The sequence below is a fragment of the Spinacia oleracea genome, chromosome 6 (assembly GCF_020520425.1).
Source record: "Spinacia oleracea cultivar Varoflay chromosome 6, BTI_SOV_V1, whole genome shotgun sequence".
Classification (NCBI taxonomy): domain Eukaryota; kingdom Viridiplantae; phylum Streptophyta; class Magnoliopsida; order Caryophyllales; family Amaranthaceae; genus Spinacia; species Spinacia oleracea.
Window position 1 is genome coordinate 21,452,940 of NC_079492.1, and position 144,179 is coordinate 21,597,118.

Genomic DNA, 144,179 nt, shown 5'->3' on the forward strand with positions numbered 1-144,179 from the left:
GGGCTATAATTCATCTCGCGCACCTTTTGGCTACGGGGGCTTCGAGATGTTTGATTTCCTTTTCTAATGTGTTTTAGTTTTTCTTTAAGCTGTTGTCAAAAAAAAACATAATCAATTCCTAATCTTGTCAATTTTTAATATAAAAGTTGGTTTCATTTTAATATAACCCCTCACAACATTCTTTTTTGTATTTTGTTATTAACACTAGAGAAAATTTAGTGGATAAGGTAGTAACGTGGTTATTTGGGTGGGTAAAGTTGTGAACGCAACAGGGTAAGACATGTAATACCGATTTATGAGTATACCTAAACAGGGTGTATGGAAAAATAAATTCAGGGCTGTTTAGTTACTTTACTAGACGAGGATGGTATATGGAGTTCTACTCAAGGGAGGTATGTATTCAAAACGACATACACTTCATATATAGTCCGTACAAATTTTGCAATGAAATATATCATCTAGAGAAATTAAAATTTGAGTCTTAGCGGGGAAGTGCATATGGGATTTTAGAGGAATGAAATTAGACATCCCCTAGCATGATACATCTAAAAGGCCCAACTAAAAATTTGAAAGAAAAATTGACATGAATAATCTCAACTTTCACCACTCTTCTCAAAATGATCCCAACTTTGAATTAATTTAGAATAATCCAACTTTAGGGGGTACCTTCTCAAACTAATCCGAACTATAAATTTTGACATATTACAGACCTGAAATGGATTAGTGTAGGCAAGAAAATGAAAGTTTGGCTTATTTTGAGAAATTCCCTCAAAAGTTGGGATTATTTTGGAATAATCCAAAGTTGGGATTATTTTGAGAAGATGGGTGAAAGTTGAGATTATTCATGTCAAATTTTCCAAATTTGAATGAAATAATTAATTGCAATTAATCAATAGATTTTCACACGTCCACCAAACACGTTGGATTATTTTTCTTGCCACGGGTAATAGAACTGAAAGAAAGAATGATATTTAAAAATATATATTGAAATAGGTCCAATGAGATCCAACAGGAAAATAACTTTTTGTAATATTTAACTATCAATTACAGCCAAAGTTTACAAACTTTATCCATATGAAAGGTAAATTTTGTGAAACTTTGTAGAATGACTGAATTTATAAATAGTTTAGTAAATAATTATTGAAACTTGTGCAGAGTATACAATAACATCCTTTACGACATTAAAAAAAACAGAGAAACTAATAATGTAAATAGTAACGTATATTTGTAATATGAATTTGTGTGTTGCACGGGTAGTACTGCGCACAAATTAAGGCGTAAAATTATTTTTATTCTTATTTTTTCGATTTATTTTGTTTTAATTCTTATTTTTCGATTTTTTTATTTTTTTAATTAATTATTTGTGTGTTGCACGGGTAGTAATGTTCTTAAGTTGTGAACCGCACAATCGATCACTTATTTTAGGTTTATACTACGTAGTTAATTAATTGGAAATCTTAGCAAATTCGATGGTGGCTTTACCATCATGAGCCTTTTTAAAGAAGTACTTGACATAATCTGAGTAAAGAACCTCTCTATATTTTGGCTTCTCTCCTCCATCCATCATTTCTTGAAGTGGTGCAATTATATCATTTGGCCTTGGATTCACAAATATTGGTATCGAAACTCTATTGTTTCGTCCATTTGCAGTCACACGATGTTCCACACTCTTATACTTACCATTGCTAAGTATTTGAAGTGCATCCCCTATATTGATTACGAGAGCTCCTTTGATAGGAGGTACATGGATCCAACTCTCGGCCCCGGCGTCTAACCCTCGAACATATAGCCCGCCTACATCGTCTTGGAGAAGTACGGTTAGGGTTGATACATCCGAATGTCGCCCTACTCCAACTGTTAACTCGGGATTAGGGCATTTTGGATAATAGTTTAGATTGATTCTTTTTGTACCCATTAATAGGGATTCTTTTTTCTCATCAATATCATGGATGTTTAATCCCTTCATTAGGATCTTAACTAGATTCCTTATGACATTTTCAGAGCTCTTCATATATTCCAATGCTTCAGCCCTGTATTTCAAAGTGTATACATAAGTTCTTATTTAAAGCCGGTGTACAACAAATACATAAAATTTACCCAGATATTATAATGTAAAATTTATCTACTTTTAATGATAAATTTTTTGACCTAATAAAAATCACTTATAATATACTCCGTGTATAAATATAAGCATGTTATAACTCGATCTTTTAATTGTTTATCCTTCTATTTTAATTTTTATAATATAAAAAGTTAATAGAAATATGTTAAAGTTACATTGATGTACAATAAATTTATTGAACACCGGGTGAATACAAGAACCTATAAAGCACATATAAAAGGTAAAAATGTATGTTTAATTTGTCCCGTGTATGAATTTGTTTCAAAATGATCTTTACACTTTCTGTTTTAGTCTATTTTACCATGTTCTTTACACTTTATTTTATTATAATTTTTAACATGAAAATTTACTATCGTACCCTTCTTACCCCACAACTTTCACTCACTTTCTCTTATTTTATTCATTTTTTTCTTATAACCATCTACTTTTTTACCCATATATCATACTTTATGTATTAATATTTTATTATATTTACCCACCTTTTTTACACGTTTTTTCTACTTAATTTGTATTAATATTTGTGAAAAAGTAACGGTAAAAATAATTTTGAAACGGAGGTAGTATTATTTTAGAATGAAGAGATACCTGCATGCAAGAGGCCAACGAGAAAGGGTTTCCTCATCAGAAACAAAAAAGAGGCTAGGGTAATCCTTCCATTCCAAGGCCATCTCAGCTTCAGGCACAAAGCTAGTGCCATATCTCACACAACTTGAGGGAGAGTTCTCCTTCAAATACATACTCTTCTCTTGAGCAGACAATTCGAAAAAACGATATGTCGCAGCCTTAACATCCTCTAACACTTTAAGAGGCACCCCGTGATTAATAAGTTGGAAAAATCCCCATTTTTCTGCAGCATTACAAATTAGGGTTTCCATTGCATGATCATCATCGTTCGACATGTCGATGATGGGGATCGAACGATCTTCACCACCATCGTCGCTTATAGTATTGAATCTCTCTTCTTGTGGATGAATATATTGTCTAGGCAAAGACTTAATGCCCATATCAGCTAAACCCTTAACACCATGTCCTTGGTTTAGGACATATTCATTTATATTTTCAAGGTATATTATTGGTATTTTCGGCATTATTATTTTTACTAGGAAAATTATAAAAGAAGTTTTAGTTTTTGTAGGATAATTACTAAATTAATGAAGATAAATAATGATATGATATCTTACTTGTATGTGTTACATATTTATATACTTTATATAGTACATGTAGTGAAGATAATGATAATTCCTTGTTTCAACAATATAATTGCGACTTTTCTTTGCTCAATTATATTATTGACTAGTATGTACTAGCTATTCGCTGCTTGGAGTATACCATTGTTTACTTTTTTTTTCCCTTAAAGTAATTTTGTGGAAAAATCAGGGACCATGTGCTGGCCCCTTAGGAAAAAATGACATACAATAAAATAAAATTTAAAGTAAATAAATTACTTCCTCCGTCTCACATTACTTGTTATACTTTCTTTTTTCGTTCATTCCACATTACCTGTTACACTTCTAAATTATGAATGTCTCCATTATTATCATTATATTGTAAATCCCTTTCCACTAAAAAGGTTTGGTCCTCACACCCTCTCTCATTCAATTAAAAAAAAAGCTCCACCCTCTCTCATTCAATTAGAAAAAAGCTCCACTAACTCATAATCAGATCTTGGTAACTAATATAATCTACCTTTTCAATAAAATAACAATTGATAACCAAACAAGCACTTATCACCTAAACTTTATGCAAAGATAATTAAATGTAACAAGTAATATGAGAAGGGAAATAAAAAAGCTGCGTAATACCAACCACCAAAAAAATCATCATGGAGTTAGATATTTGCTCGGTCAATTGATGAAAATAAACCCTCACATTATTTTGAGTTTGGTGGCATAAAGGTTGATACTAACGCTTCGTTTGATAGTCAATCATAATTGGTGTAAATGAGAATGAGTTTTTAATATAAATTTTTAAGGCAAATTAATATTAATTTCTATGGTAATACTAATTCACTTAAAGCATTTTTTTTTCATTCATTAACTAGTATTTGGGCCCGACCGATGCCCCGGGTTACTACATTAATAATATTTGCATTTATTTATTTTTATTTGCACAATGTTAACATGAAACATGTCATGTCTTAGTGGTAAAGGCTTTATTTTTTGAACACAAGGTTTCTGTGTCCAAAACTTATACAAACCATATTTTTTAGTTTTTTCATGTATGTGAAAATCGCATAAAGTAAATGACTAATAAGCAGAGCGCCATGTGTCACGTAAACTTCTTTAGAAAAACATTTTAATATATACTACCTCCGTTTCAAAAAGATCTTTACAGTTACTATTTGCACGGACTCTAATGCAATATTTAACTAATAATATATCCAATTTCGTATGTGAAAAAATTATAAAAATCTGATATTCTGAAAATACATCCCGAGACCAATCTAACAAGATCTTACATGCAACGTTTTGATGTATATAATGGTGAGAATTACGGTAAAAGAATTTATACTTTGGACACATTTTCCAAAGCGTAAAGAACTTTCTAAAACGGAGGTAGTAGTATAGATTTTCATTACCATCGTGGGAATAAATGCATTTTTTTTTAAAATAACACCAAGTTTGAGATAAAATTTCATTACTATGGATATTATGATGTTATTTTTCTTGTTAAATAACACTTAGATCTATTCTCATTCCCACCAGTTAATACCGGTTTCCTAATGGATCGTAAAGGTCACAAATGAAAACATCAAAATAATGGTTGTGTATGATGTAATGCTCAATTATGGGTTTCATTTAAGATACACCACATCCGTTTCAAAATAATCTTTGCACTTTCTGTTTTAGTTAGTTTCATTTATTATATTCTTTATATTTTGTTTTATTTCATTTTAATTCGAACATGAAAATTTATTACACTACCCTTCATACACCATAATATTTTCAACTTTCCACTCACTATTTCTTACTTTATACATTTTCTTTTTACACCCACTCACCATTTTCCACATTTATTTTACTTTATCCATATTTTATTTTATTCAACCAACTTTTCTACTTTTATCTTAATATTTGTGCAAATAATAATTGTAAAGATCTTTATGAAACAGAAATATATAGTATTCAATATATGATTCATCAACTATTTTTAATCTCGGACCATGCCCCATATCATTACATGGATAATCGGAAATATGCTCTTATGTTAAGAAAAATAGCATGATTAAGTGCTACTGTAATTTTATTGTCTTTATTATTTCGTCGTTTATTATGTTTAGTTCAGAGCTGAAAAGAAGACATGAGTATGATTTAGCTTTGTGGGTAAGTCTTTAAGGTTATAAATTTTAGGTCAAGGCTTTGGTTCTTTTATAAAACAAAGTGTTAAATTTTTTAGCGATATGTAAGCTAGTGACATGAAAAAATAAACATTTGAAAGGAGCAGAGCGCCAAGTGACAAATGAACTCGGCTATTAAATAGTCGTATGGTACATTAGATTCATTTAATTAATTGTTTAATAGAACTCCTATCAATTGGCTCTAGTGAAGAAGAAAATGTCATTTGCAAAGTAAGTTATGAGACCTTGGTAATCACTTCAACTACCCTCAGAAGCCGGTGAATTCTCGCGGTTTATTCTTGATCTTGTGATAAAAAGCATCTACTTCCTCCGTTTCAAAAAGATCTTTACAGTTAATATTTGCACGAACTCAAATGTAATATTTAACTATTAATATATTCAATTTCGTATGTGAAAAAATTATAAAAATTTGATATTCTGAAAATACGTACATATCGAGACTAATCTGACAAGATCTTACATGTAACGTTTTGATGTATATAATAGTGAGAATTTACGGACAAAGTTTTTACACTTTGGACAAGTTTTTCAAAGCGTAAATAACTTTCAGAAACGGAGGTAGTAATAAATAATACGGAGTAGATAAATATGGGGAAAGAGATTGTTTCCTTGTCTGAGACCCGTCCCTAGCAGGGGTCAAGGAGTCTTAAGTCGATCATCTCCTTCATAGTGAAAGAGTAAGTATATCAAACCAACCGTACATAACTCTTGCAATGAATTGAAGTTAGAGATAAGCAACTAAGCAAGGCATCTGATAGAGCATATATGTCCAAGGATGGCGCCCCCACCTAGGTTGGGTGGACCGCATAGATTAAAAATAATTTTTTTAAGTTTTTCCCCACCTACCACGTACATCACAGATTTAAAAAAAAAAAAAACTTACCCAAATTTTAGCTTCGGAAAATCATAATTGAGAAAATTTCAAAGAGGACCATCTTCTCACGGGTTCGTTTTTTCGCATATCTAATATGTGTGGAAACACACATATCAACTAAAAGACAAATAGCTAAAAGACAAAAAAGGAAGTACCATTCATGTAAAAAAATTACCATTCTTGTAAAAAAAGTACCATTCTGTAAAAAAAAGTACCATTCTGTAAAAAAAAGTACCATTTATGTTTAGAAAAATACCATTTAATATTTTTTTGTCCTTTTTCCTATTTTGTCTTTTGTTCTGATATGTATTCCCCATACATATCTGATATGTATTTGTACTTCCTTTCTTCGCATCACATGAAAAGAACAATGAGAAATTTATAACCCTACAATATGTGGGCAAGAGACAATGGTGTACAATGAGCATAATGCACTCAAAGAATACAAGTTTACAAGTAAATTAGCCTGATATTGTGATAAAAGATATATTTCCTCCGTCCCTTAATACTCGCATTGTTTACTCCCTTTATATTTTAAAAAGAGATACACTTTCCTTAAACAGTTGTATATTAAAAAGATATACATTTTCCATTTTTGACATGTTTTGGTCCTCACTTCCATTATATTAATATTTATCTCTTTCCTGTGGTCCTTACAACACAAAATCTTGTTTAAAATGGGTGTACAATAAATTATTGTACACCAAGCCCATATTAGGCAACTCAAAATAATTGGCACGTGTGAAGTGAAACAAGTGAAACGCGATTTTGTTTTTCTTTCGAATGGGGGAAGTAGTCAGTTGGTCTTCATTCATCTTCCCAGTTCTCTCTTTTCTCTCTCCTCTCTCTCTCTTCTGCGATTTCTGCTGCGATTTCAGCTGCGATTTCTTCGCGATTTAAACCGCGATTTCTCTCTTCTGCATTTCAATCGCAACTTCTTGCGATTTCTTCTGCAATTTCTTCGCGATTTTGCTACATTTACCTCGACACTTCATCCATGTTAGTTTTCTACATATTTTCTTTGATTTTTCGTATTTTGATAATTAGGTTTAATTATTTTAGTTGTTCTACTTGAATTATTCTTCCAATTATGTCGCGTTTTGTTTGTGTTGTTTCGAATTTGTATTTGTGTGTTTTGATTTAGGTTTTTCTTCAACGATCGTTTGTTTTTGCTGCAATTTTGTTCCTTTGCACAGATAGCTTCTTTGCTGCGATTTTGTTCCTTTGATGCGATTTCAATTTTGTGCTTTAATTTCTGTTATATAAATGTTAAAGTTTATAAATCTGTTAATAAGTTAAGGTTATTCACCTAATAGTGAAGAACATTGTATTCAAAGTTGCAAGCACGTGAATCATTGAATCTGTATCAAAGTTGCAAGGTTTCTAATGTTAAAGTATAGGATAATTGAGTTAAAGTTGAGGATTATAAAGTTAAAGTTAGGGTTTTAGAGTTAAAGTTGAGGGTTCTAGAGTTAAAGTTTAGGATTCTGTAGTTAAAGTTTAGGATAATTGAGTTAAAGTTGAGGGTTTAGAGTTAAAGTTGAGGGTTCTAATGTTAAAGTTGAGGATTCTATAGTTAAAGTTTAGGATAATTGAGTTAACTTTAACCGTGAATAACTTTACTTTAGTTGGTAGTAGTCTAACTTTCACGTTTTTACCTTTCTACAACTAAATTGAGTCTTTCAGTCTGTTTTATTTCACTGTTGTACTTTGTTGTGTCAAAGTTATAGTTTTATATAATAAAGTTATGGAAAGTGGCATAAAAGTTAAGACAATTTTCAATCATTTAAGACTTAACTTTTCTATTGATATCTTAACTAGCTTTAACAGTTAAATCTATTACTTTTATATTTACAAATTTTTCATCTAATGGGAGTTTAACTTTTGCAGTGATTTTTGACATCATTGAATCATGCCGAGAACTAAAACTGTTAATAAGAAGGAGATTTTACAAGAAGATGATGACATTCAATATCCAGATTCAGAAAATATGAAATATGATGACGAGGATGACGATGTTCTTTATGAAGATGATGAGGATGTTAATACTGATGAGGACGAGGACGAGAACGGGGACGAGGACGAGGATGTTAATGCTGGTTTGGTTAAACCGACAGGCAAAGGGAAGAAGAAGACGGGAGTCATGGAGAAGAAATTAATGGTTAAGAGTGAGTTGGTTGAAATAAAAACCAAAGGGAAGAAGGCAAGGATTAAGGCTGAGGTTGATGCTGATGTTCCTGTTGATGCTGAAAATGATGTCCAGATGTGAGTTTTACAATTTGTTTTATTTCTCAAATTGAACTTTTCTGTGTTAAAGTTGTATTTGTGTGCCTTAAAGTTATTGAAATGATATAAAGTTAAGGACTCTGAAGTTAAAGTTGAGATTTTTGTAGTTAAAGTTAAGAATTTTGAAGTTAAAGTTAAAGTTAAGAATCCTAAAGTTAAAGTTTATGATTTTGAAATTAAAGTTTTAAGGACTTTTGACTTCAAGTTGAGGATTTTGACGTTAAAGTTAAGGATTTTGTAGTTAATGTTAAGATTTTTGAAGTTAAAGTTAAGAATTTTGAAGTTAAAGTTAAGAATTTTAAAGTTAAAGTTAAGGAACCTAAAGTTAAAGTTTATGATTTTGAAATTAAAGTTAAGGATTCTAAATTAAAAGTTTAGGATTCTAAAGTTAAAGTTAAGATTTCTAAATTTAAAGTTTAAGGATTCTGAACTTAAAGTTGAGAATTTTGAAGTTAAAGTTAAGGATTTTGAAGTTAAAGTTGAGGATTTTGATGCTAAAGTCAAATCTTACAAACAAGATTTCTAAATATAAAGTTAAGGATTTTGACTTTTTTCTCCTAACTTTACCTGCTAAAAGTCAACTTTTTCCTTTTAAATATTAAAGTTGTACTTATGTAGGTTAAAGTTATGGTATTTGTTGTAAATATTAAGAAATTCTTCCATCATCTAAAACCTAACTTTTACTGTTAATAACCAAACTTTAACTGCTAAAAGTCTAACTTTTACCTATTTAACTTTTTTTCAGCTTGGATGGGGGTTGCAGTACTTCAAACATGACTACCCAGTGTAGACCAACTGCTTTGTTAGCTGTCATAGAAACATTCAATTCAAATCAAATTAAGGCTGTTTCGGAAATTGGATTCGGTTGGTTGTTATCTTTACCTACACAAACTTCTAAGTTAGATACAACATTATTTCCCTGGTTGATTGATCATTTTGATCCTGTTAGTTGGTTGTTTAAAATAGAAGCTGGAAAGGAATTCATATTTAGTCCATGTGATGTGCATGATGTGTTTCTTCTCCCATTACATTCTGACAATCCTATTGTAGATAGCAGCACTAGGACTAAGGATGTAGGTCTGAAAAATCAGTGGAGAAAGTACTTTCAAGTTAAAAAAAATGCAACCATTCCATTGTGTCTGTTGGAGATTAAGATGGGTGAATTAGAGGAAGGTGGAGAAATATTCAAGCGAATATTTGTGATGTTTGCATTCTCTGTTTTCTTAGCTCCTATAGCTAATAGGACTGCTGATTTGGGTTTAGTTAAAGTTCTTGAGGATGTAGATGAAATAAAGAATCTTGATTGGTGTGGATATGTCCATGAGAGACTTTGTCGAGCTATTAGGAAGCATAAAACTTCAGGCTGCCAGGGTAACGTTGGTGGTTGTTTATGGGTTTTACAAGTTGTCTATTTTCATCGCCTTCAATTTAGGGGCATTGCAGAGAGTTGTAGTCTTCCGTTGATGAAGCATTGGTCTGGTACTAAAATTCACGAAAGGCTTGTTTTGGAAAAGGATTCAGCTTGCTTTGGCAGTGGTTTATTAAATACTGTGACCTACCCTGTTTGTCAGAAGTTGGGTTTTGAAGAAGGTTTTGCCAAGATTTGTGGTAGGCATGATGCTGTGAACGATGATGAGAACCATATACGGTTCGTCATTCCTGATGGGCAATTGTCAAATTCAGCAATTCAATAAATTGCAACTGATGTAAGTTTCTTCTCAACATTTTTATAGATATTTCTCTTTTATTAAATTTTTTATTGTAGTTTTGAGATTTGATTCTAAAGTTAAAGGTAAAGATTCTAAAGTTAAAGTTATGGATTATGTATTTAAAGTTAAGGACTTTGATGTTAAAGTTGAGGATTTTTAAGTTAAAGTTAGGGATTCTAAAGTTAAAGTTAAGGATTATGTATTTAAAGTTAAGGACTTTAATGTTAAAGTTGAGGATTTTGAAGTTAATGTTAAGGATCCTAAAGTTAAAGTTTAGGATTCTAAAATTGTTTCAAGGATTCTAAATTTAAAGTTGAGGATTCTGAACTTAAAGTTTAGGATACTAAAGTTAAAGTTAAGGATTCTGAACTTAAAAGTTTAGGATTTTAAAGTTAAAGTTAAGGTTTCTAAAGTTAAAGTTAAGGTTTCTAAAGTTAAAGTTAAGGTTTCTGAAGTTAAAGTTAAGGTTTCAGTAGTCTAACTTTTAAGTTCAAAAGTCTAACTTTTAATTCAAAAAGTCTAACTTTTCCTGAATCTTGAAGGAAATGCATGCGGAGTTTTTGAGAATGAAGAGGAACTTGGAAATTGTTTCAAATTTTCATTTGAAACAACTTGAAGCTGTATCAGCACTGAGGCGTCGTTCATCTCCATCGCTGCCGGATGATGATTTGGATCCAAGGTATTATGCCATGATGCAAGAATTGGCTGAGATGGTAGTTTCAGTTCAATCTATGCCAGGAGGTTTGGAGAACATACATTGTGATGGAAAACCTAATGCTATACCTCGAGATGTTAGTCCAAATCAAAAGATCCAAGAAGTTCTTCATGAAATTAATGTCAATGAAATTGCTAACAAGACTGCTGTACAGTGTGAAGAACGTTGTTTTGTTGATGCTATCCCTGATCCAGCTCGGCAGACCAATGCAACTCTGGAGGTTGCTGTACAGTGTGAAGAACCTCGTATTGTTGATGCTCAGCTCAGCAGACCAATGAAGGTGCAACTTTACTTTATTTCAGTTTACTATATGTTGAAAACTTAGAAATATCTAAAAAAACTTTAACCTTTTCACATTAAATGATAAGAAATCATTTATTCTACTACAGGCGCAACTTTCGAGGTTGATGTACAGCCAAGCTTATCTGAGCAGCCGGTTGTACCTCTTCCAATTGTTGAACCTCTTCCAAGTGTTCAACCTCTTCCAAGTGCTGAAACTGCTCCAAAAGAATTAAAAGTTTACAATCCTACTGTCGGTTATCATTCCATTATACACTCTTCTTTCTCTGATGGAAAGGCTAAAATTGGAATTCCATGTGGTAAGGTTAACACTGAACCATTCCTTGTCAGACATTTCATGCGTTTCTACAAGAGGAACATGAAACGTTTGCCCGAGTTGTATCAAGAAGTTGCTGATTATTGCCTTCTGGATTATCTTGTCGTAGTGAAGGCAGAGTAAGTCTTTTAATTGTTTTATATAATGTAACTTAATTTTGCCCAAGTGAAGGGTAATACATTGTGCTAACTTTAAGTACAAAAGGCATAACTTTAACTTAATAAAGCTTAACTTTGGTTTTTGTTTAGGGAAACTTTGGTCTGGTTTGATACCGTACATATGATTGAAAGAGAGGATATGTTGTCACTTGCTGAAGATCAAGATATCTATTTGTCTATTATTGAGTGTTGGGCATTAATGATAAATGCAAATGAAATGCAGCATGCCTCACCGCCTTCAAAATTCTGTTTTGGTGTCCGCCAAAGTGTGAGTTTCTTAAATTGTGTAGTAGTTTAGTAAAAGTTAACGTATTTTGGAAATGTTTGTGTTGTACTAATTTGTTTGTTTTCCCTTGTAGGAAATTTTGGAACTTCTTTGGCAAGATTCAACTAACGAGGCTGCTATGGATCAGCTTCTAAATTGTTGGCAAGAGTGGACTGATATTCACAACAATGGCTTTGACATCACCTGTGTTGATCAGGTCAGTTATTACTTGGCATCATCTCAAAATTAAATTAAGGATTTTAAAGTTAAAGTTAGGGATTATAAAGTTAAAGTTTAGGTATTTGTTGTTAAAGTTTAGGATTCTAAATTTAAAGTCAAGTTTTATGAAGTTAAAGTTTAGGATCTAAAGTTAAAGTTAAGGTTTCTGAAGTTAGAGTTTAGGATAATTGAGTTAAAGTTGAGAATTTTAGAGTTAAAGTTAAGGGTTCTAGAATTCTCAACTTTAACTCAATTATCCTTAACTCTAACTTCAGAAACCTTAACTTTAACTTTAGAATCCTAAAATTTAACTTCTAACATTAAATTTTTCTGAAGTTAAATTTTAGGATTCTAAAGTTAAAGTTAAGGTTTCTGAAGTTAAAGTTTAGGATGATTTTGTTAAAGTTGAGGATTTTAGAGTTAAAGTTGAGGGTTCTAAAGTTAAAGTTTAGCATTCTGTTGTTAAAGTTTAGACCTGAAGTTAAAGTTTTGGAGTCTGAAGTTATAATTAAGGTATCTGAACTTAAAGTTTAAGATTTTAAAGTTAAAGTTTAGGCATTTGAAGTTAAAGTTAAGGTATCCAAAGTGAAAGTTTAGGATTCTGAAGTTAAAGTTTACTTTCACTAGTTTATGTTTTGTTTTTGTGTATCTATTAACATCACAATATGTTTTGTTTTTGTAGGTTTTTGTTCCTTTTTTTTCGAGAACGCCACTTTTTCCTATTTGTGTTGAATTTGAAAACCAAAATGATGCAACACGTGGACAATCTTGTGTATGATGAAGCTCAAATCATTGACTTGGAAAGTTTTTCAACAACTCTGGTAATTACCTCTAGTCAATTTAAGAATGTTGAATTACCGGTTCAACTTTCTTTTTTCTGTTACAAACCAATAAATGTGTTTAACATTGTTTTCAGTGTGATCTCCTGGGTACTTTCCTTGATGATAGAGGCAATAATCATGAAGGTTATATTGGAACGTACCCCATGGAGGAGGTTGAGTTTGATTGGAAGACTGCAAAAGGTTCTGACCTTGACTGTGGAATTTGTACGATGATTAGCATGTTGACATTTGAAGGAATCAAATGTAGCTGTCCTGATTTGAAAGAGGTTAGAATTTTTCGAATCATAACTTTTAAGTCAAAATTCCTAACTTTTACTGCAATTTGCTTAACTTTTATTAGCCTTATTTATTTTGGAATTTAAAATGATGTTGATAATGTTATTCTTTTTTTGTTCAAACAATACAGCCCCGTAAAAGGATTGTTCTGCGTGCCGAAATATGTGCCACACTTGTGTTATCAGACATGAATGACAAACGGGCAGAAGTTCTCAATAATCTTGCTGATTTCAATTCCAAACGAGTAGAAGTCTATCTAGATGGGGTAACCAGGAGGAAGAAAAAATTGGCAGACGATAAGAAGTTGAAGAAAGAAGCTGCCAAAAAGGAGAAGGAACTTGAAAAGAAGGCAGAGGAGAATGCCAATGAGAACAAGAAACCAGAGGGTAATATTGCAGAGGAGAATGCCAATGAGAACGAGAAACTAGAGGGTAATATGGCAGAGGTGAATAACAATGTGGCAGATGTGAATGATAATGTGGCAGAGGGCAACAAACAACCGTTGAAGACTTTTACTTCAAGAAAACATATGAAAAGGAATGTAGCATATGCATCTGGCCCCGAAAATGTAGAACCACCAGAGAAGAAGCAAGCTCCTACCAAACGGACGGCAAAGAAACCTGCAGCATGAAATTTTAATATTAGTTTACTAAATTTTTATTACATGAAGGTTAACTTTAAGTACAATAATCTTAACTTTTACATTTTCACAAAAATATTTCTCTAGAGTATAATGCCTTTTTTGTGTATGTATGGCATATAATATTGGTTTTTGGTGATGTTCAGTAGACCTTAGAAACATGTATTTAAAGTTGTTGATTCTATGGTTAAAGTTAAGAATATTATAATTAAAGTTAGCCCTGTTATTGTTATAGTTAAGATTAACTTTAAGTATAATATTGGTTTTTGGTGATGTTCAGTTTCTGAAGTTAAAGTTTAGCATAATTTAGTTAAAGTTGAGGGTTCTTAAGTTAAAGTCTAGGATTCTGTTGTTAAAGTTTAAGCATCTGAAGTTGAAGTTTTGGAGTCTGAAGATATAATTAAAGTTTCTGAACTTAAAGTTTAAGATTTTAAAGTAAAGTTTAGGCATTTGAAGTTAAAGTTAAGGAATCCAAAGTTAAAGTTTAGGATTCTGAAACATGTATTTAAAGTTGTTGATTCTATGCTTAAAGTTAAGATTATCATAATTAAAGTTAGCCCTGTCATTGTAATAGTTAAGAAAATTTAATATTAGTTTATCTAACTTTTATTACAAAAAGGGTAACTTTAAGTACAAAACTCTCAACTTTAAGTATAGTATTGGTTTTTGGTATATTACTTCAATTCTTCATTGTACGTTAAGTATCCATGTCAGACCTTCGACACTCCGACATGGTTTCAAACACTTTGAAACTTTATTTTCAACTTAAATCCGAAAATTTTTCACAATTTAGCTAGGTTAGACACTTGGACACGTATCCAAGTCAGTCCAAGCTAGTAACATGGGTTTTGGCGATGTTTAGAAAAAGTTACGTAACATATTAGAAGTTGTTAATTTTATGCTAAAAGTTAAGCAAATATACCTCAACTTTTACTGTATCAAGCCTGACTTTTAATATATAAATCTCAACTTTTACATTTTGAACAAAAGACAGATTAAAAGATATATACACTTCAGAGAAATATTATACTTCACTAAATTATAATGCATATATTCAAACTTTCAATGTAAAAATAAACTTTTACTAAGTTCTCAAGTCTAGTCAACTTTAACTTCAGAATCTTAAGCTTTAACTTCATATACCTTAACTTTAACTTTAATAAAAAATTAAATTCTATTTTTGATAAGAAACATTAAAAGAATCAAAATAATCTCAAATTTGGAGTTATTGTTCCAAAGTCTGCTGTTGGAGGCGCTGTAGTTTTTCCCTTCTTCTTTTTGACAAACGGTCCTCGTGGTCTTTTGTTCCTTCCTTTTGTTGTGCAATGTTCAGGATCCAACACCATAGGAGGTTCAGTTGCTGTGTTTGTTGCTGGTTCAGAACTTGTTGCTTGTTGTACACTTGTATCACTTGTTGTTGTTGCATGAGTACCTACAAACATTTAACATACTGTATCATAACTTTTACTTATAAAACCCAAACTTTAACATATGAACCCTAACTTTTACTTATAAAATTGTAACTTTTACATATTTTCCTTTTTAAGAAAATGTGAGTTCCAATCTGTTTTTATTTCACACATTATAGTTTTTTTGGTTTAAAGTTGTAGTTCTGTAGGTTAAAGTTATGAAATTTATTCTAAAGTTAAGACAGACTTTCATCATCTCTAACTTAACTTTAACAGTGAATATCTTAACTTTTACCAAAAAACAATTAACTTTTACCTGCTGGTGCTGAGTTTGTTTCATATGCTGCTGTTGCATTTATTTCAGGTGCTGTTGTTGCACTTGTTTCAGGTGCTGCTGTTGCACTTGTTTCTGTGGTTGAAGCGTCTTCAGTGTTTGAGACATTTAATGACGCTAGGAGTTCATCAACCAGAGACACACTAGCGGCATAACCATCCTCCATAAGGGTTCTTGTCTCCTCATTTGACTGGCTTTTCAAGATAAGGTTGTAGTATTTCCTAGCCATGGTTTGGCGCCAAGGTGTGTACTGCACCTCTTCTGATTTTTCATTTTCTAATTTGTTCCAAACTGATGACTTGGCATATTTTGTCCACCTCTTTTTGATGTACTGTTCTGGAATCCGGTTAACCGAATGAAGGTGCAATATCCTAATACAGTGGTAGCACAACCATCCCGAAGCTTCAAAGTTTTTACACGTACATGATACTGTTTGGCTCTCGTGGATGTATGTTACTCTCTGTGCAGACCAAGGTTCTTCATCAATGGACACAACATAGAACTCAGTATTTTCTGCATTAGTAGTAGCATGTTTTAAAGTTAGGAAAATCAATATAAAAGTAAGCCCTGGTGTACTTAAAGTTATGAAACTTAATTTTTCAGGTTACATAACTTTTAAAACAAAAAACCTAACTTTAACTTCAGAATTCTAAACTTTAACTTCAGATGCCTAAACTTTAACTTCAAAATCTTAAGTTTTAGAACAAAAAACCTAACATTAACTTTTTACTTAAAGTTATGAAAATATGTATAAAAGTTAGCCCTGGTGAAGTAAAAGTTAACAAACTTTATATTTCAGTTTATCAACTTTTAATAAAAAAAGGCATAACTTTTACAGTAAAAAGACTAACTTTATAATTTTTCAAAAATGGAAATAAATTCTGATATTTACCTTGTTTCCAAATTAATTTTGTTGTTGTTGCAATTGAATATCCAAATTCCTCCTCAAAGTCTCTGAATAGTGACAACGTGTAAACTTCTAATGCATGTTTCAGCAATCCAGATAGTGGTAAAGCCGAGGATGGAACCGATTTACTACAAGAGAATTCAACTTGCTTTTCTGTACTTCTCCAACGCTGTATTGTACCTTTGAACAATCTATAGAAATCAGTTAAACTTGTTGTTCTGTTTGCTCTAAATCCGATGGCGTGATTAGTGCTTTCACTTCGTTGTGAAGACAAAATCCCAGCTGAAAAGAAGTCTTTGCTTAGAGCAGGGCACCATTTTTCTCTCAAATCGTATACATTTGTAAACCACTCTTCCCCTATCAGCTCATATTTTTGCAGCATTGATCTCCAATTGGTTTCAAATTCAACTACTGTGACACACTTATACAAGCAATAGTTGAATGTCTTCTTAAAAGTTGGATCTCGTTTCAATGCCCCAAATCTGGTAATAGGGGTTCTGATGCAAATGCCATACACATAATCTGTGTCTTGAATCCGGAAAGACCAACATATACAACCCAATCTTAAAAGTTGAGATTTTTGAAGTTAAAGTTAAGAATATTGAAGTTAAAGTTAAGAATTTTAAAGTTAAAGTTAAAGTTAAGAATCCTAAAGTTAAAGTTAAGGATTCTAAATTTAAACTTTAGGATTCTAAAATTAAAGTTAAGATTTCTAAATTTAAAGTTAAGGATTCTGAACTTAAAGTTAAAGATTTTGAAGTTAAAGTTAAGGACTATGAACTTAAAGTTGAGGAATATGAAGTTAAAGTTAAGGACTATGAAAAGGATAAATCTTGGATTTTTACCTGATTGATGGCATTGTTCATTGCTGCATCTTGATCTGTAAAGATTGATATTGGACTTTTTCCTCCCATTGACTTTTTGAAAGTTTGTAGAAGCCACACAAACGACTCAATCTTTTCATCTCCTATAAATGCACAACAAAACATGCAATTGTTCCCGTGGTTGTTTATTCCAACTATTGGAGCACAAATTAGGTTATACCTGTTTGTTCTATAGGTTGTGTCAAAAACCACTATATCTCCAAAAATTCCATAGTCTTCCATCATCATAGAGTCCCTCCAAAACAAACTCCTCAATTTGCCTTTTTCATCCAATCTAAATCTAAAAAAGAAGTTTGGGTCACCTTCAAGCCCTAAATACATTATGTCAGTTACTGTTTGTGCATCCCCTCCTTCTATTTGCTTCATTTTTAACCTCATGCAGTAATTTAGATGGTCTTTCTTCGAGTGTCCTAAATTTTCTTCACCTCCAGCTTCAATTGCCATGTAGTTAAAGGAATCCGTGGATGACAAACCTGTCAGTTGAGCATAAAAGAATGTAAATAAAATAATAGTTTAGGCAAAATGTTTAACTTTACTCAACTTTTACTTCTTCAGACCTGACTTTTAGTACAAAAAGGCTAACTTTAACTTTTAAAACTTTAATTGTCAATAACTTAACTTTAACACCTTATAGTTAATTTTCTGTGTTAAAGTTGTTGTTATTTAGGTTAAAGTTAAGGAAATTGTTGTCAAAGTTAAAGACAGTCTTCATTCTACTCTAACCTAACTTTTACTTTAAAAAGCTTAACTTTAACTTTTAAAACTTTAATTGTCAATAACTTAACTTTAACACCTTATAGTTAATTTATGTGTTAAAGTTATTGTTATGTAGGTTAAAGTTAAGGAAATTGTTGTCAAAGTTAAAGACAGTTCTCATTCTACTCTAACCTAACTTTTACTTTAAAAAGCTTAACTTTAACTGAGATGAGTGTGACTTTTATATTTCCAACCTTTTTCATCTTAGAAGGTGATTGCAGTAACAAAAGGATGAGTATCAAAACAATAACTTTTACAGAGAACATAAAAGTTTAACTATCAAAATGTAACTATTACCAGATTTTTGCATAGTTTCAATTGCCTCCCTATTCTCTTCCGTTATTTGCCTTTCAGATCTATGCAAGTAGTGCCATTGAGTTCTAGTTAAATCATGGTTGTGCATTATCACGTGATTAACAACCTCATATCTGCCTTCAGAATTCATTTTCACTCTCAAGCAAGCCCTACATTGAGTTCTCGTGATCGAAACTTGCCTTGGTTTTCTCTCTTTTTTGGGCACTACAGGAACAACTGTTTGCACTTTTTTCTTTTTGTTCTTTCCATTGTTTGTTACTCCTGCTGCTGAACAAACATATGTCTTTTCAAGCACGATTCTTGTCCCAACTTTGAATCTCGTGTTTCCTTTCCTTATGGAAAATCCAACCTCACTAGCATGTTTTTCATAGAAACCTAGAAGTTCCTCCACTGTTTCGGCAGTGTATCCTATCAGTGTCCAACAATATCTTGATCCGGTTCTGTTATTGCAATTACTAAAAATCAGCAGAAATTTTTATTATTAAACCCTAACTTTTACGCATAATACTATAACTTTTATTAAAACAAGGCCAACATTTACTAAAACAAGTTTAACTTCTATGCATAGAACTTTAACTTTTACTAAAACAAGGCTAACTTTTACGCATAAAACTGTAACTTTTACAACAATAAGGGTAACTTTTACTAAAATAAGTCTAACTTTTATGGATAACGCTATAACTTTTACTAAAACAAGCCTTATATCTATTTAAACAAGGCTAACTTTTATGCATCAAACTATAACTTTTATGCATAAAACCACAACTGTAAATTCTTTATTAAAATCATGTTAAAAATCTAAGCAAATATTCTAAACTTTACATTTTACATACTTAACTTTTACTCTGAAAACCTCAACTTTAACTTTGATATATGTAACTTTTTCAAACACCTATTTTTCAGCCAAACCAACACATTTGCATAACTTTTACAGGAATATCTCTAACTTTTTCATTCATAACTATAACTTTAACTTTGAACGTATAAACTATAACTTTTATGCATAACTATAACTTTACATTTTACATACTTAACTTTTACTCTGAAAACCTCAACTTTAACTTTGATATATGTAACTTTTTCAAACACCAATACTTCAGGCAAACCAACACATTTACATAACTTTAATAGGAATATCCCTAACTTTTACATTTATAACCATAACTTTAACTTCAAACATGTAATTAATTATTCATACCTTCAGAATCAGAAATAATATGTTGTTCTTCAGCTTCCATTGCCTCCTCTTCTTCACGTTCCTGTGCCAAAGCATTGTTTTCGATGCAATTGTTGAGAACGTCCTCCATTGTTGCATCTTGAATATCAGGTTCAACAGGAACTTGAATTGTTTGAGTGGATTGAATCACACTCCTAATTAGGTTTTCCATTAGATATTGATTTCACAATTTCAATCTCGATTTCGGTTGCGTTCTTCTTCCTTCTATTCGGTTTGGATTTCAATGTCCTTCTTCCTTCTCGTTTTTTATCGTTTTTGTTCTTTCTCTCTCCTATTTCGATCGATTTCGATTGCGTTCTTCTTCCTTCCTTCTTCCTTCCTTCCTTCTCGATTTCGTTGGTTTTCTCTGCGATTTATTTTCTGAGCGTTTTCTCTCTCCTCTTTCTTTCTTTCTTTGCGTGATTTTTTCTTTCTTTCTTTTCTTTTTTTCTCTGCGCGTTTTGTTTACTCCAGTTCACACGTGTGACAACTTGGTGCACATTAATATTAATGTGCACCTGTTGCACACAAGACCTTTTGTCCTTACAATTACTCACATCATCTTTTTACTATAATAAATAATTCACCACTACCGCACTTTAATCTTATTTTAATAAATTTAATTCACTCTCTTAAAACTATGTGTCGGTCAAAGTGTATCTCTTTTTAAAATACGGAGTGCGTATCCATTTATTTAAATTCGTAAATAAAAAACATGACTCGTGTTCTTTTATATTAATGGTATGTCTTTCACACAAACACTTGTGTTATTTGGATGAATCATGTTCAGAGGGCGGAGAGACCCATCTCAGAGTTGTGTTTTCAAACACATATGCGAAGATAGACGGTAATTTCACTATTATTTTGAAATTTTTGAGTATCGTATTTAAGAAATGAACACTATCTTTGAACTCCAGAGAACCATTTTTGATCTTACGAGTACCATTTAAACTTCTGATTACCATTTTTAAAGTTATGAATATGTTTTTGTAAAAACATATATGAGGTGTGAAAATACTTCCTCGTCATGTTCACTGTATATCCTTATCCACCATATAAATTGCAATGAATTTGGTCCATTTGTCTGTTTTTTCAACTTAGAATTACAAATGTCTTTGACTCTTATTTCTATATCTTAAATCTGGGAATAGTAACTGTCCTATGGTCTGATAAACTTGAATCGTGTCGTGCCGTGTCGACACCGATACAGGGCTTGTGGGACGATTGCAACCATCACATATAGAATCTACTACAGAGAAAGTCTATTTTTGAAAGATTTAAACGGTGTTTTTTTTTTTTATTCCAGGCCCACAATAAGATTTTCTCTTGTCTAGTCGGGTTATCCTTTGATGATTACTCCATATTATGTTAATTTTCTTTTGGCCTTAAAAGTTTTATTCCTTCGTAATTTTGCACCAATTCTTTTCATTTTCCTCCTCACATGTTGCACATTTACGCAACCTTTGAGTTACGGGCTGGTTTGTACTTCTCTTTACGGACTTGTCCGCCTCATATGCTCGGGTCTGCTCCTATTTCCTTTGATCTTGCTTTAAGGAGGGTTCTTCAAAATATTATTGTGGACGGTGGTGCAGGCTTTGGAGATTGGCAGTGGCGGTGTGCCACTTTACCTTTTCGGTTGGGTGGTTTCGGGGTCTACACTGCGCAGGATTCTTCCGCATATGCTTTTGTTTCCTCGCGTCTCCAGTCTCTTGGTCTCCAGAACAGACTGCTTGGGCATGGTGGTGACTCTGGTTTAGGCCTCGCTTGTGATTTAGCTTTAAATAGCTTTTCAGGATTTGTGTCATTTCGATCCTCTCGATCTCTGCCGTGTGGTACCAACCCCCCCGTTTATGAAAAAGTTAGCTACAGTGTACTTTGATATGGTAGAGAAGAAGATGATGGGACAACACAACCCGAGTTCCAAAGAAAAGGCTATACTCATTAGCAACCGAGCGGCGCACTCCTTAGACTTCTTGAGTGCCCTCCGTATTGAGGGGTTAGGGAAGACGATGCACCCAAGAAAATTCAGGTGTGTTTTGTGTTATCGTCTTGCGATTCCTATGTTCCCTCCTGACTTTACTTGTCCTTGCTGCTCTTCGAAAGTCATAGATCGTTTCGGGGATCACGCAGTGCATTGTGGTAATGATGTTGGCCTGAAATTCCGCCATAACTTGGTTCGAGATGTGTTAGGGGATATCTGTTCGCAGGCTGGGGTTGTTGTGCAGAAGGAGGTGCCTTTGGGATTTCTGTCTGAGGAAGGGAGAGATCTCCGTCCTGCAGACCTTCTTGTCTACTCTTGGGACAAAGGGAAAAATGTATGCTTAGATGTCACAGGTATCTCTCCATTCACTGGGCCAGGAGTTGATGCTTTTGCTCCTAGGATTGCTGTCGCTAATGTTGTTGCCAGGAAGAAGAAGAAGTATGAAGCGAAGTGCATAGACAATGGATATGGTTTTATCGCTTTTGCTTTCTCCACCTTTGGAGAACTAGGGTGTGATGCCCTCGAGTTTATGGCTAGGGTCTCACGGGTTGCTCAGAGTAACACGGCTGCTGCTAACATTCGTTCTTTTCCTTTTCATCGTTTGTGTTTTGCTTTGAATAAGGGTGTTGGATCCCAATTAGTGGCTAGGCTCCCATCCAACTTTGTGTAATCGTTTCTTTATAATAATAATAATAATAATAATAATAATAATAATAATAATAATCATAATAATAATAATAATAATAATAATAATAATAATAATAATAATAATAATAATAATAATAATAAGTTACTAACTTGTTACTCCCTCTGTAGTTATTTAAGAGATATACTTGATCGGGTACGGGTATTAAGAAAAAAATTGAATGAAATAAAATAATAAAGCAAGTGGGGTTGGGTAGATATTTAAATAAGTAAACAAGTCGAGACCATGTCATTTTGGGGGTGGGAGGTGGGGTGAGTTTATGAAATTATTTATTTAATAGGATGGTGGGTCATAGGGTAAATTAGATGTATTACTTAATTAGATAATGGGGTTGATAAGTTACTAAAAATGGCAAGTGTATCTCTTAAATAAATATGGCCGGAAAATGCAAGTGTATCCCTTAAATAAATACGGATGGAGTATCAAGATAGCAGCAGAAGGCAAAGCGATGCTCATGGCTGCAAGGCTCGCAAAGAAGCATGGGTACAACAAGGTGATTCTGGAATCGGACAACTTAACACTCATCTCTCACCTGACAAAGGGCTCAACCTTTTCGGCTGAACTGGATGCTTTGCTCGAGGACATTTTTTCTATTTGTTCCTTCTTTAACAATATTATTTGGTCTCATGTACAAAGAGATGGAAATTTCGCTGCCCATCTTCTAGCTAGAATAGTGCATTTTGGTGTAGAACAAGTTTGGGAAAATTATTGTCCATGTGAGATTTCTCCCTATACTTTGATGGATAATTTGTCTCGTTCTTAATTAAAGCACTATTTTTTCCCTCAAAAATAAACAATTAAATAAGATCGGTGCATTATAAATATTAGGACATTTGGGTATTTACTACCTTAAAATTACATCACTTTTGTATTTATTACCTTATGAAAATTTTATTGTAATTTACTACCTTCAAGTTTGTTTTTGTTTACATTCGCTACCACTTCATGATTTTTTCATTAAAATTAAAATATCTCTTTATCGTTTTAAGTGATTCAAAACTCATTTTTCTCATTTGTGTGTAAGGATTCCATAGATACATTACTTTTAACATTTTGCAAAAGATATAAAGAATAAAAAATATTTGAAAACTTTTAAAATATCTGTGAATTATCAAACGAGTTGTTTTGAAATGTCGTTCTCAATGAAATCCCTATAGAAAAGAGAAATTAATGAAATTTGAATAACTTTAAACGGTGACGAAAAGAAAGAGATATCTTAATTTTAAAATGAGAACAATATAAAGTGGTTGCAATTCCAAACAAAAACATCATTTAAGGTAGTACTACGTAAATTATAATAAAATTTTCATAAGCTAGTTCATACAAAATTGATGTATTACACTCCCTCCATTATGAAATATTAGTCCATTTTTTAATCTCGTCATTATTCACAATTGAAAAGAATCTTCTAATTTCTTTCCAACGCGTGTTTCAAAATATATTCATATAAAATCTTATTTTGTTCGTCTCCGTGTGTAGTTTAACCTAGAGTATTATATGTGACCATTTGATGTATTGGCGTATTCACACTTATAAATAAGTCCAGCACGTTTAAGGCCCACTGCGCTGGTTAACGTAATCTAAAAGTAACACCAATATGGAAAATAAAAGAGTGAAAATAAAAACTTTATAACCAAAAAAACACTTCTCTCTAAAAAACGCTCCTCCTTCTCTCTAAAAAAACCCTAAAACCTAAACCTAGATCTTCACCCCTGCCGCCGGCGGCTTGAGCTTTGCCGCTCCACTCAGGTCGCCGGCGAGCAGATTTATGTGCTTAGTTCCGTTAGCTGTGTAGATATCGCCGACAAGGAGTTGTTCTTTGATTGAAGAAGGTTTCTTCGGCAACTTTGAAGATTGTTCGAAGAAGCTTTTGCCGGCGATTGTTTTATATTTTCGTGTTTAAGCGGCACCGGTGGTGAAGGTGAAAAAGGAGCCAAGCGTTGCTTCTACCTCCTTTTGGATCGCAGCCCTTCTCGCCGGAAAGTTTGTGTTTTTTATGGGTTTTGTTTGGTTTCTAAGAATAACAAAGGTTAGCGACTAGTTTTCAGTTTGGAGGTTATTTGATTGGGCCAGAGTTTCAACTAAGGTGCGGTTTCATCCCCTCCCTATTCGCCGCCGTCGTAGTTCGTCGGTAAAGGTAATTTAGGGTGAGGGTTAGTGTTGTGAATTTGGAATCGCTGTTTGATTCTCTTGTGTTTGTTGTGGGTAGTACCCTGTGTTTGTTGGTTTATTGGCTTGTTATCCCATTTCCGGCTAATCGCCGCCGTCTTGTTTTGTGTCGGACCACCCCGATCTGGACGGTAAAGGTATTCACCGCCGTCTTGTAGTTTCGACCCACCCCGACCTTGACGGTAAAGGTAAAGGTTAGTTTAAGGTTTTAGGTTTTGGGGTTGAATTTGCCATTTGTGTGTTGCCCGTACCTCTGTGCTTTGCTTTGTGTTAGGTTCTAAGTTTTTCGGTTTCACTAAAAAATATGAGCAAGTATTATTTATAATTGGAATATTGAAAGATACATACGCCAAAATGATCCCCTGAACGAATTCTGGAATTTCATTTTCGTGTCCTGTTGGATCAAGCCAAAACACTGTTCCTTTCCACGGACAAATGGCAGCTAACATCCAATGTCATCAATATAAAATGTATTAGTGAAACCAACAACAAACAAAAAAGTATTAAGAATGTTCATGAAGTGAACATAACTAACCTTTCAATGTACGGAGCAAAAAATATTTGATTTATATTTTTACCTACATTGCACCCAAAAACATTACTCAAATAGTCAGATCGATCTTTCTCTTCTGCCGGGGTTAACGGAGAAAGAATATTAACATCGCAAAAGCCATACATTCCCGATACACTCTCCTTTCTACACCCCTCGCTCAAGTACCTTACACATCAAAGTATATATATATATTAAGTGTTAATTCTTAGTTTTAAGTCAAGGGATATTTTACACGGTGGTGCCTATGTGCTTTCAGGATTTCAGGACAAGTCGGATATATGCGCGCATAATTTTCTATGTACTAGTAATTATAAGTTCATACTGCATAAGTACATGAGATGGACCAAATGGAAGCAACAAAAATAGCTGATACAACAACAACAAAAACAACATAAATGGCAACAACACAGCAAAAGCAGAACCAGCATATCAGAAGCATTAGAAGCAAACCAGTAGCATCAGACGCATATCAGAAGAAGTAGATCAGAACCTTGAAGAATATTCGTGACTTACTGATAGAATCAGACGCATATCAGAAGCATTAGAAGCAGACCAGTTGCAACACACATTAATCAATTTGTGACTTACTGATAACATAGGTACAAGTGAAATTTAGTTAAATAGATACAGAGTATGTAGCATGATACATACCTCATGAAAAGTGACATGTGAGATGTTCTGACATCTCTTTGGAAGCACCAATCAAAAATAGCTTCATAATCAAATGTAGCTTCTATCTCGTTGCAAAGCACAAAAAATGGTATTGGTAATGCGATGGTCTCATTCTTCTTTCTCATTCCCATAGCTTCATTCTTGAAAACTTCTAATAGACCGGAGGTCACCTTGGCATGATCCTCATCAGTGATCTTATACTTTTGTGTGGATGTAGCTTGTGATAATGATGGCGATTGCGAGAAGGGGTTGCTTTCTTTTTCTTTTAGTTGCTTAAAAAGCAAATAATATAAATTATTAGTGGAATGCACATAGAAAATAATATAAATTATTAGTGGAATGCACATAGAATATAATATAAATTATTAGGAGAACAAGTGCGTATACCTTTTTCTTTGGAACTAACACACTGGAGTTCACTTTGGCACGATTCTCATCAGTAACCTAATACTTTTTTGTGGATGCTGCTTGTGATGATGATGGCAATTGCGAGAAAGGGGTGGTCTCTTTTTCTTTTGGTTGCTTTAAAAAAGATATAAAAACTATAAGTGGAATGCACATAGAAACTTATAAACACTTTTTTAGGAGAATAAGTGATGATACCTTCTTCTTTAGAAAAATTAAGTGAGTCGGCCATGGAACAAAACTATCCTTTGCTTGACAAACGAAAGTGAATAGTTCAGCAGGACACGGTAGTAGTGCAGTAGACACAATATCTTCCTTTATATAGACTTGGCGATTACTAGGGGACACATCAAAAAAATGATTCTTAACCACTAATGATTCCCCTGGTATGTACACTTGTCCCGTTGTAACAATTTGGTTTACTTTGTGTTCCTCAATCGCCAAACAGCAGTCATGCGTACCCTTGTCATATTAAATACATAAGAAATGCAGTTAGTGTTAAGATCAGTAGAGTAGAAATGCATTCTTGTTTAAACTTAATGAAGTCAGGAGTTGGGTTATGGGAGCTAGCTTGGTAGGGCTTAGACTCGCATAGGCATACACGGATGAGGAGATCATATGTGGTGGTCACAGGCTAGTCCTGTACTCCTGTCTAATGGAGAACTAGTTATGGACCGGTCCTAGGTCTTGCACTTAACTAGGCCAGTCCATGTTGATATCATCGTTTTCTATTTATTGGGATTTTTGTTGCAGGAAGACAGAAGCCTTTTGTTACGACAAGCCATGTTCTGTACATTTTTTGTGGTCTTGCTTGTTGGATTTAGAAGACAACATGAATGTAAAGTTCTCTAGTATTCTACTTGTTTTCCTACCTTATGGATTTATGGGTAATATAGTCGGAGAGGAGAGAGGATTTTTAGAATCAGAATTCATCACTGAGTGTCGTTGTTGCCCTTGTTGGATAGGGTTGTGTTGTTAACCTACCGGTTTTGTAATTAGAAATAATTCTAGACTTGGAAAAACTTCTGATTTAAGCTCTTATTAACTAAAGTTTTGTAGGACTCTTGTTATATACCGTTTCCACTTAAGGTTTTCCGTGTTCCCCAAACACTTGAGCATATCTTTGTACTACAGTTATTCTAAATAATCTATATTTGAGAGTTGGGGAGAGAACTTGAATAAGTACAACGTGTTTTGTAATTAGACTTAGAGTAAACTCTAAAAGAGAGAAAAGAGTAATTCAATAGAAGTACGGGTGCAATTGTTAGAAGTAATAGTTGTGTTGAATAAAGATTTCTAGTAGTTTTCTAAAGTTTTATTGAATCAGTGTCACTTAATTCAGCATTTATAAGCTTGATTTGAAGTTCAATAATTGTTCTTCTGATCAATTTGTGCACTTACAGGTTTATGAAGAGTCTTTGCCAACATTTCATTAGATCTTTTGGGAGGATTTTTGGGACTATAGTTTCTATGCAATTAATAAAATATGCATTCAATACTTTCTATAGATAAATATGGTCTTAATACCTCAGGATGGTCAGCACTAATCGGTTGAGTGTCGTATGTTTCGGGCCAAGGAATACCACCGTTCTCGTGTTGCGAAGAGTAAAGTTGATGGTCTTCATGCTCAAAGGACTGTTCTGAGTGTGATAATGAAACATGGTAGGGCTGAAGTTCTTTCTCTTGCTCTTGAGCTTGAAGTCGAGTGTCTGGAAGAGGACTTATGACACCTTGACATCCCTGATGAGTACCTCCAGCAAGTAATAACCGGAGCAACAAATTGCAATGGTTTCCCCTTAGCAGTTTGGGTAAAAGAACCAATAGGTTGGGCACCACTCGACCATTGAGTTCCAAGCTCAAGGGAATGTTCTGATTGCGGCCATAAAACATGGAAGGGTTGTTCTGACTGCGGTAATGAAACATGGTAGGGCTGAAGTTCTTTCTCTTGCTCTTGCGCTTGAAGTCAAGTGTCTAGAAGAGGACTTGTGATACCTTGGCCTCCCTGATGTGTACCTCCAGCAAGTAGTTCGGTAAAAGAACCAGTAGGTTGTGCACCACTCAACCATTGAGTTCCAAAACTGCCAGATTGGCCACTCCCTTGACCAATAGAACCACCAGATCGTCCCCTAGCACCACAAGCTATCAATTTCTTCAACTTCTCCTGTGCCTCGGCTTGGTTTTGGCCCGACATTAAATACAATATTAAGAGAGTCTGTTGGTTTCTCATCATTTTCCTCTCTGTCCTCATACCAGTGAGTTCGGCACGCAATTGGCTAGGTGGTGTTGGTTTGGCAAACCCAAAATACTGCTTATTTGTGATACCTGACCAACGCTCCTTACACTTCCACCATGCTTCGGCTTCTTTATTGCCCGTGCCAAAATATCATCACGGCGACTCTTGAAAGAAATTTCACCTCTTTCAGCTTGAGCTTTCAGTGCATACTGAAATCAACAATGAGCAACCAATCTATTTAGCTATACGATAGCAACACAAGTTTACATATATGATTAAAAAAAGGATATTTAAAAATCGTTATAATTGTTTCAACAGTCTCTTGATCGATTGGATTCTTAAAGGTATATTTTCCATCTTTGAAATGTGAATGAGCTCACAACCAAGTCTCATGTCGAGGCACCTGATCGACATGAATCCCTTTTTTCATAAATTCTTTTTCCTGACAAAAAAAACACGCAGCGTATAATTAATTATATATGCACTAAGAGGTTGGAGTATATTGAACTTGAACAATAGTGTAAATGCTAATTGCTAATCACTGGACATTAAAGATGCCTAACAAACAGATCCGGAGCTTTCTGTCTCAGAATGAAGACTAACCAACTTTTACTAGATCAGGATAAGGTGGCCTCTAAACTTTACAGTGAACCGTTGGGTGTTCAGTAACTGATGATTCAACGGTTTGTTGTTTTGTTACTAGATTTGTTCCCCTGCAACTGTTACTAGATCAGGATATGAGTCTGTTTGGTTTCAGGATATGAGTCTGTTTGGTTTCAAGTTCACTTGATTTTGGATACAATTCAGTGTGGAATAGGCAAGTAATCAGATGGGGTACCTTGATTTTCAGGCTTGCTCCTATTTGGCAACCCTACCTAGCTTAAATATTGCTTTGCACCTTAGTTTTACACCCTAACCTGAGACTTTTACGATCAAAATAATGTACAGAGCTCAGAAATAGACAGTACATAAGACCAAATGGAATCATTCTGTTCATAATTATTTACCAACTTTGATTAACTCCCTCCACTAAGTAGCTAGGAAGAAAACTTACTATCTGGTCTTGATAGTACTAGTACCCTAGAGGGCCTCCACAGTAGCTTGAAGTATTCAGCATTGACCTTTCTCGACTATCTCCACTCACCTCCTATAAAATAAACCAGGTTAAAGTTAGTAGACGCAAATTGTTTTACAACAACTAACATCATAACCAGTGGCGGGTGTTGATATAATTTAATTTAAAAGCAGAGTACTCCATGTTACAGTAGATATCTACCCCAAAACTTTTAACCAATTAAACTATCCCGTAAAAAGAGGTGTCAGATTTTGGTTTAGCAAAGCTGTTGGGTGCTGGAAAGACTCACATCGCTACTTGAGTAATGGGCACATTTGGGTGAGCTTGTTTCTAAGTTGATGATCATGAAGAAATAAGACATTTTATTTTACTCAGATTAAATAAGACATTTTATTTTACTCACATTTTGGTCTGAATTAGCATTGTACTTGGTTTGATGTTAGAGCAAGAAATATTAGTAGAATCTGACAGCAAGTACAGTGGGTTTTATGATGGTGTGGCTGTAGATAAACCTGGTGGACTAATGCCGCCACTGATCGTAAAAAGATAATAAACAAATACCTTGAACTTTTAAGAAGTACTATGTGCAACAAATTTATTTCAAATTTCTTGAGTTAGCCAAGGATATTTCCAATCCGGTGGCCTTGCTCTCAACCTTCCAGATTTATGTTACAACCATTTCTTCCTTAATCTGGTCTTGTGTGCTCTCCATCTATCATCAGCTTGCTGCAAGATATAATTTTTACGCTCTTCTAACACAATGAATCCCTTCTGCATCAATAATCATTATTATTAAAAACATACAGTAACAAGCAATGTAATAATAAAATTATTGAAAGTTACTTATTGTGTACAAATATACTTACTTTTATGCACTAATACAATCCATCTAATGTTTCTTTTGGAACATCGGTCCACCTCTCATATGTTATGAATACTCGCTCCCGAGTCACTACACCAATGTAGGTCGTAAACCGAGCTTGTATTCCCCGCATGGTATACCCGAAAGTGGATCCCATTCTAAAGGGAATTTGGTCCCATTTTTAATCGCTATTCCAACCGCATTAACTACTGTATGAACCCTCTCATCCTCACGTCTAACCCGTTCTGCATCAGAATCATCCTCGTCAGTAAGATCGCCTTGAGGTGGGGGCATTTTCCTTTTCTTTCTCGCCATAAACCTACAAAAATTCAATGTTGTAAGTTAATAAGCTATTGATACGAGTTTAAAAACTCGTTGTATAAACCAGGATAGTTGATTAACAAGGTAGACCTTTAACTTGTTGATCGTGAATGCAAGACAAGACCTATTGACTCACAATCAGTTCTTTGAATGGGAAACGCGTCCAAAACAAAGAAAAAAAGCTGAATTATAAACTATAATTCGAAATGTAACAAACAAGTGTTTTAATCATCCAGTTGGTTGTTTATTCCAATCAAGAAGCTGACTATAAATAGCCAAAAACCAACAGCTACAAGATCTTTAAACGGCTAATTAAGAGCCATTTAAGAGCCTTTAAAACTGGCAGTTACAAGCTCTAAAGCCTCCTAATTCAGTCACTAAATTGGAGGTTACAAAGGCTTAAAACTCTCCTTACAAACAGCAATAATCAAAGCTAAGTAATGACTGAATTTAAATTGGGGATTTAAACAAATATCCCTTTATTAAACCGACTTTAACCAAAGCAATTAAAAATAATAAGTGCGTACAATCTGTTTAAACAAGCGGACCAATGTGATTAAACGGACCAGTTTGATTAACGTACCACCTTGATAATAAGGACCATATAACGAGCTCACTCAATCCAAGTCACCATGCACACAAAATGAGCCATTGAACCCAAATCAGTTTTGGTTCCAATTGCTAGCATAAGACTATCACTTTCATCCATAACCGTATCATCCCCTCCCCCTTTAAAAGGAATTGACCTCAATTCAGCAAGGCCATCATCATCAAGATAAGGTGAAAGATCACCTACATTGAAAGTAGCATGGACACCATAGTCTCCCGGAAGCTCAATCTTGTAAGCATTATCATTCACACGTGCAACCACCTTGTAAGGACCTTCAGCCCTAGGCATAAGCTTGTTCTTGCGTTTGCTTGGAAAACGCTCTTTCCTTAAATGAACCCAAACCAAATCACCTTCTTCAAACAACCTCGGTTTGCGATTCTTATTTGATTTCTGTTTATAAGAGGCATTAATAGCTTCAATTCGCTCACGAACTTGTTGGTGCAGTTTCATCATAGACTTTAACTTTGCATCGGCATCCTTGTGAACCATCTCATCTTTTGGTAATGGAATTAAATCCAAGGGCAAGTATGGATTAATCCCATATACTACCTCAAATGGAGAATGACCAGTAGCATAAGTAGGAGACCGATTATAAGCAAATTCAGCGTGAGAAAGCTTGACATCCCAATCCTTTTGCGTTTTACTTACCAACCCTCTCAATAGCGTTCCCAAGGTTCGATTTGTCACCTCTGTTTGCCCATCAGTTTGAGGGTGATGTGAGGTGCTAAACAACAACTTGGTTCCCACCTTTCTCCACAATGTATTCCAAAAGTAACTCAAGAACTTGGAATCTCGATCAGAAACAATAGGCTTTGGAATTCCATGCAAATGAACAATCTCCTTATAATACAAATCAGCCACATTACAAGCATCATCCGTTTTGTGACAAGCAACGAAGTGAGCCATTTTTGAAAATCTATCCACCACGACCATAATAGCATCCTTACCTCTTTGAGTACGAGGCAAACCCACTATAAAATCCATGGATACATCTTCCCAAGGGAGAACTGGAACCGGCAAAGGTGAGTATAAACCGGGTTTGAAAGAACTTTTGGCCATATGACAAGTCACACATTTATTCACAATGTTCGTTACATCACCTAACATTTTAGGCCAAAAGAAATGTTCTCTCAATATTTCCAAGGTCTTGGCTATGCCAAAGTGACCATCCAATCCTCCACCATGAGCCTCACGCACTAGTAACTCACGAATTGAATGCTTAGGAATTCAAAGGCGGTTACCTTTGAAAAGAAACCCATCTTGCAACATGTACTCCCTATAAGCACCAACTGCACATTTCTCGAATGCAACTCCAAAATCACCATCATCATGATAATAATCTTTTAAGGTTTCAAACCCCAACAAACGAACATCAAGTGTAGCAAGCAAAGTGTACCTTCGTGATAATGCATCAGCCACCACATTGCTTATACCATCTTTGTATTTCGAAGAAAAATGAAAGGATTGCAAGAACTCAACCCATTGAGCATGCCTTGGGCTCAATTTTTGTTGCCCATTAATATACTTCAAAGATTCATGATCAGAATGCAAAACAAAGTGGCTAGAACGCAAATAATGACTCCAATGATCCAAAGCTCTAACAATGGCATAGAACTCTTTATCATAAGTGCAATAATTCAAACGAGCACCCCCTAACTTTTCCGAAAAATAAGCTATGGGACGCTTACCTTGGATCAAAACAACACCAATCCCCACTCCACTAGCATCACACTCGACCTCAAAAGGTTGAGAGAAATCTGAGGCAGCCCCAAAATAGGAGCAGCACACAAACGCTCTTTAATCACATCAAACGCATTTTGAGCGTCCTCTCCCCATACAAAAGCACCTTTCTTCAAGCAACTAGTGATAGGACTAGTAATAGTACTGAAATCACGAATGAAACGTCTATAAAATGAAGTAAGACCATGAAATGAACGCACCTCACTTATAGTTTTAGGATTAGGCCACGATTTGATAGCCGCGAACTTGGACTGATCCACGGACACTCCATCTTTCGAAACCACATAGCCCGAGAATACAACATTGTCAACAAGGAATGAACACTTCTCTAGCTTCCCATAGAGTCTTTGAGCTCTAAGTGTTTCAAAAACATCCCTCAAATGAATCAGATGCTCCTCTTCGTTCCTACTATACACCAAGATGTCATCAAGATATACCACAATGAATCTGCCCAAAAATGATTTAAGCACTTCGTTCATTAGCCTCATAAACGTACTAGGAGCATTAGTGAGACCAAATGGCATGACGGTCCACTCATACAAACCATGTTTTGTCTTGAAAGCCGTTTTCCACTCATCTCCTTCACGCATCCGAATCTGATGATAACCACTTCGCAAATAATTTTTGAGAACAACTTCGAACCATGGAGCTCATCTAACATATCATCAAGTCTCGGAATTGGAAAACGATACTTGATGGTAATGTTATTCACAGCCCTACTATCAACACACATTCGCCATGTTCCATCTTTCTTAGGCACAAGCAACACCGGAACAACACATGGACTCAAGCTTTCTCTAACATAGCCTCGATTCACAAGTTCATCAATTTGCTTTTGTAATTCCTTTGTTTCCTCCGGATTGCAACGATAGGCAGCCTTATTAGGCAAAGAAGTTCCTGGAATAAGATCAATTTGATGTTCAATACCACGAATAGGGGGCAAACCTGGTGGTAATTCATCCGGAAATACATCCTTGAACTCAAACAACAATTCGGCAATGGGACTACCTTCTTTCCAATTTTGGCCTTCAATTGGACTCTCCTTAGCCACGAGCAAATACACCAACTTTCTGTTAGGTTATGATACATATGACATTTACATAAATCATGCGGAAACAACCATTAACCCAGGAAACATATTATTTACACATAATCATTTAGCATAGTTTAGATGCATACTCTTTGTTGCGTGCCTTCCCTAGCTGCGCCCGAACCGAACAAGAACAAGTCTTTTAGGACTCCAAGTGTCGTCCCTCCGTAGAAAGTCCACAGCACGTCCGGATCCGCCTTAAGATTGACCAACTAGAATCGCCCTTAAGGTACTCAGAAAATTCGGCACTTTTGGGGCAAGATGGGTTTTAATTTTCTCTCAAAAAACTCACTTTTGAATACTTTGAAACTTGTATATAAATTATGACCCCTAGGCCTTTATTTATAGAGTTATGGAAAAGGAATCGTAATCCTAGTAGGATGCGAATTAATTGGAATTAGAATTCTACATGAATTCTACTTAATCAATTTATCCAATAGGAATAGACATTTAATCATACACTGACTCTTGCAGATTCAGGAATCTCGCATGAGCTCAAACTCACACACACACGGCAGCCACAAGGGCTGCCCACGCATGCGAGCAGCAGCCCACGCAGCGCGGCCCACGCATGCGCGGCCTTGTGCGCGCTGGGCTGTGGCGTGCGTGCTTGCTGGGCGATGGCCTGGCTTCGTGCTGGGCCTTCGTCCGGCAGGCCTCGTCCGATGCTAATTCGTACGATACGCTTCCGATTAAATTTCCATTTCCGGAATCTATTTCCGATACGAACAATATTTAATATTTCCGATTCCGGAATTAATTTCCGTTTCGAACAAATATTTAATATTTCCGTTTCCGGAATTATTTTCCGATTCCGGTAATATTTCCGATTCTGACAATATTTCCGTTTCCGGCAATATTTCCGATTCTGGTAATATTTCCATTTCCAACAATATTTTCCGATACGTACCATGTTTCCGTTTCCGGCAACATCTACGACTTGGATAATATTCATATTTCCGATACGATCCATATTTCCGTTTCCGGCAATATCATCGTTTCCGGAGTATTCATTTCTTGCCTGTGACGATCTTAGCTCCCACTGAAACCAAGATCCGTCGGTTCCGAATATTCATAGATGGAGTATTTAATGCCATTAAATACTTGATCCGTTTACGTACTATTTGTGTGACCCTACGGGTTCAGTCAAGAGTAAGCTGTGGATTAATATCATTAATTCCACTTGAACTGAAGCGGCCTCTAGCTAGGCATTCAGCTCACTTGATCTCACTGAATTATTAACTTGTTAATTAATACTGAACCGCATTTATTAGACTTAACATAGAATGCATACTTGGACCAAGGGCATTATTTCCTTCAGTCTCCCACTTGTCCTTAGGGACAAGTGTGCATTTCCTAATTCCTTTGTCGCTCGATGCTTGCTCTTGAACATAAGGTAAGAGTTGTCATCCTTATTATGTCCAGAGGTGTTCCTCGGTTTCAGAGTTCAACTGATCAAATAAACAGATAATCATAGCCTATGATTCATCCGAGCACGGCCATGCATTTCACAGTTTCTAGCTCTCCGAGTGGCCTTGTACAACTTTTAAGCATCTCATCCCGATTTATGGGAGGACAATCCCAATCTTGCGATCTTGAGATTAGACTTCGTTTGATAGGTGATTACCTGAGCGTTGCCTTTATAGCCTCCTTTTACGGTGCGACGGTTGGTCAACGTCAAAGCAACCAGTTCTCAAACAAGTAATCTCAAATCACTCAGGTATTGAGGATTTAGTGTCTAATAATTTAATGAAATTTACTTATGACAGACTTTCATCTCTTACAGTAAAGTTTCATAGGTCTTGTCCGATACTAGTCTTCCCAAAGTAAGTATCTATGCAAATGATTATGACATTGCCATGTCCACATAGTTCAAGAAACAGAACTACTAGTCATCTTGCATTCTAATCGTCTAACGTTTTCTATGCGTCCAATTTTATAGAAAACTCCGACTAGGGACCATTTTCAACCTTTGACATTCAAGTTCACTTGATAGACATTTCTTAGTCACAGGACTGGTCCTGACAGTCTATCTTGAATATATCGTCAAGTTGAAGGGACTCATCATTTAATAAACCACAAATTAAATGGAAAAATGAATTCCTTTCATTTATTGTGAATGATTAACCAATAATGTTTTACAAAGATTTAAACTCTAAAACTTTAAAACATTAAACAGAGACATCAAAGCCATTCTCCAATATGCTTGATTCCCATAGCTGCAGTGTGCGAGTTGTGCTTCGCTTGCGGCAGAGGTTTAGTTAATGGATCTGATATGTTGTCATCAGTTCCAATTTTGCTTATCTCGACTTCTTTTCTTTCAACGAACTCTCGTAGAAGGTGAAATCTACGAAGTACATGCTTGACTCTCTGGTGGTGTCTAGGCTCTTTTGCCTGTGCAATAGCTCCGTTATTATCACAATACAGGGCTATTGGTCCTTTAATGGAGGGGACTACACCAAGTTCTCCTATGAACTTCCTTAGCCATATAGCTTCCTTTGCTGCTTCATGTGCAGCAATGTACTCCGCTTCAGTTGTAGAATCCGCAATGGTGCTTTGCTTAGCACTTTTCCAGCTTACTGCTCCTCCGTTGAGGCAGAAGACAAACCCAGACTGTGATCTGAAATCATCTTTGTCGGTTTGGAAACTTGCGTCCGTATAGCCTTTAACAATTAATTCATCATCTCCACCATAGACCAGGAAGTCATCTTTGTGCCTTTTCAGGTACTTCAGAATATTCTTGGCAGCAGTTCAATGCGCCTCTCCTGGGTCTGACTGGTATCTGCTCGTAGCACTGAGTGCGTACGCAACATCCGGGCGTGTACATATCATAGCATACATTATTGAACCAATCAATGATGCATATGGAATCCCATTCATTCGTCTACGCTCATCAAGTGTTTTTGGGCACTGAGTCTTGCTTAGAGTCATTCCATGAGACATGGGTAGGTAGCCTCGCTTGGAGTCCGCCATCTTGAACCTATCAAGCACCTTATTGATATAAGTGCTTTGACTAAGTCCAATCATCTTTTTAGATCTATCTCTGTAAATCTTGATGCCCAATATGTACTGTGCTTCTCCTAGATCCTTCATCGAAAAACATTTCCCAAGCCAAATCTTGACAGAGTTCAACATAGGAATGTCATTTCCGATAAGCAATATGTCGTCGACATATAATACTAGGAAAGCAATTTTGCTCCCACTGACCTTCTTGTATACACAAGATTCGTCCGCGTTCTTGATGAAACCAAAGTCACTGACTGCTTCATCAAAACGTATATTCCAGCTCCTGGATGCCTGCTTCAATCCGTAGATTGACTTCTTTAGCTTGCATACCTTTTTAGCATTCTTTGGATCCTCAAAACCTTCAGGCTGTGTCATAAACACAGTTTCTGTTAAAACGCCGTTTAAGAAAGCAGTTTTGACATCCATCTGCCATATTTCGTAATCGTAATATGCAGCGATTGCTAATATTATTCGAATAGACTTTAGCATTGCAACTGGTGAAAAGGTTTCATCGTAATCCACACCGTGGACTTGCCTGTAACCTTTCGCAACCAATCTAGCTTTGAAAACTTCAAGTTTCCCATCCTTGTCCTTTTTCAGTTTGAAAACCCATTTGCTTCCAATGGCTTGGTAGCCATCTGGCAAATCGACCAAATCCCATACTTGGTTTTCAGACATGGAGTCTAATTCAGATTGCATGGCTTCTTGCCACTGCTTGGAGCTAGGGCTCGTCATAGCTTGCTTGTAAGTCGCAGGTTCATCACTTTCAAGTAATAGAACGTCATAGCTCTCGTTCGTCAAAATACCTAAGTACCTTTCCGGTTGAGATCTATATCTTTGCGATCTACGCGGGGTAACATTTCTAGATTGACCATGATTCTCACCAGATTCTTCTAAAGATCTCTGAGTTTCATCCTGAATGTCATCTTGAGCATTCTCTAGAGTTTGTTGTTCGACTCGAATTTCTTCGAGGTCTACTTTTCTCCCACTTGTCATTTTGGAAATGTGATCTTTCTCCAAAAAGACACCATCTCGAGCAACAAACACTTTGTTCTCAGATGTATTGTAGAAGTAATACCCCTTTGTTTCCTTTGGATAGCCCACAAGGATACATTTGTCAGATTTTGGATGAAGTTTGTCTGAAATTAATCGTTTGACGTATACTTCACATCCCCAAATCTTAAGAAAAGACACATTTGGAGGCTTTCCAAACCATAATTCGTATGGAGTCTTTTCGACAGCTTTAGACGGAGCTCTATTTATAGTGAGTGCAGCTGTATTTAGTGCATGTCCCCAAAATTCTAATGGAAGTTCGGCCTGACCCATCATTGACCTGACCATGTCTAGCAAGGTTCTGTTCCTCCGTTCTGACACACCGTTCCATTGTGGTGTTCCAGGAGGAGTCAATTCTGATAGAATTCCACATTCTTTCAGATGGTCATCAAATTCATAGCTCAGATATTCACCGCCTCTATCAGACCGCAGTGCCTTGATCTTCTTGCCTAATTGATTCTCTACTTCACTCTGAAATTCCTTGAATTTGTCAAAGGATTCAGACTTATGCTTCATTAGGTAGACATAACCATACCTACTGAAGTCATCAGTGAAAGTGATAAAGTAGCTGAAACCACCTCTAGCATTTGTACTCATTGGTCCACATACATCTGTATGGATTAAACCCAATAGTTCATTTGCTCTTTCTCCAACTTTAGAGAAAGGTTGCTTTGTCATTTTGCCAAGTAAACATGATTCGCATTTACCATAATCCTCTAAGTCAAATGGTTCTAGAATTCCTTCCCTTTGAAGTCTTTCTAAGCGTTTCAAGTTTATATGGCCTAATCGACAATGCCACAGATAGGTGAGATCTGAATCATCCTTTTTGGCCTTTTTGGTATTTATGTTATATACTTGTTTGTCGTGATCTAATAAATAAAGTCCATTGACTAATCTAGCAGATCCATAAAACATCTCTTTAAAATAAAACGAACAACTATTGTCTTTTATTATAAAGGAAAATCCCTTAGCATCTAAGCAAGAAACTGAAATGATGTTTTTAGTAAGACTTGGAACATGGAAACATTCTTCCAGTTCCAAAACTAGCCCGGAGGGCAACGACAAATAGTAAGTTCCTACGGCTAATGCAGCAATCCGTGCTCCATTTCCCACTCGTAGGTCGACTTCTCCCTTGCTTAACTTTCTACTTCTTCTTAGTCCCTGTGGATTGGAACATAAGTGTGAGCCACAACCTGTATCTAATACCCAAGAAGTTGAATTAGCAAGTATACAGTCTATAACGAAAATACCTGAAGATGGAACGACTGTTCCGTTCTTCTGATCTTCCTTTAGCTTCAAGCAATCTCTCTTCCAATGCCCCTTCTTCTTGCAGTAGAAGCATTCGGATTCAGAAGTGGGTTGACTGACCTTCCTCTTTGCAGATTTGGCGCCAGTATGCTTAGTTGGGCTGGCCTTGTTGCCACCTTTCTTAGCATTCCTCTTCTTTCCAGATTTCTTGAACTTGCCCCCACGCACCATAAGCACATCCTGCTTATCACTTTTGAGCGTCTTTTCAGCGGTCTTCAGCATACCGTGAAGCTCAGTGAGCGTTTTGTCCAGACTATTCATACTGTAGTTCAGTTTGAACTGATCATACCCGCTATGAAGAGAATGGAGGATGGTGTCTATAGCCATTTCCTGAGAAAATTGCTGATCCAGCCGACTCATATTCTCAATGAGTCCAATCATTTTGAGAACATGTGGACTTACGGGCTCGCCTCTCTTAAGCTTGGTCTCAAGAATTTGCCTATGAGTCTCGAATCTTTCGACTCGAGCCAGATCTTGGAACATGTTCTTCAACTCACTGATGATTGTGAAAGCATCTGAGTTGATGAACGTTTTCTGCAGATCCGCACTCATGGTGGCGAGCATTAGACATTTCACATCCTTGTTGGCATCAATCCAACGATTGAGGGCTGCCTGAGTGATCCCGTCGCCTGGAGCTTCGGGCATCGCCTCATCTAGGACATACTCCTTTTCTTCCTGCATAAGAACTATTTGCAAGTTCCTTTGCCAGTCAAGGAAGTTTTTCCCGTTCAACTTCTCCTTTTCGAGAATTGATCGAATGTTGAATGAATTGTTGTTTGCCATATTAAAAACTACAATTGAAAAGAATAAACAAATAAATAACCATTCACAGTTTCTCTTAATAAACTTAAATTCTAGCATTCATGCATAATTCAATGTTTATTAAGCATTTTATTCAAGTTATGTGTTCCGGCAGGTGTGAATAAAATGATTCCAAGATCCTAAAATCATTGAAGAACTAAGCACAGTTTGTCGACTTAATCCTAGAACATCTTAGGTAAGCAAAAGCCTTTTGCTAATAGTCTAGAAACTATTCTTGGTTGATAGGTACGTCTAAGAACTTATTAGGTAAACCTATCGAATTTGCCACGACATAAAAGGACTCCTTACTTATATCGTTGAGTTTCACCAAAACTAACATGTACTCACAATTATTTGTGTACCTTGCCCCTTTAGGACCAATAAGTAACACCTCGCTGAGCGAAAACTATTACTAGATTGATGTAAAGGATATCCAAGCAAGTGTATATTTTGGCATGGCACCTTTTAACTCAATTTTTAAGTTTGGAACTTAAGGCTCTTACTATGTTGGTTAGATTTTAAGTGAACTAAAATCCTTAATCATGCAACATAATCAAGCTTTTGATCTCATGCATTTTAAGACATATTTAAAGCAATAAATAACTTAAAACATGCATAAGATATTTGTGATCTAGTATGGCCCGACTTCATCTTGAAGCTTTGACTTCAAAGTCCGTCTTGAAAATCTCCGTGGGAGGCACCATTTTCTTCAAATAGGATAAGTTATAACTAATTACAACTATTTGATGGTACGCAGACCATATTTGAATTGAAAAATAACTTTGGTGCTTTAGACCAATTACATTCAAATTAATGGTACGCAGACCATATTTTCTATCCTATTTGGGCCATACTAGTCACTTCATAACCTGCAAAACAGTACATATACAATATATACCATTCACCCATTCATTATCATGAATGGCCCACATAGCTGGTTAGTTAAAACACATTATGCATCACGTAAACATTTGCAGCAATTAATCAAGGTCACCAATAATCTACCAATTATTCAGTCCTTATTAATTCTAATCGAGTTGTTTTAACCTTAAGGATTTGTAGACCTAATCAAGAGTTTATGACTAAAAGCACTCCCACTCAAACCAATAAATTCATATGCTTTACTAATTTTAAACATAAAATTGTATTTCTAGTCTAACCGGAAACATACAAATTTAATTAAAATTTAAAGCTCATATAAATTTATAATTGAATCCAAAAATTTAATTTTAATTTCAGTCACATTTAAATTAATTTATGATTTTAATTTTAGTAAAATAATTAGAATAAATGCCATTTATTATAATTATAATATTCAAAATTAAAATCCAAGAAATTAATTCAAATTATTAATTTTAAAATCAATTAAAATTACGTGAACTGAAATTTTCAAATTAAACATTCAAAAACGATCTAATCGAAACGCAAACATCCTATGCGTTGCACGCCCATGGGCTGTACGCACACAGCCATTGCTGGCCATGTGCGCGCAGCCCATGCGCTCGTTGCATAGCTGCTGCTGTCCCATACGCAAGCCTCCGCACAGCGCCCACCGCACGCGAGCTATCGCTCGCAGCGCGCGCGCGTTACCGCGCTCGCTGGTGCGCGAGATCGCTCGCTGGTGCGCGCGAGCCATCGCTCGCTGGGGCGCTGCATCGCTCGCTGGTGCGCGCGAGCCATCGCTCGCTGGCGCGCGAGATCGCTCGCTGCGCGCGCGCGAGCCATCGCTCGCTGGTGCGCGACATCGCTCGCTGGGCGGGCGACGTCGCGCGCTGTGCGCGCGAGTGATGCTGTGCGCAGCGCTCGTGGCACGCGAGCTTGCGCTCGCTGCGCACGAGGTTGCGCGCTGTTGTGCGAGGCAGCGCGCGCTGTGGCGCAGCTCGCTTGCTGCCCACACGCGACTGCCTTGGCTCGCCCCTCGCCCATGCCCATCCGTTCATTGCTCGTGGCACACGACACAAGGCAGGGCTGCTGCCTTGCGCTCGTGCACTACGCCCTTGCTCATTGCATTCGTGCCGCACGGGCGACGAGCTCCCTTGCTCGTCGTCGCATGCCCGCATTATACAACACCCCTTAAGGGTAACACGAAGCGTCCATTGCTTCGTGCGTGCAAGTTATTTGAACGAATCGCATAAAAATTTAAAATTTATATTTAAAATTAATGACAAATTAATAAATAATATTAATTTCATAATTTTAGGGCGAAAAAATCGAAAATTTATTATCCAATTGATTTCCGATTGATATGGATTCAAGTCTAGGTCATAAAAATTTAAAATTTATCGTAAATTTACAATTTTTATGGTGGTTTTTAATCATAGGTTTCTAATTAAATTACAATTAATTATGAAAATCAAATTAATTCTAAATTATTCTAATTTTCAACAAATTAATCATAATTACAAATTAGATTGCATAATTAACAAGACTAGGCATTCAAACTTGTTAAACATATGCAGTAGGTCAATCAAAAATTCAAGATTTATCAACAAGAATCGCAAATATTTAATTTAACATCTTAAATTTACGAAATTTTGCATTCGAAAAACTAAAACCTTCGAAAAGTCATAGTTAGGCTTCGAATTTGAGAATTCTGGGTTCGGCAGAAAAATACTATTTTTGTCAAAATTTTAGAATGCCTTTTACATGCGGAATTGACACAAAAATTACTCAATTCGGATGAGTAATGAAGAAACTGCCGAAAAACTGCGTACATATAATTAAATAAACGCAATTTGCAATTAATTAACAATTACGAAAATTAATCACCCCTTTTAATTCTTGCAAATTTGTAATATTTAACCATGTTCATGCAATTTAGATTATGAAAATAATAAGGGGCTCGTGATACCACTGTTAGGTTATGATACATATGACATTTACATAAATCATGCGGAAACAACCATTAACCCAGGAAACATATTATTTACACATAATCATTTAGCATAGTTTAGATGCATACTCTTTGTTGCGTGCCTTCCCTAGCTGCGCCCGAACCGAACAAGAACAAGTCTTTTAGGACTCCAAGTGTCGTCCCTCCGTAGAAAGTCCACAGCACGTCCGGATCCGCCTTAAGATTGACCAACTAGAATCGCCCTTAAGGTACTCAGAAAATTCGGCACTTTTGGGGCAAGATGGGTTTTAATTTTCTCTCAAAAAACTCACTTTTGAATACTTTGAAACTTGTATATAAATTATGACCCCTAGGCCTTTATTTATAGAGTTATGGAAAAGGAATCGTAATCCTAGTAGGATGCGAATTAATTGGAATTAGAATTCTACATGAATTCTACTTAATCAATTTATCCAATAGGAATAGACATTTAATCATACACTGACTCTTGCAGATTCAGGAATCTCGCATGAGCTCAAACTCACACACACACGGCAGCCACAAGGGCTGCCCACGCATGCGAGCAGCAGCCCACGCAGCGCGGCCCACGCATGCGCGGCCTTGTGCGCGCTGGGCTGTGGCGTGCGTGCTTGCTGGGCGATGGCCTGGCTTCGTGCTGGGCCTTCGTCCGGCAGGCCTCGTCCGATGCTAATTCGTACGATACGCTTCCGATTAAATTTCCATTTCCGGAATCTATTTCCGATACGAACAATATTTAATATTTCCGATTCCGGAATTAATTTCCGTTTCGAACAAATATTTAATATTTCCGTTTCCGGAATTATTTTCCGATTCCGGTAATATTTCCGATTCTGACAATATTTCCGTTTCCGGCAATATTTCCGATTCTGGTAATATTTCCATTTCCAACAATATTTTCCGATACGTACCATGTTTCCGTTTCCGGCAACATCTACGACTTGGATAATATTCATATTTCCGATACGATCCATATTTCCGTTTCCGGCAATATCATCGTTTCCGGAGTATTCATTTCTTGCCTGTGACGATCTTAGCTCCCACTGAAACCAAGATCCGTCGGTTCCGAATATTCATAGATGGAGTATTTAATGCCATTAAATACTTGATCCGTTTACGTACTATTTGTGTGACCCTACGGGTTCAGTCAAGAGTAAGCTGTGGATTAATATCATTAATTCCACTTGAACTGAAGCGGCCTCTAGCTAGGCATTCAGCTCACTTGATCTCACTGAATTATTAACTTGTTAATTAATACTGAACCGCATTTATTAGACTTAACATAGAATGCATACTTGGACCAAGGGCATTATTTCCTTCACTTTCCATGATCAAGAGCTTGCTCAATTTCTCGTTTACTAGCCAACATGGTGAGATTCGGCTTTTTCTTTTGTTTCACACTCATGGATCGAACCGCTTGAGATGACATAGGCTTTAGCACAATTTTCTTGCCTTTGTCTCTCAATTCATACTCATTGCTTCTCCCTTTATGAATCACGTCCCTATCAAACTGCCAAGGACGACCCAACAAAATATGACAAGCATCCATAGGAATAACATCACAAAGAACTTCATCCACATACGAACCTATAGTCAAACCAACCCTTACTTGCTTCGACACTTTTACACTATTACCATCATCAAGCCAATGGAGTGTGTATGGCCTAGGATGGGCAGTAGTGATTAAGCCTAATTTTGACACCATTTCACTAGAAGCAGCATTGGTACAACTCCCCCCATCAACAATTACACTACACCACTTATCTTTCACTAGACATTTAATATGAAACAACTGATCTCGTTGGTCTAGATCAGTAGGTGAAATTTGAGTTTGTAGCACTCTAAGAACCAGATTTGTGTCATAAATTGGAGCCTCATACCCTTCCTCTTCCTCCTCATCACCACTCTCATCAAACACAAATACGTCCCCCAACCTCTTTTCCTCTTCCAACAACTCCTCACGACATTCAACAGCTTCTCTCAAGGTCACTACTCGTTTATTTGGACACGCATTTTGATAATGCCCAAACCCTTGACACTTAAAACAACGCACCTTGGACAGACTTGTTTCTTTGGTTGGGTTAGATAGTTTAGGGGCAGCCGTAGAATTACTTGAACCTACGGTACTAGGTGATGTGTTTGGTTTCAAGCTAGGTTCGGATTTAGCCCAAGACTTGGCTTTACCATCCATACTAGACCCTCCCCCATATTTTGCCTTCCCTTGATTTTCCAATTTTAAACAAAGTCCACAAAGAGTGTCAAAATCAGAATATGGATAAAGGTCTACGGTATTGGCAATATTATAATTTAGACACCTTAAAAATCTGGACAGTTTTTGTTCCTCAATTTTCTCAATTTCTCCCATTAAGGACAACTTTTCAAACTCATTAATATATTCAGCCACACTCATTTTTCCTTGCCTCAATTCGGCAATTTTACGATAAGTTGTTATTCTATGAGTTGTTGGCACATACCTTTTACGTAGCTTACGTTTCAAAGACTCCCAAGAGGTAATTTTCTCCTTCCCTTCACGTATTCTCTTGGATTTCAGTCCCTCGAACCACAATGAAGCCCCTCGTCCTAGCTTCAATATGGCATATTTGCAACGCTTCTCATCATCAATGTCCTTGAAATCGAACATTCTCTCTATTTTGCGCTCCCACTCCAAATAGGCTTCCGGATCTGTTCCACCAACAAATTCAGGAAGTTCGGTGACCTTGAATTCATCCATAGCCCGTAGATCACGCCTAGGAGGCCTACGATACCCCCCATCTCTAACGTTCTTTAAGGCTTCTTGGAGATGTTGTAGAAAGTCAGGATCATCAAAATCCATATTTCACTTTGTAAGAATTACGAATAGCAGCTCTTTTTTTTTTTTTGGGCGGATCACACGAACAGCAGCTCTGATACCACTAATGATACGAGTTTAAAAACTCGTTGTATAAACCATGATAGTTGATTAACAAGCTAGACCTTTAACTCGTTGATCGTGAATGCAAGACAAGACCTATTGACTCACAATCAGTTCTTTGAATGGGAAACGCGTCCAAAACAAAGAAAAAAAGCTGAATTATAAACTATAATTCGAAATGTAACAAACAAGTGTTTTAATCATCCAGTTGGTTGTTTATTCCAATCAAGAAGCTGACTATAAATAGCCAAAACCCAACAGCTACAAGAGCTTTAAACGGCTAATTAAGAGCCATTTAAGAGCCTTTAAAATTGGCAGTTACAAGCTCTAAAGCCTCCTAATTCAGTCACTAAATTGGAGGTTACAAAGGCTTAAGACTCTCCTTACAAACAGCAATAATCAAAGCTAAGTAATGACTGAATTTAAATTGGGGATTTAAACAAATATCCCTTTATTAAACCGACTTTAACCAAAGCAATTAAAAATAATAAGTGCGTACAATCTGTTTAAACAAGCGGACCAATGTGATTAAACGGACCAGTTTGATTAACGTACCACCTTGATAATAAGGACCATATAACGAGCTCACTCAATCCAAGTCACCATGCACACAAAATGAGCCATTGAACCCAAATCAGTTTTGGTTCCAATTGCTAGCATAAGACTATCACTTTCATCCATAATCGTATCAGCTATATAATTAAAACTAATAAATTAAGAGAGATGCAGTAATAAAACTACATAATTATTAGATCAATATTATATTGAAATTTGGCAATATATAATGTGGTATATAAATGTGTACTCTAAAGCATCATTTATTTCATGTAATCAACACTCCTACTGTGCAGTCAGCTTCATGCTATAATACTTTGTTGACGAATTTTATTTTTCAAATTTGTGCGTTGTCAGTCCTTCAGGCTGAGTGTTTGACTGTTCTGTAGGGGCTTACGTGCGTGATGGTCATCTGCTGGACTATTCCGCATTGGGAAACTAGTTGTGAGCCTGATATTATTTCAGTAATAGATGATGTAATAGGCTAGCTAAGTCTCTAGACAGTTGTTGTATTATGAAAACTAGTAGAGCATTAGCCTTACAGTGACAGTAGGGAAGGAAGGGCATTAGCTGATGGTGGTTTTTGCTGTCTAAAACTAAAACACACAGATGATCTTTATTCAATACTTACCAAGCGTACAAATAGAAACAAACCATAACAGACTATATACTAGAAACTATAAATTGAGTTTGAGTTTGTTATGTCTGTAACTCTATACCACGTTCAGTGATCTAATTAGGTAAATCTTCTAATCTCATTATTTTGAACCATAAAAATTGCAGGTATACATGCAGATATACTGACCAATCATCACAAAATATAATGTCAACCAACAGCTCAAACACACAATCATGCAGCGGAAGAATTAGATGTATCGAGCAGATAATTGAAGGGCAGTTTCATGCCCTGACACTCTATATAATTAAAACTAATAAAGAGAGATGCAGATAATATTTCTTATGTTTGCACCTCATTTCTCTTTCCGTTGACGCTTCCGTGATGCACCCTCATTACTAGTGTCATCAACCCATATTCCTTCACTATGGTCATCACGTATACATGTTACTGAATCATCTCCATAATCGTTGATGACATCTTGGACTTGTACCCCATTAGTGAAATGGATTTCCTCTTCTTCAATATCATCATCTTCATGGTAGTCAACAATTTCATCGATTTCAAACCGAGACCTTGGCTTTATAACAACAGACCTTTTTTGGTCATATGGATCAGTCATGTAGAACAATTGTCTTACTTGACTAGCCAATATGTAAGGATCTTCCTTATGACCAAGCTTGTCAAAATTAACCAAATTAAACCCTATATCTTCATAGTCAACTCCGTTGTTGTTATCAACCCATTTGCATTCTACCACTATGTCTTGATGTTGGAAGCCCAATAATCTTTGCATTTCCTAGATATTGACTACACGATCCAACAAGATCTTCATAGAAGTTCTTTTCAGCAATACAAGCTTCGGGTCTATAAGCATTCTTCACATATCCCTTATAAGTTTTCATTTGCCTTTCAAAGGACCATTGAGCTCTCAAATGAACTGGGCCACAATACCTTATCTCTCTCACCAAGTGAATGGGTAAATGAACCATGATATCAAAAAAAAGATGGAGGAAAATACATCTGTAATTGGCAAATAATGATAGCAATTTCTGTTTCCCAATTATCTAAGTCTTTAGGATTAATGACTTTGGCGTACATTGCGTTAAAGAATGAACACAATCTAATAATGGCATATCGAACATTTTTAGGTAAAATTGAGCAAATAGCCACCGGCAACAAATATTGCATCAAAATGTGGCAGTCATGAGACTTAAGACCCACAAGTTTCAGATTTTCCATCGAAATAAGGTTGCGAAAGTTTGAAGAAAAACCCTCTGGAACTTTCACTCCAGCTAAAGATTCACATAACACTTTTTTCTCTTTTCGTGACAATGTATAAGCTGCGGGAGGAAGGTATTTCTTGGGGTTTCCCTCAACAACGTGGAGTTCACTTCTAATCCCCATATCCTTCAAGTCATATCGAGCATTTTCACCGTATTTTGTCTTCCCAGGAACATTCAACAGTGTGCCAATCAGGCTATCACACACATTCTTCTCAATATGCATTATATCTAAACAATGTCTGACAAATAAGTGTTTCCAATAGGCTAAGCGCCAGAAGTCAGAACATTTTTTGTACCTCTGCTTAGAAATACCTGCTCTAGATTTCTTCCCAAAGGTTATCTGGATGTCCTTAACCTTTTGAAACACCTCCTCCCCACTCAAGTCTCTTGGACGTTTTATGAATTCTTGTTTCCCATTAAAAGCCTTTTTTTGCTTGTGTGAGGGGGTCGAAAAAGCACAAGGCTAATGCGTGACCTCGTCCCTCGTGGGTGTGACAATTCTTTTTATTCAATCAAGTGTAATTGGATTTCCTGTGAGTTTACACCCAATTGACTAGTAATATAGGAGTCGCCATTCAGTTTTTAACAACAATGAGAAAAACTGACAAAACCCGGTTATCGTGACATAAAGGGAGTGCAATTATGTTTGACCACGACGGCCGTAGGTTCCCTTGTGATCCCTGGTGTGGGGATCTCTCAATATACACCCGCAAGGTAGAGATTGAGGGTTCGGGGGACTGTAACTACCGAGAGGAGTACTTCGCTCGTTGATAACTCCAGAGGCAGGATATCCTTACTAGCTCAGCATAAATAATTGAAGGGACATGCGTTAACTATTAAACTAATCTGAGTTGATTTTAGCAATATGCAACATATAATACTAATTCGATCGTGATTATCTGATTTAAATAGCATTAAGGGACCTAGCATGATAATCCGATTTCCCAAAAATATTATATTTGTTAGGCGTGATAGAACAATCAGATGAGGTTAGTTTAACAGTTCATAAAAAGGGCGAGGAAAGCAGTTAAATCATCGAAAAGGGACACATTACGACGCACCCTTGAGAGGTGCGTCACGGTTCTCAGAAAACTAACCACTTTGACTTTGCTATTTCTCCTTTTTATTTAACGAATCTCAATTATAGGACAGGATACGTTCTGTTCGATTTATGGATCGATTGCGACAGAACGCGTGAACAGTTTCGCAGCGAGAGGCTTAGGCTAAGGGTTGGAGTCAATACTCAGAATATGAATTATGTGTTGTCCTTTTCACGTCGAATTTGGGGCTGTATTTATAGGGAAGAGTTCGTGGAAAGATAGAATTGCAGAATTCTAATCCACAAAGAATTAGGAAAAAACACGTACCCAGGTATTTTCAGCGCCCAGAGCCAGGTGTTGAAAATAGGGTCTGGGCTGTTTTCTTAGTCAGATTCGGATTCCTGAAATCCGTAGAGTTTGAGACTTAATCGAGTCCTTTAGTGCGTACCAATTTCATGACGGAATGCGTCTGGGCCTGTTACGAACTCTAGGCTCATTAGGATTTTAATTAATACGTAACTCTCATTTCCGAATCATATTAGGAATAGGATTCTCGCAGTTTTCTATCTCATTTAGGATTTATGTCGGAATGCAACACCTAATTCTGACAGGTTTCTATCTTTTATGACTTGCCACTTTTAGAAGCCACCCTTTACGGTAGTTACTATTTTTAGCAGGTTTCCATAAATAGCAGTTTTCTATAAATATCAGGTTTCGGGTGAAATGAAAAGGGGAATTGAGATTCGTTATTTTATTGGAGATGCGTTGTCAAGTGGAGATTTATGTTTTCATCATCGAACCTTTCCCTTTCGGGAATGGGGACAAAAGTAGGTGTCTACAGCTTGCGGTATGGATGATCACAGGGCAAAAACGGACGATGATCAAAGTAAACCATCTTCTTAGAATTCCTTAGCCACTTTCCCTTCATACCATCCTCACATAAGGGATAAGCAGTTTCCCCTTTCACAGTATCCCCCAAAAGATTACCATATGCCGGAAAACCTTGGATGGTGCAAAACAACATTGCTCTCAGATTAAAGGTCTCATTTTGATGTGCATCAAAAACTTTGACACCTTTTTCCTATAATATCTTCAAATCATCAATGAGGGGCGCCAAGTACACATCAATGTCATTTCCCGGCAGTTTCATGCCCTGACACTCTATATAATTAAAACTAATAAAGAGAGATGCAGATAATATTTCTTATGTTTGCACCTCATTTCTCTTTCCGTTGACGCTTCCGTGATGCACCCTCATTACTAGTGTCATCAACCCATATTCCTTCACTATGGTCATCACGTATACATGTTACTGAATCATCTCCATAATCGTTGATGACATCTTGGACTTGTACCCCATTAGTGAAATGGATTTCCTCTTCTTCAATATCATCATCTTCATGGTAGTCAACAATTTCATCGATTTCAAACCGAGACCTTGGCTTTATAACAACAGACCTTTTTTGGTCATATGGATCAGTCATGTAGAACAATTGTCTTACTTGACTAGCCAATATGTAAGGATCTTCCTTATGACCAAGCTTGTCAAAATTAACCAAATTAAACCCTATATCTTCATAGTCAACTCCGTTGTTGTTATCAACCCATTTGCATTCTACCACTATGTCTTGATGTTGGAAGCCCAATAATCTTTGCATTTCCTAGATATTGACTACACGATCCAACAAGATCTTCATAGAAGTTCTTTTCAGCAATACAAGCTTCGGGTCTATAAGCATTCTTCACATATCCCTTATAAGTTTTCATTTGCCTTTCAAAGGACCATTGAGCTCTCAAATGAACTGGGCCACAATACCTTATCTCTCTCACCAAGTGAATGGGTAAATGAACCATGATATCAAAAAAAGATGGAGGAAAATACATCTGTAATTGGCAAATAATGATAGCAATTTCTGTTTCCCAATTATCTAAGTCTTTAGGATTAATGACTTTGGCGTACATTGCGTTAAAGAATGAACACAATCTAATAATGGCATATCGAACATTTTTAGGTAAAATTGAGCAAATAGCCACCGGCAACAAATATTGCATCAAAATGTGGCAATCATGAGACTTAAGACCCACAAGTTTCAGATTTTCCATCGAAATAAGGTTGCGAAAGTTTGAAGAAAAACCCTCTGGAACTTTCACTCCAGCTAAAGATTCACATAACACTTTTTTCTCTTTTCGTGACAATGTATAAGCTGCGGGAGGAAGGTATTTCTTGGGGTTTCCCTCAACAACGTGGAGTTCACTTCTAATCCCCATATCCTTCAAGTCATATCGAGCATTTTCACCGTATTTTGTCTTCCCAGGAACATTCAACAGTGTGCCAATCAGGCTATCACACACATTCTTCTCAATATGCATTATATCTAAACAATGTCTGACAAATAAGTGTTTCCAATAGGCTAAGCGCCAGAAGTCAGAACATTTTTTGTACCTCTGCTTAGAAATACCTGCTCTAGATTTCTTCCCAAAGGTTATCTGGATGTCCTTAACCTTTTGAAACACCTCCTCCCCACTCAAGTCTCTTGGACGTTTTATGAATTCTTGTTTCCCATTAAAAGCCTTTTTTTGCTTGTGTGAGGGGGTCGAAAAAGCACGAGGCTAATGCGTGACCTCGTCCCTCGTGGGTGTGACGATTCTTTTTATTCAATCAAGTGTAATTGGATTTCCTGTGAGTATACACCCAATTGACTAGTAATATAGGAGTCGCCATTCAGTTTTTAACGACAATGAGAAAAACTGACAAAACCCGGTTATCGTGACATAAAGGGAGTGCAATTATGTTTGACCACGACGGCCGTAGGTTCCCTTGTGATCCCTGGTGTGGGGATCTCTCAACATACACCCGCAAGGTAGAGATTGAGGGTTCGGGGGACTGTAACTACCGAGAGGAGTACTTCGCTTGTCGATAACTCCAGAGGCAGGATATCCTTACTAGCTCAGCATAAATAATTGAAGGGACATGCGTTAACTATTAAACTAATCTGAGTTGATTTTAATAATATGCAACATATAATACTAGATCGATCGCGATTATCTGATTTAGATAGCATTAAGGGACCTAGCATGATAATCCAATTTCCCAAAAATATTATATTTGTTAGGCGTAATAGAACAATCAGATATAGTTAGTTTAACAGTTCATAAAAAGGGCGAGGAAAGCAATTAAATCATCGAAAAGGGGTACATTACGACGCACCCCTGAGAGGTGCGTCACGGTTCTCAGAAAACTAACCACTTTGACTTTGCTATTTCTCCTTTTTATTTAACGAATCTCAATTATGGGACAGGATACGTTCTGTTCGATTTATGGATCGATTGCGACAGAACGCGTGAACAATTTCGCAGCGTGAGGCTTAGGCTAAGGGTTGGAGTCAATACTCAGAATATGAATTATGTGTTGTCCTTTTCACGTCGAATTTGGGGCTGTATTTATAGGGAAGAGTTCGTGGAAAGATAGAATTGCAGAATTCTAATCCACAAAGAATTAGGAAAAAACACGTACCCAGGTATTTTCAGCGCCCAGAGCCAGGTGTTGAAAATAGGGTCTGGGCTGTTTTCTTAGTCAGATTCGGATTCCTGAAATCCGTAGAGTTTGAGACTTAATCGAGTCCTTTAGTGCGTACCAATTTCATGACGGAATGCGTCTGGGCCTGTTACGAACTCTAGGCTCATTAGGATTTTAATTAATACGTAACTCTCATTTCCGAATCATATTAGGAATAGGATTCTCGCAGTTTTCTATCTCATTTAGGATTTATGTCGGAATGCAACACCTAATTCTGACAGGTTTCTATCTTTTATGACTTGCCACTTTTAGAAGCCACCCTTTACGGTAGTTACTATTTTTAGCAGGTTTCCATAAATAGCAGTTTTCTATAAATATCAGGTTTCGGGTGAAATGAAAAGGGGAATTGAGATTCGTTATTTTATTGGAGATGTGTTGTCAAGTGGAGATTTATGTTTTCATCATCGAACCTTTCCCTTTCGGGAATGGGGACAAAAGTAGGTGTCTACAGCTTGCGGTATGGATGATCACAGGGCAAAAACGGACGATGATCAAAGTAAACCATCTTCTTAGAATTCCTTAGCCACTTTCCCTTCATACCATCCTCACATAAGGGATAAGCAGTTTCCCCTTTCACAGTATCCCCCAAAAGATTACCATATGCCGGAAAACCTTGGATGGTGCAAAACAACATTGCTCTCAGATTAAAGGTCTCATTTTGATGTGCATCAAAAACTTTGACACCTTTTTCCTATAATATCTTCAAATCATCAATGAGGGGCGCCAAGTACACATCAATGTCATTTCCCGGCTGTTTTGGCCCAGAAATTAACAATGTAAGCATCATGTACTTTCTTTTCATGCACAACGAATGTGGTAGGTTGTAAGTAACCAAAATCACTGGCCAAGTACTATGCATGCTACTAAGAGAACCAAATGGATTCATACCATCAGTTGAAAGTGCAAGGCGTAGGTTCCGTTTTTCTTTACGAAACTAGGGGTATTTTCCATCAATAAACCTCCACTGCGGGGAGTAATCTGGGTGTCTTAATAAGCCATCTTTATTCCGCCCATAAAAATGCCATGTCAACTTTCATGCATCATCCGCATTCAAAAAAAGATGTTTAAATTTCGGAACTATAGGAAAATACCACAAAACCTTAGCCGACACTCCTTCCTTCTCCTTGTATCGCGAGGCATTGCATACTGGGCAATTCTTTAATGATTCACGCTCATTTCGATAGAGTATGCAATCGTTAGGACAAGCATGAATTTTCTCGTATGGCAAGCCCATCGAGATCAATATCTTTTTAGCCTCATATGCACCACTTGCAAAGACATTATCATCAGGAAGCATGTCTTTGAAAACTTCAAGTACTTCATCAAAACATTGATCAGTTAAACCATGACCTGCCTTCACATTATATAATCTAAGTATACTAGATAGTCTTGTATACTTGCTGCAACCTGGATATAAGGGTGTTTTAGAATCTTTTAACACCCCCTCAAATGTGGCAGGATTTTCAGCGAACTTATCTTGAGCTGCACGTATCATGTCTCCTAACCTATCACCCTCATTAGCATTAGGGATGTCATTAACATTAGGACCTTCATGAACATCATGAACATGGTTCCCAGAATCACTTGTACGAGTTCTTTCATAGTTTTCTCCATGCCAAATCCAACGGGTATATGTTCTATCGAAAGCATTCTTTCTCAAATGACCGAGAATTTCATCTATCCGTCTATACAAAAAATTATGGCATTTGAAGCAAGGGCATGGTAACCTAGAACGATCTCCGGCATTCTTAACCGCAAAATTGACGAAATCCCTTATTCCAGCTTCATATTGCGGGTCACCCGGTTTTGAATTTGATATCCAACTTCGATCCATCTCTAAGTATTCAGAATGTAAAAAAGAAAAAAAAACATTAGATGCACACATTCTTACGAATATGCAAGCAGCAAGCAATTTATACTAGTAAAAATAATTCATCAAGTTATTAATTGTGAAATGATTAAAATAAAAAGGAGAGAAAGGGATAAGGAATTATATATACTCACCTAATTGAAGCACAGACACCAAAGAAACGAGCAAGTGAACCAAACCAGCTAGCAATAAAAGGCTCCTAAAATTGAAAAGAATAAAAAACCGCAAGGTTAAATTTCTAATATTAACATATGGCCAACATATAAAAACCTGAATTATTTAACACTAAAAGTTATGAGCATGGGAACACTCTTTTTAACTAGCTTTTGCACAAACTAAAATTCATTACTTATTTTTTTTTTGGTAAATAAGGTATATTTTATTACCAAAAGGTAGAAACCAATTAAAATACAAACCCCAAAACAAGGAGCCAAACAGCTAAGGGAGCACAACCGCATCCCTAACTAAAACACAAAAAAACATCAAACTACAAGCCATCCGAACTGCAGAAACAAAAGATACCAGCAGAACCAGGGCATCATTGGGACAAACATGCAGAAACACAGCATCAAGCAACTGGGAAGCAAACCAGGAAGCAAGAAAATCAAAGCCTTAACTGGGCAACCTGCACACAAGTCATTATTTATTACTAGAGTGCTTCCTAGATAACCCGCAAAACTGGCCAACTGAATTGTGTTGTCACAATCAGAATACTTGGAAACAGATACTTGATCCGAATTTTATATACCTTTTTGATAGAAAATACCTACTTGTTTTAAGAGTAATGCAAAAGGTCAGCAACTTGTTTTAAGAAAATACCTACTTGTTTTAAACATAAACTGTGCACTGATAAGAAAATTTCACAGCTTAAGCAATCACACTACCACAGGTGGTCTGTTACAGTCACACTATATGTGACTAATTAGTTAATCAGTTATTACTGATCAATCAAGCTAAATGAATAGAATTTAGAGAAAGAAGAAGAGAATAAGAATAAGAAGTTGAGAGAGAGAATAGAATCAGAATGAGATCGAGAAGCGAGATAGAGTTTAAGCAAGATAGAAGCAAGTGACACTATGAATTAAAGAGAAAATTAAACGACTCTATGACTGATAGCAAATTAAAAGATGCACCCCGGTATCAATTCAAACAATATATAGAAGGATTGGGATTGCTTGACTTATTTGAGCTTTACCAAACATGGACTTTATACACTCATAGACGCATGTGTGGAACTTGAAGAATCTACCTTGCATATACTTAGAGACTTCCATGTAGCTAAGTTAGTATGGAAAAGGTTGGGTGGCCCTGTTAACAAGCAGACATTCTGGCAAGGCAACATAAAAGACTGGCTAGCAAGTAATGTGGAGGACAAAGTAATGACAAAATATGAACATTGGCCAACTTTCTTTGCCTTAACATGTTGGTGGCTCTGGAAGTGGCGTAACTGCTATGCATTTGGGCGAACCTAAGAGTTACCAATCGATATAGGAGCTTTCTTACAAGTGAGGTTAGATGAAACGGTTCGGTGTATGACAGAATTAAGGTCAGAGGGAAATATCAGTACTGGGACAAGGGTGGAAACTCATGTGAAATGGTGCCCTCCTAATGATGGGTGGTATGTTTTAAATTGTGATGGAGCTGCAAAGGGAGCTCCAGGACCGACTGGAGGCGGTGGTATAATCAGAGATCACTGTGGGAATTTCATCTCGGGTTTTACAGCTAAATTTGGGCATTGTCTGGCCTTTAGAGCTGAGGTACTAGCTCTTACCAGAGGCATTGAACTATCACAAAACTTACAAATAAAGCAGCTTGAGATCCAGTTGGATAGCCTAGGATGTATACAAGCATTACAAAGCAACAGAAGAGAGAATGGTGTCTGCACATATGATCTGAATTATTTCCGAACTATGCTAGAAGACCTAGGCTGGAAGATACGAATAACACATGTATACCGAGAGGGCAACAGGGCTGCAGATTGGCTTGCCAATCAAGGAGTTATGCAGGATGCATGTCTTATAATAATTGATGGTGTTCCAACAGCTCTTAGTTGAATTTTAGAGGAGGATGTAAGAGGAGTGGCGTTTCCACGTCTCATACCTCCCTAGTATAGTTTTATAGCTGGCTTAATTTTCGTTTTATTTCTTTTCTTATCTTTGGATTTCATCCTCATTTGAATCAAAAAAATAATATAGACGCATACGGGGTATAAGAAACTTCCAATAAGAAAGTCAACCTTAATTGGTACAAGGTTTCCATACTACTATACTTTTACCGGCATTGACAAGGTCTGATTGCGGCTACAAAATGCCAACAATTGTGCATCGATATGAAAGTCAGCCTAAAACACTCATAGGCGCTCACTTATTATTCTAGGTACAGATTAATACACCATAGGAGATAATGACAATCTTATAAACTCAAGACGAATTTCATTCCGTCATTAAGATGAACCAACCAACAAGCTGGTAACATACTAGTATACTACTCTTAGCCGCATGAGGATCCCATAATATAAGTTTACTTGGACTGCCCAGAGTTCAACCTGGTCTAGAAACCTATGATAATAGCTAAAATAACCTGACACATGCTACGAATTGGAGATCACCTTTGGAAAAATCAAACATATAAAAGCCCTCTACGCGAAAATACTCCAACTTTAATTTATAACTCTGCTCAATTTGAAAAAACATGATACTAATGACATGATGGTAGCTGATAGCAACTTATGGTAAGAGAAAATCCATAATTTAAGCAAATAAGATGGTCACTTATTATTCCTGCAGCAAGACTGGTAATGGATGAATGGAGGGAAACTACTGCGCACAGGTACAAACGAGTGCTACCAAGTGCTAGTAAGATGGTACCAGGGCCTGCTGATATCAAATGACACTGGTAAGTATAGAGGTGCACACTGCTGACTGCATTACACGATGACTGAGTGACTGACATCAGATCAAAGTAGCCGACAGAAGTAGTACGACATCAAACAAACATGACCGACAATAAACTAGCTGGTAGCGCTTTCAAACGGTATAAGGCTGCCGACAGAGGTGTATAGACTAAGTGTGTATACTGACAGAGAATGATCGGGCTGGTATGACACTTAAATCGCAGCCTACCACATAAAAAGAATTACCAATGAAGCATATTTCAAGAATCGGCAAATCCATTAATATAATAAAATCAACCAGACGTAAACGAGCATTTGATCACAACTCACAACCATCATAGACGTACATATAACTACAGGGAGACACAAACAAGAGTGATGTAAACGGGCATTCGATCACAACTTATAATAAATACAATGTAGCATCACATAATCAGAATTTGAGGTAGTGAATAGTGCAGAGAAGAACAATGATTTGACTCAAAGTAATGAGGCATTCACATAATGACACAAAAAGGCCAAAGCTAACATAAAAACACCAATTACATATTTGAAGCTTTATTAGAAAATTACAAATTTGCTGTTCACCCGTTTTTTTAGCTGAAATTTTTCATAACCCCTGTATTCATGTTTTACAAAAATCGTTCGTATCATCATAGGAAAATTAATTTCATATGAAATTTCAACCAAATTAACACTCAAACACATATTAGGATAGAAAATTGTAAAATTATAAATAGGGAAAAAGGGTGAAAAGGGGTATTACCTAAAATTACTGGAGCTGACGAACTGGCGGCAGAGACGGAGATTGTACGTGGTGGTGAAGACGGTCGTTGCGGTACCGGTGGAAGTTTCAATCAAACCAAAAAATTAGAAGAAATTAAGAAGATGGAGAAGCGGACGAGAAGGAGAACCTGTCGGCCCTTCGCCGGCGGTGGTGCGGTGGTGAATTGCTTTGAGCGCTGTGAATTCGGTTCTTAGGTGATCGAATTGAAGTTATTAGGTTTTACAGATTCATAGTTCTTGATAAGCTTGAGATCATGGTTTTAGGAAGAAGTTATTTTGTTTCCTAATACTACGCGGGTAGGAATCGGCAGGAATTGCAACATTTTTTTTGTGTTGTTTTGTTTTTTTTAAGGCTAAAAAATTCACAACCTTAATTACATTAAAAAATAATAATGATAATATTTGAAATATATGAGTAAGAGACCGATTTTAAAAGATCTACGGTTTCTTTGGTTTTTTTAAAATATAATATTATCTAGGAAACCATATATTTCACGTACAAGGTTTCTTATATATTTTTTCGAAGAAATTGTACTTCTAAGATAATTGGTTTCTTCATCTAAGAAACCTAATAAGTGATGTATACGGTGCCCTATCAATGGTTCCTTAGCCCATTTTTGTAGTAGTGTCAGTGTGTGTTGGGAAACTTCATCTCGTTCGGATATGGGCCAGGGGTATGTTGGAGGGAAGGAATTGTAGGTGTTAGGGAAGGTGTGTGTCCCAGGGTAGGGGTTGTTCTTTGGTCGTGGAGGTTAGCTTTTGTTAATCCCCAATTTAGGTTAGCGTTAAGTATGTTTCTTAACGCTTTCAAAACCCCAAATTTAAACGTTGCTCCCCATTTTTTGGGGATTCATAGCATGCTATCCGAGTTATGTTTATTAACTCAAGACGCTTGTGTTCAATTTACAAGGTCTTTTACCCTTTTCCTGGGCATTGTTATCTTTTCGATTATTTCCTTGTCTTTTAAGCTCTATAGGTTCATGAAAGGGACTCCAAATGGTAATCGTCCTGCCTTCTGCGCCATCTCTTATAAAGAATTCACACTCACAAATGGCCTTGACACAATAACACCTCGTTGGTGGTGTAAACAAGGCAGGTTCGACAAGCTCGGGATGACATAAGAAGTGCATACCTCCCTCTTGGTGTTGTGGCCTATGTGTTTTGTTACTTGTGTAGTAAATGTAACGGTATATAAAGACCTTAGTGGTTTAGTAGTTGTAGTTGTAGTTTGTAAACTCTTTTTACTTTATGCAAATTTAAGCCTATGTGAAAAAAAAAGGAAAAAAGAAAAAAAGAATAGAAAATAAAGTAACACGTACAAGTCTATATAAGGAATCTCTAGTATGAAACTGCGATAAAACAAAAAAAAAGTAAAGGCGAATCCAATATATAATTAACACCAACATAGAAACTCAAATAAAAACAGTGTATAAAAGGAACATCTCACGTGAAATTGAAGAAACTGCAATAACTAAAAGTACCAACATTGAAAATCAAGTAACACCGGTCTATACCAGGAACCTCTGACATGAAATTGAAGAACCTGCAATAAAACAAGAAAAGTAACAGCGAATACAATGAATAAGTAACACCGGCATAGAAAGTCAAGCAACACCAGTTTATACAAGGAACCTCTAACATGAAATTGAATAAACTGCAATAAAACAAGAAAAGTTACATCGAATACACTGTATAAATAACACCATAACAGAAAGTCAAGCAACACTAGCCTATACAAGGAACCTCTCACATGAAACTGCAATAAAGCAAGAAAAATAACAACAAATACAATGTATAAGTAACACCAACATAGAAACTCAAGTAGCACCAGTCTGGAACCTCTAACATGAAACTGTAATAAAACAAGAAAAGTAACAACAAATACAATGTATAAGTAACACCAACATAGAAAGCCAAGTAACACCAGTCTATACAAGGAACCTCTATCATGAAATTGCAGTAAAAGAAGAAAAATAACAGCGAATACAATGTATAAGTAACACCATCATAGAAAGTCAAGTAACATAAGTCTATACGAGGAACCTCTAACATGAAATTGATGAAACTGTAGTAAAACAAGAAAATTAAGAACGAACACAATGTATAAGTAACACCATTTTAGAAAGTCAAATAACACCAGTCAATAACTTCTCCATAATAGTTGCGCGTGAGGGAGTTAAGCAAGCGCATGACACCATCAAGTTGCACTACTAGAAAAAGGGTTTATAACGACAAACTTTTTCGTCGTTATAAGTCTAAAAGCTCGTCGTTAAAACCTTTAACGACGAACAAAGTTCGTCGTGTATTTTGTCGTAATAGGTTCCGACGTTATTACTATTAGCGTCAATGTTCGTCGTGAATTTTACACGACAGAATCATTTGTTTGTCGTTATTTATTAACGACAAGATTGTTCGTCGTTATTTTACAACGACAAAATGATTGTTTGTCGTTATTATATATTCAATGACGTCGAACAAACAATTAATAACAGCCAACAAAGTTGACGTAAAAAGAGAATCAAATTGACACAATAATTTTAATTATCGTCAAACAACGACAAAATATTTCGACGTTAGTGTAACTAAATAAAATAAATATATTTTTTTTGGTAATATGAAAAATATTTATAAAAAAAAGATTTATAATAAAAAATTTCAATGTGAGTCAAAACAACCAAACTAATAAGCTTGGTCTATTCTAAGAGTTAAATCTCAATAATTAAATCTACAAATATATATATCGAAGCTAATGGAAATTTCATTACTCAAAAGAACTTTGACATCATATATAGAATTTATGTGAAAACAAGAATTTATGTGACATCATATACCCCCATCATCTTGTGTATAAATTCTAAACTATCTCTTGTTTTATCTAAAACAAAAAAATATACATGAAATATAATCAAGATTTGGAGAGTCCCTTCTTGGATTAGAGACATTGGAGTTTTTGTAGCTGCACGTCTTAAATACTTTAAATTCATCTTCAACTGAACTCATGCGGTTCCTAAGTGCATTATTCTCTTCTTGTACCGTGTCCATAAGATTGGTAAGAATATGATTGTGTTACCTACACATAGAAGAAGACAAGGTGTCACCTACATATATAAGAAGAAAAGTGAAAAATTACCTGGACATGAGGAACTGAGGAAGTGTGTCTTCCACTATTTCATTAGCTTCATCCTGCAACATTTATAACCACAACAAAATTAATATCATACACGAGAAGCTCTAGTTACAAACAACTATCAAAGTTCTAATTAAGTTTCATGAAAATAAGCTTAAAGACTACATAGGAAGTTCAGGGAAGATTCTGGACAGATTTTGTTTTAATAAGAGAAGTAAAATAAACCGCAACTACCAACACAATCCCACCTCACTTTAAACGCCACCTCATTAGGTATTTCAGATAAACACAATCCCCCATACCAGTTCTCAAGAACTCTACAACAGAAACTGAGTTGAAAACTGTTTATTTCACCAAAAGCTACCATCAGTCACTTAGAGCCTGGTTTAATTAGAATCAGAAAAAATGTTTGACCTGCCTGAAGTGTGCCACGTATTTTCTGAGTTCCTGCAGTCCTAACCGAACAGGACCAAGATTTTTTCTCCCCATTTATTTGGTTTTGGATAATTCAGCAAATAGAGAAGGTTTCATAAGTTTTGGAGGTTGCAGTTTGTTGGTATGATGGGCAGCCTCCTGTTCAGCTCAACAAAAGGAAGTGTGGAAGTGGATGGCAGAATTGTCCTTGTTTGTTTTGGTTCAATTCACATAACTTATAATCAAGCTTAAAATCTACAGAAGAAGTTATGACATAATTTTCACATATTTTGTATCAAGTAGGAGAAGAAAAAAACATTGCAGCAAAGGTTATAATCCTGCAGGATGAAAAAGGTAACTTTTGGTCGTCTTGCCACCTCATGCGTCTCTTGGTTAATGGGAGTCCTAATAATTACTTGGGCTTGACCATCTTCACTTTGTGGTTGATGTTAATATTAAGATCTTTTCTTAGATAGAAAATGAAGACAAAATTAGGCTTTTAATTGTAAAGAAAAAAAAAACCCTGCCACTTATTTACATAATTAAGTTAGTCAACAAAATTTACATAATCAATAAAATTTCACTAGTCATCTAAAGAAAACAAATCTCTGAATTTGGGATTTTCTTTATCTGTTTTAAGAATGAAGAAACATAAGAGGTATACACATTACAATATAAAAAAAAAACTAATAAGCAAATGTGTCAATATCCTAGCACTAGAAAGAAGGTATATTTTAGTGCAAAACCTGAACGGAAAAAACTAAATGACTCATCCAGTGATAGTAAAAGATAAAAGGATAGTCAATTAAGCAATAATACAACAACATGAAATTCTTAACAGCTAGTGTTTTTAGATTTTAATTAGGTGACTGTGTAGTCTTCTATTAAGAATTATAAATGATAATTTCCTAATGCTGGTACATAAGATGTATCACAAATCTGAACAAGTTTAAACTAGGATTTTACGTACCTAAGCAGCCCCTTAAGTGGATGACATGTAGTGATACTAACAACGACGCAAAGCATATATCACACGTGTAGGTGAGGGGCTATTCATTCAGTCTTTTGTTTTGTCACCTGCATCATTTGCATGTCTTCATAAGGTAAGTAAATTCTTGCCACTCATAGAAGTAGCCAATAGTCAAGTGAAGCTAGAAACAAGATCATATTCTGAAGAAGCTAGGCTTAAGATTCTTCATGTAAATGTATCTAACATGATAATCTAGCTAAAAACTATATCATTCTAAATCATTAAACTGTGTACAACAGGCTAAGGTGACTTACTTATGAGCTAATAATATAGCTCCACTCGACCAGCAGCCATACCCAACAGGACAATGTTGAATGCCTATGGTGTTGCCGCCTTGCGGTAATCGCCTTTGGAAATTTCCACATGTGGTGTATCCATTTTCTTGGTGCAGAGATGAGACGAACTGAATTGTCGTCCTTCTCTAGACGGTGCTCCTGCCGCGATCCCTCAGACATTACTGCTATGAACCCTTCGTCTGAATAACTGTCGCCGCTGTCAGAGATGGGAGAGGCACCCGACTCTTGGCCTGTTATCTTGCTGGCTTCATTGGTGTTTGTCAAACATAGATACTGATGTAGGTATCCTCTAGCCGTGTAGCCATCTAGTATCTTCTTCAGCATCCGACATCTTTGGGGATCATGCTGATATGTGTATTTTATATAGAGTTTTTACCCCCGTCCCTTAGTACTTTTGATCTCAAATGAGCTCTTCGGAGCGATTTTTAGTACTAATGTGCTCCTTGTAGTGTGTTTGTAGTTTCAGGTTCATCATTGTAGGAATTAGCATATTTTTGTGCATTTCCTACTTATTTGAATCAATACAAGAAATTATGTACTTTCGAGAGCACAAACATTAAGTTTGAAGAGTTTTGAAGCAAAGCGAATAACGAAGGAAGTACAAAAATGACTATAGTCCACTATTTTAAGAATAACTCAAGTTCTACAACTCTAAATGATGTAATTCAAATTGGGTTGGATTCTAGACTTCAATAGCTTTCCAACAAGTGGTCACTCGCCTAATTCCGACGAATCACGAAGGAGATATGACGTTTTGAAGATAGAGGATCGTGCAGTTTCAACACGCGCCCGATCCGGATCGGGCGGTCATTCTGGGCGCTGTTCTGGGCATTTTGCAATCGCCCGATCGGGCGGAATTTCGCCCGATCGGGCCGACAATCGAGCACATTGCCCGATCGGGCGAAGCGTCGCCCGATCGGGCGACGCCAACCTCCAGCATATTTCGCGAGTTTTTATTTCCGATTTTGGGCTCTATTTTGGGCAAACTATAAATACTAGCCCCTTATATTTTTAGTGACACCTTTTATTTTAGTTTTGAACCTTAGCTTATTTCCTTAGCTTATTATTCTCTCAAATTGGTTCCAACACTTAGTTTTATTTTCAATCAAAAATTCCAGCTTTCATTATTCATTGTTCTTCAATTAGGTATTGCTTCTTGTTCTAATTCAGTTTATTTCTTTAATCATGTTTTCTATTATGTTAATTGCTTTGTTATTTATTATCATGAGTGAGTAGTTTAATTTCTAGGGTTTAGGGGATCCATGAATGCATGATTGGGATTATACGTGGACATGATATTTGGTTGATTGATTATAATTTCTATAGCTTATTATTATTGCTCGTCAATTCTGTTCGGCCGGACTATTTTGATTTGAGTTTGATTAACCTTAGATTATGCGCTGAGAGGTATAAATCTGATGTTTTTGGTCTGTGGCTATTAGATAGGAATTATTTCTAGTACGTAGCGAGAGCCCGCTAGTTGTTCTATCCTAAGGAATTCATAAGATTCGAGAGATGCATGATTTCCTAGTTATGATTGTTAATTGATTGTTATTGTCTGTTGTCCAATCCCGGTCTGTGTTTATGGTGAACCGCTGCCCTAGATTCCCTTAATATTGTAATATTCTAGTTTGATTATTTGCCTTAGTTTAATATACAAACCAATCCAACTCTTTGTTACCAGTAGTCTAGATTAGTTAATTAATAGTAGAAAGAACACTGTTTCCCTGTGGATACGATCCCTGCTTCCCTTACTATATTTTTAGTTGGTGAACGTTAGGTTTATCTTTGATAGGAGTGCGATTTAGCCTGTCAAATTTTGGCGCCGTTGCCGGGGAACGGTTTAATTTTCTGCTACTAATTTTATGATCTAGATTATTTTCTTGAGTCTCATAGAACTTCCTGTTCTTTGAGATCATGTATATATTTTATTTTCTTTAGTTTATTTTTTTTTAATTTTTTTTAGTTTTTTTTCCCCTGAGAAAAATGGATTATTATTCTTTCCCTCAATTCTTAAATGAGCCTTTTTGGGTGTATTTCGATAGGCTAAATGATTTTATTGGTTACCACAATTTTAATCTTTGGGATTCTTGTGGTTTTGCTTATGGTGGTTTAAATGAGTATACAAGGAATGTGATAGAAAGTAGATTTAATGGCGATTTTCGAGCCTTGTCTTTGGATGATATGTGGGATTACTATATGTGGTTTGCAAGGGATTTGTATGAGCGTGAAATGGCGATTCATGTTACATGTGCTAATCCAAATTATGAGCATAATCTACATGTTTCTACCCCCTCTCCCTTGAATGCTTGTTATAATGAGGTGCATTCTAATGTTTATGATAATCATGTATATTCTAACGACTTATCTAACCCTTGCATGGATATCAATGTTTTGCCTCATGATTCCACTGTTGCTTCTCCCGTGTATTATTGTGAACCCTTGCTCAATCCTGTTCAACCCGAATCAGAAAGTAGAGATAGCTTCTTAGAGGAATTAAGAAGATTAAACTCTGAGATTGAGATTCAGTGTACTAGATCTCAAGAGGCTACTAATGAGATTATTAAAGCTAGTAAGGCTACTCTTGAGAGATTTAGAAAAGTTCAAGAAATTATTGAAAATAATGATTCGAGTTGTGTTGGGGATGGGGGTCAACTGAGTGAACCCATAGGCAACCAAGAGTGGGAGGAGCTTATAACAGAGGCTGAGGATGAGTGGGAGGATGATGATTTGACTGCTGGATCAATGGATGAAGGATTTGTTGAAACTGAAAAGCCATATGTCATAGAGCAAGTCCATGAGGAAGTTGAAGTTGATAAAACCCTTGTTGTTGTGTCAACCCCTACCCCTCATATTCCAAGTCCAAGAAGGGTTATTCTTAGCCCCGTTTACACCGTCTCACTCCCCTTCTCTTTCCCCATAAAACCTTTACTTGAGGATCTTCCTCCTCCCCATGAAAATCAAAAGCCCAATGACCCAATAGAGTATGTTCCTCTTTGTGAATCTTTTGCAGGTACTTACAATACTTACAAAGAAGAGGTGGATGCTTTGCAGAGAGCTCTATATGGTGAAGAGCCTATCCACCATGAATTCCAAAAAACTGAGAGAGCTATTTCATTGATTATTGAGGTTGAAGAATCAATAGTCCGTAAAAACAACTTCCATAAGGAGAGTATGCCTACTTTCTCTTTTCCTTCCTTTTCTTATTCTTCTTTTATTGTTGTTTTTTCTTTTTGTTCTTCTTCCTTTAGGCATCCTACTCCTTACTGGCATAGAGTTCATTCGGACTTTATGCAAATGTTGTTGTTGATTATCGTGCATGTCTTGTTGCACGAAAGTTGTGCGAGTGCGCATGACAAGCTTCTGCGCTCGTTCGTTGGTTATTTACTAACCAATCTCTTTGCGAGAGGCACGATTTGATGATGCTGAGACCCGAAAGGCCGAAAGCTCGGTGAACGGTGGGCACCGTATTCATGATCGGGGTCGTGGTCTGTCACTTCCCGCGCCACATAGCTCATCCAAGGAAATTGATTCGACACCAGATGGCACCATCTTTGGTGCCCCCATTCGATGAGTTGTCGTGGCTCTCATACCCTTCCTTTCATTGTCTGTACATAAACTAAGATTGTGTAATGGGGACATTGCATCAATCTAATAGGGGATGAGTATTTCACTATCCATTTATTGCTTTTCGTAGTGTATTTTTCGCTTTTGTTTGTGTGTTTTAGTATAATTTTTGAGCAAGTGTGTGTTTCATAGTAGTTTTTGGTGTTAGAGAGGTGAGAAGAGGGTATTTTACGGTTTGGACGTTTAATGTTGTGCAGGTCTAAGGCTCCAAGTTCGAAAAAGTTGAATTCAAGCTGAAACGGAGTAGTCTGCGTTTTGCCCGATCGGGATCGGGCGAGGAGCGCCAGATCGGGCGCGTGTCGATTCAAGGAAAATGTTGAAAAATCGCCCGAACGGGCGACGGTTGCCCGATCCACTCAAAGGGCGAGTCAAATGCCCGATCGGGCAAAATTCCGCCCGATCGGGCGGTTGGTGATGACGTCAGTTCGAGGGTTTGAGATGATTCTAGGTTGGAAATAGTCGAAGAAAATGGGCATTGCATTTCGCCCGATCCGGATCGGGCGAGGAGCGCCCGATCGGGCGCGCACAGATTCAACGAAAAGGTTCGAAATTCGCCCGATCGGGCGATCTGCTGCCCGATCGGGCGATTTGCGAATCAGCGACAAATAAGCCACGGTTTGCTCACTTTCCTCATGATACCCCTTGAGCCAATGAGGACATTGTCTGATTTAGCTTGGGGGGTGTTTCACTCACTTGTACATATTAGGTATGTTTTTCCTTTTATTTTTGCATTTACTTATTTTTGTGTGTTTATTTTGGTGTGTTTAATGTTTACTAGAGTAGTTTATTGCTTTGAAAAAAAAAATACAAAAATACGTTCCGATGAATACAATATCATGCTTCCCTGTGCCCCTTGAACGAAAATTATTTTGATTCTTGGTATTTGATGATGGGCAATGTAGATGTGTTAGCCATGATTTGATATTCGATTGCTTTGATGCCTTAACATGAGTCAACTCCGACTAACTATTTGTGGACTTGGTGCTTGACTAGTTGATTTGGTTAGGATGTGTGATAGCTTCCTGGTGTGTCATTGACTTTGAGTATTGATTTGCAACTATTAGTAGTATTTTATGACTCATATACATGCACATTGTGGAGGACGAAGGAATTTTTCTATTTAGGTAGCCTTCAGATGAAATTAGATACATTTGTCCCCTCCTTTTCTACCCATGTTGTTGCTTGTGCCCTTTTATTCGGTGACTAGCCATATTACAAGCCCATGAAAAACCCCATTGGTTACTAGTCCCAAGCCTAGCTTGAGGGAGCTAATAGTAGTGAGGTGAAGGAGTTGTAATGTGCTACATTTTGAGCACAAAGTAGGTATTGAAAATGGAGTTCGTCTTATCATGTTTGTTGTTGAAAATGAGTTGAAAATGAAAAGAGATGAAAGAACAAAACAAATGTGAAGGTTGCTAAAAAAGAAAAAAGAAAAAAAAAAAAGAGATTGAAAAAGAAAAGAAAGAGAAAATCTATTACTCTCATAAAAAGTTCAAAGTGTTGTTTCAATCAAGTTCTGCAAATTCATATCCTTATGAGTGATTGGTTACAATTGTGAAAAAAGGCAAGAAAGTATGGTGTTGGCTATTTGTTGTTTTGTCATGTGTTGAGTGGGAGATTAGGGTCATTATATTGATTGATCACGGTTGTTTTTAGGATTTATGCTCCCCAAAGCCAAGGCTTTAAAGCTCACATTATACCCAAATTTACCGCACCCTTACCTAAGCCTAACATTACAAGCTTTGAAGACCTTCCGACCTTTGTGCATAGAGTCGTACTTATGTGAAAATAGTTGTTTATCAATGCAAGTTATGACATGACACATTTCAAGTCGACTACTAGGTTGAGTGTATGTTTTTCTAGACACACGAGTGTTGTGAGTTTGGGAGGGCATTGTTCACTTATATAATGGGAGGAGAGCGAACGGGTACATCTTTTACCCGCCACATAAATGAGTGATGAGTGTGTGAGCACTAGTCTTGAATTCCATTGTGCACTTGTGGTTCGCTTTGCGTGACGATTGTTAGGGAGGATTTGTAGTTGGGTGGATTTGATTGGTTGACATTGATGCATGCTCGTTAGATTTTGCCTTGAATTATGTTTTTCATTTTGAAATATGGTGGGGGTGAAGTTGGTCTTGTATTCATCGATGATTTTCTTGCTTAGGGACAAACAAGGATCTAGCTTGGGGGAGTTTGATATGTGTGTTTTATATAGAGTTTTTACCCCCGTCCCTTAGTACTTTTGATCTCAAATGAGCTCTTCGGAGCGATTTTTAGTACTAATGTGCTCCTTGTAGTGTGTTTGTAGTTTCAGGTTCATCATTGTAGGAATTAGCATATTTTTGTGCATTTCCAACTCATTTGAATCAATACAAGAAATTATGTACTTTCGAGAGCACAAACATTAAGTTTGAAGAGTTTTGAAGCAAAGCGAATAACGAAGGAAGTACAAAAATGACTATAGTCCACTATTTTAAGAATAACTCAAGTTCTACAACTCTAAATGATGTAATTCCAATTGGGTTGGATTCTAGACTTCAATAGCTTTCCAACAAGTGGTCACTCGCCTAATTCCGACGAATCACGAAGGAGATATGACGTGTTGAAGATAGAGGATCGTACAGTTTCAACACGCACCCGATCCGGATCGGGCGGTCATTCTGGGCGCTGTTCTGGGCATTTTGCAACCACCCGATCGGGCGGAATTTCGCCCGATCGGGCCGACAATCGAGCACATTGCCCGATCGGGCGATCGCCCGATCGGGCGACGCCAACCTCCAGCATATTTCGCGAGTTTTTATTTCCGATTTTGGGCTCTATTTTGGGCAAACTATAAATACTAGCCCCTTATATTTTTAGTGACACCTTTTATTTTAGTTTTGAACCTTAGCTTATTTCCTTAGCTTATTATTCTCTCAAATTGGTTCCAACACTTAGTTTTATTTTCAATCAAAATTTCCAGCTTTCATTATTCATTGTTCTTCAATTAGGTATTGCTTCTTGTTCTAATTCAGTTTATTTCTTTAATCATGTTTTCTATTATGTTAATTGCTTTGTTATTTTATTATCATGAGTGAGTAGTTTAATTTCTAGGGTTTAGGGGATCCATGAATGCATGATTGGGATTATACGTGGACATGATATTTGGTTGATTGATTATAATTTCTATAGCTTATTATTATTGCTCGTCAATTCTGTTCGGCCGGACTATTTTGATTTGAGTTTGATTAACCTTAGATTATGCGCCGAGAGGTATAAATCTGATGTTTTTGGTCTGTGGCTATTAGATAGGAATTATTTCTAGTACGTAGCGAGAGCCCGCTAGTTGTTCTATCCTAAGGAATTCATAAGATTCGAGAGATGCATGATTTCCTAGTTATGATTGTTAATTGATTGTTATTGTCTGTTGTCCAATCCCGGTCTGTGTTTATGGTGAACCGCTGCCCTAGATTCCCTTAATATTGTAGTATTCTAGTTTGATTATTTGCCTTAGTTTAATATACAAACCAATCCAACTCTTTGTTACCAGTAGTCTAGATTAGTTAATTAATAGTAGAAAGAACACTGTTTCCCTGTGGATACGATCCCTGCTTCCCTTACTATATTTTTAGTTGGTGAACATTAGGTTTATCTTTGATAGGAGTGCGATTTAGCCTGTCACATGCCCGTCCTCCTTGTGAAAGACACAGAACGGGGTGTTCTGTTTTGATGCAGGCGGCCTTTTGGGAGACCACTGTTCTATTCCCAGATTCTGTCCCTCAGCTAGGAGAATATTTTCAAGAGTCGTATTGTAGACAAAAAGGTTTCCCGTTGGCGGCTTCTTTCGTTTCCTTCTTACTTCATTGTCTCGGCCAGTTTCTTTTCGGGTGAGGTTTCTTGCAGCCTTCCAGAGGTCATGGTGAGCCTACTTGTGAAGTGACGACCCTGAGGCTTGTAAGCTGGCCTTCGTGGTGCTGGGCTCGTCCGCCATCCTGGACGTTATTCTCTTACATTGCGGATTTCCTCCTTTAGAGGCCGTCTTTTCAGGGGTGGGCCGCGTCCATTTGCAACTGACTCCACCGTCTTGCCGCTTCCTTGCACTGGGTTGGTTTCGCTGAAGGACTTGGTGATTTCTTCTTGGAGGACGTGATGAAGTCTTCCTTGCCATTCATCCGTGATGTTCTGATGGAGACCATGCAACATGTGCCGCAGGGATCTCGCGGAGGCTAGACGGCTTGCTGAGGCGTCAACAGGGCGCTGCCCTTTGTTGTTAGCAGACCGCGCTCCTTCTGCGCTTTCCTCAGATTGTTGTTCGGCCATGATACTATACCTCCCCACAGACGACGCCAAATGTTGTGGGATATTTTATGGTGATGGCGTGTCACGCGTTCTTCGGAGGTATCAAGTATGCGATAGTACGATCTTTCTGTAACCTGCAAAACCAGAATATATTCTCATAGGAATATTCCCTCCGATGCCTAAGTATGTATTGGCTAGAGGGAGAAGTAATCTGTAGAGAGAAGGCAGAGCAAAGATAGTCTAAGGTAGGTGGGAATGAATTGAATGCCCCTTTTACCTTGGGATCTGAACTATTTATAGGGCTAGGGTTACTTGGGAATTGATCCAATAACCCTAGCTGTAAGATGTGATGCCTGCTGGGGATTGGACCACGTGTCCAAGAGTGAGAGTATGGAATAGGGCCTGATGGTCCCTTTGGTTTTGGACCTGGCCATGAATCAAGTGGATTAGAACGTCCTTTTATTGCTTAAGGGATCAGGCTTGGGCCATCATTCAGCCTTTGGACCCACATGTCATATGTAGGTGGGCTATACTCAGGTTAACCCTGTCCTGGGCCTCCTTATGGAAGTATGCAAAGCCCACATCATTAACAGCCTAATCTTTCCTCCCTTTGCGGTACAGAGCTAGAATATCAACAACCTTAGAAAGCTGAAAAACATGCAGATATAAGTAATACGCCAGAATGCCACAACAGTTTCAAGAGGAGAAGAAGTTACATTGCAAAATTCACCTTAAATTTAGTAACAAGGCTTGCTGCATGCTCAATTGCTAGTTCGATACAGGAGGGTGCCTCTCTATGAATAGGCAGATAATTGTCGGTGCAGCACTGCCACCACAAATGACAACATATAAACACCAACAAATCTCTGAGACAAAAAAAATAACGTTGGCCTAGAAGATATCAAGTCCCTCATTCAGGTGAATAACATATGATATCATAACGAACGATGCAAACACATGATAATTAAAACTACTACTAAAATGCCTAATGAATGATCTGAAATACATGGGAGGTGATAAGAAGAAATATACAACTCTAACCGGTGATATGTATCTACAATTTTTTCCTCTGAATGCTAGGATCAACTCTCCTCGCAATTACAGAAATATATGGCAGAGGATGATACTCCCATGGAATTTGGATTTTGTTTTGTATCCTCAAGCCTTCACGTTGAATCTCTCTGTAAACAAACCAAAAGAAGTTCGTGAAAGAAATTTAAGTACTTTTCATTAATGAAAATAATTCATATATTTGAGTAGAAAGAGATCCATTTTGAATCTTTTAATGCACTATTGGTGCTTGCATAGCTTCGATTCCATTGCAACCAAATTGATATAGAAGTCAATACGAACAGAACACTGATCCACACATTTAAAGGTAGAGAAAGTTGCCTATAAGGCGTCAAGAGACCACTTAAAGTGACTAAATATATTTGAGTAGAGTCAACAATTCATATATTTGAGTAGAAAGAGATCCATTTTGAATCTTTTAATGCACTATGGGTGCTTGCATAGCTTTAATTCCATTGCAACCAAATTGATATAGAAGTCAATACGAACAGAACACTAATCCAAACATTTAAAGGTAGAGAAGCTTGCCATTGCAACCAAGTTGATATAGAAGTCCTTGGGATCCACACTTAGAGTGACTAAATAGATTTATCACACCTTTTAACATATGTAATCACAACTAACTATATATATTATTATACAAGAAAAGGAATCTACTAAAAGAACAGATGACAAATAATTGATATTTTAAATATCAAAGTTGTAAAAAAGTAGGTCTAGGTAATCCCTGATTGCAATAATTTTTCTCCCTTGCTAATAGACATTTGATAAAACTATAGACAGATAAATACTACACCAAAAATTGTGTCTCTAAATCAATGAATTAGTTAATACTGAATCTTAATTAACTCAACCAAGTATATATATATATATATATATATATATATATATATATATATATATATATATATATATATATATAGGACCAGGTTCTGGTGATAACCTTTTTAAGTTGAGAACTATTTTATAATGAGAACTATTACGATCCGTCAGATCATGTAAAAATTAACGGCTGCGATTGAATTTCAAGCAAATCTATCTCAAGGTCTCACACGCGTACTTTCTCTCTGTAACTTCCAAAAAATCTGGGTGACCCTTTCTCTCTCTAACCAATTTCTTTTCCTCCCGATTCCTCCTACTTTCGTCTAACAGTTTCCCAAATTCGATCTCGAATACGCATTTTCTCTCTACATTCCTTTAAATTGTTATGAGATTGTTCGATTTTTCACTCGAATATATAAATCGAATTCAAAATCGAAACCTAGTTTGTATAATTTGGTGAATTTGCTGCCAATTTTTTCAAATTCAAAGGCAAACATGCGAATTTAGTTCGATTTATAAGCATTTTAATTCTTAATTTTTGTTTGCGAACTAATTTTGAGCGGATTAAAATCTCATACGATTCGGAATTTGCTTCAAAATTGCCGCTATTTTTGAGTGATTTTGGAAAAGCTCGATTGTGTATTAAATTGAAGAGATGATAGAAATTGCTGAAATTTGGAGATCGTCATGGTTTTGCTGCATAATCGAATGCTGATTTCCAGTCGCAAAATCAAGCCGAAAATAAGGTATTACTTGAGTTCCTTAATATGATGAGGTAGGTAATTTAGAAAATTTTGTCGAGGTTTATTGCGCTTGAACTTTTAGTCAGTTTTTTCGAGGTTTATTGCTCTTGAACTTCTGTGAATTTTGGTTAGAATTTGTGTGATTTGGTAAGGGATGCAAATTTACTTCACAGATTTTTAGATTTTGATTTGTTCGAATTGATTTCAAAATCAGGTTTCAGTCTTGGTTGTTTTTAGGTATCTTAATTCTTCTTTAAATTCGTCCAAAATTGTTGCATACAAGTTCTGTTGAAGTTAAAAGTTATAAAAGTAGATAGAAATCTAGTATAAGTAAATCAATTAGATTTCAAAGTTTTATTTTGCTCTTACTTAGAAAAGTAGATAGAAAGATAGTAAAAGTAAATCAAATACGTTGAGAAGTAAAATTGTGTAAGATAAGAGCCTTGCTAGTCAGGTAAAAAATAAAATTGTGTAATATAAGAGCGTTGCTAGGCACGATATATGCAGGAGCTAGAGAAAAGAGTTGTTCATTTTAAAAAAAATGTTTCCCCTGAATCTCCTCTGAGTTTCCTAGTTTCTGAAACAGATACATGATTGCCGTAAGAGTTTTCGTGCCATAGGCTCATAGCAGATGCTCATTTACAGGCATAAGAGGAAGAACCAATCATAAAATTTTCGTACTTCTTTTAGTCAGAATTATGTGGTAGAATACTAGAATGAGATGTTCTTGGATGCATCTATTACGTAAATAGTAATTGTGGGTCACCAAATAGTTTCTGTATACCAGAATTTAATGCATAATGTTTCCCAATTTCCATAGAGATACATGTAGGATAACGAGCAAGAACATTGATCTCAGATGTCAATTATAGTCCATGGAACAGCAGGCTCAGCTACGCGATGGTAGGCTGGGTCTGACTGCAGGGTTCAGTTGGAATATGTGATTAGTCTGTTGTCATTGCAGGTTGTTAGTTAGGTTGCTGCTGTTCATGTCTTTGCTGTTTTGTTGCTTTTATATTCAACTTTGCTTGGATGATATAAAGGTTATGTATCATAGCGTTACATAACTTATTTTTTGTTCAAATTAAAAGTAGATAAAGAATTCATAAAAGTAAATAGAACTGATTAAAAAGTAAATAAAGTTGAACTAAAGTAACCTTAATATTTCTTAAAGTAAACTAACTGTTACAGAGGCTTTTTCTAGCTCCTGCTTATGTAGTCATTTGAGAGTGATGCATGCTCAGATGATGTTGAAAATGTTTAGAAGTAATTCAAAAAAAATCTAAAAAGTAAATAATATAAACTCAAAAGTAAATAAAGTAAACTCAAAAGTAAATATCGTACTGGCATGGTGTCCGATGACTTATTTGATGGTTGTTTCTTTATACGACAGAAATTGCATGATGCTTTTGACATTAGTTGACTTAGGTTGATTGTCTCGCTAGTCAGTTTTGGTGGTTGTGTTCTGCGTGCATTGACGGTGCTGATCTGTTGCAGTCAGTTTTAGTAAAGAAGGTTTAGAGTTGTCACAGGCAAAACACATGGTCACTGTGTAGGAAGGAAAATCTAATGTCACTTTGTCTGATGTTGCTTTCAGATTAAAATCCTGAGAATGATGATTTGGGTATAGATGATGACTAGTTTAAAGATGGCCAGGATTCCTCGGAGCATATCCTTTGCCAGATCGTATAGTTAAATGTCAAGTTCAGAGCCTTAGAAGCCATCTTAATAAGGTGATGTTAACAAATGGTGTGAAGCTCTCGTCCTCAGGAAATCTGAATCTTCTCTTGCCTTATGATGCTCAGGCAAATGCTACTCAAAAGGTAAAACTCGAATTCATGACCTTTATCCTTAAATAAGCCACCCTTCCTAAACCGAAAAAAGTAAATAGAAATAATCTATATTATGTAACTGCTATAAATCATCTTAATAGCTTAGTTTCTACCGCACCTTCAGTGTTCTTCCAATTTGATGAATCAATATCAGATGTATGCTTCTGAATAGACTTTTTGGTCTCTGTCTTGCTGGTATTTATTTTTTTTGGCTGCTTGTGCTTCTATGTTGCCTGCTCAATTCATTGAGAGTGATGCAGCCATCTCAGTATGCTGTTTTTATCTTCATTATGTTCCGGTATTTCAGCAGGTGGTTTTGGGTTTGGTTGGGTCTGGCTATGGGGTTCAGGTGCTAGTTTGCAGCCTGTTTATGGTGTTGTGATAAATCTGATGTTGGTGTAGGTTGTTAGTAAAGCTCAAAGATCTGGTCAATGTGAGCAGTCAGTTGTGCCATAGTTGACCTCTATTGACTGTCGTTGGTTTGTTTTGTTGCGCTTTCTTGCTAGGTCTTTGTGCTTGTTTGTTGGTAGGATTGTTATCTTTAGTTGTTGGTCTTTTTGGTGGATGATTTTCCCACTTGTACATACATTCTCTCTAAAAGTAAACTAAATATCTCTTAAAGTAAATTAAATCTCTCTAAAAGTAAAATAAAAGATAATGGAACTTTGATTTTAATTTTTTCCTTGAATATAAAGTCGAAACCTATTAGCTCAAATGGTAGAGCAATGTGCCATTGCACATGGGTGTAGGTTCAAATCCTATATAGGTTGACGATTACTATGTGTAAAAGTCGTATCGTATTCTTGTATTATTGAAAAAGTAGATCAAAATTTGAGAAAAGTAAATGAATTTGTCTAAGAAGTAAATACATTAAGCTAATTATGAATTCGTATAAGCTTTTTCCATAAATGGCATATTTGACATCTTCATTGTGATTTTAAACTTTGAGTTGATATGCCCTGTATACATGATGAATCGAAGTTCGTGAAGGAAAAATGGGAAAGTTCTACATGTTTGAGCAAAGGTAAACTAATTCTCGCTAATAGTAAATTAAATCCCTTTAGAAGTAAACAAAACAATAATGAAACTTCTATTGTATTTTTTATCTCTGTACAATATGAAATAAACTATAAGAAAGAAATATTTGGTCGAATGTCAAAGTAAAGGTTTTTAACTTAAAAGTAAATAAAACAATACAAAAAGTAAATAAAAATAGAAATAGAAATGCTCGGTAGAATTACAGCACCAACAGAGCAGAAACGTAGTTTCAGTAACAATGGCCAAAGTCAACTAAGGGCCAAGTTACCAACTGATTACCAACTGATTACTGTAACATACAACAACACAGCAGCTGGTGTTTTGCCTTGAATTATTGCCAGCAAACCAACTGAAACTAAGAATCCAAGCTAAACCAAATATGTATCAGTACCCACTCCCCCTCCCTGCAACAACAACACTCTCGGCACTGTTGCACACGCCTGACTACACCGGACCTAGTGTTGGAAATCTGGAAATCTACGCGAATTTTGTATAAGATCAGGGGCATCCAAAATACTTGAGAACAGGCATAATTGGTCAGATTTCCAGTCACCTCTATAAAACAAACCAACAAGGACTAAAGATAAAGATTGTCTCTTTTCTCTAAACTAGGTAACATAATTTTCCTTTTGTTCAATTCAAAAGTAAATAAAAAACTTGTAAAAGTAAATAGAATTGATTCAAAAGTAAAAAATAATCAAATAGGAGAATTAGTATCATAAACGAAATAACAAAGAGTGGCCTACGTAGGATTCGAACCTACATCATTGTGCATTGCACAAAGCTCTACCAATTGAGCTAATAGGCATTACTTGCATGTTTTGTACAACAGAAAATAAAGCATTTTCAACACTAGGACAGGTGCAAGGCGTTTCAACTTCAAGCTAGATATTAGATGTTGAGGGTGTGACCCACTCAAGATCGATCAATCTACTCCCACTCAAGTTGTCTAACCTCCGAAGAAAACTTGGTGAATCCTTGACTGTAATCAAACACCCTGGTGATGAAGTTTTCTCAGGATCCACCTGCAAGCAAGGTGAGATCGAGGCTGTTGTAATATCCACTGGTGTTCGCACCTTCTTTGGCAAGGCTGCTCACCTTATTGACAGCACCAACCAAGTTGGTCACTTCCAAAAGGTAATAGTAATACCCTACTGTACAAATTATTTATATATAAAATTATACATATATACCAAGCTAGCTAATTAAGTAAATATATATGAAGGAGTTGACAACGATTAGAAACTTCTGCATAATACCGACTGTTGTTAGAATAGTAGTTGAGTTAATAGTGACGTACCCAATTCAGCACAGAAAATACAGAGATGAAATTGACAATCTGTTGGTATTGCTGATTGGAGGAATTCCGATTAGTATGCCAACAGTATTGTCAGTTACAATGGCCATTGGATCCCACCGTTTGTCACAGCAGGGTGCCATCACTAAAACTGAAACAAAATTACCTGATTAGCCGCTACCTAGGAATGGCTACTGCACCTGTCACAACAACAACAACAAAAATAGCAAGATCTTTCAGTAAGTCAGTCTTGGGCCGGTAATTTGCTTCTAAAATTAGGGGGGGAGGTGAGATAAAGAATTAAATCAAATGCCTCTCAAGTAAATAGTTATAGGAGAAATCATTCAAATCAAATGTAACAATACATCACATAACGTAATTAACAAACTCAAATTAAAAATAATGGATATGATGCAAGTATTATAACAATATTTGGTACTACATTCAATCAAAGTCCTGAAATCAAGAATAAAATCGCAATTTACACTTCCACAAATGAAGGCATGAACAACTAAAACATATTGCAAGTGCTAAAAGCAGAGCTAAATACGCCCTATAAACTCGGTACCATAGGCATATGCATAACAACACATCATTCTTCCAAGTAAACAATGACTACTACGCATATCACGCACACTCAGACGGTCAAACCAGAATCCACAGTTTACTAGTTTACCACTACTGGAGATGAATAAGAAAATATCATCAATGGATACCAACACAATCAACGTCAAGAATTCATGATAGTACAATTTCCACCAATTTAAATGAACAATTTCCATGTATAGATAGTTCTTAATGCAGAATGAGCCAAGAAACTCTAAGAACACTATTTTACATCAAGCTGCCGACTGCCATCTATACATCAGGACCTTGCAATTTGAAAAGCCCCAATATTTGAAATCAAATCGCAGAAAATGTAACAAAATCACAATTATAAAAGCCCTAACATTAGAAATCAAGACAGAAAAACTTGAAGCAAAGTCGCTATTTGAAAATCCCTCGTTTGAGCAATTAAAATAAAAAATTATCGAATCAAATAAGTTTAGAACCCTAATTTCAACAACCGATCACAAATACTTGAATCAAAATTTAATCAATGATAAATTAACTTAAATACGTACCTGGAATTTTTTGTAAAGAAGATGATGCGAAGATATTTGCACCAGGAACGTTAATCAGCGAGGTTGAAGAGAGTGAATAGCAGAGAGAAGATATGGAGGAGGACAGAGAAAACAGAAGGAGGAGAGAGAAAGAATATCTGAAATTGTGAAGAAAGAGGGGAGGTCATTCAACACGGATGAAATTACCAATTTACCCTTATTTTTTATTTTGGTCGGGTAGATTGTAGGCCGTTAAATTGATTTGATCTACGGCTGAGATATTTGTTCTCAGTTCTCATCTTAAGGGGTGGTTCTCATAAGATCCCAATTATATATATATATATATATATATATATATATATATGTATATATATATAATATCGGTTAAATCTTTCAATCAAATTACATAGCTTGAGTTGAATCATTACCTTATATTATGCAAATCCGAAAATTCCTGAACAATTGCGCTCATTCTGACAAGCTTTTCAACCCTAAGAATTCCCTATCCCTCAAGACTTCTAATATCTTCAACAATCCGACTTTGAATCCCAAGGACAACTCGTATTTCTGCCCCAATCCTTTTCGACTTATCTGTATTATACCTAAAAATTCAAAATTCAAGAAATTGAATTAAAAAACATAGAGTTAACAACCCAAACAACTCATTTGGGAATTTTATCAAACACTTAGTGTGCAACTCAAACAATATAACTTCCACTACTTAATGCTAATAAAAAAAATCATCTACATTCAATAAAATTTGGGAAATTAACAACATTCAATAATCGCTAGTCAATAAACAAAATATAACAACCAATTTGTCCTAATTAGAAAACCTAACTTAATCGAAATTCTAATACTTTGAGCAATTCATAAATTCATAATAAGAAATTCAAGAGAAGGAAAGCCTAAAAACCCTAACTTTGTAGTTCGTCGGCGGTGGTGGTGAGTTCGCTGGTGGTAGTGAAAACCTCCCACACATATCCTTGCCCCCAATTTGATATCATAATAATTTTACACGATACATCAATCCATAAGAAAATGCTAAAATTTATCACAACAACTACATAAATTAGAAACTAGATACAGAAAATGGGCTGAAAAATGTATTTGGAGAGAAAAAATCAATTCAATTCGAACACAATTGAAACCCTAATATCTAAAAACTAGATCAATTAAATCGATGAATTAATTCATAAAACTTAAATCTATCAGTAACAAGTATAACATCATAGGTAACAATACCTGCAATAATCACAATTTCACTAGAGATGCTGAAAAACTGAACAAATTTTGCCCTAATTGAAACACCTACACCTTCGGCAAATATCACTATCTAATTTAAACCATAAAACCTTTCGTTACGACAGAACTACAAAAAAATAGCATACTTAGAAGAGAAATACCTTGGATTAAAAGCGTGCAAAGAAGGTGTCAGTTGCAGAGTTTATATAATGGTTCTTCAATTCGATTATTTTCTTCTTTCGATCGTAGATCTACACCAAAAGCTTCTTCATAGTCGCCGTTTTTAGGGTTTTCCCCCGAGACTCCCTTCTCTTTTAGTGAAGAGTGAAACTTGTTGAAGGTTGAAGAGGAGAGAGAAATTAAACCTTAACTTCTGGTTGCTCGTGTGTAGAGGAAGAGAGATCGAAAAAGGATGGGTGTTGAAAAGAGACCCATTTTTTGCATATTAGGTTTCTTCATTTTCTTCAACTAGGGCCCACGCGATATAACAGACCTGTTTTTTGTGATAGTGGCTCTATTCTTTTTCTTTCCACGGGGCCACGCATTACAAGAGACCCGTTTTTTGTTATATGAGTTCTCCTCTACAAAAGAGACCCACTTTTTATATAAGAGGTGTTTTTAAAGAGATCTCTTTGCCAATTTTTGTAGTAGTGGGATTTTAAGATCCACGATGATAGAAGTTTGAGGTGCAAAGGACGATGGCGCGTGCCTCAAAAGTGTAGTGAGCTAAAGGAAAAGTTGATGAGAGAAGGTCACAATACACCATATTCTGTTCACCTGGGAGGTGATAAGTTGTATAAAGATCTGAAAAAGGTCTATTGGTGGCCAAGAATGAAGAATGAAGTGGTTGAATTCGTGGCAAGATGCTAGACTTGTCAGAAGGTTAAGATTGAGCATAGGAGACCTCAGAGAAAGGTCCAACCTTTAGAAATTCCGAGTTGGAAATGGGACTGTATCTCAATGGACTTTTTCACTTGTTTACCCAAGTCGAAAAGTGGAAATGACACCATTTGGGTAGTAGTAGATAGGTTGACTAAGTCAGCAGTGTTCCTACCAATGAAAGAAACCTAGAAAATGGAACAAATTGCCAAAGCTTACATCAAACATGTAGTGAGATTACATGGAGTTCCTAAGGATATCGTATCAGATAGGGATTCTAGGTTCCTTTCGAATTTCTGGAAGATTGTGCAGAAGAACTTTGGTCTGACATTGAAAATGAGTACAACATTCCATCCATCCACAGATGGACAAACCGAAAGGACTATCCAAACCTTAGAGGATATGCTAAGAGCTTGTGTGATTGATTTTCAAGGTGGATGGGAAGATAGCCTAGATCTAATTGAGTTTTCCTACAATAATAGCTATCATGCCAGTATTGGAGTGGCACCATTCAAAGCCTTGTATGGGAGAAAATGCAGAAGTCTCTTATGTTGGAGTGACATCAATGAAACCGTTGTACTGGGTCCCCAAATGATAGAGGACACAATGAACCAGGTTAGGACTATTCAATCCAAAATCCAAGTCGCGCAAGATCGCCAAAAGAGCTATGCGGACTTGAAACGTAGGGATGAAGAGTTCCAAATAGGCGACAAAGTGTTGCCTAAGGTTTCACAAATGAAGGGTGTAATGAGATTTGGGAAGAAAGGAAAGTTAAGCCCAAAATACATAGGCCCATATGAGATCCTGGAAAGGATAGGGAAGGTAGCATATAGATTAGCCTTACCCATGGACTTGCATAGAGTGCACAATGTGTTTCATGTATCTCAGTTGAGAAAGTAAATCCCAGACAAGTCGCATGTACTACAACCGGAGACAATAGAGTTAGACCAAAGTTTGACATTTGAGGAAAGACCTGTCAAAATCCTTGATAGCAAAGTGCGTAGTACACAGACTAAGGATGTTAAGATTGTTAAAGGGTTATGGTGTAACCAAGAATCTGAGGAAGCTACCTGGGAAGCCGAGGAAGAAATGAGAAAGAAATATCCCGAGCTTTTTCCCGAGGATAGTTGAGTTGCGGAGCCGTAACTCGTTTTCTTTAAGGGGGTAAAGTGCGGTAGAATTTCGCGCTTTTTACCTTATTTACCTAACTTTCCCCTTACGATATGCTTAATTTAGTGTTTTCAGTGAAGTTTCACTCTATATTGTCATGTTGAATTACTTAAAGAGTACAACAACTAAAACTTTCTACAAAGAAAACGCACTAAAGTCTCATAAAGTCTCAAGTCTAGATTTTGGAATTGTGATTTCCGTGCCCATGTTTCGGGACGAAACTTCTTTTAAGGAGGGTCGACTGTAATGCCTCGTATTTTTCGTAATTTATAAATATATTAAAATATATTTATAAGGATTTTTATGAATTTAATTGCATTTAATAGGAATTAAATATATTTTATTTTAATTAATTTAATTATTAATTATTTACGAAAACCGAATTTTTATTAAATAAATTCAACGAATTTAATCGGGATTTGTTGGGTCGTATTTTAAAAACGAATTTAATTTAATCCAAGCCCAGTCATATTTCATGATCAAACCCAACAAGGCTTGCAAGGAATTAATATTAATTAAGCCCGTAAGCAAGCCCAACCTTAAAACCTAAAACCTAGCCCATGAAGGGATGAGAACCTATAAATACCCCTTCCCTTCATTAAACCCCCAACCTTAATTTTCAGAATTTTTCTATCTATTTCCTCTCCCTTTGTCCAGCACTTTCCTTCGGCCCCAAGGCACGAGCTTGCCTTGCTCGTGTGCCTGCCCAGCCAAGTGCTGCCCGCGCCTCACGCGCACACACTCGTTGCCTCTCTCTCGCCTTCGCAGCCCGCAACCAGCGCACACGCTGTGCCGCTGCTGCTCCTGTGCCCGCACACCCCTCGCTAGGGATGGCAATGGATCGGATTCGGGTCGGATGTAGTAAACTCCATATCCGATCCATTTAAAATTCGGACTCTAAAATTGCATCCATATCCAAATCCATTTAAAATTCAGACTCCAAAATTGCATTCATATCCAAATCCATTTAAAATTCGGACTCCAAAATTGCATCCATATCCATATCCATTTAAAATTCGGACTCAAAAAACGGCATCCATATCCATATCCATATCAAAATCCGAATCATGCGTTAACTTTACTTACATAGAACTTGTATTTCGTCATTTTAAAATAAATTAGAAATCCTATTTCTCATTTACTAAAATCTGATAAGTTTCTAATAATTAATAAATTACAAATATATGCGCATTAATTAAATATATTAGATTAAATTAGGAACATCCTTTTTAAAAAAAGTTATGTACGAAAAATAATACACTTTGAAACAATTTCGGGTCTGATTTTGTAACACCCTAATAATTCCTTGCTTTTATAAAATCATTTTCCAACTTAAAATAAAGGAATTACTAAAGTATTACCGCCACCGTGATAACGATTAAGGCTAGTACCAGAATTACGCAGCGGAAATTAATGTTAACTAACTTTCAAACCAACATAAATAATAATTATTGAGGCCTCCTACAAGTTGGAACCATGCATAACGGCCCAAAAACCAAAGTAATTAAAAATCCAACAATTCAAAACATATAGGTAAAGTATTAAAAATAGTTTCAAAGCACAAAATAATGCAACTCTCTCAATCATCCCAAGCTACATGATTTCGATCGTACTTTTATCTACCAATCTGCTAATTAAATTAATCTACTCCCCAACAATGCAAGTGCAAAAGATGGATCATCATAGGGTCATTAAGGCGAAGGCCATGACCAAAAGACATAAAGCACGTAGTCAGAAAAAGCTGAGTACTTACAAGGCTAGAGTGAAATAAAACTATAAACATGCATCACTCGCTTAAGTACTAATCAACATGCAAAAGCCATTTAATAATAACATGTAAACCATGACTACAAGACTCGACTCTTGACTCGACTCTTGACTCACAATTTAATTATAATAAGCTTTGAACGGGCCAAAAGAATATTCCATAAAGGAAGAGTGTTGGGAGCCCACCAGACACCATAATAAATAATAGATATCGGAACATACCGAGTGTCGGGCCATACCGACGGACTTCCAGCGCATAATTTAAATGAAACAACGTCTTGTATCATTAGTAGGAGATTCAAGCTTTCCGGCAAGTCTCCCCCCCATTGTTCATACTCAAGGTATATACGTTCCAAGAGTTTTGAAGCTTGTTCTGGTTGCACTTTACGTTTATTAATATTTAATTAAAGGTGAACTCATGACTCAAACAACATACATGCATACATACATTAATAAACGACAACCAAAACAATCTCATTTTAATCCTTTAGGACTTGTGATCAATAAATTAAGACGTAGTGAAATTACTACCAAGTTCCTTCTCACAAAAGGTGAGATTCCACATCATGCCTATTAACATGAGGTTATGCCCTTGCACGATAAATCCTAATTTATTTCATATAAAATATTCCCAACTGAACCCTACATGTGCGGTGGCTTACGTGAGCTAACCCTTCACATGTGGTAAAATAAATAGTACAACGATGTACAAATAATTGGCTCAAAAGTATGCTAGACAACATGTACAATAGCATAACAATAACTAATTCATCCCTTGCATGTGAAACAAACCATACATGCATAAATATTGAACAACATGATTGACAATGAAATCCATATTCACAATAGTCCAAACATGCTTGTTCAATCAACAAATCAATAATTCCAATAATAATAATCTACATGATTGTCCACCAAATCAAATATAAATCCACCAAGTTCACGTAATACAATTCACATCAATAAACAATCATGTAATGTCTCTTGACAATTAGTGTAGTCGCCCTAGACTTGTACGTACCTTGAATATCTAAGCGTAGGGGACACTTTGCAAACACGGTCACTCACTTAGAAATCACCTCCTATCATCAAAATAATGAAACCTTAATTATTTCCATGTTCATTAAATTTCCAGCAACTTTATAAAATATAAAACCTTGTTAATAATTAGAATTCAATCGTTCTTTAATAAAATAATCGTCTCAATTTGTAAAACTAATCCCTAGTATAAAAACATACTTTTTCCACCCTTAAAATCAATAAAAGTAAACACTTTAAACCTTTTTATAAATCTGAAAATATAATTGATTATCATAATTAAATTAATCACCTAATTATGCTAATCAATTGACCCATTAGGTCTAGGTTAAAACCCTAACTTGAATTTCCCAATAAAACCAATTTAACATCACAAAAATCAATTCTTTATTACATAAACAAATCTGAAAATTCATGCTTTAATAATTAAACCACGCCTCATGAATTAAAACATAAAAATCCTCAAAATACGGTGTTCATAACCGATTCCCAGCATTTTAATTATTCAAGACAATAATAATAATATAATTTAAAATATGGAATTGAAATATAATAGGTAAGGAAGAAGAGAATTATACCAATCCGGCCTATAGCACGAAACAACCACGAATTAATTGTGATTGGGCGAAATAATTGAGCAACGAGCAAGAACACACACACACACACACACACAATCGTGTATGTGCGCGCGCGGCAAGGGGAACGAGCAGGCAGCAGCGCGCGCTGGCGCGAGGGTTGGGCGACGAGGGCTGTCGCTGGGCGCGCAAGAGAGCGAGGGCGGCAGGGCTGGCTGGGCGCGCAGCAAGAGAGACGAGGCAAGGGGTGAGGGGCTGGCGTGCAGCAAGGCACGCAGCAACAACAATAGCAGGGGAAGAGCAGCAGCACAGGGCACTCGGGTGCACGCTGCGGGCTGCGAGCAAGAGAGGGAGTGGGCGAGAGTGTGTGGCAACGAGGGAACAAGGCACGGGAGTGCTGTGCGGTGCGGGTGAGGAGCCGACACAAAGAGAGGAGAGAGAGGAAGAGTGCGGGCAAGAAAAAGAGAGAGACTTTAATGAAAAACAAGGGGATCATTAATGAGGAGAGTCCTATTTATAGGCTCTCAAATCCCTAGTGGGATAGGCTTGGGAATTTGACATTAGGCTTAGCAATTAAATGATTGGGCTAGCCTAAAGCTTAGAATTAAATTCTTTTGATTGGGCTCGTTTAATAAAACGAGTTGGACTTTTATTTAAAAACCCAAACCTTTAAAAATTACTTGCGACCCATTAAATTTCCCGACTCGAAAATTAAATTTGTTTCGTAATTAATTAAAATAATAAATATTCTAATTAATTTAAATACATTTAAATAATATTTAATGCGAAATAAATTCTAAAAATCATAAAATCCTTTATAAATATAATAAAATATATTTACAATTATTATAAAAATACGAGGTATTACAGATTTGGACTTGGATTCGGACTCAGGTCAGATTCGGGTTGGAGTCTCTACATACTCCATATCCGATCCATATCCATTCGGATTCGGATGTTTGTTATCGGATTCGGATTCAGACTATTTTTTCCCAGATTCGTATCAGATTTTTCCTTCGGGTCGGTTCGGACTCGGTTCAGATTCGGATGTGATTGCCATCCCTACCCCTCGCGCCCCTCTCTCTCTCGCCCAACACCCCACTCGCCAACACACAATGTTGCCCCGCACGCTGTTGCTGCTATTGCTTGTGCGCTGCTTGTGTGGTGCGGCCCGTGCTCGTGTGTTGTTGCCGTGTGCGCCAAGGACACACACGCACCACAACTCTTGTGTGTGTGTGTGTGTTGTTGATTTTCAAACTTTTCAAATTTCAGTTTTTAAATTTTTTTTTAATTATTTAATTGTGATTATTTAATTATTTGGATTATTTAAATTGCTGGTAAGGGTTATGAACACCGTGTTGTAATATTTAGTATTTGAATTGATGAGATTGATTTTAATTCAAAGGAATTATGATTTTCAGATTTAAGGGTTAATTAAAGTGTGAATTTTTAAGGTCAAAACATGATTTTATTGGTGACCTATTAGTAGGATTTCAATTCCGATTGTTCAAGCCACTAATTCACATAATTTAATGAAGATTTAAATTATGGGAATCAACTTAAATTTTCAGACTTATTATTAATCTTTAAAGTGTTGATTTTAATGATTTTAAAGCCAAAAAGTCAATGTTTTTATGTTAGGACTTGAGTTGACTATTTTAGACTATTAAATTGACGAATAACGATTAATTTCTAAATAAACCAAGGGTTTTAGATTCTTAATTAGTTGCTGGAAATTTGGTAAACATGATTAATAATTAAGTTTCTCCTTTGTGTTTATAGGAGTTGATTTCTAGTGAGTCGTGATTCGCACAGTGGCCCCCGTACTTAGGTATTCCAGGTACATACAAGACTAGGGTGACCACCCATCCCTTGAGGACTTTATGAAGTATATTGAATGCGAATCATGTGAACTTATGTGTTGGGAATTCATGTTTGATGTGTAGACAAGCATGTGAGAATTGTTATTGAATCTATGTGAACGAGCATGTTATGAATTGATTTATGCTTTATAGATTCTGTTGAACTATCATGCTATGGACTTTGATAATCGTTGAATTATGTCAAGCATATTGTTCAAATTGGTATGCATGTGTGAGTATTGCGCATGCAAGTTATTATGATTATGCTATAGTACGGGATGTCTAGCATACAATGAGCCTATTGAATATTACCTCAGTGCATCGTTTATTCTATTGCCTCAGTGCATCGTTTATTCTACCGCAAGTGTAGAATACATTTAAGAAGTTTATGTGAATTGAACTAAGGACAATTCGTGCTAAGGGCACACCCCTCTTGTTAACGGGCAATGCCGGGTTATCTCAAACAGTGTTTTTGAGAAGGAACAATGGAGTAAATTCACTTGAGTCCTATGTTTGATCACAAGTCCTAAAGGATTAAAATGAAGTGTCATTGTTGAAATATTTGTCTATGTCATTGTTGAATTACTTGTGAGTTATGTCTTTGGGATGAATCTTGAATATAACATACTAATTAACGTAAAGTGCAACCCGAATGAGCTTCAAAACTCTTGTAACGTATATACCTTGAATATGAACAATGGGGGGGAGTCGTGTCAGAGAAACTCGTACTCCTTGAATGATACAAGACGTTGTTTTATTCTTCTGGTTATTCGCTGATTAAACGCGCAGGAATTCCGTCGGTATGGTCCGACTTTCGATAGAAAGCCCGACTCGTTATTATTTGGTGCTTGGTTGGCTCCCAACACCCTCAGTTTCCCTCAGTGGTTGTTTCCCTCGGTAAGTCTTTGTTATTATACCCGTTCGAAGCTGAATTATTATTAACCAATGAGTTAAGAGTCTTGTCTAGTATTGAGTTGGTCTTCATGTTTATTTGGTTTACTTCAATGGATTTTGCATGTGGATTGTCTTTATTGTTGAGTGAAGCATGTTAGACTAGGAGTTATTCTAGATTTCCGTTTGGCTTTAAAATTTTCCGATGACTGACTGCGGGACGGGATTCTACCAGAGTTTTTGTATGTTTTAGGCTTATGAATTGGGTTAAGACTTCAGCAGCACTTTCGCAGTATTCAAACTAATTCAGGTGATCGTGCGGGCAGGGTCTGCTTAAAAAAGTATTAAATGCGGCAGACACACGAATACGTGACAGGAGAAGCTTCAGTCAATACTCAAGCGTCGGGTTTTAGGTTAGGAATATGTGTTATTTTTCGGACGTTGAAGGTTCTATTTATAGTAAAACAGGTTAGAATAAGATAAAATTCAGAAATGAGAGTTTTTCAACTGAGATGCGTGCAACGCTAGAAAATTCCAGTGCTTGGATCAAAAGCGCTGTTATTTTCTAGCGCTTTACATGTCAGCGCCAGATCTGTTTGTTTGTAGCTGGATTAAAACCCTATCTTGAGTGATTGGGTGAGAAACAAATTGCAGCGCCACAAAATAATGGCGCTGAGGATTTGTACGCTGGAAATATGTAGCGCGTACAATGTCAACGCTAGAATTTTCTAGCGCTGGTGTTTTACTTCACATTTCCAGTTTTATCCGGTTTTTACCCGAATCCCACTAACGGTTTTATTTTTTAGAATATGGGTTGGGATGCAACTTTTATCCTTTATCCGACGATAAATCGTAATGCTACTTAAAAACTCGGATATTTATCTTATACGGTTACCATTCTGGGCGGCATTCAAGCATAGAAGTTACTATAAATAGAAGTTTCTAAAAACGGAAATATGGTTTACGAGATTATTTAGGAAAGCTTAGTCAAACGGTGTTTGGTTTCATCATCAAACACATTGTGACTGGCCTAGGGACAAATATAGGCGTCTACAGTTAGCCCTCACTTTGATTGAGTCTGAGCAAGGCGATAATCAAAGTATTGGTAGACGGAGTGCATCTGGAACCTAGCCTGATTAAGACCAAGTCCGAGCGAGGGTCTCACGAGCCCCCGAGTGATAACATTTGACTGAAGGGTCATCACCGCCCGGAAATGTCAATAGTTCCCTCATGAGTCATCGGGAATCCATTGACTTGAATCGATTTCTCACAAAGTCATTGAAGACGTTTCAAGTGGTGGAACAGAGTTTTTCAGAAACATATGCGTAACTTAATTTTTTGAGAACGAAATATAGGAAATGGAATGATGATAGAATAAGGGATGACAACAGAATATGGAATGCCAGCGGAATACGGATTACAGAACACAGAATACAGAATGCGGGATATAGGATACAGAATACAGAATACGGAATACGGAATACCGAACGCGGAATACATAATCAAGAATACGAAATGCGGAATATGGAATACGGAATATCGACATTTTTATTAACGATGAATGGATAACCTCGAAACATGATATTGAATGACGGAATACGGAATGACGGAATACAAAATTTTCAGAGTATGAAATTTTCAGAATACAGAATACGGAATTTTTCAGAATACAGAATTTTGCAGAATACGGAATTTTTCTGAATACAGAATTTTCGGAATATGGAATTTTTCTGATTATAAAATTTTGCAGAATATGGACTTTTTCTTTTTTTGAAAATGAATTTTTTACATAACCGTCACCTAAATGGGTTACGGTGATTTCCCGGAATGCAGTGGCCTGTTCTTGTTCCATCAGAATGATTTATTATAATAATAATAATAATAATAATAATAATAATAATAATAATAATAATAATAATAATAATAATAATATTTGAAATACCGTTACTTCTCCGCGGGAATGAAAACGGACGAAGTTAGGCGGTTACTTGGCAAGAAATGGGGTGTGGTGCCCCATCATTTTTTCTGAAATGGAACAGTTGTGCGCTGGAAAATTCCAGCGCGTGAAAACTGAGTGCTGAAATTTTTCAGCGCTTGCTTTTAAGCGCTGGAATATTATAGCGCACATCTTCTTTAAATTCGAATTCTGCTGCTGCTCGTTCGAATTTTTCTAGCTTCTCTCTCAACATTCTTCATCAATTCTACTCGGATTTGCTTGATTTCTTCACCAAAATTGTTCCCAAGATAATCTAAATCACCTTAGTTTGGGCTTAATTTTGAGTAGAAATTTTTATGAATTTTCATGCCCAAATTGAATTGAGGTTTTTGAATTTTGCCCCAATTTCTTGCAATTGTTTGCTTGTATGTGATTTTTATAACATGTATGAGTGCCTAAGCATGTTAATTTTTGCAAGTATGTTGATTTTGGACAATTTTGAACTTGTTCAAAATTAGCCCCCAAATGTGCCTACGATTTGGTATTGGGGGAACAATGTAGGTGTTCTTAGTGTATCGCTTGCGATTTACATAGTCTATGGATGATTTTGATGTTTGGAGTAGTTTGTGGTCAATTTCGCATGTATGAACTTTATTTCTAATTGTGAACTTAGAAACATGCTCACACTTAGGGAACGAAATTGTTTTTTGCTACTAGCTTGTCGTGTTCGGAATTTCACAATGTAATTGCTTGTATGTTTTTCGTAATTTTTGCAATATGTAGTATGTCAGGTGATACCTCTTCGTCCTCTACTGAGGGGGAGGCTTCAGATTGCATGATGCAGCCACGAGTGGTCTCTTCTCGTCCGATGAGATGGGAGTCTACTTATCGGGCTGTTCGGGCATCTCAGAGGGCAAGGAATGACTCTTCGTCTCCTCCATTGGAGTCTAGAGGGGGCCTTCACCCCGAGGATGAGCCACCTTGGTTGGGCCCAATTGAGTATTACGGGATCGACCTTCACCATGACTTGGGGCATCACGTGGTGTCCCGGTTTCGTGCCGGTAGGGCTGAGCTGGATACGTCTTGTCGACCTTATGGGTGGGTCTGTCTTTGTGGAGCATTTGGAGAAGCTGGACGGATAAACTCGCGGGTTGGTGGAGGGATGCCCCTTCTCTCCGAACGTGTGCTTTTTCGGGAGGTGGTGGGCTCTAACGCGTCTAGGCGGTTCTTGCGCTTGTTTCTGGAATGGTGGTGGGATACCACCAAAACTTTTCACTTTCCTTGGGGGGAGATCACTATTACCCCTGAGGACTACACTGCCCTTACGGGTCTGTCCTTCACGGGCACCTCGATTCACAACATCAGAGATGCATATATACCGTCGCAGAAAACGGTTAGAGAGTGTATCGGGGAGGAGTTGGCCGTGGAGGTGGCCAAGTATGGAGGGAAGGGGATGCCTTACTCCTTGATGGTGGATGTTTTGGCGAAGGTCCGCCCTTCGGGTGCCTCTGCTAGGGCTATGCTCGTATCTTTACCTACTATTCTTGAGTTCGACAATTTTGTCGAACCGTTCCGAGCAGGTGGATCCTTGGCTGATTCCATTGGTGGGGGAGCTATTCGAGATGGGTTCGTTTTTCTGGGGCGAGGCAGCCAATGCGAACCTGATTAGCCATATGAGTGAGGCTGTACGAGTTCTGGACGGTCCGGATAGGCCCATGTCCATATCCTTGTGTGTCGTTCCGCGACTTATTGGGGTGTGTGCCTTATCGTTTAGGAATGCTAAACGGGCAGAGTACTTAAACTAACTTGTTCTCATTGTTTAATGTTTTCTGTACCTATGGGCTTTTGAGAGGTTGCCCTGTTTTCCCCTCGGTTCGGCAGAATGGACAGGGGTACCCTGTGGCTAACTGTTGGGGCACTGCTGGGAAGCTGAAGAGAAGTCCTCCTATGAAGAGGTTCAGGGATATGATCGCGGCTGGGCAACCTAACTTAGTAAGCATTATCGGTTTCCTTTCTTAATTTATCTCGTGTCATGCGAGTTACTTGACTTATCTGTTTTTGGTTTTGCAAACAGGTGAACTGGTCCTGCTGGGCCGGGTTAGAGAAGACAGAGGTGTTGGTGTAGGCTAGGTGTCAGTCTCGGTGCAAGATTCTGTATCAGGGTCCTAGGGGCCCTGCATGGTGAAGGAAATAATGCCCTTGGTCCAAGTATGCATTCTATGTTAAGTCTAATAAATGCGGTTCAGTATTAATTAACAAGTTAATAATTCAGTGAGATCAAGTGAGCTGAATGCCTAGCTAGAGGCCGCTTCAGTTCAAGTGGAATTAATGATATTAATCCACAGCTTACTCTTGACTGAACCCGTAGGGTCACACAAATAGTACGTAAACGGATCAAGTATTTAATGGCATTAAATACTCCATCTATGAATATTCGGAACCGACGGATCTTGGTTTCAGTGGGAGCTAAGATCGTCACAGGCAAGAAATGAATACTCCGGAAACGATGATATTGCCGGAAACGGAAATATGGATCGTATCGGAAATATGAATATTATCCAAGTCGTAGATGTTGCCGGAAACGGAAACATGGTACGTATCGGAAAATATTGTTGGAAATGGAAATATTACCAGAATCGGAAATATTGCCGGAAACGGAAATATTGTCAGAATCGGAAATATTACCGGAATCGGAAAATAATTCCGGAAACGGAAATATTAAATATTTGTTCGAAACGGAAATTAATTCCGGAATCGGAAATATTAAATATTGTTCGTATCGGAAATAGATTCCGGAAATGGAAATTTAATCGGAAGCGTATCGTACGAATTAGCATCGGACGAGGCCTGCCGGACGAAGGCCCAGCACGAAGCCAGGCCATCGCCCAGCAAGCACGCACGCCACAGCCCAGCGCGCACAAGGCCGCGCATGCGTGGGCCGCGCTGCGTGGGCTGCTGCTCGCATGCGTGGGCAGCCCTTGTGGCTGCCGTGTGTGTGTGAGTTTGAGCTCATGCGAGATTCCTGAATCTGCAAGAGTCAGTGTATGATTAAATGTCTATTCCTATTGGATAAATTGATTAAGTAGAATTCATGTAGAATTCTAATTCCAATTAATTCGCATCCTACTAGGATTACGATTCCTTTTCCATAACTCTATAAATAAAGGCCTAGGGGTCATAATTTATATACAAGTTTCAAAGTATTCAAAAGTGAGTTTTTGAGAGAAAATTCAAACACCCATCTTGCCCCAAAAGTGCCGAATTTTCTGAGTACCTTAAGGGCGATTCTAGTTGGTCAATCTTAAGGCGGATCCGGACGTGCTGTGGACTTTCTACGGAGGGACGACACTTGGAGTCCTAAAAGACTTGTTCTTGTTCGGTTCGGGCGCAGCTAGGGAAGGCACGCAACAAAGAGTATGCATCTAAACTATGCTAAATGATTATGTGTAAATAATATGTTTCCTGGGTTAATGGTTGTTTCCGCATGATTTATGTAAATGTCATATGTATCATAACCTAACAGTGGTATCACGAGCCCCTTATTATTTTCATAATCTAAATTGCATGAACATGGTTAAATATTACAAATTTGCAAGAATTAAAAGGGGTGATTAATTTTCGTAATTGTTAATTAATTGCAAATTGCGTTTATTTAATTATATGTACGCAGTTTTTCGGCAGTTTCTTCATTACTCATCCGAATTGAGTGATTTTTGTGTCAATTCCGCATGTAAAAGGCATTCTAAAATTTTGACAAAAATAGTATTTTTCTGCCGAACCCAGAATTCTCAAATTCGAAGCCTAACTATGACTTTTCGAAGGTTTTAGTTTTTCGGATGCAAAATTTCGTAAATTTAAGATGTTAAATTAAATATTTGCGATTCTTGTTGATAAATCTTGAATTTTTGATTGACCTACTGCATATGTTTAACAAGTTTGAATGCCTAGTCTTGTTAATTATGCAATCTAATTTGTAATTATGATTAATTTGTTGAAAATTAGAATAATTTAGAATTAATTTGATTTTCATAATTAATTGTAATTTAATTAGAAACCTATGATTAAAAACCACCATAAAAATTGTAAATTTACGATAAATTTTAAATTTTTATGACCTAGACTTGAATCCATATCAATCGGAAATCAATTGGATAATAAATTTTCGATTTTTTCGCCCTAAAATTATGAAATTAATATTATTTATTAATTTGTCATTAATTTTAAATATAAATTTTAAATTTTTATGCGATTCGTTCAAATAACTTGCACGCACGAAGCAATGGACGCTTCGTGTTACCCTTAAGGGGTGTTGTATAATGCGGGCATGCGACGACGAGCAAGGGAGCTCGTCGCCCGTGCGGCACGAATGCAATGAGCAAGGGCGTAGTGCACGAGCGCAAGGCAGCAGCCCTGCCTTGTGTCGTGTGCCACGAGCAATGAACGGATGGGCATGGGCGAGGGGCGAGCCAAGGCAGTCGCGTGTGGGCAGCAAGCGAGCTGCGCCACAGCGCGCGCTGCCTCGCACAACAGCGCGCAACCTCGTGCGCAGCGAGCGCAAGCTCGCGTGCCACGAGCGCTGCGCACAGCATCACTCGCGCGCACAGCGCGCGACGTCGCCCGCCCAGCGAGCGATGTCGCGCACCAGCGAGCGATGGCTCGCGCGCGCGCAGCGAGCGATCTCGCGCGCCAGCGAGCGATGGCTCGCGCGCACCAGCGAGCGATGCAGCGCCCCAGCGAGCGATGGCTCGCGCGCACCAGCGAGCGATCTCGCGCACCAGCGAGCGCGGTAACGCGCGCGCGCTGCGAGCGATAGCTCGCGTGCGGTGGGCGCTGTGCGGAGGCTTGCGTATGGGACAGCAGCAGCTATGCAACGAGCGCATGGGCTGCGCGCACATGGCCAGCAATGGCTGTGTGCGTACAGCCCATGGGCGTGCAACGCATAGGATGTTTGCGTTTCGATTAGATCGTTTTTGAATGTTTAATTTGAAAATTTCAGTTCACGTAATTTTAATTGATTTTAAAATTAATAATTTGAATTAATTTCTTGGATTTTAATTTTGAATATTATAATTATAATAAATGGCATTTATTCTAATTATTTTACTAAAATTAAAATCATAAATTAATTTAAATGTGACTGAAATTAAAATTAAATTTTTGGATTCAATTATAAATTTATATGAGCTTTAAATTTTAATTAAATTTGTATGTTTCCGGTTAGACTAGAAATACAATTTTATGTTTAAAATTAGTAAAGCATATGAATTTATTGGTTTGAGTGGGAGTGCTTTTAGTCATAAACTCTTGATTAGGTCTACAAATCCTTAAGGTTAAAACAACTCGATTAGAATTAATAAGGACTGAATAATTGGTAGATTATTGGTGACCTTGATTAATTGCTGCAAATGTTTACGTGATGCATAATGTGTTTTAACTAACCAGCTATGTGGGCCATTCATGATAATGAATGGGTGAATGGTATATATTGTATATGTACTGTTTTGCAGGTTATGAAGTGACTAGTATGGCCCAAATAGGATAGAAAATATGGTCTGCGTACCATTAATTTGAATGTAATTGGTCTAAAGCACCAAAGTTATTTTTCAATTCAAATATGGTCTGCGTACCATCAAATAGTTGTAATTAGTTATAACTTATCCTATTTGAAGAAAATGGTGCCTCCCACGGAGATTTTCAAGACGGACTTTGAAGTCAAAGCTTCAAGATGAAGTCGGGCCATACTAGATCACAAATATCTTATGCATGTTTTAAGTTATTTATTGCTTTAAATATGTCTTAAAATGCATGAGATCAAAAGCTTGATTATGTTGCATGATTAAGGATTTTAGTTCACTTAAAATCTAACCAACATAGTAAGAGCCTTAAGTTCCAAACTTAAAAATTGAGTTAAAAGGTGCCATGCCAAAATATACACTTGCTTGGATATCCTTTACATCAATCTAGTAATAGTTTTCGCTCAGCGAGGTGTTACTTATTGGTCCTAAAGGGGCAAGGTACACAAATAATTGTGAGTACATGTTAGTTTTGGTGAAACTCAACGATATAAGTAAGGAGTCCTTTTATGTCGTGGCAAATTCGATAGGTTTACCTAATAAGTTCTTAGACGTACCTATCAACCAAGAATAGTTTCTAGACTATTAGCAAAAGGCTTTTGCTTACCTAAGATGTTCTAGGATTAAGTCGACAAACTGTGCTTAGTTCTTCAATGATTTTAGGATCTTGGAATCATTTTATTCACACCTGCCGGAACACATAACTTGAATAAAATGCTTAATAAACATTGAATTATGCATGTATGCTAGAATTTAAGTTTATTAAGAGAAACTGTGAATGGTTATTTATTTGTTTATTCTTTTCAATTGTAGTTTTAATATGGCAAACAACAATCAAAACATCATCATGGGTTCTGAGCTTATGGTCAAGCTGAACCTGACAAATTTTCTTGAATGGGAAGCTAAGCTAGTTGAAATAGTCAAACTCAATGGACTTGAGTATGTACTATCACATCCCATGCCAAGCTACTATGCCAGAGACATGACCCCTGAGAGATTTTACGCCTGGGATGCGGATCTCAAAAAGGTTATGAGTCTCATGCTGAACAATATCCCTGATGATTGGGCTAGAAGGTTTGTAGCCTATGAACCTTTTACGCTCATCAAGAATCTGAGGGATATCTGTCGTGGAAGTACGGAGGACAGGGACCTGAACGTCCATGAGTTGATTGAATCAATGTCTGGGCTAAAGGTTAGTTCTCCCAACAGGTGTTATAGGATGGAGGTCCAAGAAACACATGTTCAGCTCCTTCGCACTAAACAGAGGGTAGGCGTCCCACTGAGGTTCCATGTGGATCTTATGTGTTCATATTTTGATCGCCTAAGTCTACTAGGAACACCAATAAGCGAAAGGATGGCAGTCTCTGTCTTGCTCAATTCACTACACAGTGGGTTTGGTCGCTTCAAGCAACAATACCTAAGTGAACCAAGAGAAGAAACAGTTGCAGAATTTATTCACCTTGTCAGAAAGGCTGAAATAGTACTGGACTGTGAAGCCAAAGATTTACTCAAGGCTAGAAAGAGACCACTCAAGAAAGGTGGAAAGTCCAAGGGCAATGCTAAATCAAAGCAGGACAAGTCCACATCAAGCTGTCTTTATTGTGATGGAATAGGCCATTACAAAAGAGAATGTCCAAAGCTAAAGGAAGATCAGAAGAACGGAACAGTCGTTCCATCTTCAGGTATTTTCGTTATAGACTGTATACTTGCTAATTCAACTTCTTGGGTATTAGATACAGGTTGTGGCTCACACTTATGTTCCAATCCACAGGGACTAAGAAGAAGTAGAAAGTTAAGCAAGGGAGAAGTCGACCTACGAGTGGGAAATGGAGCACGGATTGCTGCATTAGCCGTAGGAACTTACTATTTGTCGTTGCCCTCCGGGCTAGTTTTGGAACTGGAAGAATGTTTCCATGTTCCAAGTCTTACTAAAAACATCATTTCAGTTTCTTGCTTAGATGCTAAGGGATTTTCCTTTATAATAAAAGACAATAGTTGTTCGTTTTATTTTAAAGAGATGTTTTATGGATCTGCTAGATTAGTCAATGGACTTTATTTATTAGATCACGACAAACAAGTATATAACATAAATACCAAAAAGGCCAAAAAGGATGATTCAGATCTCACCTATCTGTGGCATTGTCGATTAGGCCATATAAACTTGAAACGCTTAGAAAGACTTCAAAGGGAAGGAATTCTAGAACCATTTGACTTAGAGGATTATGGTAAATGCGAATCATGTTTACTTGGCAAAATGACAAAGCAACCTTTCTCTAAAGTTGGAGAAAGAGCAAATGAACTATTGGGTTTAATCCATACAGATGTATGTGGACCAATGAGTACAAATGCTAGAGGTGGTTTCAGCTACTTTATCACTTTCACTGATGACTTCAGTAGGTATGGTTATGTCTACCTAATGAAGCATAAGTCTGAATCCTTTGACAAATTCAAGGAATTTCAGAGTGAAGTAGAGAATCAATTAGGCAAGAAGATCAAGGCACTGCGGTCTGATAGAGGCGGTGAATATCTGAGCTATGAATTTGATGACCATCTGAAAGAATGTGGAATTCTATCAGAATTGACTCCTCCTGGAACACCACAATGGAACGGTGTGTCAGAACGGAGGAACAGAACCTTGCTAGACATGGTCAGGTCAATGATGGGTCAGGCCGAACTTCCATTAGAATTTTGGGGACATGCACTAAATACAGCTGCACTCACTATAAATAGAGCTCCGTCTAAAGCTGTCGAAAAGACTCCATACGAATTATGGTTTGGAAAGCCTCCAAATGTGTCTTTTCTTAAGATTTGGGGATGTGAAGTATACGTCAAACGATTAATTTCAGACAAACTTCATCCAAAATCTGACAAATGTATCCTTGTGGGCTATCCAAAGGAAACAAAGGGGTATTACTTCTACAATACATCTGAGAACAAAGTGTTTGTTGCTCGAGATGGTGTCTTTTTGGAGAAAGATCACATTTCCAAAATGACAAGTGGGAGAAAAGTAGACCTCGAAGAAATTCGAGTCGAACAACAAACTCTAGAGAATGCTCAAGATGACATTCAGGATGAAACTCAGAGATCTTTAGAAGAATCTGGTGAGAATCATGGTCAATCTAGAAATGTTACCCCGCGTAGATCGCAAAGATATAGATCTCAACCGGAAAGGTACTTAGGTATTTTGACGAACGAGAGCTATGACGTTCTATTACTTGAAAGTGATGAACCTGCGACTTACAAGCAAGCTATGACGAGCCCTAGCTCCAAGCAGTGGCAAGAAGCCATGCAATCTGAATTAGACTCCATGTCTGAAAACCAAGTATGGGATTTGGTCGATTTGCCAGATGGCTACCAAGCCATTGGAAGCAAATGGGTTTTCAAACTGAAAAAGGACAAGGATGGGAAACTTGAAGTTTTCAAAGCTAGATTGGTTGCGAAAGGTTACAGGCAAGTCCACGGTGTGGATTACGATGAAACCTTTTCACCAGTTGCAATGCTAAAGTCTATTCGAATAATATTAGCAATCGCTGCATATTACGATTACGAAATATGGCAGATGGATGTCAAAACTGCTTTCTTAAACGGCGTTTTAACAGAAACTGTGTTTATGACACAGCCTGAAGGTTTTGAGGATCCAAAGAATGCTAAAAAGGTATGCAAGCTAAAGAAGTCAATCTACGGATTGAAGCAGGCATCCAGGAGCTGGAATATACGTTTTGATGAAGCAGTCAGTGACTTTGGTTTCATCAAGAACGCGGACGAATCTTGTGTATACAAGAAGGTCAGTGGGAGCAAAATTGCTTTCCTAGTATTATATGTCGACGACATATTGCTTATCGGAAATGACATTCCTATGTTGAACTCTGTCAAGATTTGGCTTGGGAAATGTTTTTCGATGAAGGATCTAGGAGAAGCACAGTACATATTGGGCATCAAGATTTACAGAGATAGATCTAAAAGGATTGGACTTAGTCAAAGCACTTATATCAATAAGGTGCTTGATAGGTTCAAGATGGCGGACTCCAAGCGAGGCTACCTACCCATGTCTCATGGAATGACTCTAAGCAAGACTCAGTGCCCAAAAACACTTGATGAGCGTAGACGAATGAATGGGATTCCATATGCATCATTGATTGGTTCAATAATGTATGCTATGATATGTACACGCCCGGATGTTGCGTACGCACTCAGTGCTACGAGCAGATACCAGTCAGACCCAGGAGAGGCGCATTGGACTGCTGCCAAGAATATTCTGAAGTACCTGAAAAGGCACAAAGATGACTTCCTGGTCTATGGTGGAGATGATGAATTAATTGTTAAAGGCTATACGGACGCAAGTTTCCAAACCGACAAAGATGATTTCAGATCACAGTCTGGGTTTGTCTTCTGCCTCAACGGAGGAGCAGTAAGCTGGAAAAGTGCTAAGCAAAGCACCATTGCGGATTCTACAACTGAAGCGGAGTACATTGCTGCACATGAAGCAGCAAAGGAAGCTATATGGCTAAGGAAGTTCATAGGAGAACTTGGTGTAGTCCCCTCCATTAAAGGACCAATAGCCCTGTATTGTGATAATAACGGAGCTATTGCACAGGCAAAAGAGCCTAGACACCACCAGAGAGTCAAGCATGTACTTCGTAGATTTCACCTTCTACGAGAGTTCGTTGAAAGAAAAGAAGTCGAGATAAGCAAAATTGGAACTGATGACAACATATCAGATCCATTAACTAAACCTCTGCCGCAAGCGAAGCACAACTCGCACACTGCAGCTATGGGAATCAAGCATATTGGAGAATGGCTTTGATGTCTCTGTTTAATGTTTTAAAGTTTTAGAGTTTAAATCTTTGTAAAACATTATTGGTTAATCATTCACAATAAATGAAAGGAATTCATTTTTCCATTTAATTTGTGGTTTATTAAATGATGAGTCCCTTCAACTTGACGATATATTCAAGATAGACTGTCAGGACCAGTCCTGTGACTAAGAAATGTCTATCAAGTGAACTTGAATGTCAAAGGTTGAAAATGGTCCCTAGTCGGAGTTTTCTATAAAATTGGACGCATAGAAAACGTTAGACGATTAGAATGCAAGATGACTAGTAGTTCTGTTTCTTGAACTATGTGGACATGGCAATGTCATAATCATTTGCATAGATACTTACTTTGGGAAGACTAGTATCGGACAAGACCTATGAAACTTTACTGTAAGAGATGAAAGTCTGTCATAAGTAAATTTCATTAAATTATTAGACACTAAATCCTCAATACCTGAGTGATTTGAGATTACTTGTTTGAGAACTGGTTGCTTTGACGTTGACCAACCGTCGCACCGTAAAAGGAGGCTATAAAGGCAACGCTCAGGTAATCACCTATCAAACGAAGTCTAATCTCAAGATCGCAAGATTGGGATTGTCCTCCCATAAATCGGGATGAGATGCTTAAAAGTTGTACAAGGCCACTCGGAGAGCTAGAAACTGTGAAATGCATGGCCGTGCTCGGATGAATCATAGGCTATGATTATCTGTTTATTTGATCAGTTGAACTCTGAAACCGAGGAACACCTCTGGACATAATAAGGATGACAACTCTTACCTTATGTTCAAGAGCAAGCATCGAGCGACAAAGGAATTAGGAAATGCACACTTGTCCCTAAGGACAAGTGGGAGACTGAAGGAAATAATGCCCTTGGTCCAAGTATGCATTCTATGTTAAGTCTAATAAATGCGGTTCAGTATTAATTAACAAGTTAATAATTCAGTGAGATCAAGTGAGCTGAATGCCTAGCTAGAGGCCGCTTCAGTTCAAGTGGAATTAATGATATTAATCCACAGCTTACTCTTGACTGAACCCGTAGGGTCACACAAATAGTACGTAAACGGATCAAGTATTTAATGGCATTAAATACTCCATCTATGAATATTCGGAACCGACGGATCTTGGTTTCAGTGGGAGCTAAGATCGTCACAGGCAAGAAATGAATACTCCGGAAACGATGATATTGCCGGAAACGGAAATATGGATCGTATCGGAAATATGAATATTATCCAAGTCGTAGATGTTGCCGGAAACGGAAACATGGTACGTATCGGAAAATATTGTTGGAAATGGAAATATTACCAGAATCGGAAATATTGCCGGAAACGGAAATATTGTCAGAATCGGAAATATTACCGGAATCGGAAAATAATTCCGGAAACGGAAATATTAAATATTTGTTCGAAACGGAAATTAATTCCGGAATCGGAAATATTAAATATTGTTCGTATCGGAAATAGATTCCGGAAATGGAAATTTAATCGGAAGCGTATCGTACGAATTAGCATCGGACGAGGCCTGCCGGACGAAGGCCCAGCACGAAGCCAGGCCATCGCCCAGCAAGCACGCACGCCACAGCCCAGCGCGCACAAGGCCGCGCATGCGTGGGCCGCGCTGCGTGGGCTGCTGCTCGCATGCGTGGGCAGCCCTTGTGGCTGCCGTGTGTGTGTGAGTTTGAGCTCATGCGAGATTCCTGAATCTGCAAGAGTCAGTGTATGATTAAATGTCTATTCCTATTGGATAAATTGATTAAGTAGAATTCATGTAGAATTCTAATTCCAATTAATTCGCATCCTACTAGGATTACGATTCCTTTTCCATAACTCTATAAATAAAGGCCTAGGGGTCATAATTTATATACAAGTTTCAAAGTATTCAAAAGTGAGTTTTTGAGAGAAAATTCAAACACCCATCTTGCCCCAAAAGTGCCGAATTTTCTGAGTACCTTAAGGGCGATTCTAGTTGGTCAATCTTAAGGCGGATCCGGACGTGCTGTGGACTTTCTACGGAGGGACGACACTTGGAGTCCTAAAAGACTTGTTCTTGTTCGGTTCGGGCGCAGCTAGGGAAGGCACGCAACAAAGAGTATGCATCTAAACTATGCTAAATGATTATGTGTAAATAATATGTTTCCTGGGTTAATGGTTGTTTCCGCATGATTTATGTAAATGTCATATGTATCATAACCTAACACATGGTTCTTGGGGGAGCAAGTATTTTGGCAGACTGTTGAGCTCATACGGGTGCCCCAGTCGCCGCCTTCTAGTACGTTGCGCCCTACGGGTATCCTTGCTAGACGCCAGGCGGTGTTGTAGCAGGGCGTGCCAGCGGGTGAGCTGGTGATGCTTGATTCCAACTATCTTGATTTTGTGCGACTCCGGATCTTGCTTCCTCCAGTACAAGGTTCTTGAGGGAGCGAGTACTCTGGTTGACTGCTGAGCTCATACGGTGCCCCAGTACCGCCTTCTAGTATGTTGCGCCCTACGGGCATCATTGCTAGCCGTCGGGAGGTTTTGCGGTAGGGAATGCCGGCGGGTGAGCTGGTGATGCTTGATTCCAGCTATCCTGATTTTGTGCAACTTCGGATCTTGTTTCCTCCGGTCACTGAGGTACGTGTAATCTATGGATTTTCTTGATATGCACGTGTTTTACTCTTTCTGTTGTGTTCTGACTTGTTGTTTTCCTGTGTTGCAGCCTGAGCCTACTGATCTCGGCGGTTGGGTGCCACCTGATTGCATAATTCAGTCTACCACGGCGGGTGGGTCTAGGAGGGATTTCACCCGTTGGGCCCCGTGGATGCTCGCGCGGTATGATACTCGTTCGTCTGGCAATCATACTTATCGTAAACTTTCTAATTCTTTTATGCATGATTGCTGACATTTTTCTGTTCAGGTACATGTTAGGATGGTCAACCAAGTAGTACGCGTAGTCAACCGGCTAAAGGCCGCTTTGTCCTCAGCTCGGGCGGCTCTTTCCTGCAGCAACCCGAACTCGACTCAGGTATGGTGCCTGGCTGCTTTACTTTACTTTGTCAGTTGATTATATATATGCTGACTTGTATCTAGATTTTGCCGACTGGCGTCTCGCAGGCCCGTTTGCCAGAGCCGATGCAGACTCCTCGGAGGGATCGGCGTTCTTTCGAGGGCGATCGTGGTAACTTTGGGTCGCATGCTTGACCGCGCTTTTCAGATGCTGGTCTGGGTCAGAGACCTGTGCGGCCACCGATCGGGCCTAGGAGGAGTTATACAGGCCCATTTGGGGTGCCGCAGCCTCAGATCAGCTGACAGTTTCCTTCAATTCAGCCGTTCCAGACTCGTTGGCAGCCTCAGCCGTTTTAGCAGCCTTTTGGCATGGGTGGGTGCCTACGCCGTAGACGCAGAGTTAAAGCTCTTCTCAGCTCGAGACCCTATTCGATGATCCGACCACCTCGTAGGGTGTTGGTACAAGCAAAGGTGCGGGTGGTGCGCACGATGATGAGGATGAGCCTTTTCCTTGGGGGTTTACTAGGCCCCCTTAGTAGGCCACATACATGTATTTACTAGTTTGGACATGTATTATTTTTTGTATTGTGTTATAGACTTATGTACATCTTGCTGCATTTTTTGTACTTAGTTTCCTTTGCTTTGTCTGCGTGCATCAAATTTTGCGAAAATATGCCATTTATCAGTATCTTGCCTTAGTCGGAGGTATTGCCTTTTGAAGGTATACCGATTCACTTAAACAAAAAAGAGAATAAAAAACACATAACAGGAAATGATGCGCTTTAAGTTTTAGGGTCACCAATGCTTTCAGAGTTTCAGTCAAGGTAAACCTTTATTCGGAAATCGAGTTCGAGAACAGAGTCCTTAGGAAAGTAATTGAATCCTGGCTGTCCTATAATAGCTGTCCTATAACAGAGTTTGAATTAAATCAAGAATCGTGTTGAAAATTCGAAATCTGCGTAGCTGGTAGAGTTTTTACGAAACTGGTTTGCGAGCGCTGGAATTTTCTACCGCTTGGATTTGCCACGCTGAAATATTCCAGCGCTGGTTTCTATGTTCTGCGGAAATACAAATTGCATATCCGTTTTAATCGGAACTAAAATTCTGCTTGGCGTGACTATAAATAGAGGGCTGCGACGTTCACTAATTTTTCACCCTTGTATGCATTATCTGATTGCTTAAGTAGTCTGAACCCCGTTGTCTGTTTTTTTGCTTTTGTGTTCTTTGCTATGTCGACTCCTGTTCCCCCTGTGTCTTTGAAGCTCGTTGTTAGCAGGTGGCTTCGCTCACTTACCCTGACTGATAAGATGTTGTTGAAAGAATTTGCATTAGATGCTTTGTTAGGATTACAACAAATAAAAATTGATTTCTACTTCATCCATGCTGCCCTGAATTTTTGGCATTGTGATCATGATGTATTTACTTTTCGCAATAATGAGATTATTCCCCTGCCTAAGGAATTTGCGGCCATCCTAGGTTATCCTGTTACTGCGTTTTCTGTGACCCCTAGTACTGCTGATGAGGGGAAAAAGATGATGGGGTAGTTTTGGGTTTGTCTGAAAACAAGGTTAACAAGATGTTGGTCGGGTATGTTGTTGACCTTTCTGGGCTCATTAAACACTTTAGAATCTCTACTGTCAATATAACTGAACAAAAACGTAGCATTAGGGCCCTTTGTTTCTGTTTGTTGAACTGTTACTTATTTTATAACAATGACAACATGCTTGGAGACTTGAGACTGATGCAAATTGTCAGTTCGTTGGAGAGTCGGTATTCCATGATGCCCATGGTGGTTGTCGAGACTATTCTTTGGGCGGATGTCTTGAAGAAAGATGTGAAGTGCGGAGCTGTCGGGGGTAGCCCCTTGTTATTGCAGGTATTCAAATGTGGAAATCGTTTATTTATGTTTTGCGATTTTTTGAATTTGCTTGCAAATTATATATTTTTTTGCTTTCAGCAGATGGCGGCGCTAGAAAATTCCAGCGCTTTGAATGTCCGGCTACCATTTTCGAGCGCTGCGAATTTTTTTTTTCCTCGTTTTACTTTCGTTTACTTTTAACGAAACTGGTGCGACTCTACACAACTGAGAATTCTGGAAGCTCCGTTTGATCTTAGGACCTATTCTCCTCGGGCTCTTGGTAGTAGGAAGTATCTACACCAAGGAGAGAATGACGTCGAGTGGACTTCGTATCTTACCCATGACCTTTGTTCCGTCCAGTGGGTGATCCGGTGGTGGGGTCTACAGTCTATGACAGATGGGACGGGACACATTATTTTTACGTTGCTTGCAGGGCTAGTGCGTCCCACCTATTTGTTCCCGTACCGCGTTATGGGGCAGTATGGTTTGCGATAGACTATCCCTTTTGCAGATACCACACCGCCTAACCCTACTTCTTTCTCGCGGCAGCGCCTCCTAGGGTGGGCAGAAGGTTATGACTGCTTGCCCCGGTGGGAAGTTACCACGGAGGGGAATATTGCTTTATCTGGAAATTACAAGCTTTTGATGAGCTCAGACGATGTTGCACAGAGGGCCAAGGCTCGTAGTGCTGAACATGCTAAGATATTGCAATCGCGGAATAGGCCCAAGTATGATCGGGAAATTGTGTTGAAGTCTCGAGATGTCGGTGCTAGAACCCAGAGGAGGAAGACGGAGAGGAAATGTAGGGTCGAGCATCCTTATGTTGATCATCGGTCTAGACACAGGCTAACTAGGTGTGATACTACATCGCCCATAAAAAGCGTTGAATTGGCTCCAAATAACGGTCATCTTCGTGAGAAAGGTAAAAAGACAGCGTGGACCAGGAAAACTTCTACTCCTGCATATGCAACAGTTGAAGCCCCCAGTATTACATCGCCCATAAAAAAACGTTGAATTGGCTCCAAATAACGGTCATCTTCGTGAGAAAGGTAAAAAGACGGCGTGGACCAGGAAAACTTCTACTCCTGCATATGCAACAGTTGAAGCCCCCAGTATTACCGGGCCTGTTTCTGTAGCTGTTCCTTTTGAGGCCATAATTGATGCAAGTGTTGATAAGGTGAGCGAGGCTTTAGCATCTATGGAAACGGGATCTCCCGGGCCAGATGTTTCCATGGATGTTGATGTGGGAGCAGTGAAAGACTCTGCTATGGCGTTCCAAGTGCAAGTTTCTTTCCATAAGGCGTTGTTCGATGATTCTGATGAGCTAGAGTGAATGCTCTAAGATACTTTGGGGTATCTTGTGCCCCTTTTATTTGCATTATGTCTTTACTTTTGGTTTATTTCCCTTTTGTTGGTGTGCTTTTTTTTTTTGGAACTCAGAATGCGAGTGTTTGTTATTTCAATTTCAATAAAGTGTGTTTTATTTTATCAACTTTGTATGTTCTTGCAAATTATTTGGACCGTTTCTATTTTTAGGATTGCCTATGTATCTTCCCTAAGTAAACTTAGTAAACTTAGTTTAGAATCAGGTCGCGTGTAGTTCTGGTTAAGGATAAAGCAACTTTTATTTTGTGTTGCGAATTCCTTAGATAAGTTTGCATGAGAAATTTGCACGGATTTATACGGTTATGTACCCCCTAAGTGTTCGGAATATTTTCTGTGAAAGTGCAGAAAACATTTCGAACACTTTAGTCGAAGCGCCAGAAAATTCTAGCGCTTAAATGACGAGATGTAGAATTTTCTAGCGCTGCGTTTTGAAGCGCTGGAATTTTCCAGCGCTTTTAGGTTTTTGCGCGCATATTCGTGTCGTTTTCTGTGTATTTATTTTTTTCCAAGTATTTATCGTGCACAAAAGGATTTTAAACCATAATTAAGTATGCTTTGCAAAATTTCTGGACTTAGTATGTGAAATACTTAATGACTTAATATTTCATTATGTGGTCGTGACTTAAGACGGTTTTGTGAGTGGTGCTCACATGGGCAAGATGTGGACATCTATGTGTAGAAGCCTGGCGATTTCGTGATCCCTATTTCTTCAGGATCATTCTGTATTTATTATTTTTTGTAGGTTGCAAATTTGTACCAACTGAATGTCTGGTTTGTAATTATTCGTCTTAAGTCACTTATTGATTGACTGAGTGAGTCCCCGTGTATTGGGCTAGAGTGGGCCTTTATTTATTTTATTCGCAAAGGTAATAATTTTGGGTCACTTGATCGATAGTGTAGATCATTTACATGGTGTTGCTAAGTTTATTGAAAATAAATTAGAATTCTGAAAACACACTGGGAAAATTAAAGAGTACGTCTAACTAAAGTTTCCCGGGAAACATCATCCGGGATTTATTGGAAACAACCTAAACAGGCTTAGGTGATAGCTACTTTGGGCTTACCACTTGGTTCGGACCCTGGGGTTCTAGTGCGGTGATAAGTTCATTGGCGAAGGATCCTGGTTCCTCTATGATCGTCATTTCAAAGTTGATTCCCTTGGAGTTAGTCCATTTGATAGTCTAACGCCAACCCTCTTTATTTCCTGCAACAGAGAAGGGTGATAGAGCGATTAACTGGATTAGATCGAAGTTTTCATCTTGTAGAGCCTGGGTGATCAGGTCAGATTCCTCCTTCAATTGCTTCAATAAATCGAACTGTGATTCCAAAGCCTACTCTTACATGGATAACTCGTCTTCAGGCCCGTCTAGGGCGAGGTACAGTGCCTCGCTTGAGAGGTCGCAGTTATGGAAAATCTCCAGGTTGGGTTTCTGAGTACCATTACTAACAAACGGTTCCGAAAAGCTATAGCAGGGGTAGTCTTCTCCTTCTCACACAAACATACCGTTCAAGGTCTGCTGGTATGGTTGCAGGGTGGGATTTTCTTGGCCGCTCGGTTTTCGGATTGTATCCTTTCTATGCGCATTTGGTTTTTGTGTAAGTCGGCCTTTCCCTTTCGTGGTTTGTAGCCTAAACCAAATAATGGAGGAGAGCATAGGTAAGGGGATATAAGGCATGTCTCTTTCCCTTATGCCTAGTGGCATCCCTGGAAGTATCCATGGGAAGCATCATTTTTGGTATGATTTGTGATGCTCGAGAATCCATGAATGTTGGATCACATGCCTCAATGGCCGAGATAGTCTCGTCCATTTGGAAGCCGTACAAGTCTTCCTCGTTCGCCAGTTATCTCCGTCATAGAACATCTGACGTCGATAGGTGGGGCTTGGATGGCTATTGTTACTCCGTTATGGTTTTAGTTTGACCATTTGGTGTAGAGTGGAAGATACACCTCCTAGGTCATGGAGCCATGGGCGCCCTAGGAAGAGGTTGAATGCGAGCTTGATGTCCACTACTTGGAACTATATAGTACTTGCTACAGGTCCGAGTTGTACGGTGAGTTTAATTTTGCCATACACTGCTCATTTGGAGTTATCGTAGGCTCTTATTTCTTGATTAGATGGATGGAGATCAGTGTCTTTCAGGCCTAGGAATCGAGCTGTGGGGAGTGGGCAAACGTTTACAGCTTAGCAGTTGTCTACCAGTTCGAGTGGGATGTTTTGACCTTTGCATCTGACTATTAAGTAAAGCGCTTTGTTATAGGCGCTTCCTTCTTTGGGTAAGTCCTTTTTGGTGAAGACTATTGCCCGATCTTCTAAGTCCCAAGTGACTTGGTTTACTAGTGAATACGGAGTGATATACGTGGGGACTAAAATGTGGTCAGGGGACCTGAGCACTTTGTCACGGTGCAATTTCAAGGTGCACATGAGATCCTAGATGGTTATTTCTGCCTTAGTCTTCTTAAGCTGTCTCAAGAAGGGATCTTTCATAACCCCGACTATGGTGTTGGGCCGTCTTTGTTTGGTGCTTTGTCGGATCGGGATATCGCTCGCGAGTGGTGGGCAAATATCCGGTTGATACACTCTTCCAGACAGGGTTAAGTTGTTGACCTCGGTTTCTACTGGAGGAGGGTAGGTGAAGGGTACCGTGTGCCAGTCTTCAGTGAAGTAATTATGGCCTGTGGCTTCATCTTGGAAATGGTAGACATCATCGGCATTGTCGTCCCAGATGCTGCAGATGTCGCCATACAGATGGGTTGCTGTTAATTGGGCCATCGGTTTTCCTTGAGGTGTTATGTATCTCAAGGGGTCGAAAAATGTGCACTATAGGTGATCGAGTGTTATGCATCAGGCTCCTAGAGGACTTGTGTCATTGCTTTGTTTGTGCACGTTGGCTAGGGGAATAATGTTGTCCTCTATCATGTCCTGTATCGTGTTCTTGAGGAATTAAAACTTTTCAATATCATTGCCCTTGCCTCTGTGTTACTTGTAGTAAGCAGAGCCCACCCAGTATTTGCTTTTGACTGCGGGCTCAGGTGTTGGTTCCAACGGGACCAATTTTCCTTAAGCATAGGATCAGTAATAAGCCACTTCCTAAGTCGACCCTAGTGGGGAAAACTTTCGGCCTCTTATACAACGCTTGGTCCTCGGTGGGTTGCTTTCAACAGCGTGGACCTCTTGTGTTTGGGACTGTTTGTCTTTCTTATAAATGTTGCTTCGAGGTGTGTATTGCGGTTTTGCCGCAGCATTCTGGGTGTTTTTGAAGAGGTCATATTCAATCTTAATGCTCACATCATAGATTCTCTTAAAGGAGTCTAGGCTGAGGTACCGAACGTGTTGCTTGTAAGCAGGTTCCAAGTTATCAATGAATTTTTGGACTTGGTCTGGTTCGGTAGGCCTCTGTATTATTTGAGCAGCTTGCTCTCTCCATCGGGCGAAGTAAGTCATGAATCCCTCGTTCTTTTTCTGTGAGAGGACTTCTAACTCGCGCATGGTTACTTGGAAGTCCATGTTAGAAGAGTACTGTTTGACGAAGATATTAGTAAAGTCTTTCCAAGTGGGGAAAATCTTGGGGTCTAGCTCATAGAACCACTGGAGTGCACTTGATTCCAAGGACAGGGGAAAGGCCGGCAAGTACATGGATCTGTCCACACCTTTCAGGTTCATCGCGCCCACTTAACTCCAGAGGTTACTTCTGAGGTTATCTATCACCTTGAACTTAGGCAAGTCGGATGAATTGAACTTGTCTAGTAATTTGCCAGCGAGGGGTTTAGGGTCAACCAAGAAGAATTTGTTTCCCTTGGTCTGCTGAACGGACCATTTTCTCGATTTTCCTTGCGTTATCATGCTCATTTTGGGCCTGAGTACCCGTTAGCTTTTGATTTTCCAAGCGGAGCTATTCCATAGAAGTGGACATCACCTTGACTTGGGCGGCCAAATCTTCGAGTGACATGTTGCTATTTGGTGCAGGGGAGGACTGAGGTTGGAACACTGGACATCCTGGAAAAGGAAAATGATGGGTGGAGACAGGAGTTACTATTTCTGCAATCGGACAAGCAATTGGGGTGGCAGACTCGAGACACGCTAATATCTGATCTCCAATTCGGCGCCAAGTAGCAGAACCAGACCTATGTTACAAGACAACTATTTAGGATAATGGATTTGTTCTCTATTGGACATGATTTTGATAAGACTCGGAATGCTCGACTTTCACAAGTAATGGTGGTCTCCTAAAGACTTAACTTGGGTGAACGTCGGAATTCTTAGCTTGAGTGGTGTCATGCCAGTCACAAGTGTTATTGGTGAGCCAATACATTCCTTGCAAATCGTGTTTTTAGTTTGCACCAAGAGCATGTGAAAATTGTCGAGAGTGGTGCCAGAAATTTCCAGCGCTTGAAATTGTAGTGTTAGAAATTTCTAGCGCTTACCTGCTGCGCGCTGGAAATTTCCAGCGCCTGCAGGTATTTGCGCAATTGGCCTTTTAAGTCAATTTTGTTTCGGAGCCTGAATTTTACCAAACTGTACCCTTCGTTTGAGCGTTTCTGCACTGAATGTTCAGCATTCTGACGCAAACAAAAGTAATTCGCGTGTACTGGCCTTTGGGATTAATTGTTAAAACCTATTGCGGATTTTTGTTTAATTTTGACTTAATGAGGCTCAATTCCATGAGAATACCTTCGGCGTAATTTTGAATGTGCGCTGCATGCTGGGTATTTTCAACCAGACCTACGTAATGCTTAAGGCAGATGCGTATTTTGGTCTTTCGAATTGGTTGCACGATAGAATGACTTTCAAGTTCTAATTTGTAGGCTTAAATGCGAGGAATAAACAGGCGCATGCTGAAAAATAACAGCGCACAAAATGGCAGCGCTGGCCTGGTCAGCGTGATGCGCTGGCCATTATGACTTATTCTTTTCCTCGTCGCAGGCGTTAGAAATTTGTGGCGCTTTGGAGGTGCGCGCTTGAATTTTCTAACGTTGGCCAGGGTAGCGCTGATTTTTTCTGGCGCTTGGATCCTGGTTGAGGAATTTTAGTCTGATTCGCAGGTTTAATATTATTTCGACGTTTTAATGAGTTTTTCAGAATTTTGAAAGCATTGTTGACCTTAAACTAAGCGTCTGGTTGATGAGTTTCACATAGCACGTAATAATCTACATCAAACTAACAACAAGCATGATTTCAAGTATGATGCGCATTTAGTTTATGTTAGTCTATAAGGTTAAAAAGGTTTTGGTGTCAAAGTGTACCAAACCTATCGCCAATCCCCTAATAGGCCCTTGTCAGAGTAGCCAGGTTCATGAAGAATTTTATCAAGGCCTATCCACTACGTGCTGGAATGGCATATACCGTGAAAGGACCTAGGAGATAAGCGGTTGGATTTTGGTGGATGTGCTACATTGCGAATGCATCGAGTGGATAAAATACGAAGCGCGTTACCCTCGGGCAAATATGTGTCCTTAGTCTGGACTTCCGAGATGAAACATGCTAAGGAAGCCGAGATTCGGTATGCGGTTCTGTCGCGGTCATTCGTCATATTGAATATTTCAGGTCGTCCCAACTTAATGAGGAAATAATTGTCGATTTCTGCTATACGGCTTCTTCACCGACGCACTACTTGCACAAAGTATTTCAATATTGTCCCTAGTGGAGTCGCCACTGTGAGGGGGTCGAAAAACACGACGGGGCGCCTCTGGAAGAGTGTACGGCCCGCACGATTTTTCCCCTCTGGATGTGGCAAGCATATTAAGTAAATAGGAACTAATTGTGAGCGTTAGCCTCTTTTTACTAGTCTGTAGGAGTCGTCATTCAGTTTAAGAAAACTGACAAAACCAGGTTATCGTGATATGGCTGAAGTGCAAACATATTTGACTGGCAACGGCCATAGTTTCCCTTGTGATCCCTGGCGTGGAGATCCCTCAACGTACACCCAACGGAGCAGAGATTGAGAATTCGGGGGACGTTTACTAATACGGAGAGTGCCCAGCATTAGCCTACGCGACGGTCCTTACTAGTTCAATGTGACGACGACGGGACATGCGTTTTGCTACATTACTACTCTGGATTGATTTTAGTGCACATATATTACTAAACGAATGTCAAAACGCTGATTTGCTTAGCAATAAACCGGTTTGTCCAAGTATTATCTGATTTAAGCGTGAATAATATAACCGATTAAAGTGAACAGATTTATATGGTGACGAAAGCTGTAAAATATAGATTCAAGTTACAATATAGCGTATGCTATACTGCGGTTCTCAGGAACACCTGCCACTTGACTTCGCTAGCTTTCCGTTTGTCTTTAGAACTTTTCGATGACTGACTGAATGCGGGACAGGATTCTTCTAGAGTTTTTGAATGTTTTGGGCTTAGGAATTGGGTTAAGACTTCAGCAACACTTTGGCAGTATTAAGACTAATTAAGATGATCATGCGGGCAGGGTCTGCTTAATATAGTGCTAAATGCGGCAGACACAAGAATACGGGACAAAGAGAAGCTTCGGTCAATCCTCAAGCTTAGGGTTTTAGGTTAGGAATGTGTGTTTTTATTCGGCATTTGGAGGCCCTACTAATAGTAAAACAGGTCAGAATAAGATAGAATTAAGAAATGAGAGTTTTTCAAATGAGATGTGTGCAGCGCTAGAAAATTCCAGCGCTTGGATCAAAAGCGCTGTTATTTTCTAGCGCTTCACATTTCAGCGCCAGATCTGTTTGTTTACAGCTGGATTAAAACCTTATCTTGCCTGATTGTGTGAGAAACAAATTGCAGCGCCAGAAAATAATGGAGCTGAGGATTTGTGCGCTGGAAATATGTTGCGCATACAATGCCAGCGCTAGAATTTTCTAGAGCTGGTATTTTACTTCACATTTCCAGTTTTATCCGGTTTTTACCCGAATCCCACTCACGGTTTTATCTTTTAGAATATGGGTTTGGATGCAACTCTTATCCTTTATCCGACGATAAATCGTAATGCGACTTAAACACTCGGATATTTATCTTATACGGTTACCATTCTAGGCAACATTCAAGCATAACAGTTACTATAAATAACAGTTTCTAAAAACAGAAATATGGTTTACGGGATTATCAGTCATTCATAGATCATTCGCTGCGTATTTAGGAAAGCTTAGTCAAGCGGTGGTTGGTTTCATCATTGAACACACCGTGTCGGGCCTAGGGACAAATGTAGGCATCTACAGTCGTGATTCTAACTTTTATGGCTCTACATTCCTTAATTCCTTCCCCTTGCGGTTATTTCTTTGTTTCTCAAATTAATTTGTGCCTCTTGGCTTTACAAACCCCTCTAATACATCTCCTTTAAAATAGAAATTGATTAATCTCAAAAGGTATGGTTCATCATCCACCTTCCTTACCGTGAGTTTCTTTCATGTCCCAATTCTAATTGCTTGGACTTTTACACACCAAAATTGAGGCAAGACCAAATTCTAATAGTCTGTATGCGAATGACCAGCCATTTGATCTCTTCGCGGGTTTCGCGTTTTGACGTATAGTCGTGCATCGTTTTCAAACGGAAGGAAAACAAGACATGGAGAATTGTTCATGCAAACTCTTAGTCGATCGGATGTAATCTGCGTTCGTCTAATTAGACAAGGTAACTAAAGGTTGTCCTCGCTTAGGTTTAATCTGTTAAGTAGTTATTGTAAGGGGATTAGACTATAGTTGTGCTTCAGTTATACTTCGTACCATTTTTTTTAAAGATGTTTGGTACTTTTGTGGGTTTCGGTTATGCATACGGGTTAGTTTGATGGCTTCTTTGCTTAATTTATGAAGTAATGAAATACTCTAGTGTTATTTTGATTAGTATCTTATTCGTTCAACCTTTTGATCTTTTTGTTATTAATGGAAAATTATATGCTATGTTATGACTATCGTTGTAGCACACCATATGCTCGTACACAGACAACATAAGGGTTGTCTGAACTGATGATCTGCTATAATCGAGTAGTTGCTGCATATTTATTGCTAGCCATGGAGTTTGTGATGTTTGAGTTTGATAATCTTGCATCGGTGGCCCTCTTATTAGTGCGTACTCTATTTTTATTGTTGGGTAATGATTAATGAGTTTAGAAATAAACATGACATTTTACGTAAGTATTATACCTTTATGTAAGTTTGACTTGCATATTTTGTATGAAAGCATGGGTTAAGACCCACTTAGCAATCATGTTTTTCTTTTACTTCTTTGTTACTTCGTATATCAGAAAATGTAAGAAATTGAGTTGCTACTCTTAATTGTGTCTAATTGATTTTCTTATAATCGTGCAATGGATTTCTTTCATTTCTTTTGGTTTTCTATTTAATGAATTATATTCCTTGAATTCTAGTCGATACTAATATGAAGTTATTTGAGTAATTTATTTCATTGAGCAACATGGTTTCTAAAGCTTTTTTTTTAAGTGGCATATTCACATATTTTGGAAAATGGAATCCCGGAGTTTAAGTCATTAATTATGAGGTTACGGTGATTCTAAATTTTCGATATTATTATTTTTATTATTATAAGACCTACTATTTTATGACTTGGGTTTTAAATGAATGTTTGAAGTTGGAAGTATTTGAACTAAGGGTGATGATCCCTATATGATTCTGCAGTTGTTGTTCTTTAGGGTAGATGATCCCTAAATGTATTTTGATGATTTTTAAGAAGTATATATATTTTCGATGTTTTCTGTTTTGTGAGCACAAGAGAATCATTGGGCTGTGGGATTCAATGATTGGAACATGCCAACTACTCTGGCTACGGGATTCGAGCAGTAATTTTCTAGGTTAATTGTTGTCGTCCGGAACTACCTGGGCTGCGGGATTCAAGTAGGAAAACCTGGATTTTGTCCATTCTTAGACACAGACGGCTGCGGGGTCGTCTGGAGATTCGCCTTGACAAGCCTTTGATAGTGGGCTGCGGGATTCTCCGGCGTTCATATTGTATATGCTTGCCTCACAAACAATTTTCAAAAGTTAGTATTTATTATTTTAAAGTGATATTATTTTTGAGAAGTTTTTGTGTATCAAATTAAGAGTTTTACGTAAATGTTTTGATTAATATTTATAAGAGTTATCAATGATTAAATAACCTTATTATGCTTTATTAAATTGTATTTCAATTTATGATCTTATGTGTACCCTATGTGGTTTTTGTGTAATCTATATTCTATGATTCTTGTTATTTCTATTTAATTTGTTATTCTTGAGCTGGGAAAGTTGTTAGTTACTCCCCACTGATTGTGGAATTTCGTTGTCTATTTTATAGGTTGTGTGCCTAGCTTATTTGGGCTTGGACATTGGGCTTCGAGTGAGAATAAAATAATTTGGTTTTTTTTATTTATTATATTTTAAACTTTCTATCTTATTTTTTAAAAAGTTATGTTTCAACTCATTTGATAATTTATCTTAATTAATTACTTTTTATTTTATTTTGTTAGTTTGACAATTTAGTGTTTAAAGGTATTGATTTTATTTTGTAGTAGTGACAAATCCCAAAAGACGGTGTTTTTGCCACCGTCGATTTAAATAGCTCTTTAATTTCTTATGTTCTTTATTGAAATTTGTGGGTTGTTACAATACCAACAAGACAACATTCTAAGATTTCATGGCATGAATTTTTGAAATTTGATTAATTTAAGACACATTGGTCTTACTTGTTAAACATGACATAGAAATGGATTATTGTTAGAAGGTTTTAGATAATTACGTTCATAGGCTAAAAATAGATTTTATGACTTATCTATTTCATAAGAACTTGAAAAAATATGGCTATATTTACTCAAAATGAAATACATGAATGCTTAAATACGATTCACAAAAGGACATAAAATCAACTTCGCAAGATATTTAGAACATCTAGACTAGATCAAGACAATGTTTTCATGAGCCAAGAATGAGTATAAAGATTGTTTATATGGCATCGTTACAATCAAAGCTCCATAAGAATATGGTATGTCTAGTTGGAGAAATCAATTTTTACCCGATTAATGATAATCACGACTATTTTCCTATACAGTTTATAAATAATACTCTCAAGTGACTATCTCATTAAACTAAATTTGTCAAAACTAGAGAAAACATATCATATATATATATATATATATATATATATATATATATATATATATATATAGAGAGAGAGAGAGAGAGAGAGAGAGAGAGAGAGAGAGAGAGAGAGAGAGAGAGAGAGAGAGAGAGAGAGAGAGAGAGAGAGAGAGAGAGAGAGAGAGAGAGAGAGAGAGAGAGAGAGAGAGAGAGAGAGAGAGAGAGAGAGAGAGAGAGAGAGAGAGAGAGAGAGAGTTGTCAAACCCAGTGGGAGTTGGTGTTTACATCAAACAAACTCAAGAATAGATATATGTTTCTTTATGAGCAACTCATAGAAACAAAAGGTATTGATTTTACCACAAATCTGGGAACACATGGTTGTTGCTCAAGATAGTATCTTTTAGGAAACCGTTTTATTTCCAAAAAGGCAAGTGGGAGAAATATGACCTCGAAGTGACCTCAAAAGAACTTCGAGTCAAGCAACAAACAAATTAGGATACTTAGAAGCCTTTGGAAGCGCTCCACGCATGAAGTCTTTGGAAAATCTTCAAGAAGACTTTGGATGGCTTCAAGAAAATTCTAATACTCAAATTAAAGGACTTAAGTAATGTCTTTATAGACACTAACATTTGATGTTCAATACCTAGGTAAATTGTATAAGGAATTGAATTCAGCCAAGATAGATACATATATATCTTGAGGAATGAAACCTATATATGAAGACTTTGGAAGAGTTTCAAGAACATACGACTTACAGGTAAGCTACGACGAATAAAAAAATTCCCAAACATGGATTATGGTTTGAGGCCATTAAATTCTAAAATGGTTTGAGGCCATTAAATACGAAATATCTTTATCTCAAGAATCAAGCCTATGATTTGGTTGGTTTTGCATAAAGGGTTCACACCCATTAGTTGCAAACATGTTTCAAGAACATACAAAGATTATATTGTATATAAATACTAAAGAAGAGCTAGATTGGTGGTTAAAGATTACAAACAACTTCATCGCTTTGATAATGTTGAAATCTTTTTCACCAAGTCGGAATGCTTGAACTATTTTGGATAAGTATAGAAATAATTGCATATGGCAATATGACAATTGGAAAATGAAACATCCTCCTCAATTGGACATGTTTAAAGAAGTTTTATACATTATGTAATGTAAACATTTTGGATGCTAGATAAAGAAGCAAGCTTAAGAAACCTTTTTGTAGATTAATGCATCCAAGTGGGAATTGGACCATACTTTTCAACAAGGCTATTGAGAAATCATAGCTTTGTAAAAATATGGATCATCTTATAGATGAGGAGCTTAGTGGGAGATAAGTGAACTTTAATGGTTCTATATATGAGATACATATTTCTCTATTGAAAATGACATTCAAATTTTAAATGGTTAGGATTTGAAAGTATTTGTCAATTAGAACCATGGCGAAACTTAGATCATATTTCAGTCAAATATCTATTGGATAGGATCTAATGCGTTGTTTGGATTTTGTTACTAAATCAAACACAAATGAGAGACTCAAAAGAGACTCTCAACCCATATGAATAAGTCTAAGTAATGAATGTTTTAACTAAGTGTAAAGCTAGACTGTTATTACTAAAGTTAAACATGAAAGACCTTGAAGAAGAACCTTCACCTTATATCACATGAAAATGCCAAGATTTTAGCAAGATTCGGTATTTCGTGAGACAGAATGAGCTAATTAAAGTTACATGGATAGATTTAAATTAAGAATGGTTTTTGCATTACAATCAATCATGCATGGTGTGATATATAGATAGTCCAGATAACTCGTGAGTGTTGGATCATGATGAGTTTATACCAATCTCTCTTGATCTAAAATCAAAGATCATTAGAATAATCTAAAGAACATCCAATACATTTGGACATGTAGGATGAGCACTTGATAAGAGGAAATGAAGATGAAATAATGTTTGATGCTACATGCATTGCCCAAGAAAAAGTTGGATCTGTTTGTTAGGAAAACAACAAACATACACGGCCAATTAAGCATCGTGATTAAAAGGTGGTAACATAGATTCAAAACCATATGTGATGCATGGGAAACTGAACCAACGATTAGTTTCCAAGTTCTCAGTCAAAAGATGAATCTCCCGCATCTTTGTTAGGCTTCGAATTTGGGAATTCTGGGTTCGGCCGAAAAATAGTATTTTGTCAAAATTTTAGAATGCCTTTTACATGCGGAATTGACACAAAAATCACTCGATTTGGATGAGTAATGAAGAAACTGCCGAAAAACTGCGTACATATAATTAAATAAACGCAATTTGCAATTAATTAACAATTACGAAAATTAATCACCCCTTTTTAATTCTTTGCAAATTTGTAAAATTTCACCATGTTTAAGCAATTATAGATCATGCAATTAATAAGGGGCTCGTGATACCACTGTTAGGTTATGATACATATGAACAACATAAATCATGCGGAAAACCTTAATGCCAAGAATCATATTAATTGCACATAATCATATAATTAGTCTAGGATGCATACACTTTGTAGCGTGCCCTCCCTAGCTGCGCCCGAACCGAACAAGAACAAGTCTTTAGGACTCCAAGTGTCGTCCCTCCGTAGAAAGTCCACAGCACATCCGGATCCGCCTTAAGATTGACCAACTAGAATCGCCCTTAAGGTACTATTATTTTCGGCTAAATAGGGCAAGAGTTTTGACTGATTTTCCTGCTTAAAAATCCTAGCTTTGAATACTTGAAATATCGTGTATAAATTTGTGACCCTAGGCACATATTTATAGAGTATGGAAAAGGATTTAGAATCCTATTAGAATACCAATTAGTTTAATTAGAATCCCTTTAGGACTCTATTAAATAAATTCTATCTACTAGGATTAGGATTTAATTATAGAACGAATTCCAATAGCTTTAGGATTCGTATCGCACACAACCGCACACGAGCACGAGCACCGCACAGCCCGCGCAAGCCTCGCGGCCCACGCGAGCTGCACAGCTCGCAGCCCTTTTGCTCGCAGCCCACATAGCTCGCGCGCGCGCCATGCCTTGCTGGGCCTGGCGAGGCTTTGGCGTGTGTGTTGGTGCGCATGGCTTGCTAGGCGCGGGCCTAGCTTCGTGCTTGGCCTTCGTCTAGCAAGTCTAGTCCGATGCTAATTCGTACGATGCGCTTTCGATTAAATTCCCGATTCCGGAATTCACTTCCGATACGAACAATATTTAACATTTCCGCTTCCGGAATTAATTTCCGTTTCAAACAAATATTTAATATTTCCCCGGAATTATTTTCCGATTCCGATAATATTTCCGATTCTGACAACATTTCCGTTTCCGGCAATATTTCCGATTCCGGTAATATTTCCATTTCCGATAATATGTTTCGATACGTACCATGTTTCCGTTTCCGGTAACATCTACGACTTGGATAATATTTATATTTCCGATACGATCCATATTTCCGTTTCCGGCAATATCGTCGTTTCCGGAGTATTCATTTACTTGCCTTTGACGATCTCAGCTCCCACTTAAACCAAGATCCTTCGATTCCGAATATCCATAGATGGAGTATTTAATGCCATTAAATATATACTCATAATCAAGTATATACTTGATCCGTTTACGTACTATTTGTGCGACCCTACGGGTTCAGTCAAGAGTAAGCTGTGGATTAATATCATTAATTCCACTTGAACTGAAGCGGCCTCTAGCTAGACATTCAGCTCACTTGATCCCACTGAATTATTAATTTGTTAATTAATACTGAACCGCATTTATTAGACTTAATATTAAATGCATACTTGGACCAAGGGCATTATTTCCTTCAGTCTCCCACTAGTCCTTAGGGACAAGTGTGCATTTCCTAATTCCCTTGTCGTTCGATGCTTGCTCTTGAACATAAGGTAAGAGTTGTCATCCTTATTATGTCTAGAGGTGTTTCTCGGTTTCAGAGTTCAACTGATCAAATAAACAGATAATCATAGCCTATGATTCATCTGAGCACGGCCATGCATTTTACAGTTTCTAGCTCTCCGAGTGGCTTTGTACAACTTTTAGCATCTCATCCCGATTTATGGTAGGACATTCCTAATCTTGCGATCTTGAGATCAGACTTCGTTTGATAGGTGATTACCTGAGCGTTGTCTGTATAGCCTCCTTTTACGGTGCGACGGTTGACAACGTCAAAGAAAGTAGTTCTCAAACAAGTAATCTCAAATCACTCAGGTATTGAGGATTAGTGTCTAATAATTTTAATGAAATTTACTTATGACAAATTTTCATCTCTTACAGTAAAGTTTCATAGGTTTGTCCGATACTAATCTTCCCAAAGTAAGTATCTATGCAAATGATTACGACATTTCCATGTCCACATAGTTCAAGAAACAGAACTACTAGTCATCTTGCATTCTAGTCGTCTAACGTTTTCTATGCGTCCACCTTTATAAACAAAACTCCGACTAGGGACCATTTTCAATCTTTTGAAATTCAAGTTCACTTGATAGACATTTTTTAGTCACAGGACTGGTCCTGACAGTCTATCTTGAATATTTCGTCAAATTGAAGGGACTCATCATTTAATAAACCACAAATTAAATGGAAAAATGAATTCTATTCATTTATTGTGAATGATTAACCAATAATGTTTTACAAAGTATTAAACTCTAAAACTTTAAAACATTAAACAAGGACATCAAAGCCATTCTCCAATATGCTTGATTACCATAGCTGCAGTGTGCGAGTTGTGCTTCGCTTGCGGCAGAGGTTTAGTCAATGGATCTGAGATTTTATCATCAGTTCCAATCTTGTTTATCTCGACTTCTTTTCTTTCAACGAACTCTCGTAGAAGGTGAAATCTACGAAGTACATGCTTGACTCTTTGGTGGTGTCTAGACTCCTTTGCCTGTGCAATAGCTCCGTTATTATCACAATATAGGGCTATTGGTCCTTTAATGGAGGGGACTACACCAAGTTCACCTATGAACTTCCTTAGCCATATAGCTTCCTTTACTTCTTCATGTGCAGCAATGTACTCCGCTTCAGTTGTAGAATCCGCAATGGTGCTTTGCTTAGCACTAGCTTTTCCAGCTTACTGCACCTCCGTTGAGGCAGAAGACAAACCTAGACTGTGATCTGAAATCATCTTTGTCGGTTTGGAAACTTGCGTCCGTATAGCCTTTAACAACTAATTCATCATCTCCATTATAGACCAGGAAATCATCTTTGTGCCTTTTCAGGTACTTTAGAATATTCTTGGCAGCAGTCCAATGTGCCTCTCCTGGGTCTGACTGGTATCTGCTCGTAGCACTGAGGGCATACGCAACATCCGGGCGTGTACATATCATAGCATATATTATTGAACCAATCAATGATGCGTATGGAATCCCATTCATTCGTCTACGCTCATCAAGTGTTTTTGGGCGCTGAGTCTTGCATAGAGTCATTCCATGAGACATGGGTAGGTAGCCTCGCTTGGAGTCTGCCATTTTGAACCTTTCAAGCACCTTATTAATATAAGTGCTTCGACTTAGTCCAATCATCTTCTTAGATCTATCTCTGTAAATCTTGATGCCCAGTATGTACTGTGCTTCTCCTAGATCCTTCATCGAAAAACATTTCCCAAGCCAAATCTTGACAGAGTTCAACATAGGAATGTCATTTTCGATAAGTAATATGTCGACGATATATAATACTAGAAAAGAAATTTTGCTCCCACTGACCTTCTTGTATACACAAGATTCGTCTGCGTTCTTGATGAAACCAAAGTCACTGACTGCTTCATCAAAACGTATATTCCAGCTCCTTGATGCCTGCTTCAATCCGTAGATTGATTTCTTAAGCTTGCATACCTTTTTAGCATTCTTTGGATCCTCAAAACCCTCAGGCTGTGTCATAAACACAGTTTCTGTTAAAACGCCGTTTAAGAAAGCGGTTTTGACATCCATCTGCCATATTTCGTAATCGTAATATGCAGCGATTGCTAACATTATCCGAATAGACTTTAGCATTGCAACTGGTGAAAAGGTTTCATCGTAATCCACACCGTGGACTTGCCTGTAACCTTTTGCAACCAATATAGCTTTGAAAACTTCAAGTTTCCCATCCTTGTCTTTTTTCAGTTTGAAAACCCATTTGCTTCCTATGGCTTGGTAGCCATCTGGCAAATCGACTAAATCTCAAACTTGGTTTTCAGACATGGAGTCTAATTCAGATTGCATTGCTTCTTGCCATTGCTTGGAGCTAAGGCTCGTCATAGCTTGTCTGTAAGTCGCAGGTTCATCACTTTCAAGTAATAGAACGTCATAGCTCTCGTTCGTCAAAATACCTAAGTATCTTTCCGGTTGAGATCTATATCTTTGCGATCTACGCGGGGTTACATTTCTAGATGGTCCTTGATCCTCACCAGATACTTCTAAATATCTCTGAGTTTCATCCAGAATGTCATCTTGATCATTCTCTAGATTTTGTTGTCCGACTCGAATTTCTTCGAGGTCTACTTTTCTCCCACTTGTCATTTTGGAAATGTGATCCTTTTCCAAAAAGATACCATCTCGAGTAACAAACACCTTGTTCTCAGATGTATTGTAGAAGTAATACCCCTTTGTTTCCTTTGGATAGCCCACAAGGATACATTTGTCAGATTTTGGATGAAGTTTGTCTGAAATTAATCGTTTGACGTATACTTCACATCCCCAAATCCTTTAGCCTTGAAAAAGGAAGAGAATGCAACTCCTTTAGCCTTTGAATTTCCTGTTTTTGAAACAAATATTAAATATTTCCTATGCTGGGTTTTCGTGTGGCTGCTTTTCTGTGCAGTGGTGTGGCAGTAATGTTTTTTTAATGTGATTCATTGGTGTGGTGAGGTTTTCTGCATTTTTCTGCTGCTACTTCTCCCAACTCTTGTTTGTTCAATCTTCTGAATTGTCTGAGTGTACCTTTTTCTTTTGGAACAATTTATCTCCCCCCCCCCCACCCCCTATCAGAGTTTTATGGTACAGGGGTGTAAGTTAGTAACTCGGTATAAGCTTTTCTCATGTCATTATTATGTAGCATCATTATAATATATTTTACTGCACTTTTAGTGTCATTTTTGGGTTAGTTGGTTAGAGGTAAAACTGTATTTACTTGGCCTGCACAGATCCTACGAATGGAATAAATGTATACATGCTTGAGTTGTTGCTGTTTTTGTTTATTTTAAAGACAAGGAAACAAAAAGCAGGCCTTCCTATCTCTGGAATAAACTAAAGCTGTTGCTGTTGTCAATGGCTTCTTAAACTTCTTTTTTTGTTTAGCAAATTTCAATTTTGCCGATTCTTTGTTCCAGATAACTTGTGTGGGGGATTATTCTGCAGCGAATGCTCAAAGGGTAGGAGTCTATTGCCTGCAAAGTTCCGTATTTCAAATCCACAGCGAGTTTGTGACGTTTGCTGTGTGCGTTTGGAGTCTGTGCAGGGGTATTTGATGGACCAAGTTAGTCGTGCTGCACAGTTACCAACCTATGATTTGACTGATATCAGTACCTTGAGATCTTGGCTGAATTTCCCGTGGAGCCAGTCCATGGAATATGAAAGATGGTACTGGGTTGGTTATTGCTCGAAGGAAAGATGGTTCTTGGTCTGCTCCGTCTGCCATTGCTTCATTTGGATTGGGTTGGGGAGTACAGGTGAGACTCTTTCCTTTTCTTGAATGTGATTTCATTCAAGCTTTTATGGTACATTCAAGATGGTAAAATGTTTTCATGTATGTTTCGAAAAGTCATGGCTACATTAACACAATGAAATATGAGAACCTCATACCTGTCTGGGGCAAGAGAAAATTCACATTAGTCACCGAATTTATGGAAATTGGTGTCTTATATATCTTTTCTTTCTCATGGCTAGGTGTAAATTTGGTGATGGGTATGGCATACCGTTTAGAGTGGTTTTATTATTTGTGAGGGAGCATCTTTTCTCTGATTATTAATTCAAGGTTTGCGCTTATTAATGTATTAGTTTCCTTACAGGACTCAATAAATGTGGGAAGAGTTGCAGGATTAGGTGGACTAACTACCTGAGGCCTGACCTTAAGCATGAAGATTTTAAAGAACAAGAAGAGCATCTCATTATTCAGTACCATGCAGCTATAGGCAGCAGGTGCTTTTTCACATCTTTTCTGTTTCTCTTTTAGCATCCATCAGACACGCAGCATTCTGTTACTAATTCTTGTGAATAAAGGTTAGAATGATGTTTGATATCCAGTTTTTGGTCTGGTTCTAAATTGGTACAGGTGGTCCCTAATAGCGAAACACCTGCCAGGAAGAAGCTTGCACGTTATTAATCTGATCAAATTCTAAACGCGGAGTTGTTTAGAGTCAAGCCAAGAAGAGGTCAGCATATTCATTTTAAAGCGACATTCTCCTCTTTGTTAAAGCGACACCTGCCAGGAGGTCAGCATAATCTTATCAAATTCATTTTAATATAAATGATTCTCCTCTTTGTTGAAGTGACATTCATAGAATATAACAAGCCAAGTTTCTTATAGTATTTTACTTCTTTCGATCAGCATATTCACTGAGGTTGAAAATCATCTCAATTTAAATCATAAATGTAGATGAAATAAGCTGTTGGGAACATTAAGAATAAAGAACAGTGAATCCTAAGAACTCATTTCAAACTTACTACATGATTCATATGATTATTTTTAACTTTCCAAGTGTAATACCTCGTATTTTTCTATTATTATAAATATATTTTATTATATTTATAAAGCATTTCGTTGCATTTTTACAAATTAATTTCATTTAATGGGAATTAAATGCGCTTTTATTTTAATTAATTTAAATATTAATTATTTTGAAACCGGATTTTATTAAATAAATTCAAGGAATTTATTTAGTCGGGAAATGTTGGGTCGTATTTCAAAAACGAATTTAATAAACTTAAAGGTCGGTCGTTTTGTTTTAATTAAACCCAACAAAGCTTGCAAGGGATTTAACGAACTGAGCCCGGTAATAAGCCCAACTCAAACTACCATAACCTAGCCCACATGGGAGAGAAAAACTATAAATAGACCCTCTCATTAAACCCTCACAAACTTCACACTCCCTCTCCTCTCCCTCTTTCTTGCGGCACACCCCACACCTCTCCTCTCTCTCTCTTTTTCGTCCGGCTTCCGTGCAGCCCAAAGCATGAATGTGCCGTGTGTGTGTGGTGCCCAGCCCTCGCGTCGTGCCGTGTGTGCCTAGCCTCGCAGCCGCAGCGTAGCACACCAAGTGCCTGCGTGCTCGCGCCCTTGCTGCCCCTCTCCTCGTGCCTCGCCCCACAGCGCAGCCCCATAGCTGCTGCTGTGCGCGTGTGCCGTGTCCCGCAGCCCGCAGCCCCGCGTCCCGTCGTGCGCTGAGCCTCGTGCTCGTGTGTGCGATGTGCCCCTGCTGTGCGTTGTGCCTTGCTCGCCTGCCCTGCCCCTCGCGCGCGCGCCGTGCTGGTGCGTTGCGTGCGCTGCTGTGTTGTTGTTGTCGATTGCGGTCGTGTGTGTTGATCGGCACACACACACGATTAATTAATCGTTGTGTGTGTGTGTGTGTGTCGATCAATGATTCAATAAAAATATGTTTTCAAAAATATTAATTTTCAGTTTTAAATTGATTTAATTATTGTGATTAGTTTAATTATTGGATTGTTTAGATTAATTAAAACGGTTATGAACACCGTATTGGGTTAGTAGTATGTTTTAATTAAAGAGTTTGGTTTTGATGATTTAAATTATAATTTTTAGATTACATGTGTTTATAAAGTGTGGATTTTTGAAGTCAAAACATGTTTTCGGATTAAACTATTGCTAGGGTTTTGGTTTCAAATTGATTGAGTAATTGATTTACATAATTTAATGACAATTTAAATTATGGGAATCAATCAAAATTTTCAGAATGTTTATAAGCTTTAAAAGGTTGGTTTTAAGGGTTTTAAAGCTAAAAAGTCAATGTTTTTATGCTAGGACTTGAGTTGACTATTTGAGACTATTAAATTACCAATTAAGGATTGAATTCTAATTAAACTAAGGGTTTTAGTTTCTTAAATAGTTGCTGGAAATTTAGTAAACATGGATAATAATTTAGTTCTCTTATTTTGTTTTATAGGAGTTGATTTCTAGTGAGTCGTGATTCGCACAGTGGCCCCCGTACTTAGGTATTCCAGGTACGTACAAGACTAGGGTGACCACCCATCCCTTGAGGACTTTGTGAAGTGTATTGAATGCGAATCATGTGAACTTATATGTTATTATGAATTCATGTTTGATGATTGGGAATGATTATGTTATTGAATTCATGTTTAATGTTGAGATCAAGCATGTTATCATTATTGTTGAATCTATATGAACGAGCATGTTATGAATTGAATTATGCTTTATAGATTCTGTTGAACTATCATGTTATGGACTTTTATAATCGTTGAAATATGTCAAGCATGTTGTTCAAGTTGGTTTACATGTATGAGTAGTGCGCATGCAAGTTGTTATTATTATTATTATGCTATAGTACAGGATGTCTAGCATAACTATTGAGCCAGTCGAATATTGCCAGTGAACAATATATATTCTACCAATGGGGTAGAATATGTTTAGAGAGTCTATGTGAATTGAATTAAGGACAATTCGTGCTAAGGGCACACCCCGCTTGTTAATAGGCAATGCCGGGTTATCTCAAACAGTGTTTTTGAGAAGGAACAATGGGAGTAATTTCACTTGAGTCTTGTTTGATCACAAGTCCTAAAGAAGTAAAATATTAAAGAGTTATTGTTTACTTATTTAATTGTTTAATTATTTGTATGTTGTGTCTTGAGTCTCCTTGAACATAATATACTAATTAACGTAAAGTGTAACCCAAAGAGCTTCAAAACTCTTGGAACGTATATACCTTGAGTATGAACTATGGGGGGAGTCTTGCCGGAAAACTTGTACTCCTAGAATGATACAACACGTTGTTTCATTCTCTTTTATGCCGTTGTGCATTGGAATTCCTGTCGGTATGGCCCGACTGTCGGTAGTAGCCCGACTTAATTTGGTGTATGGTTGGCTCCCATCACCCTTTCTTTCCCTTTGAGGATACCTTACTTACCCGTTCGAAGCTACTTTTTATTAATCTGTGAGTCAAGAGTCGTGTCATGTGTCGAGTCTTGTTTCCATGTGTGTGTGTTTATTACATGGCTTTTGCATGTTGATTATTTAATTTCTCGAGTGAAGCATGTTAGGATAGAATGTTATTCTTGCTTGTTCGTACTCAGCTTTTGCTGACTTCGTGCTTCATGTCTTCTGGTCATGGCCTTCGCCTTAATGACCCTATGATGATCCATCAATTGCATTTGCGTTGTTGGGGAGTAGATTTTCAATAAAGCAGGTTTGTAGAGATAACTTGCGGGAGAAGTTATCATGGGATTCGTGTTGAGAGTTAATCTTCCGTGAATTATAAACTTTATTTATTTCTATTTATAGTCATGACTAATACTACTATTTTCAGTTAATGGATTTCCAATGGTTTGTTTTAGTTTGGGCCTCAACGGTTCCAACTTGTTTTAATGACCATTAACTATTTATTTATTATGTTTGAAAGTTAGTTAATTCCGTTGCGTAATTCTGGTAAATAGCCTTAGCCGTTATCACGGTGGCGGTAATATCTTGGTAATTCCTGTTTTTAAGTTGAAAAATGTTTTATGAAAATCAAGGAATTATTAGGGTGTTACACCAAGACTCAAACCAATCTATTTATGCACATCTGAGATTTGTTTGGCCATTATAGGTCATATTTAGGCTAAAATGACATTTTTCGCTCCCAATTTTGAACTAACGAACGTAAGGACTCACTTCCAATTTATTACATGATTAATATGATTAGTTTTAACTTTCCACGACGTACTCAATCCAATCTATTTATGCACATTTGAGACTTGTTTGGCCGTTATAGGTCATATTTAGGCTAAAATGACATTTTGCTCACAACTTTGAACTAACGAACTTAAGAACTCATTTCAAACTTATTACATGATTCATATGATTGTTTTTAACTTTCCAAGACTTAATCCAATCTATTTATGCACAGTTGAGACTTGTTTGGCCATTATAGGTCATATTTAGGCTAAAATGACATTTTCGTTCCCAACTTTGAACTAACGAACCTAAAAACTCATTTCAAACTTACTACATGATTCATATGATTAGTTTTAACTTTCCAAGACTCAATCAAATCTATTTTATGCATATTTGAGACTTGTTTGGTCGTTATAGGTCATATTTAGGCTAAAATTAGACATTTTCGCTCCCAACTTTGAACTAACGAACCTAAGAACTCACTTCAAACTTTTTACATGATTCATATGATTAGTTTAAACTTTCCAAGACTCAATCCAATCTATTTATGCATATTTGAGACTTGTTTGGCCGTTATTGGTCATATTTAGGCTAAAATGAAATTTTCGCTCCCAACTTTGAACTAACGAACCTAAGGACTCACTTCCAACTTATTACATGATTAACATGATTAGTTTAAAATTTCTAAGACTCAATGTGATCGATTAATTATGCACATTTGAGACTTGTTTGGTGGTTATAGGTCATATTTAGGCTAAAATAAGGCATTTTCGCTCCCAACTTTGAACTAAAGAACTTAAGGAGTCAATTGAAACATGATTAACATGATTGACTTATTATATGATTAACATGCTTAGTTTTATGTTTCCATGACTCCTTACAATCTATTTACGCACATTTAAGGCTCATTGGGTCGTTGTAGGTCATATTTAAACTAAAATGACATTTTCGTTTCCAACTTTGAACTAAAGAACTTAAGGACTCAATTGAAACTTATTACATGATTAATATGATTAGTTTTAAAGTTTTCAATACTCATTCCAATCTATTTATGCTCATTTAAGTTTCATTGGGTCGTTATAAATCATATTTTGACTAAAATGACATTTAATCTAATGCTCCCTACAAATTTTTGTTTTTGAAGGTACATACTCCGAGGAATGCGCATTATGCTAGTGAGGAAATTGATGTGGTTCGTGAGCAATTGGCTAAGTTTTTACCAGCAAGTATTTATTATTGGCCTGAGCGCTTGGTCGAGTTGTTTGATATTAAAATGTATGCGTACGTTGAAATTGGAACGTACAAATATTTTAATGTAGTACATGCACTTTGATTTTGGGATATATTAAATATACAAAACAATAGTTATTGTTTTTATATTTGTTATACAGGTTGCGATATTCTATTATTGTTGTGAATTGTTTCTATATTTGGTGCAAGGCACTCTAGGTATCCCTAAACAAAACTAAAAAATTTCCGCCAAAACTGGTTTGTTGCAGCGTACATATATATGTGTATGCTGCAACAAGGGTGTAAAATTTGGCAAAATTTCAGACTTGTTGCAGCGTACAAATAGATGTACCCTGCAACAGGGGGGTATTTTGCAGCGTACACGAATTTGTACGCTGCAACAAGTTAAGAATTTTGCCAAAATTTTGACATTTGTTACAGCGTACATATGCATGTACGCTGTGAAAAGGTATTTTTTGCAGCAGCATACGATGTACGCTGCAACAGGGGTCTAAAAGCCCGCTGCAATAATGGTTTTTTCTACTAGTGTAAATTTTCATTTTTTCGCCTAAATTTAATGATATTAATATGGATTATTAATTTGTGGTTACATTTAATTATAAAAGTTTTGATTTTTATGAATCGTTCACAATCTTGCACGCACGAAGGAATCAAAGCTAAGTGTTACCCTTAAGGGGTGTTGCATTGGTGCGGGCATGCGACGACGAGCAAGGGAGCTAGGCAGCGAGCAAGGCACAAGCATGCGCGCGCGGGCACAGGGCCTGTGAGGTGTGTGTTGTGCGAGTGATCGAGCAAGGCCAAAGGGGCAACAAGTGCACACGCGCACACGCCCATCCAGCGCTGGCGTCGAGGCAACGAGCGATGTCCCTCGATCCATGCGCTTCTGCCAGCCCCATGTCGCACCCAGCGAGCGATGGCGACGAGGCATCGAGCAATGCCCTCGTGCCATGCGCGCATACCAAGAAAGCAGCAGCATCGAGCGATGGTGTCGATCTAGCGAGCGCTGGCGAGGGGCATGGTTGTGCGATGGCTTCGGCCATGCGTGCGGTCAGCTCCTTGCGACGTTGCAGCCTTGGCGAGGCATGGGCCTTGCGCCCATGAGCCTTGCCTCGGCTCAATGACTTGTTTCGTTTTAATTTTCGGTTGAACAACGATTTTGACTAATTTAATTTCGTAATTTTAATTTTTCTCATAATTTAATTTTGTTAATTTAATTACTATTATTTTTTTATACTAATTATTTAATAAAATTAAAACCTTGGTAAAATTATAATTAATTAATTTTAATCAACGGGAAAATAATGAAGGATTTAAAATTATTTTTTGTGAGCTTTAAATTTTAATTAAATATGTAAGTTTCCAGTTAGACCAGGAAATACAATTTTATGTTTAAAATTAGTAAAGCATGTAAACTCTTGGTTTTATTTGAGCTTTTAGTCATTTAACTCTTTATTAGGTGTTTATTCTTTTAAGGTTAAAACAACTCGATTATAACTAATAAGGTTGAATAATTTTTAAATTGTTGGAACCTTTGATTAGTTGCTGCAAATGTTTATGTGATGCATATTTTTCTGCTAACTTGCTAAGTGGGCCATTCACTAATAAGTGAATGGATGAATGGTATATTGTAAATGTACTATTTTGCAGGTTGCGGAAAGTGACTAGTATAGCCTAAATAGGATACTAATTAAATATGGTCTGCGTATCATTAATTTGAATGTAAAATTGGTCTAATGCACCAAAGTTTTTTTTAAAATATGGTCTGCGTACCATCAATTAGTTGTAATTAGTTTAATTATAGCATATCCTATTTGAAGAAAATGGCGCCTCCCATGATGAAATTCAAGACGGAGATTCCAATCCATTTTCAAGACGGAGTTTGAAGTTGAAGTCGGGCCATACTAGAACATATTTTAATCTTATGCATGTTTTAAGATATTTATTGCTTTTAATATGTTTTGATATTATGCATGAGATTGTGGCTTGATTATGTTGATTGATTAAGGATTTTAGTTCACTTAAAATCTAACCAACATAGTAAGAGCCCTAAGTTCCAAACTTTAAAATTGAGTTAAAAGGTGTCATTCCAAAATAACACTTACTTGGATAACCTTTACATCAATCTAGTAATAGTTTTCCGCCATACAGAGGTGTTACTTATTGATTCTAAAGGGGTAAGGTGCACAATGTTGTGAGTACATTTGTCGATCAATTAGTGATAGTTTTCCGCCATAGCGAGGTGTCACTTCTTATCGTAGTGCACAATTAGTTGTGAGTACAATTAAGTTGATTTTGGTTGAACTCAATGATATAAGTAAGGAGTCCTTTTATGTCGTGGCAAAGGGGATAGGTTTTCCTAATAAGTTCTTAGACGTACCAAGAATAGTTTCTAGACTATTAGCAACGGATTTTCTTGCCTAAAATATTTTAAAATTAAGTCGAATCGTGCTTAATTTTTCAATGATTTTCCAGTCTTGGATTCATTTTACTCACACCTGCCGGAACTAAATATTTCGAATAAAATGCCAATGACTTGTTTAAATGGCATGATTGCTTTAATTTTCAAGTTATTACTCATGATAAATGTTTAGACTTGGCATGCTTTAATGTATGTTTTAATTATTTTTTATAATTATATATCTCGCACTGTAGTAAATCCTTTTAGAAAGATAACAGTAAATTTCCTAGATTGGTAGTGAATCCAAGAACGGTCCACGGAAATGAGAGAAAATGAGCAATTTAAAATGTACGTTTCTTATAGAGACTTTTATGGTTGTTTTTGACTAACTAAGTCGAATGGCAAACCAGTTGGTGCTTGTAGATTCAAAATACAATGTAGTTTTGAGATAATAAAGCATTGAGTTTAACACTAAACTTTACCAATGGTTAACAACTTAATATCTTTGTCCATTTAATTCTCGAATGAGTCTATTCCCTAGACATTCAAATAAATCGATGCTTAGAGAACTTTAGAAGCTTCTGGTAGGATCATCTAGTTGAAGAAAAATATTCAATATAAATAAAATGGTAAGAACTTTGTTGGAGTTACATTGGACATGTCTAACAAAGTATAAAATTCAACACTTGAGAAGTCAATTCTTATTAAGACTATAAGAAAAGGTACCAGAAATAGGAAAACAAGGAACAAGTGAAAGGAACTTACAATTCTGTTTCTACCTATATGTTTATGTTTAAAGAAAAGTAACCTAGCAATCAAAACTTCCTTGGTATCATATACCTCTTGAGGTTCTTACTTCAGTAATAACTCAAACGATGGAAGCTAGGCTACACTAATGACCTACAAGTGGGAATTGAAGCATGACAATGCTACATTAGTTGTAGGGTCATCTAGTTTGTTTTAAGTCCTTTCAAGGCTGAAATTTAATGGTTATTTTGTTCCATAATAAGCATACCTAAATTTCTGTTTTTAAACACAGAAAGACTCACATTCAAGAAAAACAAAAACAATGTTTGTTTGTTTATTTGAATGAAATGGTCATTTACGGGTTAAGTCATGTATTCTTGATTAAAATAAACAACTCTTTAACAATAAGAACTTTACTAGGTTCAAATCAATCTCTTGATTGTGTTCCAGTGACCTTTAGCATTGTTGCTTAGACCATATCAACAAGATAACATTCAAAATCTCTATTTTAATGGACTTTTGAAAGTAGATTGATTTCTAGATCAATTCAAGACAAGCTAGTCTTACTTGTTGAAAGTAACAAAAGATATGAGCTATTGTTAGAACACCTAGACAATAGAGTTCAAAGCTAAAGAAAGATTTTATGACTTTATAATTTCACATGGTTTTGAGTGAATATGGATTTATTTACTCAAAGTGATATACGTTTGAATCTGTTTGACTAGTTCAAAGATTCATAGAAGAGTATAAAAGCGTCCACTTAGCAAGAAATCATAAAGATCTAGGTTAGATCATGTTGATGATTACTTACCAAGAATGATCACCAATGATTGTGTGTTGTAATTTCACAATCTAGCTCCATAAGATATGGTTTATCTAAAATGGAATGACCGTAGTCAATTAGTACTTGATTCGATCAATGATGAATCATAAAGATTTTTCCTATAATTTCTAAACAAAATGCTCAACTACCACCAAACTAAACCAATTTCGTCAAAGCTATTGAAAAGTACATTCGGAATATCTTTTCAATCATATATATCTAAAGAGTTCCTAAACTCAGTGGGCGCTTAGTGTTTGTTATCCAACAAACTAAACCCAAGTATAGATATATGTTTCATTGTGATTTATTCAAATGAGACACAAGGGTAATATTTCTACCACGGATTTTTGAGAACATAATGTTTGTTTGCTGGAAATAGTTTCCTTTTGGAGATTTGTTTCCAAAATGACAAGTGGGAGAAATAGACCTCGAAAGGTCTTCGAGGCGAACAACAAACATAAACGGACATTCCGGAGGCTTTTTAGAAGTTCTTTAGAAAATCCTAACGCTTATTCTTTAAGGACTTTAGAAGTGGCTTTAAAGAATAAACATCTCTAGAAGACTTTACAAGTGCTTCAAGGAGAATAGAATATTCAAAGGACTTTTCAATGGCTATTGATATTCTATTGTTTGATGTTTTAAACCCATGTAGGCATGAGTTCAGGTCACTAAAGCTATGAGATTCTTCTATTAGATATTGAAGAAACCTACAACTTGCAGTCAGACTATTATCATGAAGATAAATGAGTTTATGACTTGTAAGAAAGCTATGACGAAACCCAGATTCCCTAAAATGGTTAGAGGCCATATATAGACTCAAATGTTTTAGATGGTTAAAGGCCATAAAACAGAATTATTGTTTTTATGACAAAATTGAAATTTTGTTGATTTCCAAGAATAGATTAACACCTATTGGTTGCAGATTGGTTTTAAGGATTAAAACTATCAAACATGGAAGCGTGTCTTCACAAAAAGCTAGATTAGTTGCTAAAGGTATCAAGCAAATTCATGCAAAATCTTAATGCTCCAGTCTATAAATCAAGCAATGATTGCATATTGGTACATATGGAAATTGGATGACAAAACGTATTCCTCAATCAAATGTTGGAAGAAACTATGTACATGGTATGTCATAAGATTTGTGGATCCAAATAATGCTTAAAATGAATGCTAGTTTATGAAATTCGGGTATGGATTTAAGCAAGCAATTGAGAATTGGAACTGTGCTTAGTGAAGCTAATAAGTATTTTAGTTTCATAAAATGTACATGATTGTTATAGATATATAAGAAGTTTAGTGGGAGTACGTAAAACTTAATTGGCCCTATGTGTATCACACACATATCTCTCCAATGTGAAATAAAATTCAAATGCTAATGACTTAAATTTGAAATTATTCATCAATGATGGACCAAGGCGAAACTTAGTACATACTGGGTATTAAGATCTATTTACAAAGATCTTATAATATTCGTTTTAGATTAAGTAATGGCATTTACTAAATCAAATCAAACACGAAAGACTCCATTGGAGATATTCGACCCATATGAATAAATCTAAGTAAAGAATGTTTGAACTATGTATAAGCATTTACTAAGTTAAACATCAAAGGATCTAAATGAGATTCTTCACCTACATTATATATTAAAGAATTTAGCTGGATTCAGTATCTACTGAAACTGAATGAGCTAAAGTTACATGAATAGAATTCAATTGGGAATTATTCTACAAAAGAATTTATCATGAATGATATAATATGAGGATCACCAAAAATGTATCGTATGGCTTTAGGCATAACGAACATATACCAATCTCTATTGGTCTAAGTAAAGATCAACTAGATTGAGATCAAGAAAAACTTATGTTACTTGAAAAGGTACGTAGGAATAGTTCTTGATTCAAGGAAATGAAGATATGCTAAATATTGATTCTACACGCATAAACACTAGCAAAGGATCAAGCAAGACTCCTTTGGAGTTAACCATTGGCAAGAACGAGCTATATGCATTGTCGTTTGAAATGGCAACATGGATTGAAGACCATGAGTTGTGGCGTGGGAAATTAAATATTAATTTCTATATTCTAAGATACAGTTTGAAAGTCTTCCACATATCCTTGAACTCCTTGGATAAGAAAATCCAAACAAAGCATCACTAGCAACCTATACAGTTGAAGTAAAATGACTTATTGCCTAAAAAGAAATAAACAGAGTTGTTTTACGTTAAAGAGTTCTTCACTGAACTTGGGTGGATCACATATCTGTTGACTTGATGGTTCTTCATTGCAAAATTCATAGAACAACTATTGAAGCAAGAAAGACTAGATCACAAAATAAATAAACTCAAAAGATAATCATCCTATCTCGAAAGACATTCGATGAAAAGGATATTAAGATTGGCAACGCATGATAACTAAACATATGCAACAAGTGAGAAGCAACACTCACATTCTGGCACCGAAAGTCAAACATAGTTTTGAATTCCATTATTTGTTTTAAAGATGGGTTAGAGGCCCATGGTTGTAAAACATTGGGGTTGAACATTTATCATATATGAAATGTATTTTCATATTCCATTTAATCTTGATTTATTATTAAATGATGAGTCCTTTCAATTTGACAAGTATTCAAGATAGACTATCGATCAGGACCAGTCCTTTGACTAAGAAATGTCAATCAAGTGAACTTGAATGTCAAAAGTTGAAAATGGTCCCTAGTCATAAGTTTTCTATAAATTTGGACGCATAGAAAACGCTAGACGACTAGAATGAAAGATGACTTGTAATTCTGTTTCTTGAACTATGTGGACATGACAATGTCACAATCATTTGCGTAGATACTTACTTGATAAGATTAGTATTGGACAGACCTATGAAACTTTACTGTAATATATGAAAATATGTCATAAGTAAATTTCATTACAGTATTAAACAATAATCCTCAATACCTGAGTGATTTGAGATTACTTGTTTGAGAACTGGTTGCTTTGACGTTGTCAAACGTCGCACCGTAAAAGGAGAATATAACGGCAATGCTCAGGTAATCACCTATCAAACGAAGTCTAACCTCAAGATCACAAGATTGTGATTTTCCTCCCACAAATCGGGATGAGATGCCGAAAGTTGTACAAGGCCACTCGGAGAGCTAGAAATTGTAAAATGCATGGTCGTGCTCAGATGAATCATAGGCTATGAATATCTGTTTATTTGATCAGTTGATCTATGTGAAGGAAATATGTCCTTCACCCAAGGTGCATTAAGTCTAATACCAAGGTTCAAATAAATTGCGAACAATCAATTCAGTGAGATCAAGTGATCGGAACAGCTAGCTGGAGCAATGCTTCCGATCGATGAGTTCTAATAGATATTAAGCTCACAACTTACTCTTGACTGAACCTACAAGGTCACACCAATGTCATGTAACAGATCACCGGATTAAATGAATCGGGAATTCATTCAATAGCTTTTCGGGAATTAGTCTTGGAAAACGTATTCTACGATACGACTTTGCATAGGAATCGTATATCGTATCGCGAATATTTGTAAGTTGGGCGAAACAAATAATCGTATTGTACGACGGTTATTCGTCGTATACGATACGATAGATAATAGCCGTAAGGTATTAGTCGCGAATACGAGGAGCATCGGAGTTGCCGGCCCGTCGAGCCAAGGGCGCAAGCGCGCAAGGCCCAACGAGCCAGCGAGCTCGCGAGCAAAGCGAGCAGGCCAGCCCGTGGAGTAGCACAAGCGCGCAACAAGCAACAGCAATGCAGCAGCGAGCACGCGAGGCCCACGGGCCAGCTGCTCGGCTGTGCGCGCTGTGGGCTTCGGCCTGCAGCGTGTTGGCTGTGCGCGGGTCTGTGAGGCCGTGTGTGCAAGTGTGGCCGGTCAAGGCCTTGTCTTGACCGGTTACACTATTATAATATTTAGTTATTATATTTTTGCACACAACACACAACACAATCAGTTTTCCAGAAACCCAAAACCTAATTCTAATATTACGTTCTTCAGTTTTCTCTGTGAAAACTGTTCATCCCGAAAAGTAAAAACTCTTGAGTGATTGTCTAAGCTACGATTATCCAGACGCATCTGAACATGCCGGTGAACCAAGTAGAGGAACGAAAAGTGGAGTTCTTTGTCCGTGTTCGTTGATACATTACTCGGGAAAACACGCTTCGAATGTAAGTTTGCTTAATCTGTGCTTTATACATGTTTCCTGCCTTTGGGGATTGTTCCGCACATGTTATGTATGTTTAACTGTATTCCGCAACAGTGGTATCATGAGCCTTGTGTATTCAAAGTATTTTTTAGCATGATTATATTGTTTTTGCTGTTGTCGAATTTTTTGGAATTTTTGTTGATTTTTTCGGAATTATTATGAATTATTGGATTAATTGCGTAATAGGATCTGAAATCAAAAAGATTCGTATGTTCGACTTTTCTGACACTAATGTGATTGAAAAAGATTTTCTAAGATCAACTCATGCGAACGGAGTTGCAAAAACAGGCCTCGAAGTTGTATTTTTTGGGCGTTTTTGTTAATTTTTGAGTTAAAATTAATAAATTCGGAAAGTTTTTCAATTAATTGGTCAACCTAATCTACTCGAAATTGATTGAAATTTTGACACAAATCCTTTGGGAATATTCTTGAATTATCGTAAAAATTTCAGCCGTTTTGGATAAGTATAAACCCTAATATTTCTTTCCCCAAATTCGTAAGTTTTAGATCGCTAATTGATTTTTTTAATAATTTGGATCTAATAATTTGGTTAATTGGAAAGGGAATATAATTTCATGGTCGGTGGAGTTTTTTAAAAATTATTGGATTAAAATTTTGAATAGTTTCGTTAATTTTAATCGACACTTAAACCAAATTGATTAAAAATCTGAAATTTAATTGTTTGGAACGATTTAAAGTTTTAGATTTCATTATTTAAAAGTTCAAATTTTCAGTTGAAATCGTTCGTTCTTAAAATTTGAATAATGTTAGCCCTGATTTAACAATTTTAACGAAATTGGATTGTTAAATTAATTAAATCGTAAAAATCGTTGTTTTTCGAAAATAAAAATTGTAACCTTTTATGAAAAATAACTTAAATGCAAACGTTCGTGAAATTAAATTATTTTTTTTAATTAAGTTGGTCCGTAGTACGAACCAAAGGCACGAACACAAGGGTGGGGTGGACGTGTGGCTCGTCGAGCCACGCGGGCTGCCACACCTGTGCCGAGCCGCAGCGACGCGGGCAGCAGCAAGCGTGCTGCGTGCCGCGCGCGCTGGGCAAGGAAGGGGTGAGCAAGGCAGGCGTCTTGGCTTGCGAAAGCTGCGAGCAAGCAATTCAAGGCACCTTGCCTTGCGCGGCGCAGCGACGAGCACAACAGCACACAAGGGCAGCAGGCCAGCAGCGATGCTGCGGGTACGTGGGCACGGCTGCGAGGGGCATGGGCTTTGCTCGTGTTCCTCGTAGGCCAAAGCGTGCAATGCTGGGCTGGGCGCAAGCCTAGCCCGCACATGCACACAAACAATTTTTTTTTGTTTCGTTGGGCTTGACTTTTATGTTTGCATTAATTTGGGCTAACGGGATAATTAATAATTATTTTATTCACTTGGGCCGGGCCGCGAGTTTAATTTAATATTTAAATAATTAATTATCCGGAAGCATTATGGGTTTGAGTGGGAGCCTCTAAATGAAATTAAAATGAAATAATTATTTTTAATTATTTTCGTAGGTCGCATTATTTTAATTAAATTCAATTTAATTTAGAATAAAGTCTAAGGATTAATAATTTGGAAATTGATTAATCTTTTAGGACGCGTTTATGTAAACGTGAATTTTAATTAATTCACGTAAATAATTGCATAATTAACATGGGCCATTCGTTTTAGCATACGAATGGGTGAATGCATAGAATGTATATTTTATGTAATGCAGGTATTCCAAGTGACTAGTATGGCCATTTTAGGATAGTTAAATATGGTCTGCGAACCGATCTATCTTTGAATGTAAAGTTTTAAATATGGTCTGCGTACCATGGAAATTTTGATGTAATTTTATTATTTGAAGTATTTCTAGTTTAGAACTTTAAGTTAGCAATTGAATGAAGATTCAAGACAATGCCAAGCTAACAAGACGTTGAAGAAGATTGGATGCTTCAAGACAAGAGTTTTGGGGCATACTAGTTGACCAATTATTTATGCAGTTTATGTATATTATGCTTAAATGAATGTATATTATGCATGAATAGGTTGTTTGTATGACTCGATTATATTAAGTTCACTAAATAATCGAACCAACATAGAAACAACTAGGTCCAAAGTAATATTGAGTTTAAAAATTGCATTCCAAATCAAGCACTTACAAAAATCTAAGGATCTAACGTAGTAGGTTTACGCCAAAGTGAGGTGCTATATTAATTGACTTAGATGGTAAGGCGTCACAAAGGAGCATGTTGATTGTGGTTTCAACTCAAACAACAATGGAATTATGTTGTGGCAATGGGATAAATTATGGTATTAATTTATTAACCAAGAGTAATTTGGAGATTACTTGCAATAGGTTTTGCTTACCTAGAATCTTAAACTACTTAAGACATGCCAAAGCTGCTTAAGGATTAAGGACTTTTAGGGTCTTGGAATTGTTTCATTCATTTTTGGACCATGTTTTTGCTTTTGCATGAATGAAATGTTTAATAGCTTTAATGATTGCATGCTAGCATTTATTTCAAAGTTATTAAGTTATGAATGGTTATTTATTGCGAATTCTTTTCAAATGTTCAAATGGCCGCAGTCAAAATAACATTCAAAGTAACTGAAATTCTAGATGTAAAATTGAACCTATCAAACTTTCTTGATTGGGAGAGGAAGCTTCGGCAAGTCCTCAGGTGGAACAACATTGAATATGTAGTTGACCATCCCATCCCCAGCTATTACTCGAAGGATATGACTCCAGAAAAGCACTGTGCGTGGGCGAACCACATGTCGCTAGTGATGGATCTTATTCTTGGCTCAATCCCCAAGGATTGGAGTGCAAGGTTCGTTGCATACGAGTCATGGGCACTCCTAAGGCATCTTAGGGATATATGTCGTGGTAGATTCCAACATGGTGGTCAACATGTCGACCAAAATTAATGTCTTTGAATTGGTAAATTCATTTGGGGATCTAAAGCTTAATGCTCCACTGGGTTGTTGTTTTGACGTTGAAAGACAAAAGGAAAGGGAAAGGATCATTGATCTTGAAATGACAGAAGGAACGCCAATTAGGACTCATACAAAGAAAATAGTTGGGCTTCTCAACCGCCTTGAGTTACTTGGTGATCCATTCCCAGATTCTGCTGCTGCGTGAATACTTTTGAATTCTCTTCACCCTGGTTATAAGAAATTAAAATTACTCTACTTCTCCAAGAAAAGGGAAAACACTCTTAGTGAGCTAATTTATTTGCTTCATCAATATGAATTGGAATTTGTAAGCGATAAGCAAGCATCGCTAAAAGTAAAGAGTAAGAAAATCAAGAAAAAGGTTCCGGGGAAGATCCAAAGCAAGGGGGTGCATCTCCATCTACTTCAGGAGGGAAAGTGGCGCCCTCCAAGAAGAAAATGAAGAAGGATCGTTCTCCATCTACATTGCAATGCTTCAATTGTAATGAAATTTGTCATTACAAGCGAGATTGCCCTAAACTAAAGGAAGAGAAGAAGGACAGAAACGTTTCTTCTCCTTCAGGTATGTATGTTATACATTGTAATCTTGCTAATTCTACTTCTTGGGTATTAGATAATGGTTGTGGCTCACACTTATGTTCCAATTCGCAGGGACTAAGGAGAAGTAGAACGCTTGATAAAGGCGAGATGGATCTACGCATGGGAAATGGAGCACGGATTGCTGCATTAGCCGTAGGATCTTATTTTATATCTTTGCCTAGTGGTTTTGTTTTGGAACTAGAAAACTGTTACTATGTTCCTAGTATCACCAGAAACATTATTTTCGTTTCAAGTTTGGATTCTAAAGGTTTTAGTTTTCAATTTAAAGACAATAGTTGTTCTTTTGCTTTGAATGGAATGTTTTATGGTTCAGCACAACAAGAAAATGGTCTATATGTGCTAGATACAAGGAAACACATTTACAACATAAATACTAAAAAGGCTAAAACTGGTGATTCAGATCTCATATTTCTGTGGCATTGTCGATTAGGCCATATAAACACAAAGTGCATGGAATTACTTCAACAAAAGGGAATTCTAGAATCATTCGACTTAGAGATGATTGATCAATGCGAATCTTGTTTACTTGGCAAAAGGACAAAGCAACCTTTCTAAAAGGTGGGAGAAAGAGCAAGCGAACTACTAGGGCTAATACATACGGACGTATGTGGGCCTATGAGTACGAAAGCTAGAGGTGAGTTCATTTATTTCATAACATTTACGGACGATTTCAGTAGATATGGCTATATTTACTTAAGGAAACACAAGTCTGAATCGTTTGAGAAATTCCGAGAATTTCAAAATGAAGTAGAGAATCAACATGGCAAGAAAATCAAAGCTCTAAGATCGGATCGAGGAGGTGAATATCTTAACCACGAGTTTGATGACCATCTAAAAGAATGTGGTATTCTTTCTGAATTGACTGCTCCGGGAACACCTCAATGGAATGGAGTGTCGGAACGGAGAAACCGGACCTTACTCGATATGGTCAGGTCAATGATGGGTCAAGCCAAACATCCTTTAAAATTTTGGGGACATGCACTGCAAACAGCAGCACTCACACTGAATCGTGCTCCGTCAAAAGCTGTTGAAAAGACTCCATACGAATTATGGACTGGAAAACTTTCAAAGTTGTCTTTTCTAAAGATTCGGGGTTGCGAAGCATATGTCAAGCGATAAATTTCGGACAAGCTCGAACCAAAATCTGACAAATTTTTCTTCGTTGGGTATCCAAAAGAAACAAAGGGGTATTATTTCTACAACAAGTCAGACAACAAGGTATTTGTTGCTCGTGACGGTGTCTTTTTGGAAAGAAATCATATTTCCAAATTGACAGGTGGGAGAATAATAGACCTCGAAGAGATTCGAGACGAACAACAAACTCTTTAGAAGCAGTTCAGGTTGATGAACCTCCAAGGTCTTTAGAAGAGCCAATGGGAGTAGTTTCTCAAAACGTTGTTGCCCCTCGTAAGTCAAGTAGAACTATTTTCCAGCCGGACAGATGGACAGGCGTCCTCTTGACTGAAAACTTAGAGGTTCTCATATTGGATAGTGATGAACCTATGACTTACAAGCAAGCTATGACGAGCCCATGGTCCACTAAATGGTTAGAGGCCATGAAATCCGAAATAGACTTCATGTCTGAAAATCAAGTCTGGGATTTGGTAGATTTGTCGGATGGGTTTAGACCTATCGGATGCAAATGGGTCTTCAAATTGAAGAAAGACAAAGATGGAATTGTATACATATACAAAGATAGATTGGTAGCAAAAGGTTACAGGAAAGTTCACGGCGTTGACTACGATGAAACCTTTTCTCCAGTCGCGATGCTTAAGTTTATTCGGATAATCCTTGC

General features: G+C 37.2%; 4 protein-coding genes and 3 long non-coding RNA genes across 14 annotated transcripts; 3 read left to right on the top strand and 4 right to left on the bottom strand.

Annotated features, from left to right (window-relative positions):
• Positions 1-1,152: 1,152 nt before the first annotated feature.
• Positions 1,153-3,240, bottom strand: LOC110804615 (feruloyl CoA ortho-hydroxylase F6H1-3-like). Its single transcript, XM_022010219.2, has 2 exons — positions 2,708-3,240; positions 1,153-2,030 (listed from the first exon to the last, which is right to left on the bottom strand). Exons 1-2 carry the CDS (start codon positions 3,208-3,210, stop codon positions 1,445-1,447), a joined length of 1,089 nt encoding a protein of 362 aa, XP_021865911.2. The 5' UTR covers positions 3,211-3,240; the 3' UTR covers positions 1,153-1,444.
• An 11,870-nt stretch (positions 3,241-15,110) lies between these two features.
• Positions 15,111-59,262, bottom strand: LOC110790188 (protein FAR1-RELATED SEQUENCE 5-like). 7 transcript variants are annotated; one of them, XM_056831440.1, is made up of 13 exons: positions 58,873-59,261; positions 55,348-55,412; positions 30,562-30,876; positions 30,257-30,466; positions 29,675-29,767; positions 29,001-29,062; positions 27,915-28,829; positions 26,586-26,849; positions 26,370-26,504; positions 25,962-26,254; positions 18,668-19,125; positions 17,576-18,087; positions 15,111-15,512 (listed from the first exon to the last, which is right to left on the bottom strand). In XM_056831440.1, the coding sequence occupies exons 10-13, from the start codon at positions 26,111-26,113 to the stop codon at positions 15,306-15,308; spliced, it is 1,329 nt and encodes a 442-aa protein (XP_056687418.1). In that variant the 5' UTR covers positions 26,114-26,254; positions 26,370-26,504; positions 26,586-26,849; positions 27,915-28,829; positions 29,001-29,062; positions 29,675-29,767; positions 30,257-30,466; positions 30,562-30,876; positions 55,348-55,412; positions 58,873-59,261; the 3' UTR covers positions 15,111-15,305. The 7 variants fall into 7 exon arrangements, with proteins under 7 accessions (XP_056687418.1, XP_056687420.1, XP_056687419.1 ...); XM_056831442.1 differs by having other exon boundaries at positions 27,915-29,062; positions 30,257-30,463; positions 58,873-59,262; XM_056831441.1 differs by lacking the exon at positions 29,001-29,062.
• LOC110804611 (uncharacterized) lies at positions 53,789-55,177 on the bottom strand. Its single transcript, XM_022010215.2, has 2 exons — positions 54,443-55,177; positions 53,789-54,034 (listed from the first exon to the last, which is right to left on the bottom strand). The coding sequence occupies exons 1-2, from the start codon at positions 55,175-55,177 to the stop codon at positions 53,789-53,791; spliced, it is 981 nt and encodes a 326-aa protein (XP_021865907.2).
• Positions 59,263-73,775: 14,513 nt separating the features above from the next.
• LOC110804617 (uncharacterized) lies at positions 73,776-78,166 on the top strand. The gene is made up of 3 exons (XR_002537781.2): positions 73,776-74,305; positions 75,900-76,125; positions 78,034-78,166. It is a non-coding gene; the product is annotated as an uncharacterized lncRNA (long non-coding RNA).
• Positions 77,981-80,788, bottom strand: LOC130462862 (uncharacterized). The gene is made up of 3 exons (XR_008923701.1): positions 80,001-80,788; positions 79,594-79,730; positions 77,981-78,669 (listed from the first exon to the last, which is right to left on the bottom strand). It is a non-coding gene; the product is annotated as an uncharacterized lncRNA (long non-coding RNA).
• A 10,177-nt stretch (positions 80,789-90,965) lies between these two features.
• On the top strand, positions 90,966-93,118 carry LOC130464003 (uncharacterized). The gene is made up of 2 exons (XM_056833319.1): positions 90,966-92,927; positions 93,010-93,118. The coding sequence occupies exon 1, from the start codon at positions 91,690-91,692 to the stop codon at positions 92,602-92,604; it is 915 nt and encodes a 304-aa protein (XP_056689297.1). The 5' UTR covers positions 90,966-91,689; the 3' UTR covers positions 92,605-92,927; positions 93,010-93,118.
• A 10,200-nt stretch (positions 93,119-103,318) lies between these two features.
• LOC130464064 (uncharacterized) lies at positions 103,319-104,949 on the top strand. Of its 2 annotated transcripts, none has more exons than XR_008924359.1 (4): positions 103,319-103,932; positions 104,018-104,130; positions 104,216-104,323; positions 104,389-104,949. It is a non-coding gene; the product is annotated as an uncharacterized lncRNA (long non-coding RNA). The 2 variants fall into 2 exon arrangements; XR_008924360.1 differs by having other exon boundaries at positions 103,321-103,932; positions 104,413-104,949.
• The last annotated feature ends 39,230 nt before the right edge of the window (positions 104,950-144,179 follow it).

Excerpts from the sequence above, each read along its gene's own strand:
- LOC130464003 (XM_056833319.1), top strand. The coding sequence starts at position 91,690 with ATGTTTTTCGTAATTTTTGCAATATGTAGTATGTCAGGTGATACCTCT.
- LOC110804611 (XM_022010215.2), bottom strand. The coding sequence starts at position 55,177 with ATGGATCGAAGTTGGATATCAAATTCAAAACCGGGTGACCCGCAATAT. Across the intron at positions 54,035-54,442 it reads AGGAAGGAGTGTCGGCTAAG|GAAAAAGGTGTCAAAGTTTT; the intron begins GTTTTGTGGTAT and ends AAGATATTATAG.
- LOC110804615 (XM_022010219.2), bottom strand. The coding sequence starts at position 3,210 with ATGCCGAAAATACCAATAATATACCTTGAAAATATAAATGAATATGTC. Across the intron at positions 2,031-2,707 it reads CGTTGGCCTCTTGCATGCAG|GGCTGAAGCATTGGAATATA; the intron begins GTATCTCTTCAT and ends TTTGAAATACAG.
- LOC110790188 (XM_056831442.1), bottom strand. The coding sequence starts at position 26,113 with ATGGGAATGAGAAAGAAGAATGAGACCATCGCATTACCAATACCATTT. Across the intron at positions 19,126-25,961 it reads CACATGTCACTTTTCATGAG|AACCGGATCAAGATATTGTT; the intron begins GTATGTATCATG and ends TTGCAATAACAG. Across the intron at positions 18,088-18,667 it reads TGAAACTATGCAAAAATCTG|GTTTGTCATCCACGGATTCC; the intron begins GTAATAGTTACA and ends CTCAACTGACAG.